General features: G+C 42.3%; 14 protein-coding genes across 21 annotated transcripts; 9 read left to right on the top strand and 5 right to left on the bottom strand.

Annotated features, from left to right (window-relative positions):
* Positions 1–7,855: 7,855 nt before the first annotated feature.
* On the top strand, positions 7,856–20,939 carry col6a2 (collagen, type VI, alpha 2). Its single transcript, XM_030751848.1, has 32 exons — positions 7,856–8,051; positions 9,711–9,798; positions 9,924–10,024; positions 10,153–10,296; positions 10,817–11,176; positions 11,262–11,282; positions 11,398–11,463; positions 11,617–11,715; positions 11,821–11,847; positions 11,984–12,010; positions 12,121–12,165; positions 12,267–12,320; positions 12,402–12,464; positions 12,545–12,607; positions 12,712–12,765; positions 12,847–12,882; positions 12,974–13,036; positions 13,355–13,417; positions 13,527–13,589; positions 13,681–13,743; positions 13,845–13,895; positions 13,985–14,083; positions 14,186–14,248; positions 14,339–14,374; positions 14,460–14,505; positions 14,584–14,736; positions 14,833–14,927; positions 16,557–16,738; positions 16,818–16,996; positions 17,096–17,134; positions 19,052–19,383; positions 19,738–20,939. Exons 2-32 carry the CDS (start codon positions 9,723–9,725, stop codon positions 20,005–20,007), a joined length of 3,033 nt encoding a protein of 1,010 aa, XP_030607708.1. The 5' UTR covers positions 7,856–8,051; positions 9,711–9,722; the 3' UTR covers positions 20,008–20,939.
* A 17,122-nt stretch (positions 20,940–38,061) lies between these two features.
* LOC115795994 (D-threo-3-hydroxyaspartate dehydratase) lies at positions 38,062–50,738 on the top strand. 2 transcript variants are annotated; one of them, XM_030752167.1, is made up of 10 exons: positions 38,062–38,157; positions 46,299–46,449; positions 46,532–46,661; positions 47,308–47,458; positions 47,573–47,753; positions 48,190–48,308; positions 49,608–49,734; positions 49,891–49,953; positions 50,036–50,141; positions 50,235–50,738. In XM_030752167.1, exons 1-10 carry the CDS (start codon positions 38,097–38,099, stop codon positions 50,322–50,324), a joined length of 1,179 nt encoding a protein of 392 aa, XP_030608027.1. In that variant the 5' UTR covers positions 38,062–38,096; the 3' UTR covers positions 50,325–50,738. The 2 variants fall into 2 exon arrangements, with proteins under 2 accessions (XP_030608027.1, XP_030608028.1); XM_030752168.1 differs by lacking the exon at positions 38,062–38,157 and adding an exon at positions 45,675–45,791 and having other exon boundaries at positions 50,235–50,737.
* A 305-nt stretch (positions 50,739–51,043) lies between these two features.
* orc2 (origin recognition complex, subunit 2) lies at positions 51,044–57,905 on the top strand. The gene is made up of 16 exons (XM_030752287.1): positions 51,044–51,177; positions 51,411–51,482; positions 51,581–51,739; positions 52,566–52,652; positions 52,789–52,860; positions 52,956–52,987; positions 53,104–53,161; positions 53,243–53,553; positions 53,646–53,755; positions 53,832–53,964; positions 54,085–54,181; positions 55,449–55,595; positions 55,674–55,845; positions 57,269–57,330; positions 57,410–57,528; positions 57,616–57,905. The coding sequence occupies exons 2-16, from the start codon at positions 51,413–51,415 to the stop codon at positions 57,697–57,699; spliced, it is 1,713 nt and encodes a 570-aa protein (XP_030608147.1). The 5' UTR covers positions 51,044–51,177; positions 51,411–51,412; the 3' UTR covers positions 57,700–57,905.
* Positions 57,906–60,701, bottom strand: cfap410 (cilia and flagella associated protein 410). 2 transcript variants are annotated; one of them, XM_030752288.1, is made up of 7 exons: positions 60,492–60,701; positions 60,332–60,350; positions 60,188–60,234; positions 59,855–60,084; positions 59,522–59,672; positions 59,314–59,413; positions 57,906–58,331 (listed from the first exon to the last, which is right to left on the bottom strand). In XM_030752288.1, exons 1-7 carry the CDS (start codon positions 60,566–60,568, stop codon positions 58,167–58,169), a joined length of 789 nt encoding a protein of 262 aa, XP_030608148.1. In that variant the 5' UTR covers positions 60,569–60,701; the 3' UTR covers positions 57,906–58,166. The 2 variants fall into 2 exon arrangements, with proteins under 2 accessions (XP_030608148.1, XP_030608149.1); XM_030752289.1 differs by lacking the exon at positions 60,332–60,350 and having other exon boundaries at positions 60,492–60,590.
* A 137-nt stretch (positions 60,702–60,838) lies between these two features.
* Positions 60,839–63,582, top strand: rpl37a (ribosomal protein L37a). Its single transcript, XM_030752286.1, has 4 exons — positions 60,839–60,986; positions 61,605–61,733; positions 61,910–61,992; positions 63,414–63,582. Exons 1-4 carry the CDS (start codon positions 60,984–60,986, stop codon positions 63,475–63,477), a joined length of 279 nt encoding a protein of 92 aa, XP_030608146.1. The 5' UTR covers positions 60,839–60,983; the 3' UTR covers positions 63,478–63,582.
* Positions 63,583–66,318: 2,736 nt separating this feature from the next.
* pecr (peroxisomal trans-2-enoyl-CoA reductase) lies at positions 66,319–68,550 on the top strand. Its single transcript, XM_030752353.1, has 8 exons — positions 66,319–66,459; positions 66,740–66,873; positions 66,952–67,117; positions 67,192–67,273; positions 67,365–67,461; positions 67,542–67,652; positions 67,941–68,052; positions 68,147–68,550. Exons 1-8 carry the CDS (start codon positions 66,348–66,350, stop codon positions 68,227–68,229), a joined length of 897 nt encoding a protein of 298 aa, XP_030608213.1. The 5' UTR covers positions 66,319–66,347; the 3' UTR covers positions 68,230–68,550.
* Positions 68,551–70,971: 2,421 nt separating this feature from the next.
* On the top strand, positions 70,972–72,898 carry ndufb3 (NADH:ubiquinone oxidoreductase subunit B3). Of its 3 annotated transcripts, none has more exons than XM_030752493.1 (3): positions 70,972–71,092; positions 72,440–72,568; positions 72,656–72,898. In XM_030752493.1, exons 2-3 carry the CDS (start codon positions 72,441–72,443, stop codon positions 72,804–72,806), a joined length of 279 nt encoding a protein of 92 aa, XP_030608353.1. In that variant the 5' UTR covers positions 70,972–71,092; position 72,440; the 3' UTR covers positions 72,807–72,898. The 3 variants fall into 3 exon arrangements, with proteins under 3 accessions (XP_030608353.1, XP_030608354.1, XP_030608352.1); XM_030752494.1 differs by lacking the exon at positions 70,972–71,092 and adding an exon at positions 71,099–71,239; XM_030752492.1 differs by lacking the exon at positions 70,972–71,092 and adding an exon at positions 71,114–71,259.
* Positions 72,880–80,600, bottom strand: LOC115796200 (UDP-glucuronosyltransferase 1-1-like). Its single transcript, XM_030752491.1, has 9 exons — positions 79,884–80,600; positions 75,520–75,583; positions 75,292–75,440; positions 74,807–74,934; positions 74,633–74,726; positions 74,355–74,480; positions 74,183–74,270; positions 73,881–74,100; positions 72,880–73,291 (listed from the first exon to the last, which is right to left on the bottom strand). The coding sequence occupies exons 1-9, from the start codon at positions 80,406–80,408 to the stop codon at positions 73,021–73,023; spliced, it is 1,665 nt and encodes a 554-aa protein (XP_030608351.1). The 5' UTR covers positions 80,409–80,600; the 3' UTR covers positions 72,880–73,020.
* Positions 80,601–82,742: 2,142 nt separating this feature from the next.
* Positions 82,743–87,956, top strand: LOC115795992 (uncharacterized). Of its 3 annotated transcripts, none has more exons than XM_030752164.1 (6): positions 82,745–83,149; positions 84,628–84,690; positions 84,775–85,250; positions 87,025–87,100; positions 87,187–87,294; positions 87,384–87,956. In XM_030752164.1, exons 3-6 carry the CDS (start codon positions 84,809–84,811, stop codon positions 87,730–87,732), a joined length of 975 nt encoding a protein of 324 aa, XP_030608024.1. In that variant the 5' UTR covers positions 82,745–83,149; positions 84,628–84,690; positions 84,775–84,808; the 3' UTR covers positions 87,733–87,956. The 3 variants fall into 3 exon arrangements, with proteins under 3 accessions (XP_030608025.1, XP_030608024.1, XP_030608023.1); XM_030752163.1 differs by lacking the exon at positions 82,745–83,149 and adding an exon at positions 84,163–84,387; XM_030752165.1 differs by lacking the exon at positions 84,628–84,690 and having other exon boundaries at positions 82,743–83,149.
* A 4,040-nt stretch (positions 87,957–91,996) lies between these two features.
* Positions 91,997–93,551, top strand: LOC115796030 (C-X-C chemokine receptor type 4-like). The gene is made up of 4 exons (XM_030752231.1): positions 91,997–92,044; positions 92,139–92,353; positions 92,452–92,735; positions 92,819–93,551. The coding sequence occupies exons 1-4, from the start codon at positions 92,030–92,032 to the stop codon at positions 93,412–93,414; spliced, it is 1,110 nt and encodes a 369-aa protein (XP_030608091.1). The 5' UTR covers positions 91,997–92,029; the 3' UTR covers positions 93,415–93,551.
* Positions 93,552–99,702: 6,151 nt separating this feature from the next.
* mcm6 (minichromosome maintenance complex component 6) lies at positions 99,703–104,774 on the top strand. The gene is made up of 18 exons (XM_030752186.1): positions 99,703–99,914; positions 100,099–100,245; positions 100,404–100,514; positions 100,682–100,769; positions 100,859–101,020; positions 101,103–101,268; positions 101,360–101,508; positions 101,594–101,744; positions 101,831–101,972; positions 102,151–102,292; positions 102,404–102,511; positions 102,667–102,822; positions 102,922–103,050; positions 103,143–103,307; positions 103,548–103,677; positions 103,766–103,963; positions 104,051–104,190; positions 104,288–104,774. The coding sequence occupies exons 1-18, from the start codon at positions 99,817–99,819 to the stop codon at positions 104,396–104,398; spliced, it is 2,493 nt and encodes an 830-aa protein (XP_030608046.1). The 5' UTR covers positions 99,703–99,816; the 3' UTR covers positions 104,399–104,774.
* A 2,057-nt stretch (positions 104,775–106,831) lies between these two features.
* On the bottom strand, positions 106,832–120,412 carry tmbim1a (transmembrane BAX inhibitor motif containing 1a). Its single transcript, XM_030751666.1, has 12 exons — positions 120,193–120,412; positions 113,473–113,784; positions 113,008–113,075; positions 110,854–110,918; positions 110,718–110,771; positions 110,570–110,620; positions 110,431–110,470; positions 109,825–109,862; positions 109,662–109,749; positions 109,478–109,573; positions 109,336–109,389; positions 106,832–109,222 (listed from the first exon to the last, which is right to left on the bottom strand). Exons 2-12 carry the CDS (start codon positions 113,777–113,779, stop codon positions 109,073–109,075), a joined length of 1,011 nt encoding a protein of 336 aa, XP_030607526.1. The 5' UTR covers positions 113,780–113,784; positions 120,193–120,412; the 3' UTR covers positions 106,832–109,072.
* Positions 120,413–123,164: 2,752 nt separating this feature from the next.
* casp8 (caspase 8, apoptosis-related cysteine peptidase) lies at positions 123,165–130,691 on the bottom strand. Its single transcript, XM_030752900.1, has 12 exons — positions 130,534–130,691; positions 129,618–129,768; positions 127,595–127,767; positions 127,400–127,505; positions 125,440–125,569; positions 125,309–125,352; positions 125,173–125,215; positions 125,011–125,069; positions 124,804–124,915; positions 124,579–124,706; positions 123,760–124,142; positions 123,165–123,521 (listed from the first exon to the last, which is right to left on the bottom strand). Exons 2-12 carry the CDS (start codon positions 129,726–129,728, stop codon positions 123,383–123,385), a joined length of 1,428 nt encoding a protein of 475 aa, XP_030608760.1. The 5' UTR covers positions 129,729–129,768; positions 130,534–130,691; the 3' UTR covers positions 123,165–123,382.
* Positions 130,692–131,013: 322 nt separating this feature from the next.
* On the bottom strand, positions 131,014–136,564 carry catip (ciliogenesis associated TTC17 interacting protein). Of its 2 annotated transcripts, none has more exons than XM_030752427.1 (9): positions 136,266–136,564; positions 135,902–136,084; positions 135,749–135,804; positions 135,565–135,651; positions 135,218–135,385; positions 135,005–135,129; positions 131,600–131,676; positions 131,438–131,508; positions 131,014–131,352 (listed from the first exon to the last, which is right to left on the bottom strand). In XM_030752427.1, the coding sequence occupies exons 1-9, from the start codon at positions 136,393–136,395 to the stop codon at positions 131,164–131,166; spliced, it is 1,086 nt and encodes a 361-aa protein (XP_030608287.1). In that variant the 5' UTR covers positions 136,396–136,564; the 3' UTR covers positions 131,014–131,163. The 2 variants fall into 2 exon arrangements, with proteins under 2 accessions (XP_030608287.1, XP_030608288.1); XM_030752428.1 differs by having other exon boundaries at positions 131,438–131,505.
* Between the last annotated feature and the right edge of the window lie 776 nt (positions 136,565–137,340).

The following is a 137,340-nucleotide window of genomic DNA, read 5'->3' as shown; positions in this document are numbered from 1 at the left end:
TGTCCTTTTCCTCCTCACCCACCACTCCACCAACCAGTTGTGGCACATGGCTCCCCCTCCCTGACCCTATTTCCATTTGAGGTTTATTCCTGTTAAAAGGGAAATCTTCTGCCCCACCATCACCAAGCGCTCATAGGGGATCGTCTGACTGTTGGGGTTTTCTGTGTAGTATTGTAGGGTCTTTACCTTACCTTTAGTTAAAAAGAAGTGAGTTGAAATTAGCCCGAGACTTTCACAGTTTCAGATGAGGCCTGTTCCCTTGTTACTCCTTGACAACTAAAGCAAATAAAAGATGTGGAGTTGATTCCAAGTGTTGATTTTAAGGCTTTTCACTAATTCTTCATAGGAGGACCAAAGACATGTCAGTAAGCCATCATCACTGACAAGGTTAGCAACACCAAAAGACCTGGAAGACCACAGAAAACGACTAAACTGGATGATGACAGAATTATTTCCATGGTTAAGATAAACAACTTCAGAGCATCTAACCAAGTCAAGAACACTCTTGAGGAGGCAGGTAAATGTAAATACAGAGCATTTACAACATTTATCTGTTCAGGTTCAGCCAAATGCTGCAAAACTGATCCGACAGTGCTTCACAGCGTAAATGGATAATGAGCCAAAGTAAACTCTAAAGGCAACCCAGGAGTTTCTCAAAGCAAAGAAACTGAATATTCTTCAAAGTCAGTCACCTGAAAAAAGCAAAAAGAGCATAATTTCAGTTAACAACAAAAAAAAAAAAACAAAACAAAAAAAAAAAAAAACAGCAACTGAAGGTGGCTGCAGCAAAGTCTAACAGAGCATCTCAAGACTGGAAATACAGCATTTGATGATGTCTTTGGGTAGCAGGTCTTGAGGCACTGTCCCTTCTTCCCAACACTGTAGCAGAGGTTCATGGAGATGATTAAGGAGAGACGTCTTGTTGCCAGTCTTGTTGACCTCCGCAGGAATCCCATCATTTCCAGGAGCTTTGCCATGGACAAAGGAGTCAATGTCTTTCCGGAGCTCTTCAACAAAAACCAGGACATCGCGCTCCTCCATGACAGGCAAGGGATGGTGCTCTACTGCTGTGTCAGTGACAGACGTTTCTCGTCTCACGTGTCCATTCAGATCCTGGTAGTGTGTGGCCCGTCTCTCCAACTGCTTGCTGCGGTCAGTTATAATATCACCCAAGCAGTTTTAGGGGAGTGGTGACCCCGGGGCTGAACACTATCTTCATGCCTTTGTACATGGAGTAGATATTGCCACAGTCAGCAGATAGCTGGATGCCCCGACAGCTTTTTAGCCAGTAGTCGCTGGTGTATTTCCAGGCAATCCGCTGGGCATCACTTCTAGCTTTCCTGTAAGCAGCAAGGGTCTTCTTGTTCTTGTAGCTGAGCAGTGCAGTTTGCTTGGATGGAGATGACTAGTTCCATTTCAGTGATTCCTGCTTCAAATCAATCTGTGTTCCAGCTCTCTCTCTCCTGGTGAACAATTTGTGAACACGGCTTGTGGTTTCACAGATATAGTTCCATCAGGCTTTGACAGTGTTTGTTGAGAAGTTCTTTGGGACTTTATTGATGGTGTTGGCAAAGTGTTCACATAAATCAGAACCGTGGTCATGACTTTGTTGATGGGAAAGCATCTTTTCTGTTCTGAATGGTAGATTTGTTTGGTCAGCACTATGGTAGCTGCCAGTAACAAGCACGTAGCTCAGAGATCTTTAGGTGATGACAAGATCCAGCTGATGCCAGTGGTGTGACCTGGGGTGCCACCATGATAGGGGATGGTGGAGTTTTGTAGGAAAGAAGGAGTTTGTGATGCAGAGGTCATAGTAAGAGCAGAGCTCTAGCAGCTATTGACCCTTCTCGCTCAATCTGCTGACACCGAAGTTATTGGTGCAACAAGACTAGGAGTCATGATCAGCCCCAGTGTGGTTGTTGAAGTCTCCATGGAGGAGCAGGTGTTCAGTGCCTGGCAAGGCTTTAACTGTGGACTGTTATAGAACACGTCTTTTGTTTCAGGAGAGGAACAGAGTGTTGAAGCAGAAACACTCAGAATATTTACTGTGCCTGAAGATGTTGAGAGGCAAAGGGAGAGGATATGGCTCTTGCCGTTTGCTGGTGGATCTATTCACGGCAGGAGAAAGTTTCTTACTGCAAATTCAACGGTGTGCAGTCAGGGCTCCTCTGGTTCCTTCCTCTGCCAGTCTCTTGTAAGATAGCTATGTATGTCGGTCAGAACTATGTAGTTTGAGCACTGCCGCCTGACTGCCAATGCCCAAGGTATCCACTCTAGTTCACTTATACACCACTGTACTACTTCTTCTTCTTCTTGTGGGTTTAATGGTGGTTGGCAAACCAGCTTAGAGGTGCATTACTGCCCCTTACTGAACTGGAGCGTGGATCAGGAGTTAGACCAAAAAAAAAAAAAACCTTTTTCTATCAAACTCATTCTCCTCACAAAATTCATCAGCTGGCCATAAACTTGCAATGGCACCTTTTCAAGAAGATCTGCTACTGTGAAATTAATCTTCAGCTCACCACTGCACCATTGAGTGGTCAGCAGCCTCCAGTCTGGTCGATCAGTTCAAAGGTCTCGTTGAATTCTCTAAAATTGGCCATTGTCGATTCATAAAATGACTCTGGAGAAAAATTCAACAAGGAAGTTGATGTATTGCTCCAAAAAGCCAAATCAAAAATGGAAATGCAGTAAACCACAGAAAGCAATGAAGGATTTTATTCAGAAGATATGTGCATTCATTCTACATGTTCCTGGTGTGTTTTCATCTATGCTGGCCTGTAAATTTGTGCGGTGATTGGAGGTCAGCACTTTTGCCAACTTTTGTGTACAAAAACTTGCTGTCGAATGGCTCAAAAGCCACTTGAAGTCGCTAAAGGACGAATTGAGGTTGGACCTGCTGGGTGGGGCGTGTCTCTTTTGATGCAAAAGAGAGGTCCCAGTGGTGCCATAGTGTATGTAGGGACGCACTACAACCGCTGAATGTACGCAAACCACGGCGACAGTGGAGGATTTCAGGTTTCTGGCCTAATTTGCTAAGTTGGCAACACTGGTGGCAGGTGTTGCCAAAAACTGATTGCAGCTTCTACCACGTGACAGGAATGTTCTTTATAACTCAAAATGAAATTATATTTATGAGAGATGTTTGAGATATGCTTGACAGATTATAGGTCAACAGATCATTTACAGCAGTATAAATATCAGCAATTATTTTTTTTGGCAAATATCAGAAATCACTTTTTGGCCCAAGACCGGCTATACAGATGAGAAACTTCTCCACTCCCACTGTGTACAATGTGGCGGTATGTATGCAGTCCAGTACACATTCAAATTAAAATTCAAATCAGTTTATTGCAACCTATAAATTCTAACATATAGGCATATCTGTTTATTTGTGTTACTAGCATTTTTGCAAAACCAGGATGTGTGTTTAATACTTCCTATTACATTAAAATACCAAAGAACCAGGTGAAATTAATTGCCATTAAAATAAATCAACATTTTTTGTACACTTTTGGGGAGGGGGGGTCTGAAAAAGAGTATTCTTTGTACACTTTTAAAAATGTTGATAATTGTGAATGACCCCTGATGTCTGTTTTTCCATTGTTGTCTACTTGCTGCAGGTTGTCAGAGAAACCTGGCCACATAGTTCTGACATTCCAGTTTGCCATCCACAGGTCACCAGTCTTTCACAGGCCCAACACAGGGAGACAGACAACAACACTCACTCACATTCACACATATGGGTAATTTAGAATCACCAACTAACTTAACCCCACTAACTGCATGCCTTTGGACTGTGGGAGGAAACAAGAGCACCTGGAGAAAACTCACACAAACACGGGCAGAACATGCAAACTGTGCTGTATATGTGTCTTTTTTACCTGTTCTTGGCAAACAACTTAATTTTTTCCCCAATAAAACAATGGTTTATTATAGGCAATAAGGAAAGAGTGGGCATGATTTTACAGCCTGTTGTACTCTGCTGATTGTCTGACTGCTAATGTTACCATGTCGCCTGGTGTAATTATAGTCAGTAAAATGTTACAATAATCAGCTAGGTTTATTTTTTAAAACCAGATTTTGTTCTTTATACAAAACTTAATGCTCCATCTCTCTGTGCAACAGGCCAACAGTCTTGTATGCCTTTTATAGTCCAAACCATCATGTCAGCAAGTATCAGCCTGTTAAGATGCCCCAAGCAAAACACAAGCTTGAAATTTGCTGTGCTGCAGCTGACCTCTGTAGAAAACGGACAACAGAAGAATCCTTCCAGCAGAGAATAGTAATGATACATTGCAAATGTTCTACTCTTCATCGCTCTATATCCAGAAATACACAAATGTGAAGTTTTCCTCTCTATTGCTCAATGAGAGACACATGTTTTAAATTAAACCTTCTCAGTCAGACTTCAGGAGAATTTCTGTGAAACTGCCTCATTTCAGTAACTCTGGCTTTTTTCCCTCCAGTGATCCTGATTTTTGTGCCACCGTTTAGCTTTTGACTCTGTGTGTGTGTGTGTGTGTGTGTGTGTGTGTGTGTGTGTGTGTGTGTGTGTGTGTCTCTGCACAGCCCTTCCTGTGCCCAAGTATTTTTTTTACATGACTGGAGCCCAAACTGCACTTATCAGATCATTGTCCCGCATGCATGTTCTTTTAAGTTTGTGGGCATGTCCAGTTGTTTGTTTCTGTGCACAATTTATATTTGCATGCACTTATATCTGGGTGATTTGTGTGCATATGGCTGGGTGCTTGTGTGGTGGGGGCTGTTCTTGAGGCATTAGTTTTGGCTGTTCCACAGCTTTTCTGCAATTTCCCCTTAATTCCTGTTTTCTGAAGAGATTGGATCTATCCCTGCAGTCTTCGCCTCTGACCTCAGAACAGATTTTTACCAAGGAAATTCACTGCTAGAGACCAAAGATTTACACATGTGGGTGACGATTAATGTGCATAACATGTCCAAAACAAAGTGCAGCACTGTTTGAATGTTATAGTTCTCTAGAATACTGGACATGGTTATGCAAAAATCCCCCCTCAGACTGAAACACTGCTTCAGTCCCTGTGTTAGAAATTAAAGAAAGAGAAAGAAAAAGAAGTGTGTGTGTGCATGTGTGTGTGTGTGTGTGTGTGTGTGACAGAGAGAGAGAGAGAGAGAGATGCACAGAGGTAACAACTTCCAGCTGTTTCAAAGCACATCTGGATGAGGAGAAAGACTGCCAATAGAAGCAAAAAGGGGGTTAATGTTAGCTTATGTAATGTTTAAATGTAATAACGTGGTATTTGTTTGAATATATATCTAAATCAGGAACTTCTCAGCAAAACATCTTGAAAGAGTGCATCACACTCTGACACACGCTGAACTTAGTGTGTTCTGTGGTGGCTACAGACAGCATGAATGTTTGTCTGCTCTTTAACTGTACTGCTCTTAATATTGTCTTAATATTTTTAGTTTTATTTTTTCCTGTTGCCCTTCATGTGCATTTGCACATGTGCAAATGCACATGAAGGCACATAGCACAAATGAATTGTCCTTTGTGGACTTTTCTGTGGAACTGTGAGAAAAGAAAAGCTGCAGCAGTGTTTGAATATTATAGTTCCCTAGAATTCTGGACATGGTTATCCAGAAATCCCCCTCAGACTCACTCTTTCAGTGCATGTGACAAAGAAAAAAAAGGGGGGAAAAAATGAGTGTGTGCATGCGTGCGTGCGTGTGTGTGTGTGTGTGTGTGCGCGTGTGTGTGTGTGAGAAAGAGAGAGAGGCAGAGACTGGTTTACTCTTATTCGGGAGGAAGGTCATTCCTATTCTATGAGTCACAGTTTTAAGAGAGACCAGAACAACCCCATCCCTCCTCCACAGCAACTTCTCTCCATTACACACACACACACACACACACACACACACACACACACACACACACACACACACACTGCTTAACTCTTCTCTTTTTAAGGAAAAACCCTTCCCTAGCCAAGACAGAGAGAAGAGCTTCGCAGTAATAACTCTGGTCAGCAGCTGGCCTTCTCCTCCTCCTCCTCCTCCTCCTCAGCCTCTTTTCTATCTCAGCACTTCTTTTCATCTTCACAGATGGCAAAATGCTGATTTCCGTCTCACCTCCAGCCACCTCTACAACAGAGGTAAAGTTAAGAGTAAAAACCAGGAGGAACTACTTTAAAAACTTCCTCTTACTGATTCTTTATGTTTCTGTACGTTTAGCTGTCTAAAGCCTGACGAGGTGTATTGTATTGCTCCTCGGGGTACGGTTTCTAAATAGAACTCCAGATTTATTTATTTTTGCATCTTCCACACTGAGTTAATCCACATGACCTCTCCATTTCCAGATTGTTGGCATGGCATGTAAAAGATGTACAACCCTGTTCCTGATTTGCCTCCTGTGTTCTGCACTGGATAACACATTAGTGGCACTGTTAGTCTTTACTCCAAAGGCAGCTCCAACAATATAATCTGCAGTGATGCTATGAACTAAAGCATGCTCTCCATTCACACTGTAAATCTAAGTGTTTGTGCAGATGTGTACAGACAGGGTAAATCCCCTGAAAAAAAGGAGAACTCCTAGTACGTTAACACATACAAATTCATACAAATAGGTAAATAGTGCACTTAAGTGCATAGAAATTTATAAACAGCAGAGTCATGCACAGGCTGCCTGTGTTTACACCGGGTATAAACTCCAGAACTTTGCCTACTAATTGCAAACAGATCACCAGGCACACAAGCGAGGATGGTGGGGGTGAGAGTGTGTGTGTGTGTGTGTGTGTGCGTGTGTGTGTGTGTGGGGGGGGGGGGTCTGCTCTTTATCCTGTTTTATTTCATTCTGACCGACCACATGTCTGAGATCATCTGTGAATACCTCCTAAATGCTATATCTCGAGGACATGAAAGCTCAGAGTTCCCCCAGGGCTGCACCATGCGTCCTGCTGAATGATGTTGATAAAAAAAAAAACTTTAAAAAACCATCTGTGCAGTTTAAGACAAAAACGAGGTTTGGCATTCTAGGTTAGTGGTGCTTGGGCAGTAACATAACCAGGGTCCTACCAAAAAGTGATTTCCGGTATTTTCCAAAAAAAAAAAAAAAAAAAAAAGATTTCTGATATTAGCCTGTTGTACATGACTTGTTGACCCATAATCTGTTAAACATACCTCAAACATATCTCTCATGAATGATATCAAGTCGTTTTGAGCCAGAAATAAGATTCCTGTCACAACCCAGAAGCTCCAATAAGTTTTTAGCAAAATGACTTTTATATATTCTTTATTTAAGATTTAAGATTTAAGATTTTAAGATTAAGATTTAAGATAGTGTTTATTTGTCACATGCACAGTTATACACAGTACAATGCACAGTGAAATGTATTTTGTACCTGCAACCATATATACACACATATATAAATAAGAAGAATAAAAATAAAAATAGGTAATTCACACTTTATTTATCCAGGTGAAAAGTTTCACTGACATTCAAAATGTCGTTTTTTAAGAGAGATCTGGTCACGGGGGGCAGCAGACATCGCAACAAATGTAACATAACAGTTTTATAAAGATATTTTAAGTGTCCGAAAAGGAGTAGATTGATTATAATGTGGAACACAGAGTATGGATAATGCAGAATCACGAGGGTATGCTGACTGCAGCCTGTTTACCAAATCAAAGATATTAGGCATAAAAAACACACAGAAACATCGGCAATTGGTTTTTGGCAAACGATCACCTGTTGGCACGACTGGCCGTTGTTACATGCACACGCGCACACGCGGGTTCCTGCAAAGCCACGGCGCCTCCAAGCGGACAGTTGCACGCACTGAGGTGCGCTTACAGGAGGAGGAGGAGGAGGGCTCAAGAGCTTGTAGCTGGGGCTGGACCGGGACTGGAGGGCGAACGGACGGTTCTTCTGCGGGAAGTAAACGCGCATCCAGGGTTTTATTTCCCACCGTCTCCTCCTGTATCACTCTTTCTCTCGGTTTTCCCCCCTGTGGAGATGAGGAGATAATCGACAGAAAAGCTGCTACGAAGTTCTAAAGTTGTAAAGAGTTCGGGTAAGCTGCGCTTTTACGCACAGAGTCTTTTCGCCCGTCTTCCCCCTCTCTCTCTCTCTCTCTCTCGTGAACCTGCCTGTCTCGCTCTCCCGTTCCTCTTCTTTTCTTTGTCTCTTATAATTTACACCGATTAAGTGAAAAGGTGCTGTTTTCTCGTCCAATCCAAACTGCTGTGCAAACTAAGCTTGAACATGCTGCTTCCTCTGAGAATTCACAAACTGCTTGCTTACAGAAAAAAAAACATCAAAGAGGGGATTGTGGATTTATGCTCTCTCTGAATGCTTTGCACGATATTCACCCGCGCAGAGATTAAACTCTATGGGAAACTCCACTCTCTCCTGGTCTCGGCAGTGGGAGAGGAGTGGGAACATCTGCAGAGGCTGCGAACTCCTCCGCAGTTCACAGCTCTTTGTCCGCTAGAGGGACCCACAGCAGAGCGCGTCGCTGACAAAGTGTTGGAGTTGGATGGTGTTCCAACTTAAAAATTAATGTAGGCCTAAACGAAAACTCACTTAGTGGTGCTGGTGGTTTCATTAGTTTTGTTTCACCGTTATGAAGTCCACCGGTAGAACAGCAGCAGCAATTTTGTAGAATAAAATTTGGAAATTGTTATTTTTTTTCTCAGGTGGAAGCTGTTTTCTCTTGTTTTGCTCTGGTGGTGAGTGCATTTTTTGTTTCCTGTGCTGTGGCAGGCATTATTTAGCGCTGGATTGTACTTCCTAGTTTAAATGGACGTTGGACGATGGACACCATTACTGCTGCTTCTGCCCAGACCACATGAGCACCCTCAAGGCCTCATATGCAGTGTGTCAGCTCGTTTACTGCGAATTTGTTATGGAGTAAGGACAACTTGACTGGCAGAGACCTGTCCTATCAAAGCTGTCAGAGACCATAATGTCACCCCTCCCTCAGTGGTGTAACCTGCTGTAGGTGTGACAGCTTTGGTTTTATATGACAGAGAAATCCTCTTTATGGCAGTAGAATCAGACCTTGTGAATTTAAATTGAAACAAAAAAATGTGTGACTTTCTTTATTCAATCAGCGGTCTGGCCTCTGGTCCCCAGATGCATCCACAGACTGATCATGTTCACGAGTCATGTAAGCATGAGGTTTCATGCTGTGATAATGAGGTCTCGGTGAACTTTCATGGAGTTTGGCAGCGAGTTATGTTTTCTACAGTGACACAGTTACTACCACACAGTCATTACATATCCTAGCTTTAGTTGTTTTCTCTTCTGTCTTTAAGAAAAAAAAGAGCCATGTTGGACTCATGTGATGCTTTCAAACCTCATACATAACTGCATGACAGCCATTTTGTTCACCAGTCCCGCATCTGTTTGTTTGATACTTAAACTGATACCAGGTGCAGAAAATGAAGAAAGCGGTTCAGTTTTAGGGGGAAAAGCATGCTAGATGAGAAAAATCATATTTTGATAATCGGTGAAATGCCACAAGAGTTTTTATAATGATGGTTAGTCTAAAACTCATTCTCTCCTTATTTCTTTTTTTGGCTTAAAAATCATACCATGCATGTCCGTGTACTTTCAGAATTCTGCCAGTCTTTGCTGTATTTTGCTGCAGTCACTCTCCAAATTAGCTTTCAGACTGCAATAAATGAACACACCGTTGGCTAAAGTGTGCCTCAATGTGTCATGACAGGAGAAGAGGAAGATGCTGGGGTTAGAGGTCATCGTGCTCGGTCTTCTCTTTGGAGCCCTGACTCACGCCCAGAAAACAGACTGCAGCAGTGAGCACTGTGAAACTGAGCAGCCACAGTTTCACTGACACAACATGGAACATTTGTCTGATTGAAATTCTCTGTAATTTAAGATTAAAATTTAAAGATGTTTTGTTTGTTTCTTCCCCTTCCAGAGAAAATTGAATGTCCCATAGACGTGTACTTCACCATAGACACATCAGAAACTATCGCCCTGCAGGAGTCGCCCCCTGGAGCGTTGGTGACGAGTATTAAGGTTGCTCATTTATTCACAACTCTGTCACTTAAAATGCATAAAACAGTCCCTCTTATTGGAGTCCACATTTCCAAACGTCAGTCAGCTTACAGCCACATTGTGTAATGTGCGATTTCCTCTTGTTGTAGAGATTCACCGAGGAGTTTGTGCAGCGTTTGGACGATGAAGAGCTCAGGGGTGTCGTGCAGATCACCTGGAAAATCGGTGGACTGCATTTCTCCCAGACACAAGAAGTTTTCAGTCAGATTGCACCCAAGGACAAATTCATCAGTGTGAGTGACACACACCACAAAAACACCTGTTCACTTTGTGCCAGAAAGCTGGGCACTACTCTTGTGTCTGTCCAGTAGCCAGTCAGGCTAACTTGGTACAAAGACAAACACAGAAACTTTAAGAAACTATTAAACTTGCCTGTATCCAAACTTGTGAATTTCCTCACTGTAAGTTGTCATGAAGGAGTAAATACTCAATAGAAAATGAGAACAGTTGTCATATAAGGCTGTTAATATGCGTTTTAATACTAATAAACTGGGCACTAAAACATGGAAGTCCATGGGGACAGACTTCCTTATGGAGCTGCCTCAAGTGGCCACCCCAGGAACTGCAGTTTTTTGGTGCTTTATGGCACTTTTTTTGGGTCAGTTTTTCAGCTGTGAAGAAAAACCACAAAAATTGAGAGACGTCAGTCTTCTCCTTTAACTTTTCTGCTCAAAGCAATGCAAATAACATAACAATACACCAATTTGATAGCTCATTCTTCACGATAACACCTGAGAATTTCTTTGTGTTCAGGAACTGAGAAACATCGAGTATCTGGGTAAAGGGACCTACATCGATTGCGCCCTCAAAGCCACGGCTAGGGAGATGCTGAGCTCACGCTTTGACCCTAAGGCACGATTTGCTGTGGTCATCACTGATGGCCACGTGACTGGAAAACCATGTGGGGATATTAAGGAGGCAGCAGAGGAGGTTCGTGATAAGGGCATCCATATCTTTGCTGTGGCAGCATCAAATAACATCGAAGAAACTGGGCTGAGGGAGATCGCCAGCTCTCCAGTGTCGCTCTACAGGAACGAATATAGAGCTGTGAACTTCAGTCAGGACAAAGTCTTCATACACACCCCGACTATTGACCGCATCATCAAGACAATGGTAACCTGTGAACACACACACATAAACACACGCAGTCACAGCCGTTGAGTCTTCTGCTAACATTTTGTTTCTTTTGTCTTCACAGAAACATCTGGCGTATACAGAGGTAAGACACAACTAAGAATTAGACATATCATTAAAAAAATTATGAGATGAGGATCAGTATGAGCTGCCTTCCTTGGTCTTCACTGACTGTTCCTCTCATGTCTTGTGCACCGCAGTGTTACAAAGTGTCCTGTGTGGAGACTCCTGGGCCTCCTGGTCCAAAGGGCCACAGAGGACAGAAAGTGAGTTTAACACACACACACACACACACACACACACACACACACACACACACACACACACACACACACACACACACACACACACGTGTGCAGTTCCACATGAGTGATTTTGATCCTCACAGATGTTTTCTCTTTTGAACTCATTGACTCAAGGGAGCTAAAGGAGACCACGGAGATCCAGGACAAAAGGGAGAAAGAGGTCGCCCAGGAGATCCCGGTATTGAGGGTCCCATCGGTCAGCCCGGTGTCAAAGTAAGAAGCCACGCTTTCGCCTGCCCGTCATCCTCAGCAGTACAACTCTTAATATTGTTTTAGGCTTTATAATGACACATGCTCTTCTTTTCCTCTTCTCCGTAGGGAGAACCAGGTCTAAAAGGCGAGAAGGTGAGGCTTCTGGATTTTTTTTTTTTCATTTCACCCACTGAGATGTTTTAAAATGAACAAAAGCAGCATCTGTGTTTGTAATCTGTTCATGGATTATTGTACATAAAATGACTGCTGACTTTCTATTTGACCACAGGGAGAGATTGGAACTCAGGGGAAAAGGGTAAGTGTTTTATTTTCAAATTTCTTATCTAACTGAATCTCTAAATTATCATTAATACTGGAAGGTGATTTGCTTTTCTCATGTAATCGTCTCCTCTTTGTTGTCATTAGGGGGTTGCTGGCATCCCAGGACGTAACGGGACAGATGGCCAGAAGGTAGAACTCTAGCAGTCATTACTGAAATGCTCTCATTTTGAAGTGAAGCTCCAGCTTTGGATGTTGGGATGCTTTTGTGATGTAGATATTGTTGTTTTTAGGGTAAAATTGGGAGAATTGGTGCCCCAGGCTGCAAGGGGGACCCAGGCGACAGGGTATGTCACTGACTACACTTTAACACTTTTAATACAGGCAATGTTATGGTCTATTTATGATCTATTTTTGCTGGTTTGCAGGGTCCCGATGGTCACCCTGGAGATGTTGGGGAGCGTGGTCTCCCTGGATCAGATGGCGAGAAGGTATACAGTCTCTCTTGCTGTATAAAAAACAATCTATCATTTATTCAACAGGTAGTTAAATTCTTCTTAATTGTCTCTAGGGAGATCCTGGGCGCCCTGGAAGATCTGGCCCACCTGGCCCGCCTGGAGAGCGTGGACCAAAGGTAAACTCTGTACCAGTGAACAGATAGAATAGCAACCTCGAAGTCATGTTAAAATGATCAAAGTGTTGGAGGTAAGAGACTAAACTCGGGTGTTTCATCTGCAGGGAGAGACAGGAAGTCCTGGATCGCCTGGTGTTCCTGGAGTGAAAGGAAACGCCGTAAGATGCATTGCCACATAAATAACAAAGACACACTCATTCACTTCCCTCAAGTGGCTCATCTCTGCATTGTGTTTTTAGGGAAGCCCTGGACTTCCAGGACCCAAAGGCGAGCCAGTAAGAACACCTGTTTCATTTACCACCAGTTGTTCTCCTGTATGCTTTGTCTTTATGCGACCTCACAGCTTCAATGCCTTTGTTTTTGTAGGGTAGAAGAGGAGACTATGGTCAAAAGGGTGCGCCAGGGACTGATGGCCCTGCGGGAGAGAAGGTAGGTCTTCATGTACACACTGGCACAAATTGGAAACATCAGGTTCAGGTTCATTTACTTGTACCTGAAGGGTGATTTGGTCTACAATAGGTGAGCAATCCATTGACATACACATGTACAGACTACAAAATGACAACCAGAATACAACATAATGAAGACAGGACTCACTGCACCATTTAACAAAATCATCCAGGACTGGACTGTGTCTGGTCTCACTGTCCTAGATGAAGATGTTACACATCCTCAAATGATTTCTCTCCAGGTGGGCTTCATTATTGCACCACCAGGAGGCTGAAGGGTGCTTTTACTGTGTTTCAGGGTGAAATGGGGCCAGAGGGCCAGAGAGGACTTCCTGGTGAAATAGGAAACAAAGGGACAAAGGTAATTTGAACTGTCTTATCACATTAATTGCTGTCATAAGAACACTGTACACTCTTGAACTCCTTAATCTCCATTCTGCTGCATGTCTACCTTTCTTTGTTCTGAACAGGGTGACAATGGCTTGCCAGGACCCAGGGGACCACCAGGCCCAGCAGGGGAGCCAGGAAGAATTGTGGGTTAAAACTTACATTTGAGAACTGTTGTTAAAAAGTGCCTTAAAGATGCATATTTTAATCCAGTCTTGCTTTGACTCTGTATTTTAGGGTACTAGGGGTGACCCTGGTGATGCTGGACCAAGAGGAGAGCCTGGAGACCCTGGACCAAAAGTTAGACTCCCTGTGTTTTATCCCTGTGGTAGCCATCTTCCTAGATCTGTTTTCTGTTGCTGCAGTTCCGTTTTTTGACTCTTGGCTTTATCTCTACTCAGGGAGACCTTGGAAGACCTGGCTTTAGCTATCCAGGATCGAGAGGAGAGCCGGTAACTTTGAATCAGTGCATTAACGCTGCTTACAGGTTCTGCCTGGAGTGGCCAGTTAGCTGACACAAACTGTCCTCAATAATACGCAGGGTGAAAGAGGAGACAAGGGTAAACGTGGACCTCGTGGCACCAGAGGAGACTGTGGTCAAAAGGGCGACCCTGGAAACAAAGGAACTCCGGGAGACCCAGTAAGTAACACATTGGGTGTAGTTGCAGTTTTCTCTCTCAGTCAAAAAAACGGTTGTGCATATACAGTAGCTGCACCTTTGTGATTCATTTTTTTCCAACAGGGTGAGCCAGGGTCCCAGGGTGAACCTGGACTAAGAGGTCCAAAGGGAGAACCTGGCCGTGATGTAAGTACAGAAAAAGTGTCAGATCCACATTGTAGCTGCATTCAGAGTGGCCAAACACTGTTATAATGTGACCTTTTTCTCTTTTTACAGGGAGATCCTGGCCCTGAGGGAGATCCTGGCCTCACTGTGAGAATATTTCATCCAACTGCACTTTTATTACGTCAGCACATACACATAATGACGTAACAATGTTTCCTGTCTCTCCCTGCAGGACTGCGACGTCATGAACTACATCAGAGAGACGTGCGGCTGCTGTGGTGAGTTTGTTTGCCATGAAATAAAACTGTTCTGTTAGACTGTCGGATCCTTACAGTCTGCTGCGTTTTGAACTCCAGACTGCGAGAAACGTTGCGGACCGCTGGACATCGTGTTCGTTATCGACAGCTCAGAGTCAGTCGGTCTCACCAACTTCACGCTGGAGAAGAACTTTGTCATCAACACCATCAACAGACTGGGATCATTTGCCAAAGACCCTCAGTCAGACACAGGTAGATATGCCCATCTGATACATGATGTGCAATTAAAATCTTTACAAGATGGCTCCCAATTAAACCGTTTCATAACACGGCCACTCTTGTTTCCAGGCACTAGGGTGGGAGTGGTTCAGTACAGTCACAATGGAACCTTCCAAGCTATCCGGCTCAACGACCCCAAGATTGATTCACTGCCTGCTTTTAAGGTCTCACTAACGCACAGACAGACACAAAGATATGTGTTAATAACTTGAGTTTATTTTTAGAGTAGAGCAAAGATTGTTCTTCAGTCCAGATGTTTGTTTTTTTAATTAACAAGGTTGACCAGATGTGGTGACTGACGAACATGTCTGCACATCAGTGTGCTGATGAGTCTGAGGTGCAGAAGATGGAATCTATCACCCTAAAGCATTTATCTGGCCCTATATTATGTTTCCCTTATTATAAAGAAATCTGGGGGAAAAAAAAAAAACAGAACTCACCAATCAAATTATGATAGACTGTATATAAAAGATCGATGGAGCCACTGTGATGTCACTCATCGGTTTGGGGACTATCATTTTAAAGCCTTCAGTTTTACATTTTACCCGTTGTCATCTCAGTTTTTTGAAACATGTCCAAAATGAGGGATGGATCAGGCTGAGAACTCAAGGTCACTGCGAGTTAATATTGGAACAAGCTGCCAATTAAACCGCACCCTCAAACATGCCTGCCTTCTTATTTATTTTATCTTAAATAGAACTTTAATTGACAAAATCAACAGCGTGTTTGCTGAGATTATAAATCAAATAAAAAGTAGGGGGATTTTCTAAGACACAGTCAAGACTTAGAAGAGTTGCCCCTTGCTGGGAATTAGAAAGAATGCAAAAAGTGCAGGACATCTTCTCACCGGCTTCACTTTCAGACCCAGAGGTTTCATCCATACTGTGTAAGGAATGGATCAAAATTAGTTGAATTTAGCTGTTTATTTCATATTTGATTATTTTCTGCTTCCACTGTAACCTTAGCAGATTTTCCTGTTTAATTTAACACACTAGTAACAGCTAGATATGTTACTAAAACTCCTGTAATGATGACTGTGATAGAATTAATGGGTCCTATATAATCCAAGCAGGCATTTATTGTTCATTGCGATTGCTGCTTAAATTTGGTAAACGTCACAACTCCCTTAGGTTTAAATGTTAGCTTAAATATGGTTAGTTTTTACCTATAATCTGTACTCAAAAAAATAGAAACATCCCCTTGATCTGAAAAGTGATGTCGACAGTGGTTCATTAAAACTGCATTCTTTCTAATGGCCAGAAGGGGGCGACTCATCAGGTTGGAAAAAAAAATCTGACTGTATAGAAGTTCACTTGAGTAGTAGCTTTGATAAACACTTCAGTATTGACTTCATGATTCACGTGCTTGTTTCAGGTTTTATTTAATAGTCTTCATTTTGTAATTTATGGTTACACTACTTGAAAATAAAGTAGGGTATAATTAAGGCATGGTGCCTTTCTGATCTGCAAGTTACTCTAACTTTTGTAACCATAATCAAGGTACGATGCTTGGGTTCTCAGTGAGCTCCATCCCATTGTTTGTTGCGTTTCAAAAAAAAACCAAGGCGGCAACCAACTAAAAGGGTTTCCACAAACCAGTGGGTGACATTAGAGTCTATAATTTAACCTCAGCGCTTTATATTACCATCATTTTTTCCCCAGAACAAGGCCTGTAGACAGATATCCTGAAAAAGTTTTGTAAAAATAATAGAAACCATTTCTTCTGGGTCTGCGCTCAGTGGGGACCTCACATTATGCACTGCAGCGAATCACACTGTCACTTCCACTGTTCAGGATGCAGTAAAGCGCTTAGAGTGGATCGCAGGAGGCACGTTCACTCCATCTGCTCTGAAGTACGCCTACGACAACCTGATCAGAGACAGCCGCAGAGCCAAAGCCAACGTCACCGTTGTCGTCATCACCGACGGACGATTCGACCCCAGAGATGACGAGGATTTGCTCACCTACCTCTGCAGGTGCTGCTGAGGCTGTATTTTGAGATTGAGATTTGTGAAGTGGATTGTGTTCATCACGGTTCTTGTGTTTGTGTTTTAGTGATCCCAGTGTTGATGTGAGTGCTATTGGTATCGGAGACATGTTTGAGCAGACCGAGGAGAATGAGAGTCTGAAGAGCATCGCCTGCCAGAGGGATGGTAAAGTAATGGGCATGAGGCGCTTTGCAGACCTAGTGGCGGAGGAGTTCATTGACAAGATTGAGACTGTGCTCTGCCCAGGTAAACTCACATAACTATGCATTATGTGCAGTATCTAGTGGACTAATCTGTCTTGTTCTTCATGGTTTTTCTCTGACATTTTCTCTCCCTTTGTTTTAGATCCTTTCATTGTCTGCCCTGATCTGCCTTGTAAATCAGGTAAGAATTTAGTGTCCTTGTTTTAGCATTCGGGCCGGGTTGACAGCTTTATTAAAGGTCACTATGCTTCAAATAAAGTCCTTGTCACGATTTTTGTTTTGACTTATTCAAACTTTTTCCATTCTGGGTATACATTGAAGGGCAACGCCATAACTACTTTTACCCACTTATATGAATCACCCTGCATCTCACTTTGAATTGAAAGCACCCACATTCAAAGGTGGCCGCTTAGAACAGGTATAAATACTCTGACCTACAGATCTGTCTTCTGACAATACTTGTTAGTTTTTTTTATGCATACTGCCCCGTTAAACTACATTTAAGTCACATTGGGCTAAACCATGAGATCAGTAGTTGCAATGTTACACCTCCTTTGTTTTGGTGCGATTACATTTTTTTGGGCTCAATCTAACAATTTCATGCAACTCGGTGTACCGCCGGCATGTTGGTGCCTCGTGTGTGTGGGACCCCGTCCACAATGTTATTCCGCCCACTTGTTGCAGGAAGGGGCATCTCTGTGGGGCAAGCCCCAAACCCCTGGAAGCTACTGCCTGAGGATGGCACCCCCTCATTGGTCCCCACCTCTTTGGAGGATGTGACCAGACTGCTGAACGGCCTGAGTGTTGAGCAACAGTATGGGACTGGTGTGGCAACAATGGCGTACACAGCCCAGAGAGCCAAACTCGCCCAAGGAGTGGACAGGCAGGAGTGGACCCAGCTGTTCATCAAGTCCTTCAAATATGTCTATGGAAACATTATGGAAGACCCAGAGAAAGCTATAGGACTTTGCTAATGCTAATATGCTAACCATGCTACCTCGCCATTATGGATGCCATTGACTAATAAGCTTATTGCTGGACAAAGAATAGAATTTATTGAAACTGGGGGCATTTTTTAAAAACTCTGCAGGTGAAATATACACCTGGGCTGAATTGCATGATATGAAGCTGATCTTTTAGTGAGCTTTCAGAGCACCCTTTTTGTGAAGTGACTTTTAACGATTAGCCAAAAGTCAAAATGTGGATTTGTGATGCTCTTTGGCCTCAGAATATAGAACATTTCTGCATTTAAACTATATGTGACACAGTCATTCAGAGAAGTATGTCTGTTGGTAACATGAACATATCTGTTCTTCCAGTACATTTTCCATTGAATTGGAAAGTGGATGTCATGCGTTTGTTGGAGGCCAATTTGTCTGTAGAGCCGTTCCTGTTACTCCTTTACAGTGGCTCTTTGATTGAACCTCATTTCCACTGTGAATCACGAGCTCGCTGAATCACTCTGATGACATTTTTTTGCTGTTTTGCACATATCCATGGTTACGGCCTTGACTTTTTTTTTTTTCCCTGTGAATGAATCATAATGGTGAAAGGCTGTTACATGTGGAAAATATCTGGTTTTATACATATCACAGCATACTGTATATGAGTCAGGGGATGGTGTATGCTCATGCTTGGTTAAATGAATCGGCACAGACTATGAAGGAACTATTGTATGCTGTGCCCTTGATTGGTGCATGTTTTTTTGCATGTGGCTTGACTGGAGGAAAATGACCACAGAGTGGCTTCAACCAAATGTCATGTTATTGTGTCAGCTCTGTGACTGCAACTTGCTGATGTGAACTTTACTCACATTGTTATTTTTTTTTTAACTCTAAAATGGGATGTATTCATGTTTTTAAATTGTCTAAACAGAATAAACTAAGCAAGCAAACTAAAACAGTGGTTTATTGAAGAGGCCAGTCGTGATCTTAGAAGGTTCAGAAGAAATCAAAGAGCCGGACTGTGGCTGGCATGCATGGAAATACAGCATGTTATTGTATTTTTTTTTTTTCTGCTGGCTTTGATTCTTGAGCATCTGTTTTCCAGCTGTAGCTCACCGAACACCCTGTTATGTATGTACGTGTGTCTGTTCCAGATCCTGCTGTGGCTGCCTGCGTTCAGCGGCCGGTGGATGTGGTGTTCCTGTTGGATGGTTCTGAGAGGATGGGACTGGAGAACCACCGCAGGGCCAAAGAGTTCATTGAGAATGTGGCTCGCCGCCTCATCCTGGCCAGTGGCGAGAATGACGAGAAGAATGCCCGCTTGGCTTTGCTGCAGTACGGCAGCCCTTCGGAGCAGAGAGTGGAGTTCCTACTGACGCATAACCTCACAGTGATCTCCGATTCACTAGCAGGTGTCACCTACATGGATTCCTCCTCTGCTCTGGGCAGCGCTATCATCTATGCTGTCAACAATCTGGTGTTTAAGGTATAACAAATACACACAATTTACTGATTTCCATATTCAGGGCATATTTTTTTTTTTTTTTGTTAAAAATGCTCCGAAAGGCACCAAGACCACAAACACATTTTGAGAAGTCCAGATCACCAACTTCAGCTGGTTCAGGTGACACCTAGCAGACAGCTTGTGGCCTAGTCAGTGTAAATATGCTCGTCCCTCATAATGCATAATTTTCATTTCCACCTATACTCTTTATTGAACTTCTCAAGATGACCAGTTACCACCCAAGTCACTGTCAAGCTAATGCCTTGTGTAGTGTGTAACATCACAAACAAATGTTCAAATATTTCACTCCATTTCTGTTTCATGTTGCATTTGTAGGGTAACAGCCGCCTGTCACGCCGCAACGCTGAGGTGGCCTTCGTGTTCATCACTGACGGTGTCACAGCCAGAGAGCAGCTGGATGAAGGTGTGAGTGCCATGAAGAGAGCGGAAGGCGTTCCCACGGTGATCGCCATGGGGAGCGACACCGATGAAGAGGTGCTAAAGAAGGTGGCGCTCGGGGACACGTCTGCCATCTTTCGAGGGAGCGATTACACCGTGCTGAACAAAGCCGCATTCTTTGAGCGCTTCATCCGCTGGATATGCTAGTGAGGAACTGTAAAGCTAGAGCAAGAGTTCATTGGGAGGAAAGAAGGAGCAGCTCCTTCAGCGTACATGTAAACACACCCTCACAGGCCCCAATCACACCTCTGTGGTCATTATCATTACTGGATGTAAGGCACTGAGAGGGTTAATTATCCTGTCATTATGGGTGAAAATTCATTTACAAAAAGCAAAACAGTCTACGCAGGACGAACACACACATACAAGCGCGCACACACACACACACACAAAGACATGCAGTATCATTTGTATCGCAGTTCTTTTTATTTCAGATCTACAGTCTGCACTTCCAACCAAAGACCCTCCCAGAGGAGACGTATATGATTACTGAATGTTTACCACTCTAACTTTAGGCTTTATTTTGCATTGATTTTTTTTTTTTTTTAGTTTGCTGAAACAAGTGTTTTTCTCTGTGTCTCGCACACACACACACACACACACACACACACACACACACACACACACACACACACACACACACACAGAATCCTTTCTCATCAAGTCAGTTTTCACTTTAAAGGTGCTAAAGTAGGAAAACAAGGACAAAGCCATCTGTTTGGTTCTGAAAATGTTTTTTACTTCATGTTATGCTGTAATTGTAGTTAGATCAGGGCATAAAAAACATGTAGACATGTTTCACACACGAATCCCACACAAAAGAATCCCACACACACACACACACACACACGCACACATTTATGCTGTAGTTAATTACACATAAATGAACCAAATCTGTAAACGTAACATCCAAATAAAGCCTAACGTTGTGACCCCAACACTGTCTGTTGTGTTTGCCAGCCTGTTTGTAATTTCTTTGATACCAAAAGTGAATTTCCTCAGCCTCACACAGTACCTGGTAGTCATCTTGCCTCCATCCGCTGGATAGTGATTCAAACCAATAAACTACGTGGAATTCAGTTTGCTTTGTATGTGTCATGGTCATAACTCTCTGTATCCATACAGCAGATTTTTTTTTTTTCATTCATCCAATGCAGATGCAACATTACAAGACAGGCTCCATAAGGTCACTAAAATAATCAGAGAGAAAGTGGAGAGAAGAAGGGTCTGCAATGGTATGAATATTTTCATCAGTCAGATTTTGCAGTCTTTAAGGTTAAAGTTTAGTACAGGAAGTCAGATCTTTATGGAAGGTAATGGGTGGTTTAGCTTTCCTCCACCTTGACTTGATGCAAATAGGACTGACCAAGTATGATAAGAGTTTTCAGGAGCAGTTTCTTGGTTTCTTTCATTTCATTTGTTTTTCACAGTTTTGCAGTTGGTAAGTGATAGAAAGGGGCAGAACAGGTGTCATAATAACAGTAATGACTTTTTTACTTACAGTAGATGGTACTTTGGGCTCCTCCCTTATTGCCACAGTTTTTACATGAGATTCCCTTCCTGATCTGGATGTGGGGACTCCCACTAGGATTACTCCCTGAGCCTGGGTTTGTGTCTCCTCCTAGAATCGAACCCGAGATCTTTAGCCAGTAAAGTGAATGGGTCACTGCCACTACACCAGACAGTCAATATACTGACGTCTTCTCCCTTAATTTCCAAGGAGATCACCACAGTGGTACTGAGTATTAATATAATATTTAAAAGTGAAGTATCAGTGTCATGTCAATAATGCAGTTAATATTGTAAAATAAATGCATAACTGTCATTATTGTTTTTGTACACTTAGATTTGTTGTACAGAACAGATCTGTAGATTAATTTGACTACAGCAGTATTGCTGTTATTCATTTATTATATATAGGCAGAGGTGGCAAAAGTACTGACATTCTGTACTTAAGTAGAAGTACAAGTACTTGTGTTAAAAATACTTTGGTAAAAGTCAAAGTACTGGTTCAACTTCTTTACTTAAGTAAAAGTAAAAGAGTACAGGCTCTGAAGAAGAAGAAGAAAGAGCTTTATTTGTCACATACATATACATGCATTGAAATTAATTCTCTGCATTTAACCCATCACACACATGGAGTATGTAGTACACACAGCACAGCATGGAGCAGGGGGCAGCCAAAGGGCACCCGGGGAGCAACCTGGGGGGGTGGGCTTGCTCAGGGAACCACAGTGATGCCAGCCCGAGGATTTGAACCAGGGTCCTCTCAGTGATGAACCCTCTTCTTCTCCCCTAGGCCACCACTCCAGCCCAATTTACTCAACGTAAGAAAGTAAAAGTAGCTCTTTGGAGGATGTTTCTACCTGCTATTTTTGTGTAAAGCTAACTGAACCTTATTATATATTATTGTAATAATATAAAATAATACATGAGAACACAAACGTTATTCCAATCTAAATTTTAATTCTAATGAATGTACTCAGCTTGAATCTGTTATGTAGGCCACAAACTTTTAAAGGGAATTTAAACACAGCTCTGTTCTCTGTGTCCTCCATAGCAGAGGGTGACTGTGCCTCCACCTAAACTCCAACATGAGGATACTCAGGGGTTACAGTGGGATTCAGAAGGTGGAAGAACCCTAAGATCAGCTGTAGTGGCTCTGCATGGGGAGAAGAATCACAGCTTTCTATTGTGAGCTGCAGTAAATGATGTTGGTGTGCAGGCTGTAATCAGCTGACCTGCTGCTGCTCTGAGGTTTACTGCTCTGTGTGGATGAACTGAACTCACAAAGATGTAACCCAGTATTTCACAGCTATCTGAGCTGATCTCCATCCCCTACACTGACAGCATACAGGCTGTAGAAATGTTGGATTCAGTGAATGAATCTCAGCATCAGCTTTGATTTAAACTAATCTCTGCTGCACTGATGTAACCTGTAACTCTGACCATGAACACAGCCTCTGTGCACCAACACAGAGCTTTACTGTAAATACAGTACAACAAACTAACCTGTTTATCACACACTAAACTGCGGCATTTTCATACAATCTTTGAATAACACAAAGTCAGCATACTTCAGTTTATTTTCCAGTCCTTACCTTTAATTCTAACCTCTCTTCTTCCTCTCCTGTCCTGAATTTCTGTGAATTTCTCTCTCTTTGCTCTCCCTGGAAATACAGCACCTCTGCTTTTAGCTAGCAGACACACTGTGTGACAAACTGCACACACTTTGTGTGTTTGCTGATATTTGTTGAGCATTTAGAAACGTTGCATTTATCTGCCACACGTTACTCCCTTCATGCTCGCTCCTCTTCAGTAGCGCTAGCTAAGCAGTTTATGTGCCGCAGCGCAACTTACGGACTCGGTCCGGCCCGCTGTGACCCCTGATTATAGCGCTATAAATGATACATTAATTATATGGGTTTGTGTATTTAATTCCTTTGTACCCGATAAGCCCCGGTGATGGAGGATACGCAGTACGATTGTCTCTTATATGTTATTATTCCTCCGTTTAGGCTCAGATCGTTTGATGTTAGTAGTAATAAGGTGGTGGCCCTTTCACACCTAGGTGTGATTTTTCACACCTAGGTGATAAAAAAGCCTTGCGCGTGCATGTGAGGTGCGTGTGCGCGTGCGTGTGTCCGTGCGTGTTTGCGCTGACGTGTGATAATGACGTATACGGTATCCGTTCAAATCAGCTGATCTCATTGTCTCTCCTTACAAGGGGGCTTTTTCCCAGACGGACATCAAAGAGGTTCAAACTCACAAGACAGTGGCTAAATAAAAATACAAAGGTAAATAATCTAATATCCGAGCCCACCTGTGGTGCATAAAGCACACAACACAGTGCCTAAATTAAAATACTATGGCTAAATAATAGCCGTATATCCTCCTCAACAGTAGGGCTGTTCATTTACATACAGAACGGAGGATGACCCAGTCCTGATTACACATTAATCAGATTAGTAGATTCATCCCTGAAACCCAAGGCATTTATTTAGACACACACACAAATAATTAAAACAGTGGTCTTACTAAAAAACCGATGCACTGTTAAAATAAATTTAAAAAAAATATACTGACATCCACAACATATCCCAACATCCGCTTAGCAATGTGTAACTTTTTAGAAAGCCATAACCCGGCGACAACTTGGAGTACGACCCTGACCTGTGTCAGTACAGGGCGTCTGTGTTAATAAAACTGCACTTCCTGTATGGGATCACAAACATGTGAGTAGGTAATGCAAAGTTATCTCAAAAATCTCTGAGTTTTGCTTCTTCTAGCAATCTGTCCCACAGACTTTTGTGATGTTCTTGAGTGAAATGAGTAACTACTTTTACTGTGAAAACCAAAGAAATTCCGACAGTATTAAAAAATATCAGACTATGCTCAAACTAGGCAATCCTATATCAACATTCTCCTCACAGAGTTAAGACAGAAAAACAGAATCTCACGCTTATCATAAGCTTTATGCGGTGAGCAGTACATTATTTTTCCATGTTAAAGCGTGGAGTGATGAGAGTGTGATCAGCTGAAACGGAGTTCTTTTGTTGTTCTTTCAAATGAAGGCGCAAAGGATCATGGGAGTTCTCATTTCGGCGTTTATGTGTTTAGTTACAATGTTATCGGTCATGTTTTGCGGATCTCTCATCGATATTATTAATTTGAGATATGAATTACGCATGCGGTCAGGTACGGAGACTAACTAGTAATGGAACACCGTGACTGAGATGTCTGTATCCGCTAAGGGCCTACCGTCACCGCGGGTGTTTCAGAGCAGCACGCTTGTGTTTCTTGTCAATAAAGCTGTAGTTCCTGGCTATGACCAGTGAGCGCACGTCAGAAACTCTAAAATCAACTCGAGTTCTCTAGTGTTTCTTGTATTTGAGCGTCACAAGACCGTCTCAAACGTTGGTTGTGAAGAGAATCGTGTAGCTTCTTTTTCCCCCAAAGTTTTTCTTTCTAAACTGACTCTGGCGTAACGCTACACTCGGACTTTTAAATGGATTCAGGTAAGCATATACTTTTACACAAAATTATGTGAATCTAAACTGTATTCTGTATAGCAACTCATTCCTTTTTTTTAAAAAGAAAAAGAAATAAATAATTGTACGTTTGTGTATTTTGTGTATATTACATTAATGATAACTAACGATGCATGTTTTCCAGACGTTAAAACTTCACCGCCACAACCATCACGGGTGATGACCGTTCCTCCTCCTGATTCTTCATCTTCTTCATCTCCACCATCTCGCCAATTACCTGAAGAGCCGCTGTCGCGGCGCGGGGTCACGGCTGTTAAGATCGCTACACTACACATACTGTGTAAGGCCGTGCAGAACTATCATGAAGGGATATGCCACGGATGTCGAGTCAAACACCCTAGCTATGATCAGCACAGCTGTAAGCAGGTTATTCCTGATTTCTTTTACGCGCCCCATTACGACGAAGTGATGAAAATATTCTGGACAGATCGTCTCATTCCTGCCGTTCGACTCTTCTTGTGGTCTAACAGTCGGGACGACGCGCGTAAGGATTTCACATGGATTGTGGACGCTCAGGTGTCTGAATTGTTGCATGCATTAAACATCTTAGATGCAATAGACAGTTTGTATCATGATCTGAGGGAGGAATATTTCTTTGAGGACTTACCAGCAGAGCTTATCATGGTGGAAAACTACTGGTTAGGCAAACACAGACTGTGTATGTAATGCATACTCTGTATTTTTGGTTTATGGGTTGAAATAAAAAAAAATCAATATTAAAAACTGTACAGACTCCTCATTTTTAAACTCTGCATTCCTCACGGAAAACAGTGCAATATATGTTTAAAACATCTTTTCATTCATTCATAAATACACCACATACTATGTCCCCACAAAACAAACAAACAAACAAAAAAAACAAAAAAAAACAAAAAAAAAAACTATGGTTAAAGCAATAGTTGTGTATTTTTCCTATCTAAGGTGCGTTTCTTACACCATTCTTGTAATTCTATTTGTTATCACATCTGCATTTTTCTTAAAAAAAAAACAAAAAAAACACTAACCGACTCTAATTCTCAGGTACAAAGAGGTCGGCACTCACACGACGTTCATTAGCTGAACTTTCACTCATGTACACTTTAACTATTCATCCCTATTACCAGGGTGAGTTACTTTAGTTTCTGTTTTAGCACCGAAGATGTTTTCACTGAGCTTGATAAAACCTGACAGTTTGGTGAAATCATTATAGATGCAGAATCTCATCCTTTTTTCCACACAGCATACCCCAAAGCACGTTTCAAACTCACAACAGAATATCACACAGGAGGAAATAATGTCTCAGTGACGTGTATAATCGTATTTTTGTGTAAGTCAAAACGATGCACCGATTTACCCATTATCCGTGTTTCTATTCTTTTTTTCATCATTAACAGAGGATCTTAGCTTGTTAATGAAACATCTCTGCACAGTTTGTCTTCATCAGAATCAATTCATTAGAATACAGCAGAATAAAAGTTTATTACAGGGTGTTGTTAAAACACATCAATTCGGCTATCATGTTTAAACAAACTCCCACTCCTAAATAACCTTTTATAAAATAACAATGCTAACAGACCGTATGTCTGCATCATGCAGAAGGATTAGGATGTTGATAAATCAGATCATACAGACTAGCACGTTTTTTTTTTCATGTGTAAACTTTGTTTTTCTGTATCTTAGACTGCATAGTGCCCACAGGGCTAGAGCCAATCAAGGGTGGGCCCCGTCAGAGCAAAGGATCATGGGAGTTCTCATTTCGGCGTTTATATGCTTAGTTACAATGTTGTCAGTTATGTTTTGCGCTTCTCTCAGCGATATTATTAATTTGAGATGCGAATTACGTACGTTTGTCAGGCATGGCGACTAGCTAGTAATGGATCACCGTGACTGAGAAGGGTGTAGCCCTTAATGACTCACGGTCACCGTGACTGGTTCAGAACACGCATATGCTGCAGTACTTACATATGACCAGTAGGATAAGGGCAGGAGCTCAGGAATTGGTGATAAACGCTTGTCTCTGTAGTGTGTTTTTATTCACAATGGCCCAGGAGTATGATCTGGTGGGGGTGCATAACTTCCCTGTGGAGACGTGTCAGCTACACGCGGTCGTGCTCGACATTGTTAAACTTACCGTCAAATCCGTTCTAAACATGCTTATTCAAAAACACAAAAGAGAGATTTGCGCAGGATGTGAAGCCTCACACCCCTCACAAAGAAGACACACCTGTGGGGCTCCTGTAGATAGACACTTCTTTTTCAAGTATTATGACCATCTATCAAAAAGATTTTGGAATGGACATTTTATACCTATATTGATGCAAATTCTCCGTTTGGAAGGTTTCACCCCTGACAAACACAGGCTTATGTGTGCAACGGAGGCTTATCTCCATGAGTTAAGAGAGGTCAATGATATTGAACGGGCGCTTTTTGAATTGGAGGACAGTGTTATTGGTGTCAAACGGTCATCTGTTGACCATGTTTTAAATCAAAAGTATCATCTGTGGAATTAACTTCATTGTATGCATTTAAATCGAAATTGCATACTTTTTTTTTTTGGCTGGGTCCATCGTTTGTACTTGATTTACTTAACTTATGTTATAATTTTTTGTTATTTTATGGCTATTTTATGTATATCTTTTAACTATGTGATGTTTGTATTTCTGTTTTACATGATTATATTCTACTGATGCTTATCTTAGTCTGAACACCCATGAAAATAAGAGATTTTTAATCTCAATGGTTCCTTTCCTTGCTAAAATATCAGCTTAGTTTGATATCACTATAGTGGACTTAAGTAATTTTTCATAGTATCATATCATTGTTTGTTGATGTGCAAAGTCTGCAACAATATGTTTTTTAAAATAAAAGTTTGTAGTGCAGTACTGGTGAGGCACAGCAGCGTTTTTATACACAAATCTGCACACTGAGGTCTAGTGAACGTGTAGGCATACAAAGTATTTTGTTTATCTCCACAGTTTGTATATCACTCCTATTGTGGTTTTAGTTTAAAGCAGCTGTATAAGAGAGAGAAAAAGCATTAACTATATTCTAACAGTACACGTGAAAGAAAACTCAAAGTTTACTCAAACAGGGCGGCAGTGCGCACATCTACTATGAAATGGGTGAATATCAGTTAGGATTATCTACCAGGCTTTTGTTTTGTGAGTAAAAAATCACTGTACTGAATTATATTACTTAAAACTATGAGGTGAAATTAATACCATCACACAAGGTTGTGATGTTTATGTATCCAAAAATCAAAACATTCAGCGCATTGAATGCATTATTGGCTCAGTGTCCTTTATACACACTTTACAAGCTTTGTCCCAATAAAAGTTTACAGATTAGGCAAAATGGCCTCTAAGCAAATGCAAAACCCCACAGACTGGGGGAGATAACTCAGAAAACCTCATCCACACAGTTCAACACCTCCCCCCCACATTCACAATTCCTACCAATACAGACATACCCCCCTCCCCATCACTTCTCCCCCATCAGCTCAGGACTATCCCTTCACAGTCCCCCATGCCTGCAGTCTTGTGTGTGATTTAAACTATGTTTTTAAATCACACGGTATAACCGCAAGGATTTTATTTTGCTTATGAATGGATCTATACCAACTTTTCATCAGTAGACTATACCAAAGAAATATGTTTCTCTCCACTAAATCCCCCAAAGTTTTTTTTTTATTGGAATAAAAGACCTATGAATTCACCGCTGTTTTAACTACTTTCACGCCAAACCATCATGAGTTATGTTTGAGTAAATTAACCATGTATTTTCAGAGCCTACATCAGTGGTAAGGGGAATCTGAAACTAAGTTAGATAAAAATAATGCAGGTGCACGAGGGTTGTAGGGGTCATACTTACATCATACCTGATAGAGGAATACCAGACTCATGTAGTTGAAGAAACAATTTTAATACATTTTATTTAACAAGATACGGTCACACGTATTTTGTTGTAACCACAAGTTTATTCTGTAGTGAAGATCATGAAATTTTTTTAACATGTGTATCAATTTTAATGATCAGATACACATGAACAGATGTGTTTAATGTGACAAGAAAAAGGTGAAAAGAATCATTAGTTTGCACATATAGTAGGTGGGGGAAAAAAAAGAGCAGTAAGCACAGAAAAAAGTCCTTTTTTTCATTTTTGGAACACAAAAAACTATAACTTTTAACCCGTACACAAAACGCTGTATCACTCCTGCTTTTATGAATGTTTATCCCATCACATATCACAAAAAACAACATAAGACAGCAAATGATTTATACACATAGGCATATCAAACAATCAATTTTCTCGTAAAATGCTTGTTACTGTAATGTTACAGGTTGTCTCAAACTGATGTGGTGTTTGAGGGGGTCCACCATTCAGGTACATAGGGTATGGCCTCATCCTGAATCCAGTGCGGCTCAGGTTCAGATGCTTTCTCCTCAGCCCTGATACGGTTACGTGGGATGTCTAACATTGCAGCTACACCGAAATCCCATCCATTGTTCTTGTTGGTGTGGATACGACGGCGACGTATGTGGAAGTTTGGGTCGCACCACGAACAGGGGCATATTGCTGTCTGTGGGCCGCTCCACCAGGTCAGATCACATGATGAATCCTTAAGCGGTTCGGGGACAGACGTTTTCTCATTACCCGTGGACCCGATGATACCCGCTGAATTCTTTACCTCACTGCGGGGCTGGTTAGGATTGTCTGTCATGACATCTTCAGACTTAAGTGGCTGAGGGTCAGATGTTTTCTGTGGTCCGACGAAAAGATGCCAGGACCACTCTGTTGTATCGATGACTAGTGAAGGATTAAAATGCCACAAATCTTCCTCATCATCCTCGCTGGGTTCAATAGTCCAGGGTTGCGGAGGCGAGTCATTCCAGACAGACGCATCGTCAACATCATACCGTTTTTCAGATGTAGGGATGCAGTATTCAGAGACTTCAGAGTTTCCACTGACTGTACTGTTTGTACTTTGTTTGTCCAGGTTTGTCTGGTCAGAAGAGTCGTAAGACGCCATATTCTCGCCCCAGAGTCTGTGTTGTGAAAATATATGACCTTACAACAATTGACCACGGCTTTTAAAGACCGCGTGTGAAAGGGGAGGGTATCAAGGTAAAACAGGCGTTGTATTACTAGCATCTAAACTGCCTGTAAATCATTTTGTTTTATGCTTGATATGAATCAAACATTCGTACCATAGACAATGCATGAATTTACAGGCAGTTTAGATGCTAGTAATACAACGCCTGTTTTACCTTGATACCCTCCCCTTTCACACGCGGTCTTTAAAAGCCGTGGTCAATTGTTGTAAGGTCATATATTTTCACAACACAGACTCTGGGGCGAGAATATGGCGTCTTACGACTCTTCTGACCAGACAAACCTGGACAAACAAAGTACAAACAGTACAGTCAGTGGAAACTCTGAAGTCTCTGAATACTGCATCCCTACATCTGAAAAACGGTATGATGTTGACGATGCGTCTGTCTGGAATGACTCGCCTCCGCAACCCTGGACTATTGAACCCAGCGAGGATGATGAGGAAGATTTGTGGCATTTTAATCCTTCACTAGTCATCGATACAACAGAGTGGTCCTGGCATCTTTTCGTCGGACCACAGAAAACATCTGACCCTCAGCCACTTAAGTCTGAAGATGTCATGACAGACAATCCTAACCAGCCACGCAGTGAGGTAAAGAATTCAGCGGGTATCATCGGGTCCACGGGTAATGAGAAAACGTCTGTCCCCGAACCGCTTAAGGAATCATCATGTGATCTGACCTGGTGGAGCGGCCCACAGACAGCAATATGCCACTGTTCGTGGTGCGACCCAAACTTCCACATACGTCGCCGTCGTATCCACACCAACAAGAACAATGGATGGGATTTCGGTGTAGCTGCAATGTTAGACATCCCACGTAACCGTATCAGGGCTGAGGAGAAAGCATCTGAACCTGAGCCGCACTGGATTCAGGATGAGGCCATACCCTATGTACCTGAATGGTGGACCCCCTCAAACACCACATCAGTTTGAGACAACCTGTAACATTACAGTAACAAGCATTTTACGAGAAAATTGATTGTTTGATATGCCTATGTGTATAAATCATTTGCTGTCTTATGTTGTTTTTTGTGATATGTGATGGGATAAACATTCATAAAAGCAGGAGTGATACAGCGTTTTGTGTACGGGTTAAAAGTTATAGTTTTTTGTGTTCCAAAAATGAAAAAAAGGACTTTTTTCTGTGCTTACTGCTCTTTTTTTTCCCCCACCTACAATATGTGCAAACTAATGATTCTTTTCACCTTTTTCTTGTCACATTAAACACATCTGTTCATGTGTATCTGATCATTAAAATTGATACACATGTTAAAAAAATTTCATGATCTTCACTACAGAATAAACTTGTGGTTACAACAAAATACGTGTGACCGTATCTTGTTAAATAAAATGTATTAAAATTGTTTCTTCAACTACATGAGTCTGGTATTCCTCTATCAGGTATGATGTAAGTATGACCCCTACAACCCTCGTGCACCTGCATTATTTTTATCTAACTTAGTTTCAGATTCCCCTTACCACTGATGTAGGCTCTGAAAATACATGGTTAATTTACTCAAACATAACTCATGATGGTTTGGCGTGAAAGTAGTTAAAACAGCGGTGAATTCATAGGTCTTTTATTCCAATAAAAAAAAAAACTTTGGGGGATTTAGTGGAGAGAAACATATTTCTTTGGTATAGTCTACTGATGAAAAGTTGGTATAGATCCATTCATAAGCAAAATAAAATCCTTGCGGTTATACCGTGTGAGTTAAAAACATAGTTTAAATCACACACAAGACTGCAGGCATGGGGGACTGTGAAGGGATAGTCCTGAGCTGATGGGGGAGAAGTGATGGGGAGGGGGGTATGTCTGTATTGGTAGGAATTGTGAATGTGGGGGGTAGGTGTTGAACTGTGTGGATGAGGTTTTCTGAGTTATCTCCCCCAGTCTGTGGGGTTTTGCATTTGCTTAGAGGCCATTTTGCCTAATCTGTAAACTTTTATTGGGACAAAGCTTGTAAAGTGTGTATAAAGGACACTGAGCCAATAATGCATTCAATGCGCTGAATGTTTTGATTTTTGGATACATAAACATCACAACCTTGTGTGATGGTATTAATTTCACCTCATAGTTTTAAGTAATATAATTCAGTACAGTGATTTTTTACTCACAAAACAAAAGCCTGGTAGATAATCCTAACTGATATTCACCCATTTCATAGTAGATGTGCGCACTGCCGCCCTGTTTGAGTAAACTTTGAGTTTTCTTTCACGTGTACTGTTAGAATATAGTTAATGCTTTTTCTCTCTCTTATACAGCTGCTTTAAACTAAAACCACAATAGGAGTGATATACAAACTGTGGAGATAAACAAAATACTTTGTATGCCTACACGTTCACTAGACCTCAGTGTGCAGATTTGTGTATAAAAACGCTGCTGTGCCTCACCAGTACTGCACTACAAACTTTTATTTTAAAAAACATATTGTTGCAGACTTTGCACATCAACAAACAATGATATGATACTATGAAAAATTACTTAAGTCCACTATAGTGATATCAAACTAAGCTGATATTTTAGCAAGGAAAGGAACCATTGAGATTAAAAATCTCTTATTTTCATGGGTGTTCAGACTAAGATAAGCATCAGTAGAATATAATCATGTAAAACAGAAATACAAACATCACATAGTTAAAAGATATACATAAAATAGCCATAAAATAACAAAAAATTATAACATAAGTTAAGTAAATCAAGTACAAACGATGGACCCAGCCAAAAAAAAAAAGTATGCAATTTCGATTTAAATGCATACAATGAAGTTAATTCCACAGATGATACTTTTGATTTAAAACATGGTCAACAGATGACCGTTTGACACCAATAACACTGTCCTCCAATTCAAAAAGCGCCCGTTCAATATCATTGACCTCTCTTAACTCATGGAGATAAGCCTCCGTTGCACACATAAGCCTGTGTTTGTCAGGGTTGAAACCTTCCAAACGGAGAATTTGCATCAATATAGGTATAAAATGTCCATTCCAAAATCTTTTTGATAGATGGTCATAATACTTGAAAAAGAAGTGTCTATCTACAGGAGCCCCACAGGTGTGTCTTCTTTGTGAGGGGTGTGAGGCTTCACATCCTGCGCAAATCTCTCTTTTGTGTTTTTGAATAAGCATGTTTAGAACGGATTTGACGGTAAGTTTAACAATGTCGAGCACGACCGCGTGTAGCTGACACGTCTCCACAGGGAAGTTATGCACCCCCACCAGATCATACTCCTGGGCCATTGTGAATAAAAACACACTACAGAGACAAGCGTTTATCACCAATTCCTGAGCTCCTGCCCTTATCCTACTGGTCATATGTAAGTACTGCAGCATATGCGTGTTCTGAACCAGTCACGGTGACCGTGAGTCATTAAGGGCTACACCCTTCTCAGTCACGGTGATCCATTACTAGCTAGTCGCCATGCCTGACAAACGTACGTAATTCGCATCTCAAATTAATAATATCGCTGAGAGAAGCGCAAAACATAACTGACAACATTGTAACTAAGCATATAAACGCCGAAATGAGAACTCCCATGATCCTTTGCTCTGACGGGGCCCACCCTTGATTGGCTCTAGCCCTGTGGGCACTATGCAGTCTAAGATACAGAAAAACAAAGTTTACACATGAAAAAAAAAACGTGCTAGTCTGTATGATCTGATTTATCAACATCCTAATCCTTCTGCATGATGCAGACATACGGTCTGTTAGCATTGTTATTTTATAAAAGGTTATTTAGGAGTGGGAGTTTGTTTAAACATGATAGCCGAATTGATGTGTTTTAACAACACCCTGTAATAAACTTTTATTCTGCTGTATTCTAATGAATTGATTCTGATGAAGACAAACTGTGCAGAGATGTTTCATTAACAAGCTAAGATCCTCTGTTAATGATGAAAAAAAGAATAGAAACACGGATAATGGGTAAATCGGTGCATCGTTTTGACTTACACAAAAATACGATTATACACGTCACTGAGACATTATTTCCTCCTGTGTGATATTCTGTTGTGAGTTTGAAACGTGCTTTGGGGTATGCTGTGTGGAAAAAAGGATGAGATTCTGCACCTATAATGATTTCACCAAACTGTCAGGTTTTATCAAGCTCAGTGAAAACATCTTCGGTGCTAAAAACAGAAACTAAAGTAACTCACCCTGGTAATAGGGATGAATAGTTAAAGTGTACATGAGTGAAAGTTCAGCTAATGAACGTCGTGTGAGTGCCGACCTCTTTGTACCTGAGAATTAGAGTCGGTTAGTGTTTTTTTTGTTTTTTTTTTTAAGAAAAATGCAGATGTGATAACAAATAGAATTACAAGAATGGTGTAAGAAACGCACCTTAGATAGGAAAAATACACAACTATTGCTTTAACCATAGTTTTTTTTTTGTTTTTTTTTGTTTTTTTGTTTGTTTGTTTGTTTTGTTGGGACATAGTATGTGGTGTATTTATGAATGAATGAAAAGATGTTTTAAACATATATTGCACTGTTTTCCGTGAGGAATGCAGAGTTTAAAAATGAGGAGTCTGTACAGTTTTTAATATTGATTTTTTTTTTATTTCAACCCATAAACCAAAAATACAGAGTATGCATTACATACACAGTCTGTGTTTGCCTAACCAGTAGTTTTCCACCATGATAAGCTCTGCTGGTAAGTCCTCAAAGAAATATTCCTCCCTCAGATCATGATACAAACTGTCTATTGCATCTAAGATGTTTAATGCATGCAACAATTCAGACACCTGAGCGTCCACAATCCATGTGAAATCCTTACGTGCGTCGTCCCGACTGTTAGACCACAAGAAGAGTCGAACGGCAGGAATGAGACGATCTGTCCAGAATATTTTCATCACTTCGTCGTAATGGGGCGCGTAAAAGAAATCAGGAATAACCTGCTTACAGCTGTGCTGATCATAGCTAGGGTGTTTGACTCGACATCCGTGGCATATCCCTTCATGATAGTTCTGCACGGCCTTACACAGTATGTGTAGTGTAGCGATCTTAACAGCCGTGACCCCGCGCCGCGACAGCGGCTCTTCAGGTAATTGGCGAGATGGTGGAGATGAAGAAGATGAAGAATCAGGAGGAGGAACGGTCATCACCCGTGATGGTTGTGGCGGTGAAGTTTTAACGTCTGGAAAACATGCATCGTTAGTTATCATTAATGTAATATACACAAAATACACAAACGTACAATTATTTATTTCTTTTTCTTTTTAAAAAAAAGGAATGAGTTGCTATACAGAATACAGTTTAGATTCACATAATTTTGTGTAAAAGTATATGCTTACCTGAATCCATTTAAAAGTCCGAGTGTAGCGTTACGCCAGAGTCAGTTTAGAAAGAAAAACTTTGGGGGAAAAAGAAGCTACACGATTCTCTTCACAACCAACGTTTGAGACGGTCTTGTGACGCTCAAATACAAGAAACACTAGAGAACTCGAGTTGATTTTAGAGTTTCTGACGTGCGCTCACTGGTCATAGCCAGGAACTGCAGCTTTATTGACAAGAAACACAAGCGTGCTGCTCTGAAACACCCGCGGTGACGGTAGGCCCTTAGCGGATACAGACATCTCAGTCACGGTGTTCCATTACTAGTTAGTCTCCGTACCTGACCGCATGCGTAATTCATATCTCAAATTAATAATATCGATGAGAGATCCGCAAAACATGACCGATAACATTGTAACTAAACACATAAACGCCGAAATGAGAACTCCCATGATCCTTTGCGCCTTCATTTGAAAGAACAACAAAAGAACTCCGTTTCAGCTGATCACACTCTCATCACTCCACGCTTTAACATGGAAAAATAATGTACTGCTCACCGCATAAAGCTTATGATAAGCGTGAGATTCTGTTTTTCTGTCTTAACTCTGTGAGGAGAATGTTGATATAGGATTGCCTAGTTTGAGCATAGTCTGATATTTTTTAATACTGTCGGAATTTCTTTGGTTTTCACAGTAAAAGTAGTTACTCATTTCACTCAAGAACATCACAAAAGTCTGTGGGACAGATTGCTAGAAGAAGCAAAACTCAGAGATTTTTGAGATAACTTTGCATTACCTACTCACATGTTTGTGATCCCATACAGGAAGTGCAGTTTTATTAACACAGACGCCCTGTACTGACACAGGTCAGGGTCGTACTCCAAGTTGTCGCCGGGTTATGGCTTTCTAAAAAGTTACACATTGCTAAGCGGATGTTGGGATATGTTGTGGATGTCAGTATATTTTTTTTAAATTTATTTTAACAGTGCATCGGTTTTTTAGTAAGACCACTGTTTTAATTATTTGTGTGTGTGTCTAAATAAATGCCTTGGGTTTCAGGGATGAATCTACTAATCTGATTAATGTGTAATCAGGACTGGGTCATCCTCCGTTCTGTATGTAAATGAACAGCCCTACTGTTGAGGAGGATATACGGCTATTATTTAGCCATAGTATTTTAATTTAGGCACTGTGTTGTGTGCTTTATGCACCACAGGTGGGCTCGGATATTAGATTATTTACCTTTGTATTTTTATTTAGCCACTGTCTTGTGAGTTTGAACCTCTTTGATGTCCGTCTGGGAAAAAGCCCCCTTGTAAGGAGAGACAATGAGATCAGCTGATTTGAACGGATACCGTATACGTCATTATCACACGTCAGCGCAAACACGCACGGACACACGCACGCGCACACGCACCTCACATGCACGCGCAAGGCTTTTTTATCACCTAGGTGTGAAAAATCACACCTAGGTGTGAAAGGGCCACCACCTTATTACTACTGATGTTTGACTGCGCACTGACCGGAAACGCAAACTTTTCCCTGACGTGTTAAAAAGTAACGAGTCTGTTTTGAAAATGTAAGAAGTAGAAAGTACAGATACTTGTGTAAAAATGTAGGGAGTAAAAGTAAAAAGTACTCAGAAAAATAAATACTCAAGTAAAGTACAGATACCTAAAAAATCTACTTAAGTACAGTAACGAAGTATTTGTACTTCGTTACTTCCCACCGCTGTATATAGGTCACCATTTTGACACACACACACACACACACACACACACACACACACACACACACACACACTCACACTCACATATATATATATGAAAAATCTACCATTGCGGCGGCCCTAACTGATAATGCTTTTGAACTAAGCTGGATACAGAAAGCTGGATAAAGAGTTAAGTCTCAAAGGTCCACAAGCAAACTGGGCATGCGTGCTTGATTCATATGTTTGCGTTTATGTCGGGCCAGTTAATTTAACTAAATGGAAAAAATAAAGAATACTGCGCAACCAAATGACTAGATATCTTTAAAGAAGCAGTTCCAAAGTCTGCTCCTGGTGGTGATTTGGCTTTGCAGACATTTCTGTGTGAGTGATGGCAGCTGTATGTGACACAAGAGCTTCTGAAACCTCTCATGAACATCAATAAATAAAACAGTATTTCAACAAGCGACATTTCTGAAAAAAGGAAAAACTCTGCCCTCTGGTGAATTGTCCCTGCACTGCAGGCAACAACTAACCTAGAAATGCCATTTTAAAAACCGGTGTAAACTGTTCCAAATATGTCGGCATAAATATTACTTTAGTTAAAGCAACTTAGCATCCCTTCATATTTTATTTCTAATTTTGTAGTGAAATGGAAATCAATGTGTTTGCCAGGTGTGTAAGATATGCTTTTCTTTTTCTTTATTTTGTAAACGCTTCTCCCGTGACTGTGTTTCATTACAACATGCAGTCTGCACTACGTTTGATTAGTTAATCAAGGTAATGACAGACGGAAACGTCGTCAAAACATTTAAGGTGGAAACTGAGATATGTCTGCATTTTTAAAATAAGTTTTAACACAAGGCGAAATTTAAAAAGTTCACAAATGCAATGAAAAATATTTGTTTCTAAATTAATATTGTTGTGGCCAAATTTGATTCATGTTAAAGTGAAAAGAAAAGAAAAGTCCATTATTTGGTGTATCAGGCTGTGCAGGGTTACAGCGGGTTTATGCGGAGGAAAATAAAGCGCGCATGACTGAATAAACGCCACAATCACGATATGAAACACATTTCCGGTGAAGGTTTTGACTCCTCAAGGACGCCGTAGTAATATGATCAGAATCCTGCAGGTTTCCCATGTCGGTGAGGAAGTAGTCACTCAGTTTTCAAAAGGTGAAATATGGTTTTTGTTGTATTTGTCTGGGTTTTTTGTTTATTTGTTTTTTGCTCTTTTTAAATGTATGTTAACGTGCTGGTATTCACCGTTACTGTTTTCAAAGCTGTGCAGACTAGGATACACATTGTCGGGAGTCCTATCATGACTAAATAGATAAATAAATAAATATATTGTAAGTAACCACAAACATGTTTTATTGCAGCAAAGTCCATCCATCCATCCATTTTCTTCCGCTTATCCGGGGCCGGGTCGCGGGGGCAGAAGCCTAAGCAGAGAAGCCCAAGCTTCCCTCTCCCCAGCCACCTCCTCCAGCTCATCCGGAGGGACCCCAAGGCGTTCCCAGGCCAGCCGAGATACATAATCTCTCCAGCGTGTCCTGGGTCTACCACAGGGCCTCTTCCCGGTGGGACATGCCCGGAACACCTCACCCAGGAGGCGGCCAGGAGGCATCCTAATCAGATGCCCGAGCCACCTCAACTGGCTCCTTTCGATGTGGAGGAGCAGCGGCTCTACTCTGAGCCCCTCCCGGATGGCCGCACTCCTCACCTTATCTCTAAGGGAGAGGCCAGCCACCCTTCGAAGGAAACTCATTTCTGCCGCTTGTATTCGCGATCTTATTCTTTCGGTCACTACCCAAAGCTCGTGACCATAGGTGAGGGTAGGAACGTAGATCGACCGGTAAATCGAGAGCTCCGCTTTTACGCTAAGCTCCCTCTTCACCACGACGGACCGGTGCAGCGTCCGCATCACTGCAGAAGCAGCCCCGATCCGCCTGTCGATCTCCCGTTCCCTTCGCCCATCACTCGTGAACAAGACCCCGAGATACTTAAACTCCTCCACTTGAGGCAAGAACTCGTTCCTGAGCCGGAGATGGCACTCCACCCTTTTCCGGCTGAGGACCATGGCCTCAGACTTAGAGGTGCTGATTCTCATGCCAGCCGCTTCACACTCGGCTGCGAACCGTTCCACTGCGAGCTGGAGGCCCCCCCCTGATGAAGCCAACAGAACCGCATCATCTGCAAAAAGCAGAGATGAGACTCTGAGGCCACCAAGGAAGAAGCCTTCCGCCACCTGGCTACACCTAGAAATTCTGTCCATAAAAATTATGAACAGAATCGGTGACAAAGGGCAGCCCTGACGGAGTCCAACACCCACAGGAAACAAATCCGACTTATTACCGGCTATACGGACCAAGCTCTCACTGTGGTTGTAAAAGGACTGAATGGCCCGCAACAATGGGCCAGACACCCCATACTCCCGCAGAACCTCCCAAAGAACACCCCGAGGAACACGGTCGAATGCCTTCTCCAAGTCCACAAAGCACATGTAGACTGGTTGGGCAAACTCCCACGCACACTCGAATATCCTTGAGAGGATAAAGAGCTGGTCCAGCGTTCCACGACCAGGACGAAAACCGCATTGTTCCTCCTGAATCCGAGGTTCGACTAACGGACGCACCCTCCTTTCCAGCACCCTGGCATAGACCTTACCGGGGAGGCTGAGGAGTGTGATCCCCCGAAAGTTGGAGCACACCCTCCGGTCTCCCTTCTTAAAGATGGGGACCACCACCCCGGTCTGCCAATCCAATGGCACTGCCCCAGATCTCCACGCGATGTTGCAGAGGCGTGTCAACCAAGACAGCCCTACAACATCCAGAGCCTTCAGGAACTCAGGGCGAATCTCGTCCACCCCAGGGGCTCTGCCACCAAGGAGTTGTTTAACTACCTCAGTGACCTCACCCCCAGTGATGGTCAAGTCATCCCCCTCATCCCCAGACTCTGCTTCCACTACAGAAGGCGTGTCAGTGGGATTCAGAAGGTCCTCGAAGTATTCCTTCCACCGTCCGACTATAGCCTCAGTTGAAGTCAGCAGCGCCCCCCCGCACTATAAACAGTGTGAGTGAAGCACTGCTTTCCCCTCCTGAGTCGCCTGACGGTTTGCCAGAATCGCTTCGATGCCGTCCGAAAGTCTTTTTCCATAGCCTCACCGAACTCCTCCCACACCCGAGTTTTTGCTTTGGCCACTACCCGAGCTGCATTCCGCTTGGCCTGTCGATACCTGTCAGCTGCCTCCGGAGTCCCACAGGCTAACCAAGCCCGATAGGACTCTTTCTTCAGCTTGATGGCTCCCTTCACCTCCGGTGACCACCATCTGGTTCGGGGGTTACCACCACGACAGGCACCAACCACCTTGCAGCCACAGCTCTGAGCAGCAGCCTCAACAATGGAGGTGCGGAACATGGTCCATTCGGACTCAATGTCCTCAGCCTCCCTCGGAATGCTGTCGAAGTTCTGCCGGAGGTGGGAGTTGAAGATCTCCCGGACTGGGGCTTCTGCCAGGCGTTCCCAGCGCACCCTCACAATACGTTTAGGTGTGCCAGGTCTGTCCAGCATCTTCCCCCGCCACCTGATCCAACTCACCACCAGGTGGTGATCAGTTGACAGCTCAGCTCCTCTCTTCACCCGAGTGTCCAGAACATACGGCCGCAGATCTGATGATACGATTACAAAATTGATCATCGACCTGCGACCTAGAGTGTCCTGGTGCCATGTGCACTTATGGACATCCTTGTGTTCGAACACGGTGTTTGTTATGGACAAACTGTGGTTTGCACAGAAGTCCAATAACAAAACACCATTCGGGTTCAGATCGGGCAGGCCGTTCCTCCCAATCACGCCCCTCCAGGTCTCACTGTCATTGCCCACGTGAGCGTTGAAGTCTCCCAGCAAGACTATGGAGTAACCAGATGGAGCACTCTCCAGCACCCCACCCAGCAACTCCAAAAAGGGTGGGTACCCTGAACTGTCATTCGGCGCATAAGCGCAAACAACAGTCAGGACCCGTTCCCCAGCCCGAAGGCGCAGGGAAACTACCCTCTCGTCCACCGGTGAAAACTCCGACGTACAGGCAGCAAGCCGGGGGGATACAAGAATACCCACCCCAGCTCGCCGCCTCTCACCGAGGGCAACTCCAGACTGGAACAGAGTCCAGCCCTTCTCCAGGAGACTGGTTCCAGAGCCCAGGCCATGCGTTGAGGTGAGCCCAACTATGTCTAGCTGGTATCTCTCAACCTCACGCACTAGCTCAGGCTCCTTCCCCACCAGAGAGGTGACATTCCATGTCCCAACAGCCAGTTTCGATAGCCGGGGATCGGTCCGCCAGGGCCTCCGCCCTCGGCCACCGCCCGACACACATTGCACCCGACCCCTACGACACCTCCTGCGGGTGGTGGGCCTGCAGGAGGGCGGGCCCATGTAACCTCTTCGGGCTGCGCCCGGCCAAGCACCACGGGCTAATGCCTGGCCACCAGACGCTCTCCCTCGAGCTCCCTCCCCAGGCCTGGCTCCAGGTTGGGGCCCCGGTAACCCTATCCCGGGCAGGGTAAACTGTTCCCTTGTTTTTTCACTCATAAGGGTCTTCTGAACCGCTCTTTGTCTGGACCCTCACCCAGGACCAGTTTGCCATGGGAGACCCTGCCAGGGGGACAAGCCCCCAGACAACATAGCTCCTGGGATCACTGGGACACACAAACCCCTCCACCACGATAAGGTGGCGATTCACGGAGGAGATTGCAGCAAAGTGATTGTAGTTTTTCCTCTTGAAAATGTTGTAAATTTGCAGGCTTCCGTGTATAAGCTTTTATTTTGAAGTGCACTTCCTGTTTACTGCGTGTTGTATTCGATTGTTCAGCCAAACACAATGGTACAAGTCTAAATGATCATCTTCTTCAAGGGCCAGACCTAATCAATAATCTAACAGGCATCCTCCTACGGTTTAGACAACATCCTATTGCTCTCATGTGCGATATAGAAAAGATGTTCCATCAGTTTCATGTCTAGCAGTGTGACAGAGATTACCTGCGTTTTCTGTGGTGGAAAAATGGCAACACAGAGACACAGCCACAGGTTTACAGAATGAAGGTACATCTTTTTGGTGCAGCATCATCCCCAGGCTGTGCAAATTATGGACTAAAGTACTTAGCAAAAGATTGTCACACACACCCTGTGGGATCTGAGTTTATGGAGAAAGACTTTTATGTAGACGATGGAGTGCCAAGTGTTACACACGTCACAAGGGGGCGCTGAATGGCGTGCTCAAGGCTGTTTTATTCTGTTTAATACAACACAGCACAGTACAGCGTTAGCGCTCTTCATCTACTAACTATACAACTGAACTTGTGTCTATTACAGTCATCAACTTTAGTACCATTAAAATATAAGGAAACAGGTCTAAACAGTAACAAATAATAGCAGACGGGGGTTGAAAGTGTGCTTACTACTACGCAGTAACAGCGTAAGTAACTGACGTCGGTTAGCATTTTAGCAAGCATGACTTAACATGTTCCATTCAATTCAAACTACGTACAAAACAACTTGCACTCATAAAAACACAGTCCTGCAAGTAGATAGAAGTATACTGATCCAACTTATGTGTTTTGTGCACTTCACCCACCTGTTTAATACAACACAGCACAGTACAGCGTTAGCGCTCTTCATCTACTAACTATACAACTGAGCTCACTTGACCTCTTAGCGCTATGGTTGCCATCTGGTGGCGTGGCATGTGTACTGCACCCCAATTTGGCAGGTGGAATAATTACTATTTTTTCGGTGTCACAACCCATAAGAACATTAAAACAGAAAAGTGAACATAACTTCAGCCTCAATAAAATGAAAAATTACAGGAGGGTGTACTTTCACAACATTCTATATGTCCTGGGTGCCACACAAGCACAAACACAGTTGAAAGGGCAATACAGCTTGCACAAGAGGCTACAGAAATATGTGCACAAGGAGGGCTCCGTCTACACAAATTTATTTCAAACAACCCTGCTCTCCTACAAAGCATCCCATCATCAGAATGTGCAATAGAGACCAAAACAAAAGACTTAACATTCAAAGACATGCCACAAGAAAGGGCCTTAGGCATTCAATGGAGTATCGTGAAGGACTGTTTCAAGTTTGACAACATTTTAAAGGATCAGCCACCAACACGCCGAGGCATCCTATCAACTGTCGCATCCATCTACGATCCCCTTGGCTTCCTGGCGCCATACGTGCTAATCGGAAAACAGATCCTGCAGGAAATGTGCCACCAAGGTATCAACTGGGACGACCCCCTGCCAGAAGCACTGAGGCCAAGGTGGGAGAGCTGGCAACATGACTTTGCCAATCTAGACAAAGTAAACATAACTCGCTGTTACCTTCCAGCTAGTTTTAGAGACATTAAAGGAATAGAGTTGCACCACTTTTCAGATGCGAGTACAAGTGGTTATGGACAATGCACCTATTTAAGAGCCATAAATGAGAAAGAGGAGATCCACTGCTCACTAGTGATAGCTAAAGCCCGTGTTTCTCCTACCAAGCTGACCACAACACCCAGACTTGAGCTCACAGCAGCTGTAGTATCAACGGCAGTCAGTAACATGCTAGGAGAGGAACTCTGTTATGCTCAAGTCAAAGAGTATTTTTGGACTGATTCAAAGGTAGTTTTGGGCTATATAAACAATGATGCACGTCGTTTCCACACCTTTGTAGCAAATAGAGTCCAAAAGATTCGGCAATGCACAAGCCCTCAGCAATGGTTTTATGTGCCATCAGCAGACAACCCAGCCGATAGTGCATCTAGGGGCAAAACTGTCACTGAACTTCTCTCATCTGACTGGTTCACTGGTCCTTCCTTTCTCTGGGAGAGGGACCTGCCCACAATACCAAGTATAGAGCTAGATCTGTCCATTGGAGATCCAGAGGTCCGAAAGACACAGACAATGTTAACTAAAGTTACAGAGACATTCAGCCTTGCAGAACGTCTGTCAAAGTTCTCGTCATGGTCTAAAGCAGTCAAAGCTGTAGCACGTCTCTCAAGAAGGGTCAGAAAGGTCAAATCAAATGCACCTACAACAGTGAATGAACAAGAAAGAGCGGCACATGTCATTCTCCAGGATGTACAAAAACAAACATATGGAAAAGAGATAAAGATGTTAAGCAAAGGCAGTCAGCTCCCACATCACAACAAACTGTTCCACCTAGATGTTTTTGTGGACAAGGATGGTCTACTCAAGGTGGGAGGGAGACTTTCATCCGCCAAAGACTCTTTCAAACATCCTATTGTTATCCCAAAAGAGCATCATGTGACCAAACTCATAATATCTCACTGTCATGAGAAAGTAAAGCACCAAGGAAAAGGCTTCACCATAAACAAAATCAGATCTACTGGTTACTGGATCCCAGGTATGAGCAGAACAGTTGCATCTTTCATCCGTCAGTGTATCATCTGTCGCAGACTCCGCAGGGCTCCAGAGGGCCAAAGAATGAGTGACTTACCTGCTGAACGCTTAGAGCCATCTCCTCCCTTCACATACTGCGGTATGGACTGTTTTGGCCCGTTTGTTACCATAGAAGGAAGAAAACAACATAAACGGTATGGACTAATATTTACCTGCTTTTGCTCCCGTGCCATTCACATTGAGTTATTAGACGACCTATCCACTGACACATTCATAAATGCATTAAGGTGTTTCATTGCTATTAGGGGATCAGTCCGTCAAATCCAGTGTGATCAGGGAACAAACTTTGTTGGCGCACAAAATGAGCTTAAAGCAGCCCTAAATGGACTAGACACCCAAAGACTGAGCACTTATTTGTCCCAAAAACAGTGCGACTTTGTGATGAATGCACCTCACTCCAGTCATGCAGGCGGAGTGTGGGAACGCCAGATAAAGACTGTCAGAAGTGTACTGAATACAACTCTGTCACTCGCCCATGGTAGACTTAATGATGCTTCATTAAGGACTTTATTCTATGAAGCTATGGCCATAGTCAATAGCCGCCCACTGACAGTTGATAACCTTAACGATCCTGACAGCTTAGAACCCCCTTACCCCTAACCATCTGCTCCACATGAAATCCAGCGCAGCACTGCCCCCACCTGGTGCTTTCCCAAAGGAGGACCTCTACGGAGCAAAGAGATGGCGTCGTGTGCAGTTTCTGGCAGAGCAGTTCTGGTGCAGGTGGAGGCGCGAGTATCTACACAACATTATCGCCAGGCAGCGCTGGCACTCACCAAAAAGAAACCTGAAAGTAGGTGATGTTGTGTTGGACATTGATGAACTGTCACCCAGAGGTGAATGGAGACTTGCCAGAGTCTTAGAGACCTTTAGTGGCAAGGATGGACTCGTGAGAAGAGTAAAAATCTTCTTTGGAGACAAGAGACTGAATAACAAAGGGCAACGTTCTAATAAGCTTTCTATTGTAGAGCGTCCAGTACAAAAGCTAATCTTGATATTAGAGTGTTCATAAGTTAATAAGTAGAAATGGTTATCTCTTGTTGAAAATTATTTGTTGTTGTTCGGATGTAAACCAACAAACATTCATAATTTTGGTGGGAGTGTAAGTAACCACAAGCATGTTTTATTGCAGCAAAGTGATTGTAGTTTTTCCTCTTGAAAATGTTGTAAATTTGCAGGCTTCCGTGTATAAGCTTTTATTTTGAAGTGCACTTCCTGTTTAGCGCAGTGAGCTGAATGTGAATGTAGCTTGTTTACTCTGCAATGCAACGGACGGAGACACGGTTTATCCTGCTTGTATCTTCAGTTATCTTCTCACTTGCAGCCCCTCCGAAGAGGCAAAAGGTGAACTAATTTATAAGTTAAAATATGGGAACATTTTTTGCTTGTTCTCTATTTGTATGCATAAATGTAAGACTGCACTTTGTGTTTTCAGCTCTTACGTTGGTTGGTTGGTTGGTTGTTGTTTGACACGGCTATGGTGAAAGGTCGTAGCTCAATAAAAACGCCACAAACCATCAGTAAAGTCTCATCCTTGTTCGGGGGGCATGCTACATATATAAAATAAAGTTTAAGCATAGAATTGGATTCTTTATGCGGTTTGATGAATTGCTGCACATTTGCAAACTTGCTGTTTAGTCGTCAGAGTTCAAAGGGCGCTACATTACATAACCTGAGACGTTGCTAAAATACACCCAAGTGTAAAAAGAAGGTTTACGTGCTGATTTGTGCATGCATAGCATATGGTTATGAATATAACTGTCAGTGATGCCAGTTGAGCCAATCATGCAAAATAATTTAACTGCAGGAGAAATGTCTGAGGTGTGTGTGTGTGTGTGTACTCTAATGCAGCCAGCATGGAGGGAGAGCCCCTCTCATCCCTGTGTACCCCTGCTTTTGTGGTGGACGTGGACAAAGTGAAGAGGAATGCCCAGAGGATGATCGAGCGCTGCCAGAAACTGGGAGTCCAGCTTCGACCGCACATGAAGACCCATAAAACCCTGTATGGATTCATACACACACACTTAATACATGCTTACAGTGTTCATGTGCTTACGGGATACTGATGAGCTCTCTGTGTCTAGTGAGTGTGCTGACATCATGACAGGTGGATCACGGAGGTGCATAGTGGTTTCCACCCTGGCAGAGGCCTGTTTCTACGCTGACCGTGGATATGATGACATCCTCTACGCATACTCTCTTCCCTTTGATAAGGTTCTCTCAGCTCACACTTTAAATGTTTCCGTGTTCTCTTTTACACGTCAGTCCTATTGTGTGACAGTTGGAATTCCATTCGATACTGTGTACTGAACTGGGGAAAAACTGGGAAACATGGCATCTCTCACAGAGCCAGAGAACCACATGTACTGTTTAATAATACTGATTAAACGTCTGCTGTTACTGTCATGTATGAAAGTGTGTGAGGGTCATTCTGTAAATTTAAAATAATTTTTAAAAAAATAGTGAGGTGACGGAGGACTGTGGAAGATTTGAGATGTAGTAAATTTATGAGAAAAAAATGTGAAAAAACCTGAACACATTATTAATAACTGAGCCTGCTGTGACATTTCCTCTTTACTCTCAGATGAGGTTGATGCAGCATCACAAAGTAAAAGGATTTAAAACATAACACAAAGCATCATTTAGTGAGATTTCTTTCATACTGTGAGTTTATTTTTAATTTCAAAATATATATATATTTTACTTCCTAAATGCATCACCATAGCACTTGAATCTAAAATGGATCCAGTGAAAAATGGCATCCTATTACCTTAACAGAATTTCTCATCACTTTTATATTTCTTAGTTATTATGTCCCAGCCATGCTCTGTTCCTGATGTTTGCCTGTGCGTCTCTTTAGGTAGAGCAGTGTGCAGCGCTGTCAGAGAAACTGGAACTCTTCCAGATTTTATTGGACCATCCTGATGCCCTGGAGCAGCTCCGAAAGAGACCGCTGAGAGACGGTCGGCAGTGGCACGTGTGGCTGAAACTCGACTGTGGCAACGGGAGAGGTAAACATGCTGGGATACATCTAATCATAAGCTCTTGAGCTACTCTTAAACCCTTTGTGTGCAATGCCTCTCTGACGACATGAGTTTTGATCGTGCGTTCGCTCTTTGCCACAGCTGGCGTCCTGCACTCAGAGCCAGGGGCGCTCGTGCTGGCTGAAGCCATCGCTGAGACGGAGGGCGTGGAACTTAGAGGAGTGTACGCCCACTGTGGGAACACCTATTACTGCACAGGAGTTGAGCAAATACAGGCTGTTGCTCAGGAAACCACCAAACTGATTCTGCAGTTTGTGGAAAAGTAAGACTAGAGCTATAAAAAACACAAGTGTAAGAAAAAGAGTGCATGTACAGGCTGTCATATCTAACCTGCCACAGAGACTAGCAAAGATAAATGTAGCATTAGCACCCTGTAACCTGTTATGTAGAAAGTACACTTGTTTTTCCAGAAGCGACAGGATGCTCTTTTTGATGAGGAAGCTATGATGAAAATATCATATATAAAAAGGGGCGTATACACCACAATGTCACCCACTGCTTTATGAATTTAACTGCTGAAGCCTTGAGTTTTGGATTTATTTTTTTTTTTGAGGGGGGTGCCATCTTTGATTTATGATTTATTCAATTTGAGCATTTTCTCATGGGTGGCATTGACTGTCTTTTGGAGCCACAGCAAATGGCCACTGGGGAACAATTCTGTATTAACTTTCGTTTTTTTGGGGGTTTCTTTGTGACAGACTGAAGGCTGTTGGCATCACCTGTAAGTCCAGCATTGGCTCCACCCCTTCCTGTAGTCATCCAGTCAAAGACATGGCACAGCTGAGTGAGGTGCATCCTGGAAACTACGTCTTCTATGGTGTGTACATGTAGACTTAGCTGTGCATTGTGAACTGTCCACTTTTTCATTGTTTGTTGAGTACACTATATTGCCAAAAGTAGTCACTTGTCTGCATTCACACACATATGAACTTGAGTAACATCCCATTCTTAATCCATTAATCCAATTTATGGGAATTTTTGACCATTATTCCAGAAGAACATTTGTGAGGTCAGACACTGATGTTGGACGAGAAGGCCTGGCTCACAGTCTCTGCTCTAAATCATCCCAAAGGTGTTCTGTTGGGTTGAGGTCAGGACTCTGTGCAGACCAGTCAAGTTCTTCCACGCCAAACTCGCTCATCCATGTCTTTGCCCTGCTTTGTGCACTGGTGTGCAGTCATTTTGGAACAGGAAGGGGCCATCTCCAAACTATGGTGGCGTGCTTTACACCACTGCATCCAATGCTTTGCATTCCGCTTGGTGATGTAAGGCTTGGATGCAGTTGCATAGAAACCCATTCCATGAAGCTGTGTACACACTGCTCTTAAGCTAATCTGAAGGCCACATGAAGTTTGGAGGTCTGTAGTGATTGACTCTGTAGAAAGCTGCCAACCACTGTGTGCCACAGCATCTGCTGGCCCCACTCTGTGATTTTATGCTGTTTTTGCTCCCAACCGCTTCAACTTTGTTATAATCCCACTAACAGTCAACTATTTAGTAGTGAGGAAATTTCACTATTAGACTTGTTGCACAGGTGGCATCCTATCATGGTACCACGCTGGAATTCCTAGTTCCATGTCTAGGTGCTTGGTTTATACACCTGTGGACATGGAAGTGATTGGAACACAATTCAGTGATTTGGATAGGTGAGTGAATACTTTTGGCAATATAGTGTAACCCTAACCCCTAACCCTAACCCCCCCCCCCCCCCCGTGTGTCTACAGAGCCAGTAAATATGACAATGACCATCTCCTTTGACTTTACATCAAATGGGAAGGGTGCGGCTGAATGAGCCCTTTGCCTAAAAAGTTAGTCAAGGCAGTGTCCCTGGCATTAACAGAACTGTGCTCTCAAATTCACAACACATAGCTGCTATTTATTTTTATTGGGATCAGGACCTGAAAACAGCATCTCGTTCGCATTTAAAGCTACAGGCACTGAAGCAGCCTGTTTGGAGCAGAGCTTTAAAAACTGCATAAAGGCATCGCAGAATAAATGATCCTTTTGGTATTTTGAGCTGGAACACATTCTGGAGACATGTGACACTTAAAATGGCTTTTTAAAAAGGACCTTTAAAGATACCAAATTTCCTCAAATTTATTTTTGTCTAATGTAGATGCCCAGCAGTCTATGATTGGCTCGTGCTGTCTGGAGGACGTGGCTGTGAGGGTTCTTACGAGGGTCATCGGTCACTGTCCACACAGGAACCAGCTCCTTATTGATTGTGGATGGGCTGGAATCAGGTGGGTTCATCAGTAGATAATGTGGATCAGCAGCATTCAACTGGAGTAAATGCTTTCCCTCTATTTTTTTTTCTCACCCCTGCTAAGCTCATTGTGAGCTCTGTTTTGGTAGAGCCATGTGACTTAACCTTTCACCTGCTCTGGCTTGTCTCTCAGTTTGGATGGAGCTGGAAAACTTCCCACTGGATACGCTGTGATCGAGGGGCATCCAAACCTCAAGTACTGATGGTTACATTCTTCAGTAATCTCATTAATGAACTTATGTGTGACTGAAGTTCTGATAAGGGGTGTTTCCCTTCAGGTTGTTGTCTATGACTCAGGAGCATGGAAGAGTGGAGCCCATCTCAGGAGAACTGGACTACAGCAAGTACCCCCTGGGCTCTCTGCTCACACTGATCCCCTACCATGTTAGTACTGCTTAATTTATACCAAAGCTTTTTGACATGTTAGTTTTATTGTATCATGTTCCTCTTGTATGACTGTCCCTTTTTTTTCTGCAGTCATGTGCAACAGCAGTGATGCACCCTGTGTACCATGTACACTCTGAGGGTCGTCTGGTGGGGAAGTGGATACCCACTCGCGGATGGTGAAGAGTTGGAGGACATTTACTGTACCTTTCCTCTTTCCTGTACCTCTAGGGCAGAAGAAACATATATAATCTCATTCCAAATTATTTACACTTGTTATTACTGGCAGATCTGTTCCCTCATGTTTCTTTTTACAGTGACAATGGAAATGTCTATATGGATAACGGTTTAGGAAAATTCTGTCTCCTCATCATTTCATCAATTTAATCTTTGAGTTTTTGAAATCTGGCAGATTCTGAATTGAAACTTTAGATAAGCTCAGTGGGCTGTGGCAGTAATGAATTGTTAGAGGCTGCTGTGAATATGCAGATGCCTTCTGGATGCTAAAAGTAGCCCATATATGAAGCACTGAGAAGCAGGTGATTAATCACATTGTTAATAAATGATCTTTGATTTACCACCATAAACGTTCGTGATTTACTTTTTTCTAACTGAATAAAATTATTCTTGGCCTGTTTCAATATTCTCTTTAACAGTGATCCATTTATAGATACATATCTTACATTAGTTTGAACAGACACACATTAAACATATATGTATTAGTGATTTTTTTAATAATATATAAAATATATAATTCACATTTCATTGCTACTAACCTATATTACTTACCGTTCTCGTTTAGGGTTCAGGCCACGGTTTGTAGGAAAGCAACTTCTATTGTATGAAGTGGATCTTGGGAAATGTGGTCCTAGATGAAAGCAGGGTTCCAATTGGCCACTGAATGACCTTTCACTTGTCACGTGGTTTAAAAACTTCAGCAGGATGGCGCGGAAACTTGTCGCAGTAGCACACTGCTGAGCTGTCAGTCTGTGAGAGTCCTGTTTACATTTTAGTGTGGCAGTCCTGACGCTGTAAAGTAAGTTATCCCGCTTTATCGCGCTTATTCTCTTTCTGCTCCGCTTTTACATTGAGCGAGTAGCGGCTCATTGTCCGCAGGGCGGCTGCTCTCTGTGAGAATGGCCGCTCCACACAGTCAGCTAACACCACTAACAGACCCACACTGAAAGAAAACCATCGATAGCAGCTACACCTTTGAAAAGCTGAGCATGCGCTAACTTCCGTCACACTGTATGCTGTTTTTATCTTCAGCCATGAGCGTGTTGGAGGTGAAGTTCATCGGGGATGGAGATGTTCTGGAGCACATCGTGGACAAACAGGAGGGTATGGACGCTTTGCTCCTGCAGGAATATGTTAGTTTGTATGAGTACTTGTGGGTCTCACTGACTTTCTGCTGCCCGTGTTGTAATTACCTCCGTAAGGTGTGCAGAGCATCGCCGGGTCTATTCAGAAGATGGTGAAGTTTAAGAGCCCGGCTGGACGACGGGGATGCAGAGAGGATGCGGATCCTGACGAGGATGAAAATGGAGTCCACGATGAGCAGAATTATGTCCAAGCTTTAGGAGCTGATAACGCAGAAGGTGAGTGTCGAGTCGGGGTGCAGCAGGGGCAATGACCTGCCTCCAAATAACTTCCAAGTTGAGCCCCAGTAGGTTTGTTTTCTTTGCAGACAGACTTTGATCAGCTGACCTGTGCTGCTGACTGAGCTTCACTGCTCTTTATGGATTGAACCAGCTACATTCTACAACACACAGGCACATGTTGACTGAGCTATGATGATTGTTCTCCAGTCCCTATACAGTATAAAGCCAGTGCAGATGTGGAGTTTGGCAGGTGCTGGTAAAGAGCATCACCAGCATAAATTCAAATTGATGAGAGATTGGCTCAAATCCTCACGCAGGTGCAAATGTCACAGAGATGCGTGAGTCCAGCCTTTTGATTATGACAGAGGCTGTGAGTTTTTGTACAGCTGAATTTCACTCCGTTGTACTGAGTGTGTGTGTGAGATTTTGTCCAGCCTATGCCTATCACACTTATATCAATGTTGACATATATGTTGTCGGATTGCATGGTTTTAAAAATCTGTTTCTAACATGATACAGTGCAAACAGCAGTCGCATAGTTTTCATTTGTTTACAGTTGTTTTCAGCACTCTCTCTGCAGCACATGTAGCAGAGTAAACATTGCAGCTGTTCATATAACTATTTCCTAAAATCGTTACTGGCATCCACCCCAAAAATCTGGTATTTTGCAGGCTACAGATTAACATCATATAATATAGTGTGTTTATGTACCGCCTGGTATTTCTTGAATGAACACATCGCCATTGTGTTTGGTGTTATTAATTTAAAAGTGATCACTGTGAATATTTGCACTTCTTTTATTTTTTATTTCTTGGCTTTACAGAAGATGAAGACTGCTTGTCAAGAGTGGCTGGATCCTCCATCTTTACCTTTCAGAAAGTTAAACGCAGCCACAGCATGGCTCAGACTGGTGAGAGCCTCCGGTCTCTTCTCACATAGATACTCAAACATTTGCACATTATATATCTTTTGCCAGTTCTTTTTTTTAAGTTACTGCATATGTTAATTTAATGTCACACGCTTCGCTTTTGTGCTTCCATACACAGCGAGTGAGTTGGCTCGGACTCCTGGAAAAAGCGTGAGCTTCGAACCGTCTACCCCCACTCGAACGAGGCGGAGTGAGTACGATAAATGTTCTCCGCCTTTTTTGTACCCGTTTTTAACCCGTGTAACATTTTCTCACAGTTAAGTGTGTTCTCAACTTCTCTTTCAGACCACAGAGGTGAAAGCAGGACACCACAGAGGGTGAGACAACAAAATCTGACTTCTTTAAATTCAGATCCAGCAACTTCTGATGGCAACTTCAGAATTTTTTTTCATGCTGCAGGAATTTCACTTAATTTTATTTCATTCAATGACAGAGTAAAAAGGTCCAGTTTGTCTCCACAACACCACACAGGCTCAGGAAGAGAATAATAAGTGAGTCTGACTAATAATTAAATTAGCTCTGGGTAAAAATTCACCTTTGCTCTAATCCAAATGTTTTGGGCATTTTTTCAGCGCCGAGCCTGCGGTCAGACAGTGACAGTGAGCTGTCGCCCTCTGATTCGGGTGAAGAGGACAATGAAGATGAGCTGGAGGAAGAGCAGAAAGGAAAGAAAGAGGACAAAGAGAACGTGAAGATCCCAAGAACTCCCAGTAAAGGTTTATCAGCTGCTCTCTACAAAACTCCTGCCAAGAAGAGCAAGAGCACACCTGAACCTCTGAACCAGCCCAGTATGGTTGAGGAGTACTTTGAAGCTCATGGCAGCTCAAAAGTGTTGACATCAGACCGAACTCTTGAGCGTTTGCACACCCCTAAACTCGACAGGGTTTGTTTTTAACGGCATTTATTTGAAGCGTTGCAAACGAGCTGCTTTCCTAATAGATTTAGGTTGAATGTATCTTCATTTTGTTTTTGCAGGAGACGTTGGTCCGGCTTTTGGAGGGAAAGCCATCCTGCTACTCAAAAGAGATCCAGCAGCTGCACAGCAAACACCAAAAGCACTTTAGTAAATGGATGTTACAGTTACAGTAAGTGAAGTTGCACTTAGTTGGATGAATTTTTGTAGTGTTTTAAGAGTAGTACAGAGCGGCTGTTTGTGTGTAGGCTGGGATTCAGTGTGCTGGTCTACGGTTTGGGAAGCAAAAAAGCTCTGCTGGAAGACTTCCGAGTGTCCCATCTGTCTCAAGAAATTCACCTCGTGGTTAATGGATTTTTCCCTTCCATCACTCTTAAGTCGGTCAGTATACACACGAAAAACTTTGACTAAAGATGCTTTATTAATTGGTACAGCTTATTCATTAAAGCACCAAACACCAAAAGTTGTATCAGTGACCATGAAAATATGCTGCTCTCACAGATATTAAATGCCCTGACGTGTGAAGTTCTGGATCACCAGGGAAGTTTCCGAACCCCGTCAGACCAGATCCAGTTTATCTCCCAGACTTTAAAAGGCAGTAAGTCCATCGAACTCATGTACTTCCCGAGTACGTGTGGATTAGGGTTTAATATTTTTCCCGAAAATGACATGAATCAAATCCCGGGAAAAAGTTTATTTATTTTTTTATTTTAATTAGGCCTTCTGTAGCCTGTGTCGGCCTTAACCTATTGTGATATTGTAGAGGTAGCTTTCCAGCTATGTCCTGTTATGCCCAGTAGGGGACAACGTCGGCTTGATTAACGCAATAAAACCTACATCTGGACATTTGAGTGCTCGAGCTATGCGGTGTTGTATCGTTCCTCAACACTCCCTTAACAAATATAATTCGAATATTCCTCCATTGTACATGGAATTATAACAAGCTATTTTACAACTGCTGGTGCAAAACAATACGGTTCATCTCCACAGCATTGATAAAGGCTCAGCCACGCTGTCGTGGCGACATCTGTTGCGCTATATCTCCACCAGTGGAACGCTGTAACAGTCATTGAAAAGTGAACTACCGTACTTCACTATAATATGACATAACACAGGGCCTTGAGTAATGCACTACGACTTGGTCATTGCCATTCTGGCAACAGCAAATTTATAACACCGTGTCTGAGGGTTAAAGTAGGTTTGCTGTGAATCGTCTATTGAAAAACTGGCCAATCCTTATAGCCTAAAAAATATAAATTTTACTCAACTCCATTTTAAAAGCGAAATATGTTAAAGCAATCTATTTCATGATAATTTCTTCACCCATTAGGCCCGTATCCTAATTCATGATTGTTAGTAAGCGGCTGCAAACGAGGAAAAGAAACACTCGAAGTTAAACAGATATTTCTTTATTGTTCAGGGCAGCCATATTTTATAGGCTATATAATGCAATATAACAATATATAATAATATAGAATTATATAATACAAAATACCTTAGGGTAAACACATTGCCTACGATTTCAACAAATTAAAGAGGAAAAAAGTACAACTGTTTAATACCTCTATTAAAACGCTTGAGATGAAGGCTGAAGCCTTAAACGGAGGCTGAACGTGCCTGAAATGAAGAGTAATGCTTTTCGCATTAAACGAACCCTTCTCTCAATATTTCCTTAAATTTAACTTTCTGAAGCTTTCTTTTCTTTCTGAAAGTCAAATTGACGCGCGCGACTTTTTTCCCGGTTTCCCGTCTAACGTTTCCCGGGAAACGGGAAATGGTTCTGATCGCATTTCCCGGGAATCCCGGATCCCGGGATTAAACCCTAGTGTGGATATACTGCATGTTTTACTCTTACGTTCTCACAGGTCCAGATCTACACGTGTACCTGCTCATCCATAATATTGACGGACCCATGCTGCGAGGAGAAAAGACCCAGAGTGCACTGGGGCAGCTGGCATCCCTGCCTAACCTGCACTTGGTGGCTTCGTTAGACCACATCAGCGCTCCTCTCGGTGGGTCTTCGTGAAGCATTTGCACTGAGGCGATGATTCTTTTGAAGTCTGTCCTGAATCTTTCTTGCTTGTTCTCAGTGTGGGACCAGTTTAAGCAGAGCCAGTTTAACTGGCTGTGGTGGGAGTGTGTGACGTTCCAGCACTACACAGAGGAGACGTCATACGAAAATTCCCTCCTGGTGCAGCAGACTGGCGCCCTCGCTCTGTCCTCCCTCACACACGTGCTCCGCAGCTTAACACCCAATGCAAGGTACCACCAAAGCACTAGAAGGAAGTCTTGCTGCTGGGCAGCTATCTTGGTAACATCTTCAGCAGTTATTTGTGCAGTTATTTTTAATCTTCTATCTAAATGAACAAAGAGAGAGCCATGATTTATTTAAATAGCCACTTGGACATAAATCAGATGAGAAATATGTTATTTATCCCATATTTGAGAACTAATGAAAAATTATCTGGCAGGTGCCTCTCTGCCTGACAGAGTTATGGTATTATAGAAGGTGATAGTATGTGGTATCAAAGGTTTCCTGTTTTTGTCTGTGACAGTGGAACTGATTCAGTCTGTTAGATAAGCTGCTCTGCTTCCTGCCCAGTAAGTGGTGCGAGGGTGGTCAGCATGATCCATGATGGGTAACAGTTTGTCCTCCTCTCCACCACAGCTTTAAGAGGACCCAGTTTGCAGCCAATCCTGATCAGTTCATTCAGGATCAAGTTTTCCTGATTAGTTCAGTCTGTTGGTGTCACAGCTCTGATGCTGCTCCCCCAGCAGACCACAGAACAGTACACTGCGCTCACTACAACTAAACGGAGCTTCTCGCCCCTTTTTTGTTTAGAGCCATCTCTCTGCTCTTATTCACATTCAGAAGCAGCAGATTTCTCCCAAAGATTATCCAGTAGTGAAATCTACAAGGTAGCGGAGACAGCACAGTCCCCTCTGGAGGTCTGGTACTGCACATCACCAAGTTGGACAGAGCACTGGCCAGTCTCATGGGATCACTGAGATTTTCTGTAGCTTCTCTGTTAGCAGTGGCTGAATTGTGTTCAATGTACTTGAGAATTCAAAGAAGGTGATCCTCCCCATGCAGCTGTTACTATCTAAATGGGAGTACGCTCTATGCAGCATATGAATGACTGCGCCTTTCACAGAGATTTGTTCTGTATGCAAACTGCTTAAGAGATGCTTCACCTGTAGTCTTAGACTAGTGTCTAGTCTATGCATGCAAAAGCTACACATAGAGAATCACCAGCCAAATCTGATTGAAAGGGCTTCAAAACTTTTGTAACTTTGCATCAAAATAAGGTTTAAAAAGCTTTTATTTCACTGCAACTTTGTGGTATTTCTGAATAAGGTTAGAAAGCACTGTGGCCTCAACATCTCACTCAAGAATGCTGACACAAGGAGTCTCAGCCTCTACCAGAGCTCTGAACAAAAAAAGATCATCCATGTTAAGGATACAGTAAACCAGGAAAAACAATGAGCACACTAATTACATTGTACTCATGTGGAGTATGGTAGTTAATTGTTTTGGAGCTGAGACAAGAAAACCACTGACTCCGCTGTCACTGTTCTCCCATTTCTGATTTCCGTTGAGGATTTTTTGAGTCCAATGTCCCTGTTATTATGTACAAAGCTGTTGAAGTAGCGTCCTAACAACTGCTTGTCTTTCTTTTTGCAGAGGAATCTTTAAACTGCTGGTAAAGTTCCAGCTGGAAAACAAAGACAATCCTTCATACACAGGTCTGCATACACTCAGGTTTTTTTTTTTAGGTCACTGTTTTGGGGTACAGTTTGTAATCACACTGCATGCTCTGTGCAGGATTGCCATTCCAAGATTTCTACCAGCGGTGTCGAGAGGCATTCCTGGTGAACTCTGACCTCACACTGAGGACTCAGCTGACTGAGTTCAGAGACCACAAACTGATACGGACACGCAAGGTGGAGTTTCATTTTAGAATTTCCAACTCTCGTTCAGCAGGTCTCTGCAAACTCAGGTGCTCATCACATTTATTTGATTCACTTCAGGGTGGAGATGGAGTGGAGTACCTGATTGTTGCTGTGGATGCAAGCACACTGATGGACTTCCTGGAGAACGAGGCGGGTGACTGAGAGGACAAGACTTCAGACTTATGAAAGATCTTCTCCAGCAGATTTCCAACAGCCCGGTTACATCTGAATGAGATGTGAGCCCAGGGCTCTGTACAGTTTAAATTAATAGTTTAAATAAAATTACTGATGAAATGCCTTTTTGTAGCTCTGTGAAATTCACGTTTACATCAAATGTTTGTGTAATTAAAAGGAACATTTAGAGTTAATCCATTGTTTATTTTCTTTACAGAAATAGATTTACATTTAGCAAAACATAGATTTTGTTCTTACAAAGCAATAAGGCATGCAGCTATAAAAAAAATAAAGAAAGCAAAGGCGCTGATGAACCCAAATGTGAAAACTGGAAGTGAAATAATCACATGCCATGCATATTGCAGGCGGAAGATAACAGGACAAAGTGGGCACCTTCTATGATCCTGAGCTTAGAGTTAGGGGGGGGTGTAGCCCTGAGTGCATGCTGTGAAACATTAGTGTTGGATTTCAGCAGTTTTCTGTGTGTGCTGTGACTCTGTAAGCATGTCTGAGTCCAGTGTGTACATCTGAAGTCTGTTCTGTGTGGCTGTGTGTACAACACGAAGCTCCTCTTCATCCAAATCTTTCAGCAGCAGCAGAACCGCGTCGAGAGTGTGTGTCTGAAAACAGTTTTATCGTTAACTGACAGATTAGGAATCAAACAGTCCAGGTTTTCTGTCATATCCATACACCTATAGTGGTGGATGCTCACATTAGACATGGACATTTAAATAATTATCTGCCTGTAACCCCTGTGATCTAAAAGCTCAGGCTTCAGGCTACTCTAAATGATACTGTATATAAAAGATGGATATATCCACCATGGTGTCAGTCATTGGTTTTTGGTCTCCCATGTATTGAAGCCTTTACTTTAGCTTTGGCTAGCAAGCTGTATCCATAAACAGTATGGGTACAGTAACTCACCCATTGGATTTGGCCGTAAGGTGTGGGCACGATCTGCTAGACTTCAAAGCTGCTAGTTCAAGTCACTAAACTGTACCTTTCTATCATGTTTGTGCAGCTGTTGCTATTTGAAGCATTTTTAAATTATGTGAAAAAATGATATGGTCTGCTATGAGGTATGACTAGTATGACCCAATTTTCTTACTCTGTCACTCAATGTTAATTTGCTGTTCTGTGTTTCTGTGCGCTGCACCCGTACAGTTTATAAGCTGCTCGCTAGCATTAGCTGATAGCTCCATCCTCATGGTGGAAAAGTCTAGAGCACCATAAAGCCAAAGTGGAGACTTCAAAATGCCTAGTCCAGAAACCAGTTATGGTGGGTACATCTATCTTTTATATACAGTCTATGTCTGGATGTTGCAATTGTGACTGGCGGCCAATCAGAAGAAAGCTGGCTCAAATGGAGCATGGCCTTCAAGGGACAGAAGCTAAAACGGCTTGTTTTAGGCAGTCTGTGAACTAAGGGACCACAACAAGGCCCAGTTTAAGAGAAATCAGGATTATTTTGAATCATAAAAAGCTACTTTAGTGAAGTAGCTTTGTATGATTCCAGAGTCCAGAAAAAAAATATATTGAGCTGGAAATGAGCATAAAAGGTCCATCAAAGGTTTCAAAGGATAAACTAAGGAGAGGAGATACCTTTTTCATTGACGGTTTGCTTTCTCTTGTTGATGGAGAAGAAAGAGAGGAGAACTTGTCTCTGGGAAGAGGCTTCATTCCTAACTCTTCTCGGATTTTGCTAAAACAAAAATTAACACAAATGTTTTGTTCTGAACATGTCTGCATTAGTTTACAGTTACTGCATGACCAGCAATCTGTAGGAGTTGTTTCAGGCTACAAGACCTACTTTGTCTCTTCCATGTTGTAGTTAAGAGGGTCATTCTCTGTCTCTACATCCTGAAGTCCGTTGGTGGAAAGCTGGTTCTGGAGACTACCTGGGGGTGTTGTGACTTCTTCACCTTCCATGAGAGCCAGTGCAATCTCATCCTCTGTCACTACTGCACACAGCAATACAGCAAAAAATTGAACAATAGCTACTGTAAGATTTACTTCAACTGCAACTTCCTAGAAGATCAGTAGCCAAAGTGTCTCCTAATGAACAGTGTGTGCCATGGCTGAAAGAGCTTTAACAACTGAGGTAAGCACAGTGTACTGTAGTCCAAAGACATCAAAAACTCACCTTGGTTGTCAAGTTTCTGGAGGCGAGGGAGGCAGCGCAGCACTGTGAGGCGATACCGGGTGGGATTGGTTCCACAACAGGGATTCTCAGCCAGCCACAGCACTCTGAGACGAGTTAATGGTCTCAGGTGAGAGAGCTCGGAGAGAGAGGGGATCATGTTCTTCCTCAGGTAGAGTTCACTCAGACACAGACAGCCAGCCAGAGGAGAGAGAGACAAGATGCCGTTGACGCTGCAGACAGGTGAATGAAAGAGAATCGCAGCCAGATGTTATGCGTCATCCCAAATGACTGTGCAGAGTATTATAGTTTTATGTGTGCGGTAAACAGACCGACCTCAGGGTTAGCACCTCAATGTTGGGCATCTGAGTGAAGATAGAAATCTAAAAAGACACAGAAGTCCATGCAACCTTCATTAAGTACAAACAGTAAATTGACTGTCAGAGAAAACCTGACGTCCAGCTGCTGTTTGCTACTCACGTCAGTCAGGTTGCATCCCCTGCAAAAACAAAGATGCAATCTAACGTTATCACAGACGGGAGACGCAACGCAAACTGCAGCTGTTCGCTTCATCGATCAATATGCAATCCAAAGGAGCAGCAAAATTAATGGTGTGTTTAATTAAAATGGGTCGACTTACCAGCAGTTCAGTTTTTTCACGCTTTCCAAGTCGGAGGCCTTCGCCTTAGCAAGAACCAGTTTCCGTGTTAGCTTCATAGCAAATCAACTAACTTCCTTTTAAATAAATAATATTTTCAGTGGACTAAATATTCACAAACAACAAAAACCGCATTACGACAAGCTAATTGACCAAACATTTCAACTCAGCTGCAGGGATGTTGTTTTCCACCACATTAATACGCATGCGCATGTCAGCTTAAGCGTCCGTAGTAACGGGTTCATTTCTTTCGTTTCTAGTTTTCTGTAAAATACGCTGTTTTGTTAAATTGTATATTTCAGCTATAATGCCAAACCTACAGAAATAAATATTATTTTAAGTGAAGTGCTACGTTTATGTGTAATGCCTACATTCCACGAAAACTCAAAGTCCCACAATGCAGCGTGAACGACTGAGTAAATCGCGCCTGCGCGTTAAGCAATCCCTCTTTGGACCTACGTCTCCACTGAAACGATGGTGAGCAGAGCTTGTTCCGATCCCAATCCTTGTCAATCTTACAGTTTCTGTGTTATAAATGATATAATCACCTATTCAGAGGCTTTGTGTTGATCTTTTTCGTTATACCTGGCCTTTATTTATGTCCGTTTGGTGATTGTATCATTAGTATAAACGATGTTTTCATCCCCCATTGAGACAGAAATGGCGGCCACCATTACTAAGCTGTGTGAGCTCCAAGTACCGGGCAGGCTAGTGGCGTTAGCTCCTTAAATCCCGCGCTTCTGTAGAGCGCCCACAGTTAGATAAGTTCGAAGTGGCATGGATAATCTCCCGACAGAAGCGGGTGTCCGTCACAGTTAACTGAAAACTGATTAGTTAGCATTGCGACTAGCTTCCTGAGAGGTAGCTGGCTGGCTGGCTAATGGTGACAGCAGCTTCTTCACTGTTTTTACTCAGATTTTGCAGCACTGTAGTCTGAAGTTGATGGTTACTAGTGCACTACCTTTGTATGGGGCCATCCTGTAGCAACAGTGATGCCATAATGTCAGTATGCCATAATGTCAGTATGATTCAGTATTATACCACTGAATCACATGGTTACTGCCCTTTCTCACTATGTGTTCATATTGTCCACAGGCCAAGCGCACCAAGAAGGTGGGGATCGTTGGTAAATACGGCACGCGTTACGGCGCGTCGCTGAGGAAGATGGTGAAGAAAATTGAAATCTCCCAGCATGCTAAGTACACCTGCTCTTTCTGTGGCAAGGTAAGAATACCTGCGCGCACCACCCGGACAGTGTGATGTAGTGTGCGAGTGTTAGGAATGCCTTGAGCAGACAGCACTGGTTTTAACTTCTTACATAACGCAGTTGTAATGCTCTAAAGATGTGTCTGTATTAGTTGACAGCATGCATTTTTGTAACCGTAAACTTGTATTTACAGACTAAGATGAAGAGGAGGGCTGTTGGTATCTGGCACTGTGGGTCCTGTAGGAAGACTGTGGCTGGAGGTGCCTGGACTTACAAGTAAGTTGCCCCCCCTCCTCTAATTCAGTCATTCACCTGCTGCTAACATTGAACTCACCCATTTTAAAATCAATCAGTCAGAAAACCAGTCCAAGGCTTTCCTTGGCTGTATTTATTCTAAAGACACTATTATCAGTAGTATTTGCGTCATTAAATTGCTGTGACTTGGGTGGCAGTGTGCCACAGAGCGCGCAGCCATGCAGCTTGTTTTCAACGTGGATGTTTTGTTTCCTGCTCACCCACTCCCCTATAGTAGCTCTGTCCCTTAATAGTGCCCTTCTATTGATACAGAACCAATGTTTAATGATTTAGTGTTAAAACCTTCAGGCCCAGTTTCCCATACAGGGATTATGTCTAATCCTGGACTAAATACTTTTTCCCACTGTGGTCTTCATTGACTTTTTCCTTTTAGTCTAGGACCATGCTTAATCCATGACTGGGAAACCGGCTGTCAGTGTTCATCATGTGTATCTAAACCACGTAATCATTGATTAACCTGAGTTGCTTCGGTGAAGAACCATATCAGTCAGTGCGGTATGGTTTTTCTCATCCCAGTGAAAACTAGTGAAATTCAGTCTACTCAGGTTGTGATTATTTAAATAAAGGGTGTGCATGCACCTTTGTGCTGCATGCATGCTTTCTTAAATGCAGTTTGTATTTATAAGGTGCATGAGAAATAATGTTGCAACATAACCGCCTCCCTCTCTGGTGAGCCTCTGATGCTTCAGCTGCACTGTCTTGGACTGCCCCTGGCAATGGTAGTCCTTTTGCTCCTATGTGAGCTGAACTGTGGCCATGAACCAGTTTTCCACCTGTCAGCACCTGCAGTCTTGGTGCTTGAGTACATCAGACTGTGGGACAAGGTCCTCTCTGAAGAAGCAGCTTAATATCAAAAGGCTACAATAGTAACCTGGCCAGCAAGTCAGGTAGTAGGAAAGGCAGTGGCTAGATAGCTAAAGTTTAAAAAAAAAAAAAAAAAAAAAAAGTCATTGAGGTGACTGAATTGAAATGAACTGCTGAAGGTGGGTTCCTTTGGGCAAGAAAGAGGTTCTTAAAAAGCCCAAAACAATAGAATTTGTCACTACACCTGGGCATCTATTAGTATACTTGAGGGGCCCGCTCAAGTGCGAACACATTGATTTTTGTATTCAGGGCCATCAAATCTTTTAACAATTACAGCTACTTCTCTTCAGTTTAATCTATAACAAAACTCAAACTTGAGTTGAAATTTTATTTATTTATTTTGAAATCAAAGTTTTGTGTTCTCTGTTGAAGCTAAATGGCATTAAAGAAAAGTGAATATTTATGTTCCCTCTCAGTTCACAAAAACCAAAGTGGTTCTCACCACTGAGCAATGGGGCCATCTTTATAATCAGAATGTCCTGTTTGTAGAAGCTAACAATTTTTTTTTTTTCCCTCAGCACAACTTCCGCTGTCACAGTCAAGTCTGCGATCAGGAGACTGAAGGAGTTGAAGGACCAGTAAACCAGTACGCCATGATCACTGGTGGATTTGGGACTTTGTTTTCTATAATTTAACCGAGCTGGACATGGCCTCAACATCCAAAAATAAAAGTCTGGAGCGGAGTTACTTGTTTGTGTCTTTGTACATTTGTGTTACTGTGCAGCTGTAAAATAAAGTGGAGGGGCTGTAACCTGCAAGAAGATTCTTCACCAGCCCCTCATTGAGGATGCTTCAGCAGAGTTCAGGTTGCCCACATGCATTTATAGGGTACACCTGTGCATTGTCTGATTACCAGGCAGGATGTCCATCTAATCTATTTTTTTACCACTTACCCAGCTCTCAGGGCTGGAGCTTTTCACAGCTGTCAGGGTGAGAGGGTGGGTGCACCCTGTGGATGACTTCTAGTCAGTCATGGAAGAACTGTTTTCTCTTAACATTCACAATCAATTTAGAGTCAATAATCAACCTTTTATGTGTCAGAGCTGTGGGAGAAAGGACTAGCAAACTCCACACAAAAAAACCCGCCAACATGCTCGTTTGAACTTGGTGTATGGCAACACGGGTAACTGCTCCATCACTGTGCTGCAGGTATAATGTAAGTGGTGTGAGACTGGTATAAAGACCAGATGCTTCAAATTATGCAAAATTACACTGCTTGAAAATTAAGGGAATAATCACACCAGATTCTGATGAATGAAATCGTAAGATTCAGAATCTTCAGTGACACATTTAATTTGTTGACAGGATGCTGTAACAACAGTCAGTGAAAACCACAATCAAACTTTCAAGTCCTAAAACAAAAATTGCACCAAAAAATTTAAATCACAGCCTGATCCAACTTGTGTCACGTGGCTCAGTAATGTTTCTAGTCCCTGTGTGCATGTATGTACTCCCAACAGTGTCTGGGCATGCATCTGATGAGACTGATGGTCCTGAGAGATCTCCCAGGCCTGTCAGTGAGCTCCAGGACAGTTGCTATATGGATACACTCGTGTCCTAAGCTGAACACTGTCCTACATCAGGAGGTCAGTGTAAGGATGAGCACCCTGTTGTGGGGCTCTGGCAGTGCTCCTGTTACTCCTTACAATTAAGGTGTAGATATCAGTCTTGCTGAGTTGACTCCTTTCTGTGGCCACATCCAGCTCCTGACACGCTCCTGAGACTGCTGGGAGACGGCAAACCTTGTGATGGCATGCATGGAGCTGGTCTACTGTCTCATAATTCCATCAGTAACAAGGACAAAAAAGCAAAGATAGACAAAAATCAGTAGGGAAGGACAAAGAGTCAACAGTCACCTGCAAACTTTTAGGAAGTTGTGCTGTTGTCACTTCCAGTTGCACCAAAGCAGATGAAATTGATTCTCAGTGATTTCTGCTTTCTAACCGGACAGATCTGTATCCCTGAAGTTTAACTGACTTTGTGTTAGACTGTGGAGATTCAGTGTTATCAGCCTGTATTGCAAATAAGTTGTTTTTTTTTAATCATAGTGGTCAAATGCACAACACAAAGAAAACACAAAAAGGCTTATATTACATGTGTCAAACTCAAGGCCCATGGGCCAGATCCGGCCCGCGATATAATTATATTGGGCCCGCGAGATAATTTCATATGTATATTATTAATGGCCCGCCGGTAAATAGCACTCCCACCACTTATACTACAAATCCCACTATGCACTCCAACAGACCAGCGCACTAACCTGTAATCGCATTGCCAATGACACATCGATCAGTGATCAGCGGATAAAAACACTGGTCAGCACTTTTTACTGCGACATTTAAGCTAGCCTGACCCCCCAAAACGGCCAAATGAAAAGTGGAAAACAGGGATCCAAACAGGTGGGAGGCAGAGGACCTGATCGCCGTGTGTCACCCGTGTGACAGTGCATCACTGCGTCACACACCAGGAAACGCTGCGCAGCAAAGTCCTGAAAACAGAACGTGTCATACTGTAAGACAGACAGGGAACTTTATAAGAGGCAAAGGTTTAAATCACCAGCAGTTTGCTTCTGTTCTGGAGGAAATACCTTCAGAATTTGGTGACGTGCCTCATCACACAGGTGTGATGAGCTGCCTGAGGAAATCTGTCAGTTCATGGAAAGAAAGAAACGGATTAGAAGAAAGATAAATAGTTTGTTGTTTGTTGCGTCTGCACTTTTTGCTGCTATCACATCAAAAAAAGAAAATTGCAAGTTTTCATCAGCTTGAAACATTCTCATTTTCCCTGATTTTATTTTTTAAGAAAAATATATGTGTTGAGGAAAAAATTGCTGTATTAGAACTTTTCAACTTCATATTGCTCATTAAAATATTTTCAGTTTTAGACTGTTCAATAAAGGTTAATCCTGTTTGGCCCACAACTTAGACTGTGATTGCAATTTTGGCCCATCCTGTGATTGAGTTTGACACCCCTCGCTTATATAGTAATCCTTTTTTTTTCTTTCTTTGTAATAAAATGAAAAAAAAATCGCATTAAAGAAATCATCAGTATTTGAAAGAAACAACTGTTCACCCTCTGTTAAAGCCCTTGAAAACAAAAGGTCAGTTGTAAGTCTTTGCTCTTCCCACAGTTTGTTTTACATTTGGTGAGCGCTGAAACTTCAGTGTGAAAATTGCTTCCTCCACTGAATAAAATGCTTTTAATTACAAATTCGGATGATTATCCCAGAATACCCCGAATTTTATAGATAATAGCTCGAAATTCAGATGCAATTCTGCCTGGCAAAAATCTGTTTATTTATTGAAACAAGCTTCCGTACTGAAACTGAAGGCATTTCGTCTGGAGCATTTCCGAAGGTTATAGGCGCAGCATGAAGCCACACACCGGCGAAAGACATCCAGAAGAGGGCGCTGTGCTTCCTCGACTTTGATCAGCAGGGTGTAGAAAGAAGCATGGCGGCGTCCAGTGTGTTCCGACCGGGCTTGTTCAACCATAAAGTTGCAATAGTCACGGGTGGAGGCACCGGGATCGGTAAAGCTATCTCTGCGGAGCTGCTGGAGCTGGGTGAGTGGAGTGGTGTTTAGAGAGCCAAGTAAGTTTTTCTGGTTCTTGCAGCACAAACAGTTTGAAGTGAAGAGCAGCTGAGTGACAACAAGTGAACTTCGACACAGATACAAACCTGTTGTAACCTGACTGTGGCACCGGTGCAGGTGGTGACGCTCTTAAAGTTTGGTTGCAGTGCTCGGTAACGGCCGTAACCACCAAGTATATGGCTGCCAATGCTGTTTCGCAATAAAATGACTTGGAAGCTTTATTTTGGAGAGTTCATCTCTGTTGTGTCCAGGCTGCAGTGTGGTGATCTCCAGCAGAAACGCAGACAGGCTGCAGGCAGCAGCTCAGGAGATGAGGCAGAAGATCCCTCCTTCCAGTCCTGCGAGTGTCACTCCTCTGCCCTGTAACATCCGCAGTGAGGATGAGGTGAGCAGCTCTGCATCTGCTGCATGTTTATGTTGTCAGTGCGTGGTTGCCTCAATTTTTTTTTTCTTTCATTTGAAGGTGAAGGCTCTCGTGTCATCGGTGCTGAAGCAGTACGGACGGATAGACTTTCTGGTGAACAATGGAGGGGGTCAGTTTAGCAGCCCTGCAGAGGACATGTCCTCCAAGGGCTGGAAGGCTGTGGTGGACACCAACCTGACTGGAACCTTCCACTGCTGCAAGGAGGGTGAGCTGTGCACTGATAACAGAGCGTTTGTGCTTTGGGGCTGTCAGCATGACTGTTGCTGTTCTTCTCTCCAGTCTACACCGCATGGATGAAGCAGCATGGAGGCGCCATCGTCAACATCATCGCCAACATGTGGAATGGCTTCCCAGGCATGGCGTAAGAACAGTCTCCCTCGTGATTCACCCACAAACCTACAAAGTCGCACAGTTTTTTTTTCCTGCAGCACAGTGTCTCCTCTTCCTGACAGCCACACGGGAGCAGCGAGGGCAGCGGTGGATAACCTAACCAAGACTCTAGCCATCGAGTGGGCAGCCTCGGGAGTCCGAATCAACGCTGTTGCACCTGTGCGTACAGCTCACGAGTTCTAATCGCTTTTGTTAGATTTTGAGAAGGTGTTGATTTTTATCTCTCTGTGTGGCTGTAGGGTTCCATCTTTTCCAAAACAGCGATGGAGAACTATAAAGAACTTGGACCACATCTTTTCAAGATGTCTGTTCCATTCATTCCTGCAAAGAGGCTGGGAGTGCCAGAAGAGGTTTGCAACCAAATACTGCAGCTACTGAAAATTCACTTCAGTTATTAAAAATGGGACATAAACAGAATCATTTAAAAATATGAAGTCAGTAGACTAATTCTAATTCTAAAGACCAGAAATCCAGATGACCAAGGTTTCACAGCACTGATTAAAAACCCCACACTACAATAAACAGTGTCAGAGGATATAACAAGGTGACTGTTAAGTCATATGCAGAGAAAAGTTAGTATCACAGACAGCAGTGGGGTTTTTTAAATCTATTTTTTTAACTGTGTGTCTTTTGTCCAGATCTCATCTGCAGTGTGTTTCCTGCTCTCTCCTGCTGCTTCCTACATTTCTGGAGCCACTCTGAGGGTCGATGCGGGACAAAGTTTGTATACAACCATGTGGGAGATACCGAGTATGTACAGCTTTCTACCACAGCTGCGCTGCAGTCTTTACTGTATGTGTTAGATTTTATACAGTGAGCTAAATTCTTGTGTGTTTGTCTCCAGACCACAGTGCATGGCCTGAGGCTCCAGAGGGGCAGAACCTGGATGCTCTAAAGGAACTGCTCAACCCACAAAGCAAACTCTAATTCACTGCTGTGACACTTGGTCAAAAGGCATCGTGGACTTTGAGCCACAAACACTGTCAAAAACACCGCGATGACCTGGTTAGAACATCTGTATATGTAGTGTGTGACAGATTATTGAGAATCTGCACATAATTGTATCCAATTGTATCTAATTAATAGCCCCAAAAGTGTCCACAGGTAATGATCTGTAGCATACAATCTGTTAAAATGTATATATTTAATTCAATTCAATTTTATTTATATAGCACCAAATCACAACAAACTGTCGCCTCAAGGCGCTTTGTATTGTGGGTAAAGACCCTACAATAATACAGAGAAAACCCAACAGTCAAAACGACCCCCTATGAGCAGCACTTGGCGACAGTGGAAAGGAAAAACTCCCTTTTAACAGGAAGAAACCTCCAGCAGAACCAGGCTCAGGGAGGGGCAGTCATCTGCCGCGACCAGTTGGGCTGAGGGGAGAGAAAGACATGCTGTGGAAGAGAGCCAGAGATTAATATCAATTAATGATTAAATGCAGAGTGGAGTATAAACAAAGTAAATAAGGTGAATGAGAAGAAACAGTGCATTATGTGAACCCCCCAGCAGACTAGGCCTATAGCAGCATAACTAAGGGATGGTTCAGGGTCAACTGATCCAGCCCTAACTATAAGCTTTATCATAAAGGAAAGTTTTAAGCCTAATCTTAAAAATAGAGAGGGTGTCTGTCTCCCGAATCCAAGACGGGAGCTGGTTCCACAGAAGAGGCGACTGAAAACTGAAGGCTCTGCCTCCCATTCTACTCTTAAGTATCCTAGAAACCACAAGTAAGCCAGCAGTCTGAGAGCGAAGTGCTCTGTTGGGGTGATATGGTACTATGAGGTCTTTGAGATAAGATGGGGCCTGATTATTCAAGACCTTGTATGTGAGGAGAATGATTTTAAATTCTATTCTAGATTTAACAGGGAGCCAATGAAGAGAAGCCAATATGGGAGAAATCTGCTCTCTCTTTCTAGTCCCTGTCAGTACTCTAGCTGCAGCATTTTGGATCAGCTGAAGGCTTTTCAGGGAGCTTTTAGGACAGCCTGATAATAATGAATTACAATAGTCCACCCTAGAAGTAATAAATGCATGAATTAGCATATATGTATTCTTTCTTTCCAATGCCAGTGTTACCAAGTTTATAAGTAAATTTTCAAGTTTAAAACTGTAAAACAAAAAAAATGTTTTAATGTCTCTGTGGCTGTTTTAAACTCAAGAGCTCATAAAAATGTCTAACAGCTGCCTGATCATGTAATAAAATGCTGAAATGAGAAATACTTTATTCTATATTTGGGAAATGTTTTCGTCACAGCAGTTGGAAGGATGACATTATATTACTAATACCACTAATAATAATAATAGTGTCTCTGCCTGACAGAGTTATGGTATTATAGAAGGTGATAGCATGCAGTATCAAAGGTTTCCTGGATATGTCTGTGGCAGCAGAGCTGATTTAGTCTGTCAGAGAAGCTGCTCTGTTGTCTATCCAGTAAGTGGTGCTGAGGGTGGTCAGGATTATCCATGATGGGTAACAGTTTGCTGGTGACCTCCTCTCCACCACAGCTTCAAGAGGGTCCAGTTTGCAGCCAATCACAGAGCCGGCTTTCCTGATCAGTTCATTCAGTCTGTTGGTGTCACAGCTCTGATGCTGCTCCCCCAGCAGACCACAGCACAGTACACTGCGCTCACTACAACTGAGTGACAGAAGATCTCCAACAATTTGCTGCACACATTGAAGGATCTGAGCTTCCGTGTGAAACAGAGCCTGCTTGTCCCCTTTATGTGTACGGCCTGTGTGTCTTCCAGTTCAGCCTGTTAAATATGGACACCCAGGTACTTGCACTCCTCCACCACATCAACATCCTGTCCCAGGATAAACGTGGATCCTAAAGCTGTCCTCCTGAAATCTATCACCATCTCTCTGTAGTGCTCTGTATCCCTCCTCCTGTCCATCACTAATATGTTCAAACCACTTCAGAATCATCAGTATTTCTGTGGGCTGCATGACCTGGAGTTGTGCTGAAAGTCTGAGGTATGCAAGGTGAACCGGAGTGGAGATAGCACAGTCCCTGTGGAGCTGCTGTACTGCACATTACTAAATCAGACGGAGCACTGGCCAGTCTCACATAGTACAGCCTGTCAGCAATCTACAAGATGGTGGATATGTTTACTGATGTTTTCTCTTATCTTTTCTCTCAGTAGCAGAGGCTGAAGCGTGTTAAATGCACTTGAGTAAGTTCTCAGCAGTATGTGTGGATGACTGCATCCACCACTCACTGATTTGATCTGTATGCAAACTGCAGAGGGTTCAGATGTGTTCCCTCCTGTGGTCTCAGATGGGCTGATCATTTGCAAATTAAATGTTTGTGGCGCAGATGTTTGTCAGGAAAACAAAAAAGACTGAAGAAACTGATAGTAATAGTTTTAGCCTGTTAAGACAGCATGTTATGAATTTATATTTACCTAACTTTTAACCGAAATTGTTAGATTTTAATTTTTTTTTTTTTTTTTGTGAGTCAGTGTAAATTTGTGGATACTAAGCTCGCTGTAAAAGAAGGCAGCAGAGCTGTTTAAAAAGCGTCATTATTTATTTAGAATGAGAGTTTAGAGTTAATGCGTGCAGTAATAACAATAACTGTACTTGTGTTTATGGTGTTTTATGAAACAGTCTAAAATTAAACATGTATGTATGCGATTGGTGTTATTTTGGCGATCAAACGTCGTCCTCTTAAAAAAAACAAACAAACCCACGCCGTGGTGTTTTGTCCCTAACGTGATGCCGTAATTTGCCGTGTACCAGCACTAACTGTCGCAGCAGCAGAGGTCACAGCAAACCTGTCAGGTATCGGATTCTTTTTCCTCTTTAAAATCTTCTATACTACGTCGTTTTCACACCAGGCGACACTGAAGCAAGATTTCCACAGGGAAGAGGCGTTTAAATATAACTCTTAGAACAAACGCAGACAGGAGAGGAGCGCCGCTGGCTAAAGTAATGCTAGCCACCTTCTTGTATGTTTCTAGCTGACTTTTAATCGACATATCTTATGTTATGTGACAACAGGTCGGTGATTTTAACCTGTTAAGTAAAAGTGATAATACAGATCGCTTTTAAGGTAGTTAGTCGCCGATAAAATGGCGAGTGTTAACATGTTTGTGTATTTATACATCAGTGCCGTTTAGCCTAGCAGCAAATACATAAACATTCATACACCGAGTCGTCATTACAATCACCAGATTTAATCCCGGTGCTCCTCCATTTCTGCTTTGTTAAACAAGTCCAAAGAACCTTTTACTTTTATTATTATTATTATTATTATTATTATTAAGGAACAATCCAGCTTATATCTCCCAGTGAACAGTGGTGCTAATTTTGAGATGCTACGTAAATAAACGTTAGCTTAAGTTTAATGCTAATTTTTTTTTAACTAAGAAGCCTAAAAGGTTTAAAATGTAGTGGTCTCTGAAAATATTCCCTTCTGTAAGACGTCAAAATGTTTTACCTAAAAGCCAGGCTTCAGTCTGTAGCATTGACCCCGCAATGCTTCAGACACATCTTTCAACTCTGCTGCACAAACGCATGGAGAGCTGAATGCGCTGAAGTTGTAGACTTGTTTCTGCTGCTTTGTAGGAGCTCCTTTCTTGTGAAGTCGTTGTGTTAAAACAGTTTAGCTGCTGTATCACAACAGACAACTACCATGGATCCTGAGCAGCAGATGATTTCCAGATGATCAGCGCCTCATCCACTTCTGGACATTTTCAGTTTCCTCACTTTTTTATTTTTAAATTAAGAGAAGATTTATTTATTTATTTGTTTGGTTTTTTTTGGGGGGGGGGGCAAGTAGATTATAGCTTTATGTTTTAATCCGATTCAGGCTGGCCTCTAATTTGTGGCTCTGATGGAATCTTTTTAATACATGAGCCATTTGTGAGCTTGCATGCAGATACCACAAATAAGCTGCAGATTTATTCAAAATAACATTCAAGTAGTATAGGAGCCTCACCTGTTGTTTAGAAGTAATAGTTCCTCTAAAGATTAATTATTTATTTTTGCCTGAATTTAAAAACCTTTCTGGGTAATGAATGTGTACATAATGAGCAAGCTGTTGCTGTTTTTTGATCCTACTGAAAACAAGTGCGTCTCAATAAGTAAATAATTTAATAAAAATGGCCTGTTTGCTTATGTGCTCAGTATGGGAGGTGACCATGGCCACAGCAAGCCGTCCATGCCAGACTGGCAACAGTGGAAGGTGAAGGGAACGCCGCTGGAGTTCACACAGCAGAGGCTGGCAGCCCGAGGCCTCAAGGACCCATGGGCACGGTCAGTATTTGTACCTACAGAAGAAATATCAGACATCTCTTTATAATCACTCTGACACTGCTGCCTGTCATCTTCCTTTCTCTGCAGCAATGAGGCGTGGAGGTATTCAGGCGGCTTCGCTCGTGCTGTTACTCTCTCAGATGTTCTGCTGAGAGGATTCAAGTGGGGCTTTGCTGCCTTTACTGTAGCTTTGGCTATAGAGTACACCCTGTTCCCTCCAAAGAAGGGTGGCCACTAATGCTCATCATTGTTCCTCAGCCCCAGACCATATGTAATAAAATCTAATTATATTCTGTATTTTCTGTTTATTAAACATGTTTGTGATCACCACATGGTTTTTACTTATTCTTTTTAGGTCTGTTTAATTAGAATATATTCAACTTTATTATTATTAGAATGTCCTTCAACCACAGATGAGGATACAATTACAATATGCATTACAGTAAAAAAGGTCATTCCTGCTTTCTCTTCCTTCTCAGTTTACAGAAGCATAGCTTCATACATTTTGCTGTCAGCGTTACAACAATAACCCCCACAGTAACTAGCAGTGCTATTACATCCAGGCTGAAGTACTGGAACCAGTAGAGGTCATGGACAGCCACTTTGAGATGCTTTGCTCCTTTATGTCGCATCACATATTCTGTCCAGTACACTGAAAGCTCCAGTGAGTCAAATGGCCGATCATTATGATGGTCTGACAGCTTCTTCGCATTTTCTTTATACCTGAAAACACACACATGAACGGGCAGGGTTGTTCAAATGAAAACTGAATTAGATAAAAAAAAAAAAAGCTGATTCAGGAACAAATGGTGCAGTGGTGATTTAAAGTTTGGTAGAGTTTTTATATTTTTTGCATAATTTTCTGCCAATTGAACAAATGAGGTCCTTTGAAATATTGAGAAAAATCACTCATTACATACCTGTGAGTGGAGAAAGTATGAAAGCATGAACCCTGATTTTCTTTAAAGCACACAAATCTATCCAAGTCTCATCTTCAATACACACAAATATATTATGGCTCAAGTAAAGGACATTTCTAACGACTAAAAGCTGTCTTGTACAGAAGAGTGTGTCAGAATGCTAAACTGATCAACAATAACACAAATGTTTTATTGGGTGCTGAAAGCAAGGACTTACTTTTGTGTAATTATGGATCATTTTCCTCAAACACAACAAAGTCTAATATTTTCATTTCATTTAATTTAAATGATGATATTTTAGGTCCTATTTATGCAGACTCCCAAACTCTAAAACATGACCGTCATTTAGACCCGCAAACACCACATTGTGAGCGACCTGCCGACTCCCTCACCTGCTGTCGTTGATGACCTCGTTCAGTCCCTGCAGAAGGCTTTCTGTAGTTATGGTAAAAATGTTCAACACGATTCCCACTCCCCGGCTCACCATCCTCGCCGCGTTGTCCCACTGGTCCCCGTTCAGTGGCAGCATCACCATGGGAACGGCATGACACAGTCCCTCAAACACACCGTGCGAGCCGGCGTGAGTGATGAAGGCACGGACTCTGGGGTGGACTAACAGAAGTATTGGATGTTGTGATATGTGACACATCAACGCGTTTCACATTTCAGGATATGTTGCAGTGGACTCTCAGACCTAGCAGGTCGTTCTGAGGCACCCATTTCATCATCTTCACATTTTCTGGGACATTGTCAGGAACCTTTCCAGTATACCTCCATATGACCTGTCACAGTTTTATTGCAGATTTAGATTAGCTGGATTTATTTATGACACGAGTTGTATGTGCTGACGCGCTGCAGTCTCGTACCTTCTGTGGAATCTGTCTGAAGGCCTCCAGGAAGACAGAGGTGGTTTCTTCTGGCATATCTGAGACCATGGTGCCCAGAGTGAACACTACAAACCCATGCTCTCCTGACACCCAGGACTCCAAATCCTGCCAAAACATGAACTCATATGAGAACTTGCATGCATGACTCTTCCTCTTTATCTTTCAATCTTACAATAAGTGCTGTAAAGTGAGGCTGGGGTAAGAGGAAATCAGATTGTTCATAAATGTATTTGGAATCTAAATTCCACAGGTCTTACTTGGGGCAGTGGATTTTTCACATTACAGTTGATTCCACCAACCATAATCACATTAGGCACTAGTGGACGTGGGAAATCCAGCACGAAGTCACTCCTGTTTAAATACAGTGTCAATTTTTGGTTTCCACACTTACGCGGCAACAAATATAAATACTCGGCCATTGCGCATGTTACCTGATCAGCCAGATATCAGAGTCCGAAAGCACTTCAGCCACACCCACGTTCTCTCCAAGGAACTCCTGGGTTATTCCATTAAAGCGCCAATACAGAAGTCTGCAAAACAACGGCTCCACCAAAGCCACCTGTAGGTCAGAGGCATCGCAGGACTATAAACCAGTGCACACAGCAGTTAAACTAAAATTATAAATCCAAGACATGCATACACTAATGATGCTTTTTTATAATTGGATTTAAGTTAATGGTTGTATAACTGAATGACCTTTTGCTGACTTTGGAAATATACTGACCTGGTTTGTGCTAATATCCCAGAAAGACCATAAATGGGTGTAAATATGAAACAGAGCAATTTGAGAAGGAAAATTTCAAAGTACAGCATACAAGCAAAAACCACCAGAGCTTGTTTGAAAGAATATTAATAATAAAAATGCTGGAAAAGCCGTTGTTTAAGGCTCGAAAGTACGAACTCATGTCTGGCTCACCAAAGTGTTGATGACTCTCTCCTTGAAGTTCATTTTATCCGTGTATCCAGTGAAAAAGCGAGGCACGTATGAGGGTGGGGATGGGCAGCCAGCAGACTTCATATCCAAAGAACATGGGATACCTCTCAGCAGATTGACAGAAGGGAGACCTGAAAGTGATTGATGACACTGAGCAATAACAGGTAAGGTGCACAAGCACACAGGTAACCTGAGTGCAGGGGAGCTCACCTAATTTCCGAGCTATCAGCGAGCCTGTGGGAACCATGGGGTCTGTCAATACGGCATCAAAGCCCTGGAAAGTGAAATAGGGAGAAGATGAAAAACAGAGAGGAGAGAATCTTCACCTGTGTCTCAGAGCTTTCACCTGTCCCTCCCTTGGATATGTGTAACAGACATGGAAATCAGTGGGAAAAAAAGCTGACTCCTTTTCTCTCACACTCATTTTATCCATCTTACCATAATAGTGAAAAGTGACTCAAGAGCATTTACCAAACAACTTAAATCCTTACAGATTTTAGGTATACAGGTATAAACTAGTTAAAGTGGACCTGTTATTCTCAATTCAAATTCATTTTTGTTATTAGATTCTACAAGAGCATCACTGCATGATTCACAGTTCAGTTTTTATCCTGTACTGGATCTTAGTGCAGCCTCTCAGTTCATCATCTGTCTGTAAGATGCTGTTTTAGGTCCTCTCCCTTTATTGGCTGTCCCTCATAACCAGAGAGTTTGAACACCAAGTGAATTCGCATAGTCAGAGTTGACCATATTTGGCATATCCTCTCTCACTGACTTCCATCAGAGTCAAGAGAAGAAGCTTACATACAGTCATGGTTAAAAGAAAGTACACCCGCTTTCCTTTCTTAGGTTTTACATATGAGGACATAATAAAAATTTCTCTGGTCCTTAGGAGGTCTTAAAATTAGGTAAATACAATCTCAGGTGACCACCAATACATGACACATTACACAGTTATTTATTTCACAAGAACTAAGCAAAAACACAGAAGCTATGTGTGACACCCTAACCCTAAGGTGCTGCTGATCAAATGTACTTAATTAACTGATCATCAGCAGGTGTGAGCACCTCTATAAAAGCAGACGTTTTGACAGTTTGCTGGTCTGGAGCATTCAGGTGTGTGTTAATACAATGCCAAGGTGGACAGACATTAGCAATAAGCTAGGAGAAACAATTGTTGCTGCCCACCAATCTGGGAGGGGTTAGAAGACCATTTCCAAACTATTGGAAGTCCATCAATCTACAGTGGCCAAATGTGAGGCATCAGCTGAAGCTTGGCTATAACTGGATCATGCAACAGGACAATGATCCCAAGCACAGCAGCAAATCTACAACAGAATGGCTGAAAAAGCAAAGAATCAAGGTGTTCCAATGACCCAGTCAAAGTCCAGATCCCAGCTCAAGAGAAATGCTGTAGTGGGACCTTCAGAGAGCTGTGCATAAATGAATGCAGAGAAACCTCAATGAAGCAAAGTTGTAAAAAAGAGAGGGCCAAAATTCCTCTGCAACAAAGTGAGAGATGATAAAATCATAGCAAAAACAATTAGTTTAAGTTATTTCTGCTTAAAGCTTTTCTACAAGTTATTGAACAAGTTATTGAATAAATAACTGTATTATATCAGCACAATAATTTATCAAGGTCGCAGCATTTTTCTTCCAAATTAGTAGTTTATCTAATTCAGTTCAATTCAATTTTATTTATATAGCGCTAAATCACAACAAAAAGTCGCCTCAAGGTGCTTTGTATTGTGGGTAAAGACCCTACAATAATACAGAGAAAATCCAACAGTCAAAACAACCCCCTATGAGCAAGCACATGGCGACAGATTAATAACAATTAATGATTAAATGCAGAGTGGAGTATAAACAAAGTAAATAAGGTGAATGAAAAGAAACAGTGCATTATGGGGACCCCCCAGCAGCCTAGGCCTAGAGCAGCATGACTACAGGGTCACCTGATCCAGACCTAACTATAAGCTTGATCATAAAGGAAAGTTTTAAGCCTAATCTTAAAAATAGAGAGGGTGTCTATCTCCCGAATCCAAGACGGGAGCTGGTTCCACAGAAGAGGCGCCTGAAAGCTGAAGGCTCTGCCTCCCATTCTACTTTTAAGTATCCTAGGAACCACAAGTAAGCCAGCAGTCTGAGAACGAAGTGCTCTATTTGGGTGATATGGTAACTATAACAGGGAATCTCAAGTCCAGGCCTCGAGGTCTGGTGTCCTGCAGGTTTTAGATCAGAATCAGAACCAGAATCAGGTTTATTTTGGCCAAGTATGTTTACACACACAAGGAATTTGGTTCCGGTTGATGGTGTCTCTCTAGTATTATATAGTGTCCTATAATTTAACTGTCCCTGATCCAACACACCTGATTCAAATGGCTGAATTACCTCCTCAGTATGCAGTCAAGTTCTCCAGAATCCTGCTAATGACTTCTATATTTGACTTAGGTGTGTTGGATTAGGGACAGATCTAAAATCTGCAGAACACCAGAACTCAAGGCCTGGATTTGAGGATCCCTGTACTATAAGGTCTTTGATATAAGATGGGGCCTGATTATTCAAGACCTTGTATGTGAGGAGAAGGATTTTAAATTCTATTCTAGATTTAACAGGGAGCCAATGAAGAGAAGCCAATATGGGAGAAATCTGCTCTCTCTTTCTAGTCCCTGTCAGTACTCTAGCTGCGGCATTTTGGATCAACTGAAGGCTTTTCAGGGAACTTTTAGGACAGCCTAATAATGAATTACAATAGTCCGGCCTAGAAGTAATAAATGCATAAATTAGTTTTTCAGCATCACTCTGAGAAAGGATGTTTCTAATTTTAGAAGCACATTATTTTTAGAAATAAATGCAAAAAAGCGGTCCTACAAATTTGTTTAATATGTGCACTGAAGGACATATCCTGGTCAAAAATGACTCCAAGATTTCTCACAGTGTTACTGGAGACCAAAGTAATGCCATCCAGAGTAAGTATCTGGTTAGACACCATGTTTCTAAGATTTGTGGGGCCAAGTACAAGAATTTCAGTTTTATCTGAATGTAGAAGCAGGAAATTAGAGGTCATCCAGGCCTTAATATCTTTAAGACATTCCTGCAGTTTAACTAATTGATGTGTGTCCTCTGGCTTCATTGATAGTTAAAGCTGAGTATCATCTGCATAACAATGAAAATTTATGCAATGCTTTCTAATAATACTGCCTAAGGGAAGCATGTATAATGTAAATAGAACTGGTCCTAGCACAGAACCCTGTGGAACTCCATAATTAACCTTAGTGTGTGAAGAAGACTCCCCATTTACATAAACAAATTAGAGTCTATAAGATAAATATGATTCAAACCACTGCAGTGCAGTACCTTTAATACCTTTAGTATGCTCTAATCTCTGTAATAAAATGTTATGGTCAAAAGCTGCACTGAGGTCCAACAGGACAAGAACAGAGATGAGTCCACTGTCAAAGACGGTAAGAAGATCATTTGTAACCTTCACTAATGCTGTTTCTGTACTGTGATGAATTCTGAAACCTGACTGAAACTCTTCAAATAAACCGTTCCTCTGCAGATGATCAGTTAGCTGTTTTACAACTACTCTTTCAAGAATCTTTGAGAGAAAAGGAAGGTTGGAGATTGGCCTATAATTAGCTAAGACAGCTGGGTCAGTGAAGACTGATCATTTTTAAGATTGAAGCATCAATAATTGGAAAGACTTCTTTGAACAGTCTAGTAGGAATGGGATCTAACAAACATGTTGCTGGTTTGGAGGAAGTAACTATTGAAGTTAACTCTGAAAGATCAACTGGAGCAAAAGAGTCTAAACAAATACCAGCAGTGCTGAAAGCAGCTGAACATGAAGATAAATCTTTGAGATGGTTATGAATAATTTTTTTCTCTAATGTCTAAAATTTTATTTGTAAAGAAATCCATGAAGTCACTACTAGTTAAAGTGAAAGAAATACTCGGCTCTACAGAGCTCTGACTCTTTGTCAGCCTGGCTACAGTGCTGAAAACAAACCTGGGGTTGTTCTCATTTTCTTCAATGAATGATGAGTGGTAAGATGTAGTAGCTTTCTGGAGGGCTTTTTTATAGAGCAACAAACTCTTTTTCCAGGCTAAATGAACATCTTCTAATTTAGTGAGACGCCATTCCCTCTCCAGCTTACAGGTTATCTGCTTTAAGCTGTGCTTTTGTGAATTATACCACAGAGTCAGGCACTTCTGATTTGAAGCTTTCCTTTTCAGAGGAGCCACAGTATCCAAAGTTATACGCAGTGAGGATGTAAAACTATTGACGAGATAATCGACCTCACTGGGTAGATTTTGACACTTTTAATTTAACTGCTATTTTAACTGATGGATGAGTCCTATATTGACTGTTACACCATCAATAGGTGCCCAATAACATGCACATTTGGACTGCCATCCTGCAGAGGAGCATCTCCATACCAACAGGTAGTCTCAGTGTAGTCTCAGCAAAAAGCCGTCCATGTACCATCTGCAAAGCTTCGCCTGCAGTGTTAATTGCTCATTTTACAGCTGATCCTGATGTAGTGTCTATCCTCTGCATTTGAACTTACCTGCTGGTCCAGATGTGAGATGAGACTGGCATTGAACAGCAGCTTCTCTGCAGTGACGTGCAGGAAATCGGAAATGCTCTGAAACTGTCTGAATCGTTTCTTTATCTTCTCCGTAAAATGCTGTGAAGCCATTTCCATAATTTCTTTGTGCATGGACATCACAGAGTCAATGTAAGCCTTGTCATAAGGTACCGGATAGGTCAGAGTGTCGTAGTGTTTCCCTGGGCCCATGCGTATGTTGACTTCTGGCATCACCACAGTAACTCTGTGCCCACGACGACCCATTTCTTGGGCAATGGCTTTAAGACCTATCCAGTGACTCCCGTCCATGGGCACCACCAGCAGTTTGCCTAAAAAAGGTGAAGAACTTTCAGGTATGGTGCGAGTGACTTCAGCCTCTTTGGTTTTCACCTTGTTCTCCGGACCAGACTTTTCTGACGCAGATCCCTTCGTATTATCTGCAGCGACACTCATTTCCACTGCCAAATTGAGCAGCAAAAACACAAACACTCCTGCTTTTCTCATTATTCTCTCTTCAGTGTCCCAGCAGCTAAATAAATCCAGCACAGAAACTGCAAGGAGGGGAAAGTAACTAAGGAAACAGCCCTTTCTCTGCAGTTGTAAACCAGTCACTCCATGCAGGCCTGTTTGAACAGTTTGTTTAAATTCCTCAGTGAATTAACAGAGTTATGGGTGTTCAAAGTCCTCACTACAAACAGAGCAACATTATCAGCCCTCAAAAGCTAGCTGCCAGAGGTCAGTCACGATTGCAGGTAAGTACAGCATTGTCATGATGATTGAAAGCAAACATTGCCAAAGAACCGGGGAAAGGTTCAGTGGAGGAAACAGCAATGCTCATGCAAACATTGTCTGTAGTAACACATTTAGAGGAGAAACCAGAGATTACTGATACAACAGAAACTTAGCACAAAGAGTAAGGAAAATTATGTTTGGTTGATTATTTCTTTGTTGTAACAATGCTTCTAGGTTCTAAATCTTCTGCTGGAAAGCTTGTTTATTTCCCCTTAAATGGAGCAACATTTGTAGGGAAAAGGCATTTATTCTGCTACTGACTCATTTGACTCCTGTTTGGTGTCATTTATTGGATTGGATGATTGAAGACATGTTGGCAATTTAATAATTTATTCATTTAACAAACAGGGGCCTCAGCAGCATGTGGAAGAACCACACACAGCCTGGCACCTTCTCCTCATGCTGGTCACCAGGTTGGTCACACACTGCTGTGGGATGGCATCCCATTCTTCAACCAGCATTTGAGTTCAGTCCCAGACTGGAGATATGGAATCGCCACTGGTGGCAGAATCTCATCCCGATATCTCTGGAGCCACACCGAGGGTCAAGTACATCTTTCTAACACAGCTGCACTTTAGTCTTTCAATTGGATATTAGACACATAACACACAAATTTACACACTGAACATTGTATTCAAGACACAGGATTAATAAATCAGGAAAAAGCAATGAAAAAATTACAGATTTTTTAAAAAAATTGCCCATTAATGATGAATGCTTCTATGGACATGCATTTGACTTTATAATGTAACCAGAATAGACTTTGTTATTCAGCATTATCAAAATCATGTTTTAAAGACCACCACAAACAACAAATTTGTGTGGAAACACAGCAATGGTTGCAAAGAAAAAAGGAGGGGAGCCTGTTGCTAACACACAGAGATCAGTTTGTATACCATCCTCTGCACATAGAGTTATACAAAATGTGGGTGACAAAATAAGCAACAAAGCACATCAGCAATGCAATTCTGAAAAGTGGCACTGCACAGGAGGTTAAGCACTGTTTTACACTGAATATCTGTTTTGCAAAATGGTGAAAAGTACTTGGATCCTATATTTAATTAAGAGTTATAATGGTTCTTAAAAAGCTTTGACATTTAAAGATACTTAGATTAATTTCTGTGTTACTGTAATGTTGCTTCACCTCTTTCTCTCTCTACATGGTGAGTTCTACTGTCACTCTCTTTCCTGTCAGCATTTGACCTATGCACAGCATCAACTCAGGCTACACACTGTTTATCTTGTTTGCCTTTCGAGAGCTGCATGCAAGCACGTCTGTGTAGGTTGCATAATCATTCATACCGAATAGCCAAATACACAGGGGTGGGTTGACTATGGCTCAGGAGGTAGAGCAGGTTACCTAATAATCGGAAGGTTGGCAGGTCAATTCCAGGCTGCGTGCCAAAGCATCCTTGGGCAAGATTCCCTTTGTATCATTAATTAACTAAAAACCAGGATAGAATTGGGTAAAGTTTATAGGTAAATAGAAAATACTTTATCAAAATAAAAGTTTTGGTTCTGAAACATTAGAACAGTAACAAAAAAATTTTCCCCATACATTGCAATGTCTGGATTTTTTTTCTTAAATAAAATGTACAAAATGATCACTCAAGAACAAATTTAAACTTTTTTTTTCCAGGTAGAGTGTTCAGAAAGTATAATACAAAAATGTAATAAAAAATATCCCTTCATTCACTAATTTTCTAGATTTTTTTCTTAAATAAACAAGCTGTACAAAATGATCACTCCACAAAATACAGAGAATGCATCACACGCATAATTTATGTTTTCTTTGATGAAACCGCAGCACTGCATACAAGAGAGAAACTGAAGCTAAAGTATCGATTTCATTACACTGGTATTGATCAATATCAATACCAACGCTGGTATCGATATTATCGATATTTGAATCGATCGGGCCACCACTTCCAAATAAAGGAGGAGGATTGAATGTAGGTAGCAGTCGCACCCTACATACGTTTTTTTTCTTTAAATTTGATATTCTAACATTAAACAATACAGCACAAAATTGATTTATGTAATGTGGGTCTAGGCAAAGTTATTTCATAAAGTTCATTTGTAGTTCTAAACATATTTAGGGTGTTTTTTTCTTCACTTCTCTCCAAAGATGTTATTCCTTTCTCCTACAGCCTCAATTGCAACTATACGCAAATGACAGTGCAGTGCAGTTTCTTTAATAATCCACACAAACCAGTCTGATTCTATTTCTTAAGCTCGTCCAGTTGGTGGCAGCAACGGGACATTTTTTTTTCATCCTTTAAACAATAACAGAAAGAGAAGCAAACCAGGCAGAAACGCTCGGAGCCCTGAGGATCACGCGACAGCGAATCCTGTTTCATCCTCGCGCAGCTTGAAGTTTGCTGTCCTCGAGCCCAACTACACACAGCCTCACATTCGCGAGCTCACCGAGGCGCGAGCCAGAATGTGAACAAGTAAGTGCGCGCTGCATTTCAGCTTCAGTTATACAAAAACAAAACAAAACAAAAAAGCAGCGGTGAGGGAGGCTAACGTGTTAGAGCCGGTTAAGTGTGCAGGAGCAAAGACGAAGTCGTGTCCTTGCTTCAGAGCCCAGTGTGGTTCTGAGCAGAGGTGTCCATCAGCCACCTGTGTGGTCTTTGTGTTAGAGCCGGTGTTACGTCGAGCCGCGTTTCCCCATCAGATACGGTTTCCCCAGCGTCTCTGCGCCGCCCACCAGCGTCTCTGCGCCGCCCACGCGGCAAAAAACGCGCGTGCTTGTTCAGCGCTCGTAACCAGCGCACCGTGCTTGCGCCGCAAGAAAACTACGGACACCGTGAAAGCTCAAACAACGTGTTTCGGCGAAGTTGTCCCACTTTTTGCAAATGCGCTCCCATCAGATACGTGCGCTCTCTCTCTCTCTCTATGTTTAGATGTTTATCGATAGATGGATAGATAGATAGATACTCCATATAGCCCATGCGGATAGCTCTATATAACCCAAAACTGGGTAAACACATCTTGATAGCCTAATAACAGCCATCAGATACCGTTCCCCCTGTTTTAAACTGGGGAACGTTTCCTGATGGCTGTCCCTGGGCCATCAGGACGCGTTCCCCCAGATTAACACAGGGGGAACGGTATCTGATGGCTGTCCCTGGGCCATCAGGACGCGTTCCCCCAGATTAACACAGGGGGAACGGTTTCTGATGGCTGTCCCTGGGCCATCAGAATGTGTTCCCCCAGTTTAACACAGGGGGAACGGTTTCTGACGGCTGTTATTAGGCTATCAAGATGTGTTCACCCAGTTTTGGGTTATATAGAGCTATCCGCATGGGCTATATGGAGTATCTATCTATCTTTCGATAAACATCTAAACATAGAGAGAGAGAGAGCGCACGTATCTGATGGGAGCGCATTTGCAAAAAGTGGGACAACTTCGCCGAAACACGTTGTTTGAGCTTTCACGGTGTCCGTAGTTCTCTTGCGGCTCAAGCACGGCGGTGTGGTTACGAGCGCTGAACAAGCACGCGCGATTTTTGCCGCGTGAGCGGCGCAGAGACGCTGGGGAAACCGTATCTGATGGGGAAACGCGGCTCGACGTAACACCTGTTAGCTTAGCCGGAATGCTAAACATCAGCTAAGCATCAGACTTCTGACTGGAAATGTTGAAGTTGGGTATAGTTATACCAGCGTTTCCAGCCGCAGAGAGCCAGTACGGTGAACCTGTGTCAAAACTTGTGATTGAAAAAAATAATAATATGAAAACAGTTTATATGCGCATATATATATATATATATATATTGAATATATTGTATTACCTGACAGTAAACCTGTATGAAAGATGAGAGCATTTCAACATAACTTTACAGATAAAGTGCAGTTGAAAGGAGGGTCAGTTCTGAAAGGTTCTGTTGGACATTTATTTGTTACCTCACATGCTTAAATTACGCAGGCTCGATGCAGATTGCTGGAGTTCCTACACTCAGTCATTGTCTTTCAAAGTACAATATTACAGGTAAGACAATAAGAAACGTTTTCATCTAGACTCAGTGTATTTGTAAAATAATGCATGAGGAGTCACTGTTGCTCTTGGTCACAGGTCATTTGAGTGCTGTGTGAAGTGGAAAGGATCCATGAGTCCCCAGCGTTCCAACAGTCGGCCAAAGGCCTCCAAGAAGAACACCCAGAAAAGTCCCACGCCAAAAGAAGAATTTGTCCAGCGTTGGCTGAGAGGTCAGAGCCAGAGGCTGAGAAAGGCCAAAACTGGTGACGGCATCGGTTGCACAGGTCGAGGGAAGAAGTGTGACATCTTCGACTTAATCAACAACGCTCAGGATGAGGAGTGTGTTGGTGGAGAGGATGGGGGAAAGGCTGTAGAGATAACTGATCAAGGACTGGATGATTCGGAGGAGTACTGTGTCTCTGTTTGCAACAGCACAGAATCTGGCCCCTCTCTTTATCTCGCCAATACCAGAAAACCGAGGCCTTCGCAGAACCTGTGCTCAGCCTGTCGGAAGCTCTATCAGAAGGCAAAGAAGATAAAAACACCAGTCATAAACAAAGTGCTGGACAATGGTGAGTGCACTCATGGAAATATGAAAATGTCTGTGGAAAGAAATTCATGCTGTAGCTACCAGTCCAAAGAAAAGATGTATAACTGGTAATAATTTTGGAGAAATATTTTTTATAGCAGGGCAGCACGGTGGCGCAGTGTTTAGCTCTGCTGCCTCACAGTTGGAATACCATCTGGAAGGCCTGGGTTCGATTCCACCTCGCGCTTACTTGTTCACATTCCACACTCGCTGTGTGGAGTTTGCATGTTCTCCCTGTGCTTGCATGGGTTTCCTCCGGGTACTCCGGTTTCCTCCCACAGTCCAAAGACATGCACTTACTGGGGTTAGGTTAATTGGCTACTCTAAATTGCCCATAGGTGTGAATGTGAGTGTGAAAGGTTGTTTGTCTCTGTTGGCCCTGTGACAGGCTGGTGACCTGTTCAGGGTGTACCCCGCCTCTCGTCCTATGACAGCTGGGATAGGCTCTAGTCCCCCCGCGACCCTGAACAGGATAAGCAGAAGTGGATGGATGGATTTTTTATAGCAGTCTTGCACTGCTTATATTAGCTGTAGGAAACATTTAATTGAATTTTTAAGCAGCTGCATAAAAACAAATAGAAAAATGTAACTACATATTTCAGAAAATATGGGATCAATATGGATCTGGCAAACTGGGCCCTGAACACCATTGATCGCATTTTCTCCACTATGAGATCGGGGAAAGGGTCCTAGTCCTAGTATCCCCGCTGGCTACGTAGTCGACTCGTGGAGTGTGTGGAGACCTGTGTGTCTTTCAGCTCTGTCGGTTGAGGACATGGAAGACGTATACATATTCGGCCTTTTGGTGGCAGGATCTCTCCTGTCTGGGCTTGGAGGATATCTGCTTTACCGGGAAATTAAGAGAATCTGGGGAGCAGTTCGGCATTTGGCGAGACTGCAAAACCAGACGGATGGGCTATGCAGAGCCGCACAGACTCAGACTAAATACCTGATGGACCTGAGCTGCAGGCTGGATGCTTGCAGTCCAGCTGCAAATGTGCTCGCAGATGGAAAGGATTAGATCTGGAGATAAGGGTACGGTTCTGTACAGCGAGGTTGAGCACCGAGCAAATTTGGACCATTGGATATACTGAGAGTGTCCCAGTGAAACTAAAGGCTGCCGAGAAAAATAACAAGGCAGTCTGTCCCAAAACATTTGTATTATCAGGAATTCGGCTCCCTATGCTGGCCTTGAGGCTGGTAATCATATCTCTCCGGGTCGACGTGACAGCAGATGCACTCCCCCGCCTCTACCTTCCTTTTGTAATTTGTGGGAACTGGGATCTGGACTACCACGACTGCTAACGCACGTCCATCACTATCAGCAAACTGGTTAGGCGGGAGCTAGGTCCTGGCTCCACAATGCCCTGACCCTCTCGTCTCTGTCGGCATCCCCACCCCTACCCCTCCTGCCCCACCATGTTGCTATCCCAGGCTTTGAATGTGCGATATGCTTTTGCTGAGGTGTTTTTTTGGAATCTTGTAAGGTGCTCATTATGAGCACAGTACAAGATGAATTTTTTTTTTTAACCTAACTCTTCCATTGTTTTTTGTTTACCTTTTCCTGGGATTGATTGTGCTGGCATCGCCCTTAGAGATGGGTGGCTGCGGCTGCATTTACTGGTATCAGATTGATAGCTTGATAGCACAGATTGATAGCACTCCTCCTTTGTCATCACTATTAACAACAACAGCAGCAAATAATAAAGCTGTGTTAAACACAGACCTGTAACAGTCTTCTTCTGATTCTTGCTCAGATCCCAAGTCTCTGACATGTGACCAGTGGGTGCTGACCAAAAAGTGGACACCTCAAAGGCTGCCTAATGCAAGAGGGTAAGAATGAGTGTAGTGTGTGTGTGTGTTATACAAATTACTATGATATTTAAACTGATAATACCTCCACCCGTGTGCTTTGTCAGGAAGCTTTTGAGCCATGTAACAAAGCTGAAGAATGCCTGTGCGAAACAAAGTGAGCTATGTGTGGGAGGATCCTCCACCTGTTCAAGGCCACACACTTTCCTCCATAGGTAACCCGTCTGCTCACATAACACATGCTTCCTCTGACCGCCGCTGTTTTCACATAAGATGACTCGTATGTGGTGTGTTGTTGTGTCAGGAACCTCAGACGGTGCATTAAAGTGAAAAAGGAGAGGAAGAGGAAGAGGAACAGGAGGAAGAGACCAAGAGACGATTCCCAGGGTTCCCGTGTCGCTAAGCAGCAGCGTCTCCATGGCAACACTCCCATCAGGATCAACTGCGTGGATGTTGAGCCAAACAGCCACCAAGAAGGCAGCAGCCAAGGGAACACGGATGTGACTGTTGAGGCGATGACCTCCTCTGTGACATGGAAAACTACTAAACCAAACAGTGCGTCCAGTCAGAGGGCATCAAAGAAGATGGGTGGATTCAGAAAGTTGCTGGCTGAGCTGCGGAGCAAGAGCAGCATCATCAGAGAAACGCGTTAGTGAGGTGACAGCATTCAGGGGTAGATGTAGCTTTTACGTGTGATCTGCTTTTCTTTAGTGTTGTTCAGCTCAGGTGTTACCTGTTCGATGCCATATGCCTGTAGTTTATTGACAGTACTGTTGCAGTTCCATGCACTTTTTGTTTTTCCTTTTAAATTTCAAAATAAGATTTATTTAATTTTTCTTACAACTGGACATCTGTGAATAAATGTTTATAACGTTGATCATGCAGCATGCCTTTTTCATGGCAACAGCAGCACTACAATAAGATCACTCAGTAGTTGTGTTGCGTTTCAAAACCAAACCTGCGATTCCAAATTTTTACATTTCACAAAATCAGCTTACAGTTCAAAATCAAATGTAATTTAAAACACTTGCTTATTTACATGTTCACCATCCCACAGTGTGCAAAGAAAATGTAGATTACACTGAGACATAAAACAGTAATCTGCTCAGTATGCATGGTGTCCACAGCATGCACGCTACTTCCTGCTCCAGCTGTTCAGTGCGCTGCAATTCAGGAAGGTTTACAGTTGCACAGTGTCACAGCATTGAGTTGTGACACAGATCACTGCTCCACTCCCAAGTGGTGTATCCACAATGATGGGATTATTGAATGACACAGTGAATCCAAAAACAAACTGAATAGGATACGAAGAGGCTTTGGAAAATATTTGAAACTTTGGTTGGAACTGACCGACACATGTGCCATCCTTTCTTAAAATTTGTCTTGGCTATTAATTACAAAAAAAGAAAAAAGCAAAGCCAGTAAGCTATATAAACATTATTATATCACACTTGGTGTTTACTAGTTGTTCTAGATGTCATCCTGATGACAAAACCACTTGACACAAAACTGTAGTCAAAGGGAACCCGTCTGCACATTAACGGTTTGATTAATATTGATAAAGTTTATAAGAGGGAAAACAGAACTAATGACTAATGCAGGCAACCCACTATCTGAAGAGAGCATCACAAGGGCTACGTCCTGTCTTCTACCTCTGGGGATGTAAACAGCTGTTTGAAGTCAACTTAGGGTAAAATTTTGGAAACATCCCTTCAGAGAGAAACTCTTCCTACTTTGAAGGAGTGCTGCATCTGAAACGGAGGCTGTGATGCTATTTTTTGGATTGTGTGAAAGTGTGTAATAAGGCAGTGGAGGTGAGGTAAATGGTTGTGGTGTATGCAGGTGTAATGGTAGGTCAGGATATCCCAAAATAGTTTTTATCACATAATCAACTTGGAAGATGAATCAATGACAAAGTGGCTATTTTCTGAAGGTATAACTACAGTTGTGCTTTTTATTTATTTGTTTGTTCTTTTTTTTAAATATCTCAAAGAATCTGGATGGAAATCCACCTCTATAGGTACACAGAAGTCCCAGTTACTTTAGGGAAGAAAGGTAAATCCATCCATCCTTTTTCTCAACACAGTTGCCCATCCCAGCTGGGACAGGGAAAGACGTGGGGTACACGCTGGACAGGTCACCAGTCCCTGTCCATCATAGGAGCCATGTATCTGTTTACAGTTGCAGTGTCAAATGGTACTACTCAAACTGGATTCTGTAGCCTCAACAACAGTCACCCATATCTTTCTGTAAATTCTGGAAAATTAGCAACTCATACGAGTTTGTGGCTTTTAACTAGGACTCAGTATATTTCTGCCAAAACACTCTTTGTCATTGCCTAATATAAAATCTGCTGGTTGTGACTGTGTTCCTCTAATTTGAAGCGCTTTTTGAAGACTGCTGTCAAACCCTTTTTTCTAACAACCCACATGGTGGCGCCACTTCTCTTCATAACCAGCATGCACAGACTGACTCTATAGCTCTGTGTGCACTAACACAAACATAAACATAAATGTAACCTGCAAAAAGCACATACATCCAAGGTTAATGCTCATAAGAAGTATGGATAATGTGGTGAATAAAGTAGGTAATGACACAGTAAAGGGCTCCTCACTGGAGTTGTTTAGGCCTGCTTCTGTCAGCACAGCAGGAAAGGTACAGGTGTAATCAATAACATTAATGATCACTAAGTGTCCCAGAGAGCCAGTATGCACAATAACCCGGGCCCTGCAGCTGGTACAGCTCAGAGTAAAGCAGTTTTTAACTGATGTCACCACTGTCACCTGTATGAATCCTACTATGAGCCGTCCCAGTGTCAGCTGTTACAAAGTTTACTCTTCAGCAGCACAACAGGTCAGTGCAGGCGCTTACTGCTACAAGCAGGAGCACCAAGAAATCTTATTATACAGTATATTTGTATTTTTAGTTAGTTTTTCTTTCCAATTACGTTTTTGGTCAGTTCCAAAGGTGAATTTGTTTCATTTAAGTTTTTTTTTTAGTTACAGTGGTTGTCTTACTTTTTAAAATTATTACAGTATGAGGAACCAAATATGGTAACTTGATTTGCATCATAACAATAAAAACAAAAAACTCTTGTAATATCCTCCAATAACACTCTCTGAGAGTTTTAATGAGTTTCCTATAAAGGGTTACAAAGGATTAAGCTGAACTAAAACATTTTTACATCGGTCAGCACTCCAAAAGGAAAGCGTTTTAAACCGGTGTTATTTTTTCAGATGTTTGTGCTGATACTGTGAATGGTAGGAGGAGGAAGGGTGGGGAAAGTGAGAGGCAGATAAGGAACCAGAGGATTGAGTCTTCACAGTGTTAACAGATTTTAAAAGTTTGTTTGTTTTGGAGTAGCCTTACTGTTTGCTTAGAGGATGAATGTGTTGGGAGAGGATGGAGAGCTGCAGCCAGAGCTGCCGGGGCCTCGTCAGGAAATGTGCCTGCTTCATAGAGAAGAGCTGATGAGGTGATTCATTAATAAACTACCTTAAAAAGCTACCACAAATGTACCACAAAGGTACAATATTGTTCATTTAGATCCCTATTTATTCTTCCTGGGGTCCAACTGTCAGACTACAGATCATCCACAAACTGAATAAAACACATTAAAAATTAATTTTCATCCATAGCCCCAGGCCAGATTTTAAAAGCATCTCACATTATCAACATTATAAAGCTAAAAAGAGAGAAGGCAGGGGAAAAAAAAAACAGCCATACTAAAGGGAAGCCAGGTGGTATCAGGGTTAGACGAAACTGATCGTCAGTAAACCATCTCTTTAACTGACGTTTAAAAGTGCTGCATGTGCTGTGCTCTCTGATACTGATGGGTGTCGAGCAAAGGAATAATGCAGTCACGTCTAATCGAACATCCTGTGATTTGTTTTCTGCTTGCTCTAATGGTAATAAAGTGGTGGAGGAGCCGTATTATGTAAATTTTTAAAAATAAGATGGATGTATTAATATATATCAAAACACAGTGAGCTATGCTTCTGTAGAAATAAACAGTGGTGATAGTAGCGAGGTCTTTTGTCAAAGATTTTCTGAGTTCTTCTCAATACGTAAATGTTTCTTATATTAATGGCACGATTGGATGCCAGCCTGTCCTCCCCCCTCATCCACGACAGCCTGGCATGCACACCATCCACATCGTCCTTCAGTGAGCAGTGAAGAGTAACATGGGCAGCTCTGTTTTGAGTGAGCTGGATCTTACTGAGGTCACTACACCAAATAACTAAATTCTGCAGTGGTTCATAAACAAGCAAACCACCTTAAAAGAGTAATAATGACTGTTTAGTAAAGGCTCCAGAGGGATGTGTTCCTGCAAATATCAGTGTTGAAATAGCAAAACAAAACCGCCTTGATTTTGTTCTCAGGAAGGTGACACACTGGTATCACAACTCTCGCTTCACTGACAGTCAAAGCTCAGAGGCAGACTGTCTGGTGAACTCAGCAGAAAAACCCTGATAATCATCATCTTGCATTCATTTGCTGGATATTTTGTTCCATGGCTCCTCAGCATGCACGCTCCTGTATGCATTATATGAGACAGTGATGCAAACAGGACAAGTATATTCACAGTCTGCTGAGGCACCCCTGCTGCCTGTCCTGATTTAACCAAGCATGGACTTTTGAAGGGTTACTGTTGTGCGCACACAAACACACATTATTTATTGTCTGATTTGCATCAACATCCTTTCCTATTGCCAATAGAACCTGATTATCACAAACCAGAGGTCTTGGGGCTAAAACAATTCACAGTGCGGGCACACACTGCAGTATCCTGTGATAGATATCAGCACCTGACACCTCGAAAACAGGAAAAACGTTTCAGCAGGAACACAGATGTGTTGGTGTTTGAGGGAGGAGCATGAAAACAGCTATTTAACCCCAGCAAACAGAAAGCTCAGCTTCACTCTACAAAGGAGAGCAGCCATCTCCATCATGTCCTACTATGAGGTAGAGCTCATATAACCAAGCATGGAAACTTTTAACTCTGTTCACAAATCTGTGATTGCCTTCTCTCTAATCATTATTTATCATCTGTCTCTAGCACATCGTCGTGGAATATGACTACAATGACACAGGCTCTGGATCTGGGTCTGGGTCTGGGGACTTTGGGGAGGATCTGGAGGAGCCCTGTGGTGTGGAGCATGTGATGACTGCTGAGTTTCAGCAAGTGTTCTTGCCTGTTGTTTATGCCCTTATCTTCATTCTGGGCATCACTGGAAACGGCTTGGTTGTCCTAGTACTGGGCTGCCAACGCAGGTGAGAGGATGAGTGACTGATGGTTGAAGCTTTGTCTTCAATGAATTGTTGAGAGGTGGGAAAGGAGCATAAATGTGATTCCGTTTTTCTGTCTACAGGTCGAAATGCAGCCTCACAGACTGGTACCGCCTGCATCTCTCTGCTGCTGATCTCCTCTTTGTTCTGGCTCTGCCATTCTGGGCGGTGGATGCAGCTTTGGCTGACTGGCGTTTCGGAGCAGCCACCTGCATTGGAGTGCATGTGATCTACACGGTCAACCTGTATGGCAGCGTGCTCATCCTGGCATTCATCAGCTTGGACCGGTACCTCGCAGTGGTCCGAGCCACAGACACCAACACCAGTGGGCTGAGGCAGCTGCTGGCTCACAAGCTGGTGTATGTAGGTGAGTATCAAAAGGCTGCTCTGCCTTCTGTTAGTCTTCTTTTCTGATCAGTCCCTCACTTATCTTCTTCTTCCTCCCTGAAGGTGCCTGGTTGCCTGCTGGCCTGCTGGCAGTGCCAGACTTTATATTTGCCCGCACTCAGGAAGGAGGAGAGGGGTCCACTCTGTGCCAGAGATTCTACCCAGAAGACAATGCTCCTCTCTGGGTTGCAGTCTTCCACCTCCAGCTCGTACTGGTGGGTCTGGTGATCCCCGGACTGGTGCTCCTGGTGTGTTACTGTGTCATTGTCACCAGGCTGACCCGAGGCCCACTAGGGGGCCAAAGGCAGAAGCGACGGGCGGTCAGGACTACCATCGCACTGGTGCTCTGCTTCTTTGTGTGCTGGCTCCCTTATGGAGCGGGCATTTCTGTGGACGCTCTGCTGCGCTTGGATGTCCTGCCACGCAGCTGCAGGCTGGAAGCTGCTTTAGGCGTGTGGCTGGCAGTGGCTGAGCCTATGGCATTCGCTCACTGCTGCCTGAACCCACTGCTGTATGCCTTCCTGGGGGCCGGGTTCAAGAATTCAGCCCGCAGAGCCCTCACTCTGAGCCGGGCCTCAAGTTTGAAGGTTTTACCACGAAGACGCCCTGGGACCTCAACAACCACAGAGTCCGAGTCTTCCAGTTTACATTCCAGCTAGTATTTGCATCTGTTGTTGATGTGAATGTATTGTGTGTATATGTATATATGAGAGAGTAAGGAGCAGTCTGCTGGTTCATGACTTGTCTTCTCCCTCATTTTTGGGGTATCTTTTGTAAATAGTGTTATGTGTGTGTGTGTGTGTGCTTTCATACTGTTGTAGATGTTTGTAATAAAAAAAATTACTAAATAAGCTGTGAATGGGTCTTTTTTTATGTACCTTCCTGTATGAAACTGTGAATTTCTGGTTTACACAATCACTCAACCACAACTAGTTCCACCATCAGCTCGTTCTCTCAACGGGTGAGATACAAATCATTAAAACCCCCAACTACACAATTAAATTGGTGCCCAGCTAGCTAATGAGAAGAGGGGATGATGGCAATACAGTGTTATCGCAAAACCGCACACTGGAAAGAGACAGGAAAAGTGGAATAGGAAGAACAAGCCTGAATCAAATGTCTTTGGTCTTAATTGCCAGATGATAACTGCTTTTGTCCCGACGTTTCAAGTCAGGGGTGTTTTCTGGCACAGACTTTAAACAAACAAAAAAAAAACCCATTAGTTGGTGTGTTGCGTGCTTTATTATCAGCTTGTATCCCTACATTTTGATTCATTATCATTCAGCTGTGTACCATCTGAATCCACTGATCCAGAGCATGAACACAACAAAGGTCTTTTGAAAAATGAAACCAGGCTTTTTAAGATGCAACATGTGATAACAAGGTGTGGTGTGATAATGCACAAGCGTGTGTGTGTGTGTGTGCATGCGTGAGTGAGGGGGGTGTGTGTTGATGTTTTTGCGTCAGTCTTTTGGGGGTGCAGGTAAGATTTATGCTGATGATATAAACAGTTTGCTGCTTTTACATGAGAAAGAAGGGAGCATGAGGGGGTCAGGAGGTCCATTTTTCCAGTACCTTAATGCACAAGTGCTTCCCACATACCAACTTCCACTTGGAAGTGAGAGAAACAGAAGCTGGAAGTTTGCTGTGTCCTGTTTCCTGGAGTGAAGACGAGGAGAGGATGAGGAGGAGAGCTGTGAGAGACACAGAAAGGAAAAATACAGTAAGTCGGCTCCATGATTACATTTAACTCTGTGGCAGCATGCTGAGGTGCACATCACTACTGCTGCATCCTTTTATTTGCTCCCAGTGTATATCTGTAGAAATGTGTGCAGAAATGAAAGAAGACCTTTTATATACTGCATCCTCCCTGCATCTCTCCCAGACACACTGAAGCATTCACACATTAACACGCACACCCCAACATGCGCCTGCACACACACACACACACACACACACACACACACACACACACACACACACACACACACACACACACACACACACACACACACACACAGTTCACTTCTATTCATAGTGTATTCAAAACAGGAAAGACTTCCTGTGGCTCATTTTAGGAAAAACAAGCAGCTAAAACAATCAGACAGTGGAGCAGCTCTGCACTCACAAACTAAATCATTCACAATGAAGGATTTCAAAGACCTGAACAAGCTTCACAAATAACCAGGTGTAAAGGTGGAAGATATAAATACCATACTGACTTTTTTTGTTGAGTTTTAGTGCTCCAGATCCTTAGGCTTGTACCTTCTTATAAAAGTAAATCTATTACTTGCAGTTAACATTTGCAAAGACATTCATGGTCAGCAGAAGATAAATGACGATGAAGAGCCCCTGAATCTTCATCTAGGCCCTTTTAGTTCCATTACTTTGTTTCCACTCACAGACAGCAGGCCTGTAAAGGATTTTTTGTATCTTTTACAGTATTTGTCTAGTATAATTACTAAATGCTATAATTCCAAAATGCTAATTATGTATTTAACCTAGTGGTTATATATTTATTGTGTTTGGGTTCATTTTTTAACTGCTGTAATAAATGATGTTTGGGATAAATAAGTTGTATTTGATCTCAGTCTATTTGAATTAAAGATGTTCAAAATGTAAAAACATATTTGCTAAACATTAGCATGCTAGCATTATTATTGTGAGCATGCTAATGTTTAGCATTTAAATGATGCCTAGCATTGAAATGGTTAGCATAAGGAAGATAACTTTAACTTTATGTTAGCTCACTAGCATGCCTACTGCAACACCAAAGACAGTGCATTAAAAAGCTCAGTCTTTCTCGGAGTAAGTCTTGGCATCTGTGTTGAAACGCCTTTGGACACTTATTTGGGCAGTTATCTTGAAGTGATAAATGAATTTGAATAGTCAGCAGGACATAACTGCATTAAAAACAGAGAGGAAACTGTATTGTACCAGGATAGACTCTTTTTGCCATCAGATCTGATTTTATTCTTCACAGATTCAACACGGTGCTGGAAACATTCCTCAGAAAGTTTGATCCGTGGTGACATGAGAGCATCCCACAGTTGCTGCTGATTAGTCAGCTGCATATCCAGGCTTCTGGGTCACTTAGTGGATTTCAACTCAGGATTCTTTGAGTGCCATGTCTCACGCTCATTATGACTCTCCTACAACTTTAATTTCTATCAACAGACACTCATTATCCTAGCTGGTGAGGCTACTGATTCCTGACTGAGGTCTACTGACTCAGGAACAATCCACCGCTTGGCTCCTACATCTTATCTTTGTGTTTCACACAAATGATGTTCTAAGACTGGGCGTGAAGTAAGTCTACAGTCGTAAGAACAGCTGTGACTGTATGCATGTGAACATTTAAGCTGAGTCACTGCAATTTTACATCCAGTTTACAGAAAGACACAAGAAACAATGAGAATGTGTCAGCAGCTGAATACAAATAAACCAGGAAACAACTCTTTTATAAACCATCTTTTTCCTCTCCTCTTTCATATCCTGCTTATATTTTCCTCCACTGTACTATTTCTCACCAGTTACCAGAAATCTACACAATATCAACACTAAGTTTTACTATACCACAATAATGTGTTACTACAGGCAGTGCAGCGTGCATTCGGGTCTGCTTATATAAAATCGTTAGTAGTAATAATGCCATAGAGCATTAATATTATTGATAGTTCTGCCATATCTTATTTAAATACAAATTCAAACCTTATGTGAAAAGTCCTTCTCATCAACCATCAGAGCACTTGTGTTGTGGTGGATATGTGTGAGTACGTGTGTGTGTGTGTGTGTGTGTGTGTGTGTGTGTGTGTGTGCTCGCCTACAGATGGTCAGGTTCCCTCATATTCAGACACGACTGGGTTTCCTGCTGCCGAACAATCGTGGGAAAAGCAGAGGTCAAGACAAAAGCAGAAATAAAGAGAGAGGGAGACTGGGTTGCATCCAAATGGCTCACAATGACTTCCTGCTTTTTTCCTGGTGGATTAATACAATGTGACAGGTGAAACCAATAGCCTGCTGGCTGATGTTTGTATTGACTTCAGCAGGTGGAGACGTGAGAATGATGTGGGAACAAAAATAGAAATTAATAGAATAATAGAGCAGAAATGAACGTTTGCCCTGACAGGTGGTCTTGGGACTGAGCTCTGCTCACTGTGGACTTTGTGTGCAGTTTGCATGGTAGTGTTTTGCATGGGTTTCCTTTGGGTGCTTCAACCCTAAACTGAAAGGCATCTTAAGACAAACATGTTAGAGATTCTCATGTCAGTGTTTTTGACCAACAGACTGACCTTAAAACTAAAGCTGTGATTTAGAGCAGTTGAAGAACACATACTACACCACAGCATTATGGCACTGCAAAGCAGCTCTAAAGGCATTTTATGAATTCATTAAAGTGTATTAAACAATTACACAAACACAATAAACTGTATATACATATAAAAACGCTTAAATCCTTTTATATCTGTGTTATTACCATATAAAACATGCTTGTACTTTACATGAGATATTTTGTAGTCTTAGTGACTGCTCAAAGTGTTTTAGACTTCTCTTTATGACTTATTTTCAGCTATTACAGCACATAGTCACGTCCACTTGGCCCTGGGGGTTGCAGGCAGTTTGGCTCTACTTTTCTCCCCATGAGTAGTTTGCTTATTTGTCTCCCCCCCCCCCCCCCCCCCCCCCCCCCCCCCCCCCCCAAATGAACAAATAACTTCCTCCACTGCTCTCTCAAAGTCATTCTAATACAGACCTCTTTTAATTAAATTTTCTCAATAAGCAGAATTTCAAGAAGCTTCTGTCATAAAAGCCACAGTTCACTCCCACTGTCCAAAGAGATTAAAGTGGGAAAGCCAGTTGCGATTACTGTCTCTGGGGGCTCTTCAGGCGCCGTTCCCAACAAAGGCTCTGTTTGACTATCAAAAAGTGCTCATAAGGCGGTGGGTTCATTTGGCTACAACAGCTTCTCCGGTCAGCTGGATCATGAATTGCAGTTGTGATTTTTTTTTTTTCCCATAGAGTATACTTTCCCATAGCTGAAATGAATACATGTTCACAATAGCATTTTTTTTCCCATCTGGATGAAGAACCACATGACAACACAAAGAAGGAGGCAGTGTGATGGCTTTCTGCAACATGGATGTAATCCCTCAGCTGTGTCTGAGGAGTTTCTGTCCCACCTGGACATCTCATTTCCCCGGTTTAACAGTCTTTAGGAACTTCACCTGTAGTTACAAACCCATGCTCCAAACTTTCACTAAAGACGTCACACCCTTAAATCAAACAGTACATGTCTGCAGTCCAATAGCTCAGATTTAACACCACTTCAGCAACATAGCAGAACAAACGTACACAACAAGGACACGCAGAGCAATGTTTGCCATTCAGTTGGGAGTTGTGTCTTTCTGCTCACAGCACAAAACTACAAAAAAGAAATATGATCTTTGGAAAATTGCATTATTTGCTATCTGTAGAAACTGTAGTAATATTGTACTTTTAGAAATAAAATATAATCCTGCTCCATGTCATGGATAGCATCATCTCTGCGGCAGATAATACTTTGAAAATAAATGCACAGCATGAGCTGACAAGTAAACTAAAAACATGCAGAAACATGAGTGTTCACTGCCCTCCAGTGGTCACACTGCACACACTGACTGTACATTTAAGGTTGTATCAAAATGGCAACACTGATGCTAGTGTGTTTTCTCCTCTGCACAGTTTTGACTACATACTTGTAACTCTACTCCCTTCACCTCACAAATCTGAGTCATACTTTATAAAATAATATTCAACAAAAACACAAGATGTATGCTTATAAAGTGCACTGAGTGGTCTGACTGGTACTGAGTTTCATGAACAAGGCTGATGTGCAGAGCTGTGGCAACTATAATAAAGCTGATGAGTCGTACCATGAATCTGTGGGAAAGAGTTGTTGAAAGCTAGGCTAAGTCAGGAGTGGCAGAGACATATGTGAGGGTGGTGCAGGACATGTATGAGGACAGTGAGACAGTGGTAAGGTGTGCGGTGGGAGTGACAGGGTTAAAGGTGGAGGTGGGATTACATCAGGGATCAGCTCTGAGTATCTTCTTGTTTGCAGTGGTGATGGACAGTTTAACAGAAGACGTCAGGCACAAACAGGACTGTGGGTTTGCAGACGACACTGTAAAGGTTTACAAGATGATAGTGAGACCAGCTGTGATGTATGGTTTGGAGATGATGGCACTGACAAAAAGACAGGAAATGAGTGCATCTGAGGGACAGCTCAGGCTGAGCACTTTGGAGAGGAGACAAAGTTAGAGAGGCAAGGCTGAGATGGATTGGCCATGTGCAGAGGAGGGGAAAGTGGATATACTGGATAAAGGAGGTTGAATATGGAACTGCTAGAAAAGAGGAGAAGAGGAAAACCGCAGGGAAGATTTGTGGATGTAGACTGGTGTGACAGAGGAGGATGATAGGGACAGGGTGAGATGGAGGTGGAAGATCGACTGTGGCGACACCTAACGGGAGCAGCTGAAAGAAGAAGATGAAGCGCCTAAACATTTTAGCCAGCAAAGGCTCAAGTGCTATCCTCACTGCCACTGTCAGTTCAACTGCATTTATAGCCAGCCCACCGCAGTTTCAGGTTTAACATCTGGTAGGTAGGACCTCGTCTTTAATGCTTCTATAACTATAACACAATGCACGTGCTCGAGAAAGGATTGGTCAGCTCTGTGCACGCGTGTCTAACAGTTTTGAACCCTTTTCCTCGCTGTTTGTTCCTCCTCTGAACTTTACTGGTTAGCACAGGGAGCGTAACGCGGGAAAGGACGAAATGACCCTGCCCCAATTTACGTTGTCGCCTCTAATTGGCTACAAACTCAGGAATCTTTCCAGAGCGTCGCAGATTGGTCAAAAGCGGCGCGCCAAACATCACGTGGTCTCGCTTTTCGCGCGAAACCGGGCTCTGTTGTCCGGATCTGAGCGTGCCGTGCTTGACAGTGTGGAGAGGAGCAGCTCGTCTGTGTGATTTGCAAACAGTTTTCGACTCTTTTCCTATCGCAGTGTGATAGCGTTGCAGCATGGATGTCGCCACAGCCACCGCGGAGAATGCCGGGGCGATGGTGAAGGACGAGCTGGCTGAGAAGTGCCAGAAGTTATTCCAGGCTTTCTTAGAGGAGTAAGTTTTGCATCATCAGGTTTTATTGTCTTGTTGTCGGTCGAAACGTGCTCGGCAAGACTTGCTGGCATGGCACCACTCTTTTAATCAGTAATTGTATGGATCGCTGGCTGTTTTGATCGGCTGCTGTTAGCGTATTTTTACTGCTTTTCTTAGTTTTCTCGTTTCCTGTGTCACTGTGCAGATTTCAGACCGGGGATGGGGAGGTGAAGTATGTCCGGGAGGCCGAGGAGCTGATCAGGCCTGAGAGAAACACTCTGCTGGTAAGCTTCACTGACTTGGAGGGCTTCAACCAGGAACTGGCCACAACCATCCAGGAGGAGTACTACAGGTGAGCAGACCACTTGACCACCGAGTCATGGGTACCATATTTTCCTGATCTCTAATTTGAATACTGAATTGGGAAAATGCTCTGCTGCAATTTGATGTGACGTGTAAAGCTGCGGAGTAACCAGCAGTGGGCTAACCTGAGGGATTCTCTGTTTCCAGAGTGTATCCCTACCTCTGCAGAGCAGTACGCAACTTTGCTCGGGATCATGGGAATGTTCCTCTCAACAAAGAGTTCTACATGGCTATAGAAGATCTGCCCACCAGACACAAGTAAGACCACCATGTACATCTCTTAAAGGGACAGTCCAAATATGATTATTTTTCTCTTGCCTGGACCGCTGTTAATCCATCTAGATTCCTTCAGTGTTTAGTTTCCTAGTCGTGGCTGTAGAAATGAGAAAGTAAATGTAAAGTCTCTTTTCCTGTGTTAAACATAGGATCCGTGAGTTGTCTTCCATGCGTATTGGTAGCCTGGTGAGAATCAGCGGTCAGGTGGTGAGGACGCACCCAGTCCACCCTGAACTGGTGAGCTATTTAGATCAGTGAAGAGGACACAAAAGTCCAATTAAACTTGTCTTTTTATCATTAAACTCCATCTGCCTTGCTTGGTGCAGGTGAGCGGTACCTTCCTGTGCTTGGACTGCCAGGCGGTGATCAAAGATGTCCCTCAGCAGTTCAAATACTCCCCTCCGACCATCTGCAGAAACCCCGTCTGCAACAACCGCTCCCGCTTCCACCTCGACACACACAAATCCAAGTTCATCGACTTTCAGAAGGTAACTGAGGCGTGCTTGCTTGGAATAACGTGAACTCGAGCCCTGAGTTTTCTGACTGAGGCTGATGCCTGTCTGTGTTCAGGTGCGTATCCAGGAGACGCAGGCGGAGCTGCCTCGCGGTTCCATCCCACGCTCCCTTGAGATCATCCTGAGGGCAGAGGCTGTGGAGACGGCTCAGGCTGGAGACCGCTGTGACTTCACTGGGACCCTCATTGTCGTGCCAGATGTGTCTCAGCTCAGCACTCCAGGTATATATATTTTTTCATAATAATCAGTAATGAACAAAATTGTCTTGTGGTGGTTTTTGGTTTTTCATGACTGCCTCTTTGTCACCTCCAGGTGTGCGAGCAGAGACCAGTACCCGTGTAGCAGGAGGTCCTCAGGGCTTTGACTCTGAGGGTTTGAGGGGACTGAAAGCTCTAGGAGTCAGAGAGCTGTCATACAGACTGGCCTTCCTGGCCTGCAACGTGGCCCCCACCAACCCACGAGTAAGAAACTCGCTCCAGGACTAAAAATGCAGCCGAGTTCCAAATCTTCCCATCCAATTACAAACGTGTGTCTTCTTTATTGCAGTTTGGTGGTAAGGAGCTACGGGAGGAGGAGCAGACCGCTGAAAGCATCAAGAGCCAGATGACGGAGAAGGAGTGGGAGAAAGTGTTTGAGATGAGCCAGGACAAGAACCTGTATCACAACCTGTGCACCAGCCTCTTCCCCACCATCCACGGTCAGTGATCGGACCTCCGTTGAGTCTGTCCTGTAACGGTGGACGCTCTCGTAGTTCTTTGTTAAAGCTGTGACTTGATGGTGCAGGTAATGATGAGGTGAAGCGCGGCATCCTGCTGATGCTCTTCGGAGGCGTTCCCAAGACGACCATGGAGGGGACCTCGCTGAGAGGAGACATTAACGTGTGCATCGTGGGAGACCCGAGTACTGCAAAGAGCCAGTTCCTCAAGTGTGTAACACAATTAATGCCTTCACTGATTTGCTTTTTTATGAAGTGTTTGTAAATATTTGAGATTTTATTCTGCCTCCTGTCACAAAGACTTTAGTGTTCTCTTTGCTGTAGCGAATGTGTTGTTCACACACCCGAGAGTGAAAACTGTGATTTTTAAACGTGTGTATGTTTGCAGGCATGTGGAGGAGTTCAGTCCCAGAGCGGTGTACACCAGCGGTAAGGCCAGCAGTGCTGCAGGTCTGACAGCAGCCGTGGTCCGAGACGAGGAGTCCCATGAGTTTGTCATCGAGGCTGGAGCTCTGATGCTTGCTGACAATGTGAGTATCACGAGTTCTGAAGGGCAGCAAAGGACGTATTTTTACTTTTTTTTTTTTTTTTTTTTTTATATATTTAGTGCAATTAACAGTGGTTAATTGGTTTGGTTTCAGGGTGTTTGCTGCATTGACGAGTTTGATAAGATGGACATCAAGGATCAGGTGGCCATCCACGAAGCCATGGAGCAGCAGACCATCAGCATCACCAAAGCTGGAGTCAAGGTGACCCGTCCGCCTCAGCGACTGTGACACTTAGGCTTTCAAAACGCTCCACTGTTAAACTTTAAACACTCACATTACGCAGTCCAAGCAGAAGGTGCACTGCTATCAAATTAGGTTACAGTAGAATAACCAGATCGTTCCTCCTCTTCTCTCAGGCTACCCTGAACGCTCGCACATCCATCCTGGCTGCTGCCAACCCCGTCAGTGGACGCTACGACCGCAGCAAGAGTCTGAAGCAGAACGTCAACCTGACCGCCCCCATCATGAGCCGCTTTGACCTCTTCTTCATCCTGGTGGATGAGTGCAATGAGGTACTGTCTCAGCATGCTGTGCTCAGTGGCTGAGCTTTATGTTCCCTTTATTTATGGTGACTTAGTTAAATACTGCAGCTAAAAATCTGTGTATCCTAGGTGACAGACTACGCCATCGCCAGGCGCATCGTGGATCTGCACTCCCGTGTGGAGGAGTCAGTGGACAGACTGTACTCTCTGGATGAGATCCGCAGATACCTGCTCTTCGCCAGGCAGTTCAAACCCAAGGTGGGTTTGTGAGTGTCTGCACGCAGCGACACCAGCAATTCAGATTTTGCTGTTTACACGTGTGCTTTAAATGAACCGTTGGGCTTCCGTAGATCTCCAGCGAATCAGAAGAGTTCATCGTCGAACAGTACAAGCGTCTCCGCCAGCGTGACGGCTCAGGGGGTGTGTCCAAGTCTGCCTGGAGGATCACTGTGCGACAGCTGGAGAGCATGATCCGCCTCTCAGAGGCCATGGCACGTATGCACTGCTGCGACGAAGTACGTACAAAAACACACACAAGGTTTACTTACTGCATGCAACATGAAACTTGGCACATAGCAAACAAGATACTGAGCAATTGGGGTCAAATTTAATACTACAAGAGTCAGTTTAACTTGCCTTTAAAAGAAAAAAAGCATCCTTTCAAAATAAAAGGCCAGACTGTGAATCACTGTGACTCCTCACATGCATCTTATATTATACCAAATCTGGCTTTTCCTTTTACTCCATGCTTCTAGGTTCAGCCCAAACACGTGAAGGAAGCGTTCCGTCTTTTGAACAAATCTATCATCAGAGTCGAGACGCCGGACGTCAACCTGGAGCCAGAGGAAGAACTGGAGGAGGAGGAGGAGCAGCAGCAAGAAGAAGGTAATAATGCACAAATGGAAATGTAGAGAATACATTAAATCAAACTGTCCATCACCAGTGTTGATTTAATGTAAACTTGTCTCTGCAGGTAACAACATCCCAAATGGAGTCAACGGTCATGTGGATGGTGTTGACGGCCTTGCTAATGGAATTAATGGTCATGTCGATGGTGTGAATGGCCACGCTGAGCCCAGCGGCCAGCCCAAACCCTCTCTTCGCCTGTCTTTCGCTGAGTACAAACGCATCTCCAACCTGCTGGTCCTACATCTGCGCAGAGCAGAGGACGGTAAGAGGCGTTTTCCACCTTAATTTGTTATCCGCGCTATCGCTTTTAACATTGTTTCTTACATTTTTCTTGCTGTTCGTGTTGCAGCTGAGGAGGAGGAGGACCTGAAGAAAAGTTCCGTGGTGAACTGGTATCTGAAGGAGATCGAGTCAGAGATCGACTCTGAGGAGGAGCTCATCAATAAGAAGGGTCTGATAGAAAAGGTCATCCACAGGCTGGTGCACTATGTAAGTCTCTGTTTTATTTTATTTTTAAATTTGCAGTGATTCGCCAACTGTAGATGTATTCATTTACAATAACTCCTGCATGAATCTCTTCCTCAAGGATCACATCCTCATCCAGCTGTCTCAGGCTGGGCTGAAGGGTTCAGAGTCTGCAAGCACAGAAGAAGAAGCTGTTCTGGTTGTAAACCCCAACTACATCCTGGAAGACTGAACTCCTCCTGCAAACCCTCACTGATGTTGATCTCCGCTTTCTCGAGTCTTAGGACAAGAGTTGTTGTTCAGAATGTGTTTAATGCTCATATGTACCACAGACATAATGGAGGCATTGGAGATGCTGTTATTTTGAGTTTCTCTACTGTACAAAGATAAAGTTTTGTGGCTCTTAAAGATGTAAATATGCTGCCCTCTTCTCCAGCTGTTTGTTCACCTCTCTTTGACTTAGTTTATTGTGGTTTTCAATAACTATAAATATTATAAGTATTTATACTTATATATGGCTTCCTTCCATGGCTTAAAGTGTTTTTTGTATTATAATTATGACTTTGAGTAAATGAATTGTTGGTTCAATAAATGTTGACAAACCCAAATTTGCTTCATGCTGTGCTCATAACGACCACTAGATGGCAGCAGTTTCAGTCTATTAGTGCCACTGCGCATGCTCAATTAGCAGTTACGCAACCAACATGGCGGCGTCCTCACTGAGAGTAGCCAGGACAGCATTGAAAGGTAAAAGATTAGTTTTATTCATGTTGCAACACAAAAGGATTTATTAAACTAGCATATTTGTTATCGGGTGGCGATAACTGTGGAAGTTATTTCTGTAAATAACGTTTTACATGTTGTGGTTTTGCACTGGAGCCCTCGTATTGACCTGGTCGCAGAGGAAACGTAAGTCAGATTTCCAGTGATAGTTTAATTTGTCCCACAGGTACGCACCTGATCCCCGGCCGGTGGCTGCTCACACAGAGCAGTGAAACCCAGGCGGTGCGTCCTAGCCTGCGGCTGTACGTCTGCTCCAGGATGGTGTCACAGAGGAGCAGCGACGGAGGGAGAGCCCAGGAGGAGGCGGAGGAACGGGAGGGTCCCGAGTACATCCCCAAGAGAAAAGCCAAGAACCCAATGACGAAAATCGGCTATGCCTGGTAAAGCATCTTTTAACCAAAACCTGCGAGAAATGTCTCGAAGCTACACCACTGAACATACATACAACCAGGAACAGTGTAAAAGTCAAGGAATTACAGCTATTTTATGCAGTCCAGGGGCTCTAAGTAAGTATTTTAGCACTGTGATTGCAGGCAGTGACTTGAGATCGATTCAGACGCTTGGAAAATGCAGAACTTTTCTAGTTCTAGTGTAAACTCTGCTAGCAAAGAGTTTGAGTTTCTATACAGGGATATTATTACTATTATTCTAGTGTAACTGTGTTCACAGATGTATAGCTGACTTTCTTGGATGCAGTACTTATCATTATCATAGCACATGCTTTCCATTCTTGAGTCCAATAGTTTGTTTCAGTGTGCTGCAATCACACTAGGGAAAACACTGGTTGGACCAAAATAATTGCATCTGTGTGCAATGAACTTGTGGTTGCCTTTGAAATGGTTGCTACAATGATGGACCAGGCCTGCAGCGACTCAAGTCAGTTGCTGTCCTCAAAGTAACTTTGGTGCAGGGGGATAGTGATAAAGATGGAGTCAGTCTGCAATCCGTTTGTGATCGAATGGGGTCAAGTTGGTGATCACATGCAGTTTGTGATAATACAGCGATTAACTGATTAATCAGTCAAAGTCACAAATCTCTTGTCATCGACATTGACAGAAATGCCATCAGATTAACTACTTCCATTCAGAGTCCAGACAGAACCTCATGGATCTGAAACAGAAATTTCTCCAAGAATAGTGACGTAGCTGCTGCCGGACAGCAATTTAACTGTAAAATGACACAGGTGCTCAGCACGAGTCCCCTATTGCAAAGAGACACATTTGAGGCAAGCTGTACTCATCGGGACAGACAGATCGATTGCAGCGTGTTAGCAATTTGTCTGCTTTTATAAAGACGGCAATTACTTAAACCTTCACCAATCTGTCCACAGCAGAGTGTAACCAGGGCTGGGTGATTGCAGCTGGTCTGAGTCAGGCTTCAGTTGTTTGGAGTGGTCACCCAGAGGCTGACAGTGTTGAACGCTCAACCTCTGGGCGACCAACTGGGCACCACAACTAATTCCGTTCAATCACTGGGAAACCACAAATATTTCTTAGTCGCTGTCCTATTTTTACTCTAGTGTGACTGAGTCATTAATGCTATACAAATATATGTTGCTGATTGAGTCCGTCTCTCCTCTCTGTGCAGGATTATAGGCCTCCCCACAGGTATAATCAGCTTCTTCCTGGCTAAGAGACAAGTGGACAAAAACAGACTGAACCAATTAAAGATCAGACAGAGGATGAGAAGATCAAACGAAGGAGAATACGAAGGGAGCCGCTACCGCCGTCACGCAGAGGACGTTAATCTGCACCGATAATTTACATGTGCTGCAGCTGTAATTTGCATTATATGCACAGAAACCCAAACAGACGCTCAGACTGAAGTCTGATCACAACACTGAAGTTCATGATTAATTAAAATCATCACTGCTACAAGTGAATCAAGACCAAAAGAAAAAATGTTTATTTATAATAAGAAGCAAATAGATTTTCTTCAGCATTGATATGTATATTTACAACCACCAACTCCACAATGACCATCTGTGGTGTACATTAAACATGCCTGCCTCTGTTGCTTTGAGTAAAGGATTGTATAAAACTTTGACTTTCCTCTAAATTTGTCATTATTGAACTGATTAGCTGGACTGAACTGATTATCTCAGGAACTTCAAACACCAAGCAAACATTGGCTGGAACTCCCTGATTTTCAGAAATGTTCCAGTATTTAAACAACGTGGCACCAATAATGAGTGTGTGGAAACTCCCGCCCTGCTGGCCCTCACTGACCCAAATCTGACTAACTCACAACTATATTTACAGGCACATATGTAACAACTCTATAAAAGCTTATGTATGATAACCCTGTACTTTATAAAGTTAAAAATGTCTCCCTAGAAACATTGACATAGTGAAGGCACTTTAGTGATATAAAGGAGTACACTTCAAATAAAGTAATATAGGTCACTGGCAGAGTTAAACTAGCAGATCTGAGGCTGCCATTAGCCGTACTGAGCTGTGATCCAGGGGTGGACGCATCAGTTCCCAAAACACCGACTCTGCTCATACTTGAGTAACTGAGATCAAATATCGTGGTCGTGCCCACCCCTACTGTACTTCACAATCAACCACGAAAAGTTGCAGTTTGGCATTTGCCTATTTTCTGTAACATTTACACACACGGGAGAAATAATTTGTAGCTGTACATGTAAATACACAGGAGAGACTCCTGTTTTAAGTCCAGTAACATGGAGTAAATGCTGCAGCTGCATTCCAGTGTCTTTAGATAGTTATGCTATAGGATTCATCTCAGTCACTGGTAAGTTGCTTAGAGTATATAAAGACAAGTATGGATTTAAAAAAAAAAAAAAAGTGCTTTTTGGACATAAACTGTTGCTCAGAGTTTTTGGGGATCACTTGCAAATGTCCTCGTCTTCAACAGAAAAATCACTCTTTAAAAATCTAATTTAACAGCGTGATCAGAGATGTAAACACAAAGATAAATCATCATTTTTAATAAATGTCTTAGTACAATAATGCAAAAACAATGCTTCAGTTTATGCCTTGGTTTAGAGGGGTTAACAACAAAAAATAATAAATTGATAAAATTGTTTTTAACCACAACTCTGATCACAGAAAAAGAAAAACTTTTATTGTGGAATCATCCAGCTACCTGCTTTCTGCAGACTAGCGTGCTCTAACAGCTCCATGTGGGCATCACAGTAGATGCAACTGCGATACAATATTGTTGAAGTTTGTATCATATTTTTAGTCTCAGTTTTAGATTCATTCCACCTCTAACAGAAGCCCACCATCTGTAAGCATCACTCCTGTGCTCCAGCGGCACACTGTGACACCTAATGCTAGTTTATCATGTAAAAAGCCTCATTGATGACATTAAACAGCTTAAAACTGAAGAAACAGTTTGGCTAGTTGAGTGTCAGAAGCATCAGCTGCCATCTCAAATACTCCTCAAAAAAAAAAATAAAGAGACTATCTTCTGAGGTTTGCTGTTCTTGATCTCAGAAATGAAAGCTCTTAATTGTCTCCAAAGAACAGCAAAAAAAACCCCCCCTGATATTTTACTTTTGCTCAGTGGTGCACCTCTCACTTCTATACCGGTTAGAGCCAGTCTGTGCTGTTCTGTGGAGGCAGTGCTACACACCTTTGTATGAAATCTTCAGTATTTTTCACAATTTCCCGCATAGAACAGCTTTCAAAGACTGATGCTTCATACACCAGACAGCCAAAGTTTTTTGCTACTGCTCAGTTCACCTTTTAACATGATAACTCTACATCAGGTAATATGATGTGCCTTTGGGATACAGGAGGGATGGATGATGAAAACAGACCTCTGCTGACTTATGATGATTAAAAACCATAAATGATTTATGATAAATGATTTCATCTGATCAGTTGAACCCTTTATTATATGAAAACAAAGTATTTCCTTTCAAAAACAGATATTTCAGTGTGACCCCCCCCCCCCCCCAAACACCTGAGCAGTAGTTTAGGTTTAACCTACATTGTAAAATCTCCTATTCAGCCCTTACACATTTTCCCTGAAGAGCGCCATTTTTTTTAATGAAAATGTAAAGGTTTTTCTAAAAGCATGGAATGGTTTTGCCGCTTGATGCTTCCCTGTGCCCGACCAACTAAAACCAAACACCCTTGCCTTTGGATTTTCATTTAGTGGAAGCACCGATTATTTGCAGCAGGAAGAGGAAGATCTGGATGATATCGACGTAGATGGAGAGCGCGGCGAACACATACTCCTCTGGACTAATGGAGTGCTTTCTGTTTCCAATCAATAGCTGAGTGTGATATGCCAGGAACTGCAAGACACAAACATAGTATTAGAATTACTATATCAAGAAATACACCAAGGGCTGCTGTTTAAATTTAAAGTGACTTTTGTACTAGCTCAGTTTTAAAGAAAAATACTTACGAGAGTGAAAGCTATGGCTCCTATAGCTGCATAAAGCATGTGAAGCCACAACATCTGCAACAAACAAACAGTCATTAGGAAATCAGAAAACCTGAGAAGTTTCCAGGAAACTTTCACGCTCGTCACATCAGCAGTAACTCACATATTTGAAGGACAACACGATGGCTGTAATGATGCCAGTCACGAACATGACGATGCCGAGGACACAGAAGAGGCCCTGGCACTTGGTGAAGTCGACCTAAAATAAAAAAAAACAAAAAGAGTGGACATGAACAAATACACTGTGGTGATTTAAAGCAGATAAGCAGTAACACACGTGCCCGTACCTTTGTCTGGAAGCAGAAGACCGTGACGGCGATGCAGACGACAGCTGTGATTCCCAATGCAAGAAACACTGCCTTTGTGTCATAGTAGCTGAAACCAAAGAGCAACGCACAATTAGCAGTCAGGAAATGATCATACAAGGTCGAGCGTGTGTTTATTTATTACCTGGATATGGTTCCAGTCATATAGGACAAAGCCAGAGTCTGTTAAAAGATGAGATATAATTACTATAACACTCCAACCGAAGCAGTATATTCAAGGAAAAAAAAACAGTAACAGACTAAAACAGCTCTGATCATAAGAGACTGTGGTGGGCAGACAGAATAAAAATGAAGCCCCCACTACAGTGTACACATTTTAGCATGCTGTGTAATTCAGTGCTAACACCACACTGTGAGTTTTACCAGCCCCAGTGTCATGTGCACTGGAGTGTTAAACAAGAGAAACATTTAGGCAATAAGACCACAGAAAGAAAAGCCACAACTTAACCTTTTAATCATGTGACAAAATGTGGCTCTCAAAAAAGCCCCGTCATTTTGCTGTTAGAGCTGATAAACCAAACACTGAAATATATCAGAAGGTATTATGCAAACAGACTTGCTGCTGCTTAGCTCTGATATCAAAATTACATTTCTAACATTACTGTATGACAAGGCAGTCAGCGGCCGATGGAACGACTCAGTGTCAAAGGGTTTTCTGCCTTAGTTTCCTGCAGCCAGAAAACTGCTGGTGTATCCTCTGTTTCACAAGCCAACCACAAGTCATACTTACAAAGAGGATGAGCAGAATCATGTTCCATGGGAACTTCCTCCTGCAAACCAAGTTGAATTTTAACACAAGGTTGTTTTAAAAGTGTTCAAGCACAAGTATTTTCTCCTAAAACATTGTAAAAGCAAGCGGCCACACTCACCGGGGGCCCTTGCAGCATACCAGCACAATGTGGGTGATGAAATACACAGCACTGAAATGGCAAAATATAAAAATCAATCACAAAGTTTTGATTCATATGTCAGCACATTGCTTCAAATCCACCAATGTTACCGCAGAGTGAGACTTACTATGACGCCCAGTACACAGCTGGGTTTTGCTTTACAAACGATCTGACAGGTTGGCTGGAACAAACAGAGGCAGGGTTAAAGCCAGGATAAGCACAGACACAAAGGGCCTCAGAAAGAACACACTCTGTACACTCACACAAATGTGAATATGGCCACAATGGCTGTGGTGACCAGGAGCTGACAGGCCAGGATCAAATACACCTAAAAAAAAAAAAAAACATATTCACATGTTATACACATGCAACACAGAAGCTATTGTACTGGCCTAGTTTGTGTCTCACATATCTGTGTGCATTTGTGTATGATACAAAACCTCCCCAAAACCTCAAAAGACAGTGGCAAGAAAAAGTAAATGGCCACTAAGTATAAATGTGTCTCAAAATAAGGTCAAATCTTCTAAGCTACAATTACGAATAAATTAATCTATTTTAACTAATGACTCAAACCAACGTGCTGCCGTTTATTTAAACTACATCACTGAGACACTGGGCAGGTTGGAGCTTGTCAAAAGTAAGAAACCTCATTTGGAGTGAGGAGGTAGCAAACCAGGAGTCCAACCAGTGAAACCAGATTGGAGGTGTAGCTCTGACCAGCTCAGACTTACACAAAACACTCCACCTTTTGAAGTGACAAACGGCAGAGCCGAGAGTGAACTCGACACAGCCATTCACGCCCGACATCCTGAGACACAGTTTTCAAATGCATGAAAAATGTTCATAGGTGATGCGATCTGGTGACTATGGAGCAAAGTCTATGACATTTACTACTCTTAAGACACTCCCTGATCCTCTTTTTCTTCATGCATGGCCTTTAAAGATTTAAAAGGTGTGTTTTGGGCTGATTATCCCACAGTCACTAAAGTCTGGAATGTAACAGCAGGCAAAACACTCCCACGCTCACAGACCAAAACAAACGGGCGACGCGTCCACTCACACTGCATTTAACCTAAAGCCAGAAAGGTTGTGTGCAGGAAAGCCAACAGAAAAAAAAAAAAACATCCAGTGACAACCCTTAAGTTCAGTCCCAAGCAAACCTGAGCCTCTGCTGCTGTTTGGCTGCTCTCCTATGCTCTCTGTTTCACAGCGTCTTTGAGTAACTGCCCTACTGTGCAGCAGAGATACAGATAAAGAAGGTACATAAACACCAAAATAAAATCCAGACTGCACTCTGCCTTCTAACTTTACTATTCACTCTGATCTCTTTCTAAACAGTCTGAGGTCTATCACTTTTCAATGCAGGGACTCATGGAGACTCAGGCCAGAAACCAAAGCACTGAGTAGCTCAGTCTAAAAGCACACACAGAGGAATTGGTCAGTTCTCTCATAAAGCGGTTATTGCTCCTCTGTTTCCATTACATAACAAAAGGTTGTTTCCTGTTATATTACAGTTCAAACTCTCATATTTAGAACCTTTGAATATCACCATGTTTCAGCATGGATTTGACCTGCTCACATATCATCCTCTCGCCTGTTTATGTCCTTACAGTCACTCTTCTGTTAGTGCCACAATCTCAAACAGTTTTCTTCATCATTCTCTGAAATGCTGGCATGTCTTAGCCAACCCCTCACGCTTGGCCTCTATTCCCCCTCCTGAGAAAGTTTAGAAACTGCTGCTTGTTCTCTGAGACCACAACTAGGACAGCTCTTTATTTGGGAACTACTGCATCTGTGACGAGGCTGCTCTTCTGTCTCAGTAAACAAAGCTTGGTATTTTAATCTTTCTACGATCTGCTGTGGATATAACTGATCCAGTTTCCAAAGTGTAGCATAGTGCATGGGACTATACAACACCATGAGTCAGCTTCAACTCCAACCACGAGTCAAAGCTGACCCATTATCAGCCATTTAATAGCACATGAACAACAGCTGCTACATCACTCTGATAAGGCTTACTGAACATTTAGAAAGCTACATTTCAGTGAACGTCTTTGAAATACACCATAAACATCATTCTTCCTAACTGTAACTGCTGACCAAGAAATAGAGTGGAGATGTTTCTGTTTTTTTAAACATATAAGTTATTTTCCTGGCAACTTTTAGTTGATGTTACAGCACCTCGAGAAGTAGATATTCCCATCTTCTAGATAAGGGAAAAAGTCCAAACTTGGCCGAGCCTATTGAAGATCTTTGTAATGTGTGGCCTTTGTTTAGCCTGCAGTGACATCTCAAAATGGCTGCTGTGGTCTAAGGAGCCTTAAATGATTCTGAAAGTAACTTATTAAGCAGCACTCTCGATTAGTCATCATCCATAAGAGACAAAGGGGTAATTTAATAATGTTTGTATACTGTACCTTTCTGATGAAGGTATGCCGAATGCTCAAACTGTCCCAACCGCTGCCACTTGCCGCAAACTCATCACCTGTAACAGAAAAGTGATCACTGGCTACAAAGAGCGACAAGAAGCATTATTCATTAGTTGAACCTCTGTTAGAATTAAAACACTAATGTTTTGTATTCAGGGGAATTTGCTCGCTATCCCTCTCTTAAAGATAAAAATTAAAACAAACTCAAATGTGTTCATCAGTGAGATTAAGAGCTCCTACAGGCTGATTTTGTTGTAGTATTTCTAGCCTATGTCATGTACTAGCAGGCTGTAGCTCAATATTGGAGTGATATCAATTTCCTCATGTTGCCTTCAGCAGTTGACTGTGGCTTGTTTTAAAATGTCATCAAAGAGGCCACAGTAATATCTATTTCACATGTGTTTTAAAAACGTAATCCCGATAGAGGACAAAAATTACAAGCCTGAGTCTTACCTGAGCTCAGGACATCTGATGGTATTGTAGGTGGAATGACAGGGGGCATGGGAGGAGGGTTGGGGTAGCCAGATCCAGGAGGTCCAGCGGGGTGGGGCTGCCCTGGATAAGGGCCTGGAGGGTAGCCTGCTGGCTGGCCTGGGTACAGAGGGGCATTTGGGCCAGAGGGGTACGGAGCAGAGGGATGGCCTGGCTGGGGACCACCATAAGAGGGGAATCCATACGCAGGGGGTGGTGGGTAGTTCCCACCCTGAGGTCCGTACAGCGGGCCACGGGAGTCATCGTACCCTGGAGGGTAGTGTGACATGATGCCTGTGAGGAAGGGAGGGAAGGAAATACAGACATGAGGACTATGAAGCATCCATACGAGAGTGCCAACCACCACTTTATGTTATGTGACTTCAACACTGACACGTACTGTCCTCAAGCCTTTAATGCTCCAAAAATAATTATATTTTTCCAAAAGAGGGGGGGCCAAAAACCCTGCTTGGCCCTGCCACAGAATGGCCACCTGCCCAGGGTGCACCCTGCCTCTCACTCCATCAGGAGTGATTAGACCCCGGCGCCACCGTCGCTCAGAACTGGATAAGCATTGATGGATGGATTCTAATGATCACATTTCACCCCCTGCAACTTTAAGGTTTTGGTACAATCTCAATCCTATAATGATATGCAGCCACAACAGGCAGTGAAAAAGCTTTACAGTACTGTGCAGAAGTCTTGAGTCACCTCTCATTGGTTTATGTTTTGCCAATTATTTTAATAGAGTATTCCATTGATTAAACAAATAATCAGATAAAAAAAATACTTTTGTCTTATTAATGAGCAATAATAAATATTCAAAAGAGGAAAAAAAAAAACCCCACAGGTTTTAAAATGAATGGTTTCCACTTTAGAAACTACAGTTTTTACATTTTTCTTAAATGCAAAAATAAAATCAAAATGAAAAGTGCAGTAATGTCAAACACAATAAGGTTCACATACAAAATAAACTAAAACACAAAACAACCCTATATATATATATATATATATATATATATATATATATATATATATATATATATATATATATATATATATATATATATATATATATAAAAATATAAAAAAACCTTAATATTAAATTCTTTGTGTGGAACAATTACCACTCCACAGACCTTTCAGCTTTCACCTGACACTTTCAGCTGTGTCCCTCCTTCTGCTGTACACCTGGAGACAGGTGTTTACATTTGAGTCTGCCTTTGGTGGATTTTTTGGCATCTGCCTTGCCCATGACTATACACCACACTAAACCAGTGTTTCTCAAACTGTGGGGCACGCCCCACTGGTGGGGCAGAGGATCATGACAGATGGGGCACAAATGACCTGGGAGAAAAGTCATGCAGAACAAATGTTGAACATCGGATTAATTCTCAAAGTGGAACAAGGAAATCATGTTAGCATACGTGAGAAGGAATGTTGGTATGGAGACTAGCGAAATTCTCCACGGTCACTGTCTTTTTGTGTACATAGAGCTGTCGTGCTGCTTCATGCAGTATATGAGGCAAATACAGAGTTTGTACAATTCTAACAAGCTTGAAAGTCAATATTTGTTGTGAGCACTTTTATTCTTCAGCACAGCCTGAACTCTCTCAGGCAGCTTTCTTGCCATTTCTTTAAGCAGTCTTCAGGAACAGTTCTCCAGGGTTCTTTGCTGCTTTTTTTCTGTTCTCTGTCAAGATGATCCCACACTGCTTAAGTATTGTTGAGGTCTGGGCTCTGGGGACGCCGATCCATGAATGATACTTTTCCCACTGTGTGTTTTGCTATCCAGGTTTGCTTTTACTGCACTGGCAGTGTGTTTGGGATCGTTGTCTTGCTGAAAAATGAAGCTGTTGGCAATCCGATGCTTTCGAGATGTAACTTTTCTGTGTTCATAATTCCATCAATCCTGAAATGCAGCCCTAAACCATGAACGAGCCTCCACCATGTTTTACAAATGGCTGTAAACACTCAATGTTGTACCTCTCTCCTGACCTCCTCCAACATAGCACAATATATACTGACGATAATTTGAACCAAATATTTTAAATTTGGATTCATCACTCCATCAGATCTGTTGCCACTGACTTTCAGTCCAGTTCTTGTGTACTGTGGCGTACCTCAGCCTTTTCTCTCAGTTTCTTTTCCTTACGAATGGCTGCTTGACGGCCACCCTTCCACTGAGACCATTTCAGATGAGGCTTCAGTAAACAGCAGATGAATCAGCTGAAGGGTCTCTCAGGTCCTGTATTATGAAGCGAGTTCAGCATACCCGTTATCTGGGTTCACTTACCCTAACACAGGCGATCAGATAAACAGTCACACGAAGCTGGTTATCAACTCACTAAGTTAACCTGGAGTTTACCTGCACACTCACTTGATGGGGTGGTGTTGGCAGCATCTAACCAATCTAAAAGGGGCGTTTTCACAGATCATATGACTTTTCTTCCACAGAAAATGGTCCCTATGAAAAACACCTAAACCAGAGATATCAAATAAAAATCTATGAAGAACATAAAACAATAAAACATGCGATTAACGCCCGAGTACTAATTTGGTGATTAGACACACAGAGAGCGATAAAACAAACATTTTAATTCCAGTTAAAGGTTACTGTCCCAGAGCCTGCTAAAGGAGACGTGGGAATCACTTTAGTTTCTCAGCAGATCAAACTGAAATTAGTTTGAGTGAGTGAACAGGTATTCTTGATGTGTGTCCTGTGTCCAAATAGCTGCAGTTCCAGCAGAGTGAAACAAACTAAGCAGATTGGAATCACCGAATGAATACATCCACATTCCTGTGACGATGCGACACACAGTTTGCGCTTCATTCAGTGGTTTTAGTAAGGTACGGGTTAAAACATATTCCTCCAGCGGGCAATCTCTTTTGCACTTAAAACATGCTGTAAATAAAAGACTCTGAAATCGTGGCGCTTCCGGCTGACTCTAAACTGAAACTCTGAACCTGCTCAGCTGCAGACTTGGTGCTGTTTAAGGGTTTGGGAGTAAAGATTAAATATAAAAACAGAATTCAAACACAGGCTCGGTTTATAGATAAATTTGATATGAGGTCAGCACGTACAGTGTAGGTTGTCCTGTTTTAGGATCATGTATTAATGCTTACTGAGCAACAGAATCACTGTAAAATTGTTTGCTGACAACAGAAAGAATGAAGTTGAGTCGTTAGGTGGTGATTTCGTATCTGTTGATCTCTATTGTGGAGCCCAACCTGTTCCAGGGCAGGTAGGGCTACAGCGTTACAGAGTTAACCCTGAAGTTACCTGAGCTTCTGTGCCAGGTCATTGCTGGATTTTTTTTTTTCTAGTTCTTAAGGACTTTCACTTTCACATACTGTTCATCTGCAGTAGTTTCTTTGACCTGCCACTCCTTTTGTACTCTACTTGTCCAGTTTCCTCAGCTTTTTGTTTTTGTTTTACAGACACACTGCTCACCATGCAGAGATGTGAGTTTTCTGCCATCAGCTCTTTGGGAATCCCCTTGTTGGTGCAAAAATGCTGTCAAACTTATCTTTATCATTTTTTACAGCTTCAACCAAAGAAATGTGAACAAATGATGTGTTTTTGAGACAGGCTGCTAGTAACAAAGTGCCTAAAGCTACTATTTAAAATGGGTTCTTTGCCAGGTTGTGTGTTATGTTCAGACACAACACTGGTTCATCCCTTGAGTTAGGTGTCTTTTTTTCCTGCTTGAATGATTCATAGGTCAGCGTTGAGTGGCTTCCTCTGAAAATGGTCAGGTACAAGAACTGGACTTAAAATGAGTGAAAAAAACAGCCACAGGAAAAAAAACAACTTTGAAAGACCTTCAGAAATCCTGGAGAACTCAAAACCACTTAAAGACATTACAAAGTCTGGTTCCTTGGAAGTAAAATATAAAGAACTGAGGAGTGGCTCAAGTGCCTGCTTGTATCCACTATCTACTGGTAAATGACAATTACCTATTCTGAGTTTGTTTTTTTTTAAGTTTCCTTAGCTTTGGTATTGATCAAAGCTGAGGGAATTAATCTTATGTATAAACTTGTGTGCACATTGTTATTCTGTGTAACCACTACTGCCAATCTCGCAGAACTTTTTTTTTTAATAATTTCAAGAGTCTTATTTTCCTGGTTTCATTAAAAAACAAACAAACAAAAGAATCATAAAATACAAGGTTAGAAGTCAAAGAGATAAGTTATCCTCACCAAATCACTCTTGTACTTTGTGACAGGCAGGCAGAAAAATGACTACAAATAAATTAAAACATTTACAAATCTCAAAAAACCCCACACTACTGTACAACAAACCATGGACAAATGCATGCAGGCAAATGCACGCCTCTGCCTTCTGTGACTATAACAGAGCACCATTTAGCTTTGGGCCTCAGCGTGGAGCTGCTGTTGGCGTGTGCGCACACATTTAATTAACAGTTACCCTGGATATTACTGGCCTCCTGCCAGGGTAATTACCATGCCCCCTTACTGTACACACTGTGGTGTATACAGTAAGGGGAGTGTAAGGATTTGCTCAGCACTGTGGTTTACAAACCCCACCACAGGCTCAGGAACCACCACACAGACCCCTAAAGGAAATTTCTAATAATAACCAGATGAATGTTCACATAATGTAGCAAAATGAGGCCCAAGTATTCCATGTTGCTGCAACAACTGAGACGGTCAGTGTACTGGATGCTTTAAAGCTAAATGCACTCGTTTCTTCAGTGTGAATCATTTAGAACTGAACGGTCAATTTACTCCTAATATTATAATAGATGGTGTTATATTAAAAGACTGACATGTGTTTCTGAGCACGTTACAGTCATTTTGAACGCGCTCAAGCCTCAGTGGGACTTTTAGGGGAATGCGTGCAGTAAAGGAATTCGAGAGCTGGCTCCACCTCTTGTTGCCATTACCTCACACACTAAGTGCCAAGCAACAGGACAGAAAACAATAACTGGAAAAAGTGCTTCAGCGTATCTTCACCGAATGAGGCCAGAGCTGATTGCTTCTTAGTCGCTGACACATGAAAAGGCATAAGGTTTAAATGTGTTTGAACAGCAGGGTGTGACAGAGAAAAATATACCTATATTAAACAGATTTCATCACCACTAACCTCACCGCTAACCTCAGGCCATCGTGTGGTAGTAGATTAGTGCTGTAACCTATCTGAACACAACTTATCTGTTTACACCTGTGACACAAACTAGATTTCCTGCGACACCGCCTCACATCCCTGAAAGGCCCTGTGACTGACAAATACTTTAGTTATGTGAAGCCTGGCATGCAGATGGACACAGTAACACAAGCACCACAAGGAGCACCGAGAACCAGTTTGACAAACTTTTAACGATCCATTTTTTTTTTTTTTTTTTAAATTGAGGAGCAGCAGCTGATGAGGCTGCTGGGTGACCAAGTCATGACTTGATTTTTCTTGGATGCTGGTGACTGTTTCCAACCCGATACACCTGCAACAGACTTTGTCTTCCTGTGTTTTCACGCCTCCTTTTTCCTAATCATTCCTGTCATTTTTTGCAGTGTACACAGCAGTGAACTTGAAGCAGGCTGCTAACTTAAAACCATCAGTTTAACACACTTTTCATATTTGTTGCTTTGTTATTCTCTGTGTACAGTAAAATTCAGCAGATGATTAAGATGATTACTTGCAAATGTGTTCAGAAAACAGTTGCATTGTTCTGTATTTCTGGGTATTATTTCCTTTTTTTGTGGTAGAAAGGGCACCCAGTCCTTTAACTCATCTATGAATTTATACCGTATTTCAGGCTGTCTTTGTAATATGAATCACTATTTGAATAATCTGGTTTTGAAATAAACTTTGGGAGCGAACATCAAAAATCCCACAGTCGGGCCTCTAAAATGTGACCTCTGGCTGCTTCCTCTTCACCTCGAACAGCAGCCAAACCGTGTGTTTTAAATACTGGTCACATAAAATCAGACATATGAAGATGTCCCCGAAACTGCGTTGGACATTTTTGTACTTTTGGGTGTGAATCTTTAGATGTTTACAGTCAACTTCCACAAAGTGAAGGTTGAGCTCGGCCAACTACCAAAACAATATTTACTGAAGGTCAGCCATTTCATCATTTCATTATAAGAGACTGTGCCTTCATATACTATACAGGGGTGTGTGTGTGTGTGTGTGCGTGCCACAGGCTGACTGACAGCTGACTAAAAGCTGACAGGAAGCCTCCAACCACTCGACACCACATCGACAAATTAGAGCTCATCCTCCACAGCAGTGACTTCTTCCCCTTTAAGGACGCACTCATTAATGTTGTTGCTCACAGCTGTGACAAGAAGGCCGCCTTTGAATACGCGTGTAATCCGGGCGGGACGCCCTGTGACTGAGTACCGACAGCCAACAGCTGAATAGGAAACGATTTAAGAAGAAGGAATTAAACACACAACATATAAGTGGTGTGTTGTGTTCAACATTAAAGTTCTGCTGACTGAGCTGGGGTAGGAAAAAAAAAAGAAAAAAAAGATGGCTGACCAAATTCAAACACGAGCCCAAAAACGTCCACACGGACCCGCACCCACTCCACCCAGCTACCAAACCCCCGCAAACAAAAAGCCTTTTCAGGCGTCTGAGCAGCGTCACCACGCATCGCGTCCGCTATCACCTTCACCCTAAACTGTGTGTCTAACAAGTATGGGAAGAAATATGGCAGCGTGACAACATCTTACCAAATTAAGAGACGTCAACCTCGTCGGTGGGTCTTACTCCCAGACAGAAAAAAAGCGATGTCCTCCCGCAGTCAGTGAGCCTTAAACGCTCTGTGCGGCTTTGGTTAAAGCTCTGATGCGGACTCGATGTTGTTATTCACAGCAACTCTCTGGCAGCAGTGAAGCAGCTGTGAAAAGTTTTTTTTCCTGGAACCGTGGAAGCAGCAGGGTGGAGTCCGGAGGAATCTCTCTCACACCCACCCACATCGAGCGCAACAAGGCCCGAAAGGCGCTGACTCATTTTGAGCAGGAGCGCTCTCACGTTACTGAATGAAGATGGATCCCTGCACGCTCTGCCGCCAGCGTGCGTGTCTCCACACCGAGGAGAGTTTAAATGCGGCTTTTCACTCCTTTCGCCTCATAAGCTTTTATTATTTTTGCACTCCGCTTTTACAAAGTGAGGTAAATAAGCCCGTGAAGTATGCTGACTTACTCTTATGCAGCACAGCATGATGATGAAGTCGATATATGCAGGGCTCAGATTCAGCACGAAAATACCTTTTATGTGCTCACTCTGCGTATTATTTAATTCATGATTTAACATAAGGAAGATTTAAGGAAACTATAGCAACAGCTCTCCAGGCTTTCTGAAGGTCTTTCCAAACTTTTTTCACTCATTTTCAGTCGCTGTTCCTGACCATTCACAGAGGGATGCTTTTCATGTATGTCAAGCCACTTAACACTGACCTACGAATCATTCAAACATTAAAAAAGAAAACTCAAGGGATGAACCAGTGTTGTTACATAACAGGCAATTTAGCAAGGAACCAGTTTTAAATTGTAACTAGTTCAAATTTCTTTGGTTGAATCTGTAAAGATAGTCTGACAGGCACAAAGCAGCATTTTTGCAACAACAAAGTGATTCTCAAAGAGCGAAGGGCAGAAATCTCAGTTTATCTCTGCATGGTGTGTCCTTAAGAGTAAGCAACCTGTTGGCCTATGGAGCTCCCCTGTCAGATGTTTTACTTGTACAATATGAGATGAATTTGCTGTAGGTCAACCATCACTGAGCTGATCAAACAAGAGACACTACTTCCCTAACCACACATCATTCATGTGCAGTTCCTTTTTCATCCATTCAGTGGTCGTTAATGTGTCAGAAACGGCGTGGCCATGTGCGAGGGGTTGTTTGTAAAGTTGGGGGCTGTGTCATCTTTGAAGAGGACTCTTCATTGAACTGCAGCATACTTAAACTTAATAACCAGTCAGCCTAGATCAGGGATCCTCAACTCCAGGCCTCGAGGTCCGGTGTCCTGCAGGTTTTAGATGTGTCTCTGCTTCAACGCACCTGAGTCAAATATAGAAGTCATTAGCAGGACTCTGGAGAACTTGACTGCATACTGAGGAGGTAATTCAGCCATTTGATTCAGGTGTGTTGGATCAGGGACACATCTAAAACCTAACCTGCAGGACACCGGCCCTCGAGGCCTGGATTTGAGGATCCCTGGCCTAGATGGAAGGACATCCCAAAGATAAAGATTAATAAATAGTATTTCTTGAAATTCATGAAAGATAAAAGTTCAAAATTAAAGATTTGTCTGCAACACCTTGTAGAACTTTGTCCAATGAATGCTCATACCAAGTCACAAAAGAACTGGCTGATCCAAAGAAGCCTTTGTAAAAGTCACGTGGTGAAAAAGAGAAAATGTTTGCAGTCTTTGCTTCTCATATATAATCAAGTACTAGAAATTACAAGGTTTTTTCTTTTTTGCTATTATTCTCATAATCACAAAGCGAAAAGTAGAAATCTAATATCACGTAGCAGCTGAAGGTGCATGATTGCTTTGTCAGATATAAAATCCAATATGGCAACGTCAGCATCTAAGCTGTAGAACAAGTATTTTTCAAATCAGAGTAAAGCCATTTTTGTCATCAATTATTATAGACATAACTAGATATTTTTGTCAACATGGACAAAAAAAAAAATCAAAAATTAAAGATCTGTCTGGAACTTTCTGTAGACCTTTGCCTAATGCAGTAAGGGAGGAGCAGCCATTGATGTTAAACGTAACCTACTGTTCTTTCTCGAGAATTTGCAAAGAATAAAAGACAAAAATCAGAAACTCATCAGCAGCATTTTGTATGGATTTGCCTAATAAATACTTGCAGCAAGATTCAAAAGATTTAGTCAATAAATAAGGGAGAAGTAGTCACTGAAGTTAAACATGAATGAATGTACTGTTTATCTAAAAAAATTACAAAAATTTGTTTAAAAAAAAAATTTGGTCTGAAGCAGTTTGTCAAGCTTTGCACATCGAATACTCAGACTGAGTTTCAAAAGAGTCAGCCTAGGAATAAGGAAGGAGTAGGGATTGAAGGTAAACATCCATGTACAGTATTTATGGAACATTTCAAAAATTCATTGAACATAAAAATCAAAAAAGTCAAATCTGTCTTCCCTGTTTTGTAAAGCCTTAGCCGAATAGTGTTCGTGCCAAGTGTCAGAAGATTTCAAATATAAGAGGAGTAGCAAATTCAGCAAAATCTTGATGGACGGGCGGCTCTGTATCGGATCAGCTCCACTGTCATCAAAGGAGAGTTAAAATTGAGGAAAATGGAGGACAAAAAGTAGTGAAAGGTCTAAAAATCATGACTACAGCAGATGAGCAGCATCTAAAATAGAAAGAAATCCAGCAAATTCCTGACACAGGATCTAAGAGATGGATCGGGCCCTTCAGTCGATCCATCCACTGCATTTCTTATTATCCTAAATCAGAATGAGAAACTAACCCTGCAGTTTTCTCCACTAGCATCCCAGTTAAAAGTGAACTGATGTGGGATCCAAACTTCACCTTATTATTATTTCACTTCAGCACCTTCCTTCCCTGGAAGTTTAATTTTTTAAGCAAAGAGGTGGTGAAAAAGAGCCACTCCATGATCACAAAATATTACAACATACTGAAAGTTTTTTTTTTTTTAATTTCATGACAAAAAAATGATTTTTTTAAAAACAAGACTTGGATACATTTGAGGTAAACAGCACTACAGGCCAGGAGAAGACTGACTAACTTTTTATCATTATTTAAGAAATGACACAATTTGTACCTTCTCATTTGCCATGGTAATTTTTTTTCAATTCATAATTACAAAAAAAATCACCCACACATTTACACACACACACACACACTTGCAGTGTTGTAATTTGTCACAATCATGTCACATATTTGAGGACAAGCTTCTTGGTGAGAGTGTATTTGGGCTGTGGCATTTGTTTGGAGTGTAAATAGTCTCCTTTGCTGACTTCCCTGTTCACACGTGTCAGGACAGCGAGGATATCATCCATCTCCCGGCTGCAAGGAAAACATCAGCATTACTAGTGATACATCTTGGGAAAATCTGAAAACACCCAGCTCACATCAACCACACTCCTGAAAACACCAAAAGCAAACAGAGAGAAATGTACAGAGATTTTATGTATTTGATTTGATCTTTAACGACTTTGGAGCCTCTGAAAATGGGGGCCTATGTATAAATAATGTAAGGTGGTTTGAAAGCTCTGTCAAAAAGAAACTAATTGTTTGAACTCACCTTTCTGCTGAACTCATCAGCTGCCTGCACAGCTCTTGGATGTAGATGGATCCTGTGACTGTGTTTCGAAATGACTTGTACTCTTCCACGGTGGCCATTCCTATCAGAAAGTCTGCTTGTGAAGGCACTGCCTCGGGTGGAGGACCTGCGTCCGTCTCCAGCCCTCTTTCATTTTCCTCCTCTCCTGGCCTCAGGGTGCAGGGAACGAATCCTTTCTGGTATTGATCACCCTGACAGGCTTGAATGAAGAAGAGTTTGGGCTTCCCTGCCAAGGTCGGGGCTCTTCCACTTGTAAAGGGGAATGTCAGATCTTCCAGGTGCACTTTGTTTCCATCAGTGCCAAAGACACATCCCCTTTCTCCATGGGAAAGCACGCATACCACCTTAGATCAGAGGCAGACATATATTTTATTATGCATTATACTAACACTGTTGCCAACGCCTTAAATTTACCTGCTGTTACAATCACAGAAACATGCAGAAAAACTACATGGTGACAGTTTGAGAAATGCGCTGATCCTTGCTAAGAGCTTTATGAGAAGACTGCATATCTGTGCAGAAAATGTGAAGCAACAGCTCACTCACTAACTAAGGAAAAAGAACTGAAATGTAACACAAGTTGTGGTTGTATGGTGAAGAATTTGTAGGTCAGGCTTCTGGCTTTAGCTTCAGAGGTTGCTTTTATTCTCCACAAATACATGACAGTGGTGCCAAATCTTCTCAGGTAACGCTTTTATAAATATTCCAAACTCTCAAAGTACGTGTATCTAATATAGTATATACAGTGGTGCAACTCTTAAGGTGTAAGAATCTACTCACCAAGGCATCATCATTCTGAAAATTCCTCGTGCTAATACTTCTTATTTCATTTAGCATTGCTGCTGCAGTCAGGTTGTTGTGTATAACCACTTCAAAGCCTAAGCGGGTGAACAGTGTGTCCAGAGCATCTGTGTCACATAGAAACAAATGAAGGTATATCAGCAGACTGCATGGCGATCTGTCACTTATACATAAATAAGGTATACATGAAGACAAGAACTATACCTGCATCCTTTTGAGTTCCTCCTCGATCTTTCAGTTCTGATCCTGTGAAGATTTCATTGTTGAAGACTACACACAAACCACGAGGGTTATGAGTCAGAGGGTAGTATTCAGACTGCAGGACACAAACACAACAAACAGACCATTCATTAATGTTACTGTGCTGACTAAAGAATGAATGAAAGCAGGACTGGACTGTGACTGGACTACCAGTTCAGGACCGGAGGGGGGCTGTGGTTCTGCATCAGTGTGAATACTCCGGTTTACATCTGAAAAACAAAAGAACAATGGAAACTTGTATCTCGAATATGAGTGTGATTAAAAAAACATTAAAAACCATGAGAGTGAGTACAGGAAGAAGGAGGTGCTTACAGCTGGGCTGGGTTTCAGTTATGGACAGTTGCTCAGGGGTCCTCTGTGGGAACAAAACAGTCACAGGAGTCATCAAACTGACAACCTGCAGCACTAACTGTTGTTCAGAAACACACGCTTACAGTCACACATATACCTGGTTATCCAGAGGAAATGTGACCTCTTGTTGCAGGAAGACCCCTGTAAATATTATAATCAACTGATGAAATACACGGAAATACACAATTTAAGTATGCATGTGTTTACACAATAAAGTGGATCTCATACCTTGTGTGTACCTCTGTATGATGTTTGCCAGTTCATGATCCAACTCTGGCAGTATTTGATGCAACAGGTTTACATTTGTGTCTGATATAAAATCTGACTTTTCCATTTCTGCGAACACATCCAGCGCTGTCTGGAATTAACAGAGAAGACGTTTTTAGTTCACAGAGGCTCTGCAGTGTCAGTATACATCTAACAATGACTTCAGGTGCAAAAGACAAATCAATTTTAATTCGATACAGGAAGGTTGTATTTTAAGGCATGCAGACAGTCATTTTTATTCAGACCCTGAGCACATCCAAAAATGGCCACCAGAGAGTGTCCACCCCATATAAGTGGCTCATGCTTTATGTGGGTCATTTCTGCTGCCACCAAATCCACCACTCGATTTCCATTTGCATCAAATGCAAAGGAAAGAATATACTGAGCTGCAGCCATAGCAAGAATAACGTTTAATAGCAAAATAAAAAAACAGTGATGAATGATGCTGAAGTAGAAAAGGAATATGAAAATAGAAACAGACACCAAATTATGCTAGAAAGCTCATGCAAACAAAATAAAAACAAATATGTATAAACTATTGCAAAATTATATAAAATGAGATTTATCTTACATTAAAAAAATATTGTTCCTTAATAGTTCCATATATTACTTACATGCTAGAACCTGACAGAGGCCGATATTAGATATTTGCTGATATCAGTATCAGCATTTATAATTGGCAATAAATGAAAAAGGCAAAGAATAAAAGGGATCAACATCAATAACCATGTTAGCAGTGGTGATGTTGTATAGTTTGTCCTCCAGGTACTCTGCAATTTCCCTGTGGCCAATACAAGTTTGGAAAGCCACAAACACCAAGACCAGCTGATCCGAGCAGAGTGGATACAAGTTCATGATTTGTTGTGATAATAAAAAAAATATTTTTTAACTGCACTGTCACATTATCTTGGTATGGACTCATAAATGACTACACATAACAATGTGAGGAAAACCTGTTTATGTTTCTGTGTGACTGAAAAAACAAAAAGTATCGACCAATATTTCAGGTTTTAAATCTCCAAATATCAGTGTTGGTCTTAAAAATCCTGGATCTGTCGGGCTCATGACAAACAAATACAAATCTATTTTTTCTGCCATAGAAGCAGACTGAGAATCGGTTATTTTGCACTAACCAGCAGATCATTCAGTAAACTACGTGCTGTCACTGATCTACACTTGGCACTGAAAATGCAAAAAAAAAAAGCACAATCTACAGTGACCCCTCACCTATTGCGGGGGTTACGTTCCAGAGACCCCTGCGATAGGTGAAACTCCACAAAGTAGCGGCGCTATATTTATTTTATTTATAAATGTTTTAAGGCTTCCCACACTCCTATAAACCTTTCCGACTCTCTTACTGCAACTTGACTGATGAAGATGAATTATGTAGCTGTGCAGTACTGATGGCGATGAAGGAGATGCCAGTGAGATGAATGTACAGTACTGCACAGACAAGAAGAGCATTACAGCTCTGCTGACGGCACCACTTCATCAGGCGCGTCATCAGGTGGTGCAGTATCTTTGCCCTCGGCCGTAACTTCTATTTCCGCTAGTTATGGGGAGCTATATAATACCTATTATACCGCAAAATCCCGCGATATAGCAAAAACTCTGCAATACAGAATTAGATCTATTAAAAACAAACAAACAAACAAACAAAAAAAAAAAAAGCGATTCAGTGAAGCTGCTGTAAGTGAATCATGATATAGCGAGGGACGACTGTACTTCTAAACCACAGGCTGGTTGTTTCTGCTTGGTTTTGAATGACCATTTATTTGACAGAAGAATTGATTTAAGCTGGAGGTAAAGTTTCCAGTTAACTACACTTTGAAACTGTCAGGTGTGCTGCTAGTGCTTAATGTAGAGCACAAAGCTTTTAACTCAAAAGCAGAAATGGAAAGGTGGACTTGTGTGTTTTCACCTGGCACGTTTCCAGTTGTCTCTTGCCCACCTTATCGGTGAGCATAAATTTCAGTTTTCCAAGATTCTCTTCAGTCATATCATCATATATGCGATACAGCACCTTCCTGATGGTCAGAGCAGAAGGATAACAAGACTGACAGAGAAAAACTTTTTGGTATTACTACTATTAAAGTACAATTCTGAATGCCTTTACCTGTAGTCTGACAGCACAGGAGTAACAACTGTTTCTTTTGATGGCCTGCTGTCTGTCTCCAGGACCCTGAGGAGGTCTGCTCGATGGATGGTGTTAAGGAGTTCCTTGAGGAACAAATCATTCAGCACACCTTTTTCCTCTAATCTCAAGAACAGTTCTCTGGCATCCTTAATCTGCAGGAGAAAAAAAAAAGTAACTCTTTAGCGAATTTACATATTCAATTCAATTTTATTTATATAGCGCCAAATCACAACAAACAATTGCCTCAAGGCGCTTTAAGTTGTAAGATAAAGACCCTACAACAATTACAGAAAAAATCCAACAGTCAAAACGACCCCCTATGAGCAAGCACTTGGTGACAGTGGGAAGGAAAAACTCCCTTTTAACAGGAAGAAACCTCCATCAGAACCAGGCTCAGGGAGGGGCAGTCATCTGCCATGACTGGTTGGGGCTTAGGGGAGAGAGACAGGACAAAAGACACACTGTGGAAGAGAGCCAGAGATTAATAATAACTGGTGATTAAATTCAGAGTGGGGTATAATCAGTAAAAAGATGTGAATGAAAAGATGGGTGCATCATGGGAAGCCCCCAGCATCCCTTTGTTATGCTGCAATACAGCATAACAAAGGGATGGTTCAGAGTCACCCGATCCAGCCCTAACTATAAGTACATAGCCAACTAATAAAGACTGATTGATCATTTTTAACATTGAAGCATCAATAAATGGAAAGACTTCTTTGAACAGTCTAGTAGGAATGGGATCTAACAAACATGTTGCTGGTTTGGAGGAAGTAACTATTGAAGTTAACTCAGAAAGATCAACTGGAGCGAAAGAGTCTAAACAAATACCAGCAGTGCTGAAAGCAGCCGAACATGAAGAATAATCTTTGAGATGGTTATGAATAATTTTTTCTCTAATGTCTAAAATTTTATTTGTAAAGAAATCCATGAAGTCACTACTAGTTAACGTGAAAGGAATACTCGGCTCTACAGAGCTCTGACTCTTTGTCAGCCTGGCTACAGTGCTGAAAACAAACCTGGGGTTGTTCTTATTTTCTTCAATTAATGATGAGTAGTAAGATGTCCTAGCTTTAAGGAGGGCTTTTTATAGAGCAACAAACTCTTTTTCCAGGCTAAATGAGCATCTTCTAATTTAGTGAGACGCCATTCCCTCTCCAGCTTACAGGTTATCTGCTTTAAGCTGTGCTTTTGTGAATTATACCACAGAGTCAGGCACTTCTGATTTGAAGCTTTCCTTTTCAGAGGAGCCACAGTATGCAAAGTCGTACGCGGTGAGGATGTAAAACTATTGACGAGATAATCGACCTCACAGGGAGCAGAGTTTAGGTAGCTGCTCTGCACTGTGTTGGCACATGGCACTGAAGAGCATAAAAATGAAGGAATTAGATCCTTAAACTTAGTTACAGCACTTTCAGAAAGACTTCTACTGTAATAAAACTTATTCCCCACTGCTGTGTAATCCATTAAAGTAAATGTAAATGTTACTAAGAAATGATCAGACAGGAGGGGGCTTTCAGGGAATACTGTTAGGGCTTCAGTTTCTATTCCATATGTCAGGACAAGATCCAGAGTATGATTAAAGTGGTGGGTGGGCTCCTTTACATTTTGAGAGAAGCCAATTGAATCTAATAATAGATTAAATTCAGTGTTCAGGCTGTCCTTTTCAGTATCTACATGGATCTTAAAATCACCCACTATAATTATTTTATCTGAACTGAGCACTAAATCAGATAAAAAGTCTGAGAAATCAGACAGAAACTCTGAGTAAGGACCAGGTGGACGATAGATAATAACAAATAAAACAGGTTTTTGAATTTTCCAGTTAGGGACTAAGAGTCAGGCTTTCAAAAGAATTTAAACTTTGTCTGGGTCTTTGATTAATTATTAAGCTGAAACACAACATATGAACATGAATCTCTCTAGGGCATCACACTGTCAGTCTATTCAGTGACACATGCTGACAAAACGAGTGCAACTACAGTAGCAAATATGTGGCACTCACCCCCTCCAGACGTTTCCTGGGGACAACATCACGACATAGGAAACAAAGTTCTGCCACTTCAGAAGACCCTAGGTCCTCATCTATGCGGGACAAGGTCAGCCGGTCCATCATGGCCCAGTCCTCAGCTCACAGCAAGTTGCAGCTTTTATTGCTGCCAAAACAGATGTGTGTATGCGTTGAAGGAACCAAAATGAAAGTATGCAAAACGTCATATGTTACAAACAAGCAACTTCAAATGAATGACTTAAGATCACAGCTAGAATGCTAAAAAAGTAATAATAGTATCACGCCAGACAGACTAAGAAGCCATTACTGACCCTAATAGCACATCTGCCCTGGCTGCGGTTACATGGATAACAGTGAGATGACTGCTGGCCTGTTTTTATAGTAGCCATGACTTTCCTCAGAGATACTCTTTCTTTATAAAGCCACCCACCGCCTCTGACAGCCAGCTGGTGTCTCAATTATGATAAACTGGCACTGAGCTTAAGATTTTAGGACACTTATCTGTGAACAGCCAATCAAAAACTCACAACATTTACTACTTCCTTAAAACTGCTTATGAAAGCCCGCTTTTATTAACAGATAGTTAGTCCTTCAGATCTTTACTGCTCACCTTTTTCCTGTTGTTTCTGCCTTTATTGTGGTTACTAAGTAATACTCAAAGGTTTTTTATACATCCTGTTCTACCATTTACGGCGATGGTTTAAGATGACGTCACTTAAACGACAAAGCACGTCAGTTTCGTCTCGACAAAAATTTACTTTACGCATTTTTAAGTTTTAACTAAGCCCCCGGCAGCACTACAAAATACAGTAAAACAGGTTAACGTGACCTCACAGCCTAACTTTCTTGTTTCATAATGTAGCCTAAAGGTAACACCTTTAGTCTACGTCAGGTGAGTTAAACAACTTACCGCTGCTGCCGCTCGCCGTCAGCTCGCAGCCCCGAAGCGAAAAGACGCGTCTTCTAAAAGGAAAAAACTTTTCAGCGGCGAAAACGTCCCAAAGCAGGTTTCAGCCGCTGTTATTCCCCCTCAGTCACAGTCACTGGGCGACCCTTTCGCTTTCAGGGGAACTGCGTAACGTGTTTCGCCGGCTGTGACGGACGGGGTGCTGGGAGGATATTTAAAAAAATAAAAGCCACATTCGCTAAGAGTACAGCGAATGTGATCTGACCGAGTCATTCTCACTTTAGTGAGAAGTCCACCTGACTGTGCTAAGCCGAACTACAGCACACGCTGACACACACTTCATAATAAAATCTTTGTTTTTAGCATTGTAAACTTTTATTTTGAAGACTCACTCTCTCTCTCCGCTCTCTCTTTATGTCGGTAGAGGGCTTTGCCCAAACACGAGTAAGCCAAACTGCAGAAACTGTGTTAAACAAACCAGTTTATTTAGTTCTCTCAGTGGAAAGCTCACAAAGTTTCTGTTCCTCTCCACTAATCACTCACAATAAAAAACAAAAGCACTTTCTAAATGTCAGTGTAAGATACACTCATGAATAAACTAAAACCATAAAACTTATAAGGAGACAGTTGTGACTACAGCGACTGGGCCTCCGGGTTTGGTTCAGGAGGACAGCGAGAGACAAAAGAGGTGAAGTACTGTCTGGTAAACAGGAAGACATCGTCTGGTTTCCTCAACAACAGCAACTGCAGGAAGTCAGATACTAGTGCTCGAATCTCTGGGTGCTTTCTCAGATATGAGGAGTGGTCCGCCTTTAGCTCTTCCTGCCACAACAAGACAAACACACATTCATACTCTGTTCAGATGGTCAGTAAGGTAAGATGAGTCTGGTATTAAGGGAGTGGTTACCTTTCTGTCCAGGAACTTAGAGCGCATCTGCATGTCTTCCTCCCACACAAGAGGGATCTTCTTGAAATCTACTATGTAAACACAAATAAACAACAGCGACTGTTTCATCAGAATGCCTGTTTTGTGTGTGTGTGTGTGTCTGTGTGTGTGTGTGTGTGTTACCCTTTTCTGTCTTTGATGGCAGCTCTAGAAGCCTCATGGTGACAGGTGACCCCACCTGAACTCTGCTGGCCAGATGCCTGATCAGAGAAAATAATGAGTTAAATTAAAGGCTCTGGTTTTAACACAAAGTAATGCAGACACCATAATAACAACAGCCTGAGCTTAAAGTAATTCAGATTATTTAGTCTAACAGAACTATGTGACATATCAACAGAAGGTGAACGACAAACACTTTATTTATTTAAAATATTTACATACAGTTCATAAATATTTGAACAAAACATTTTGCTCTTCAGAGGCTGGTTTTGGTTAAACCTGAAAGTCTGCTTGACCCCCATACAATATTCCCATGATATTGTTAGGGGTTAAAGGTCAATCAGAGGTCAAAATTTAGGGCCTTCAAAAATGTATGGACATAACTGTAGTAATATAACATAACTGAAATAGTTCAGTTTCCTCTTCATAGAAACCAGGATTTCGCAAACTGCTGTCCCATTTAGTGGACATTGCTTGAAGCCCTCATAGGCTCCTGAAATCAAATACTTGAGGCAATATTATAATAATAGTATCATAGAGTATATTGATGAGGCCCTTAAGCGCTAGGCTAGTGTGTGTTATTTCTAATGGGAAAAAAAATCCCCAAATTTATTCTGCAGATTCTGCAAACGTGTGCAGCCAAAAAGCAACAGCTTTGGGTTTTATGAATAAGAATAAAATATAATACACAAGTATAATAACTCTTCTCATCCTTCTCTCTGCAGCTCATTATAACTACAATAACTTAACCAGACAAAGACACATACTACACATCACAACGGATTATAAATTCTACATTTTAAAAACCGAACAGTGTCTCATTTACAGTACTGCTCTCATGATCTTGGGTCTTTGACCCAGCGTTTCCTGTTTTCGGTAGTTAGCACTGCTGCCTCACAGCTAGAAGGTCTGGGTTTGAATCCACCTTGGCCCGGACCTTTCTGTGCAGAGTTTGCATGTTCTCCCTGTGTTTGGGTGGGTTCTGTCTGGGTGCTCCGGTTTCTTGATGTTTCTTGATATTTCGAATTGCACACCAAACCCATGAATTTTTTCCTGAATCACTCACGTGGTACGGCCGGTTTTCGAGGCTTCGCACGTCATGACACAAGACTCGATACGTGCTTCACAAAAGTCTCCCTCAATTACTCGATAACCGCTTCGAAGCCTCGACACAGAACAACACATCACTAGTTTGCAGTTTGTTTGCTCCTGTAGCCTTTGTTAACTTTGAGGATTGCTCTAAATAAAGCTGCATATTAAGTTCGAGCTTTGCCTCTGGAGTCTGTAATTTGGGTCCTCTTCCTTCCTGCCTCTCAGCACACTTTGACTTTGCATTACTTTGCAAGATTTAAATACAGTACCAGCACTGTGTGAGCTTATCAGTAATGTATGACACTGTACCACACTGAGGACCTTTGGGCATTAAGTAATGCAAGTAAACCATAAGGCAAAAACCCCACAATGATTACTGAAGCTATGCTAAGCCTTTATTTTCCAAAACAGACGCTTTCATGTCTTAATTAAAATATAAGCTACATTGTTCCCCTAGAGCAGGGCTATTCAACTCCAGGCCTCGAGGGCCGGCACCCTGCATGTTTTAGATGTGTTCCTGATCCAACACACCTGAATCAAATGGCTGAATTACCTCCTCAGTATGCAGTCAAATTCTCCAGAGTCCTGCTAATGACTCAGGTGTGTTGAAGCAGAGACACATCTAAAACCTGCAGGACACCGGCCCTCGAGGCCTGGAGCTGAATACACCTGCCCTAGAGAAAATAAAGCATCCCTGATACAATTTAGAAATCTCACCTGTACTACGCTCACCAGACATCGATCCTTTTCCACAATACTGCAATAACTCTTTTGGCCAATAATACACATTAAAAAAAAAAAAAAAAAAAAAAAAAAAAAAATATATATATATATATATATATATATATATATATATATATATATATATATATATATATATATATATATATATATATATATATATATATATATTTGCCAGCTTTTTCTAATGCTGTGGTTAGCTGTATATAAACCTGGTTTGGAAAGCTTTGGATCTTGAATGAATTAGTGTGCGCTTTCTCACTGCTTACCACTTTGAAAGTGTAGAAGTGACACTGTTGTGGTTCAAATGTAAAGTTTTGTGTAGGAAGGTAATGATAATTGTTTTGATTTGTTTGTCCTACAGTTTCTGCTTTACCATCAAATACAGTTCATAAGTCTGCATGATTGTGCAATAATATTGAACAGTCACTAATAAACCTACACAGTGCACTGACTTTATATTAAGCTCAAAGAGTCAAGCCATTGTGTATTATTGATAAAACAATGTAACTTCTAAAAACTTAGAATTCATAATCTGTTATTTTACAGAGCAGTTCTCTGTGTGTCTTAAATAATGGTTTAAGTTACAGTTGTTACAATGTGCTGTGTGATCCAGTTTACCTTCAGATAGACCCACTGGGGCAATGAGTCACACTGTAAGTAGAAAAACAGGTTGCTGGAGTTGAAGTACCCAAACATAGAAATGGATCGATATGTGCACAGAGACTCTCCAACATGTAAACTCTGACCTCATTTTACTTTGTCTGCATCTCTAAAAATGTCACAAATTTTGCTTTTGAACTTGACAGAAAATCATGTTCCACTAAATCCATGAGGATATACTTTGATTATATAACTCAGGAAGGCATCGGGACTTTGAAACTCTGAGAAGTAGACTTAAATGTGTCACACTTTTAAAAAAACATCACTGATTTATTTAATGGATAGAGCTTCAGCACAGTGGCCTCCAGAGTGGAAGGGGTAAAAGTTTGTAAGGGTTAAATGCTTAAGGTTTACAACAGTGAGTCTATAGTAGATACTCTGTAGTGCAGTATAGTAAAATGGATTTATGGATCCAGAACAGCAACAGCTCCTGAATTAAATGGACTGGTTTTCATATAGCACCTTTCTACTGTACCTGAGCCTTTGTACCTGAGCATACAAAGCACTTTATAACAACATGCCTCATTCATCCATTCTCACCCATTCATACAAGCACTTCTTTCTACACCCAAGTGCTTTCTATCTAACATCCACACACATTCAAACTCCAATGAGTGCATCGGAGAGGAACTTGGGGTGATATCTTGCCCAAGGATACCGACCGGAGCAGCCAAGAATTGAACCACCAACCTGCTCTACCTCCTGAGCTACAGTACAGCCATCCCATAACTCTTTAGTTAAAAGTCTTTATGATGACAAGGATACAGAAAGAAAAATGAACCTTGAGTTTAAGGAAAGTGTCAGAAACAATTTTCCAAGGAGCTCTTTGGTGTGCAGTCCTCCTCTTTTTGTATTGACGTTTGTTGAGCTTACCCATCATCCAGGTAGTAGCACTGCCAGGTACTGGGGCTGCCTTCTACGGAGTGAATAATCCTCTCCACCCCAAAAACCTCCAGGAGCTCAGCCCCGACCTCCAGCTGCTTCTGATCCAGCTCTCTCTGAGCACAAAAGAGGAAACAATTAGAGCTCAGTATTCAAAGAAGTCACTGATGGATTGAGATGTCTTACACAGGTGTAATGACTTACAAAGGAGGTGTGGATGATGTGTAATCCTTGGTCTAAGGAGACAAAGGTCATGTTTTCTGGCACCTTCTTCCTCAGAGCCATCAGGCGCATCAGCAGCAGGCTGGAGCCCTCAGTTACCAGCCCTCTCAGGACAGACATGGGATAGGAAATGCTCTCCTCTGTCACCTCCTGCACATGCAGTCACACACAAAAAAATGACAGTAAATTCACAACTGCAAGGAATAATTTTGTGAATTCTGATGTAACTTTTGCAAAAAGAGTTCAGGAAGCAGCTCTTTGCGGGCTGTGATATGGTTTTGTTAGTATTTTAGAGAGCTGACTCTGAAAGCAGTCAGTGTTCATCTTACCTCTCCCACAGTCGTAACCTTACGGATCACCATCTGCCCCTCACGCTGCACCATGTGACACCTCTTATCCACACTGTGGCCCTTGAGCTGAAGGAGAGAAGTATGGAAGCAAGTAAAATGTACAATGTTTTCACTGAGTGCAACTGCGGAGCCAAGAGATTTTAAAAAGGAAGCAATGACTCACTTTGACATACTCATGGTGATCTTCCTCTAGCACCTCCAGGTCAGTAGTTAGGTAGACTTAAGACAGAGTAAAAAGTATGAGGAGGAGTACTGATGCATGTCAGTAGGAAATAATAGCGATCAGTTTGTCTTTGCAGCCTCTGCTTACGCTCACCTGTCACTGTTGTCCCACAGGGACAGTCATCAATGGCTCCTTGGCTCTGAGCATGCAGCATCATACATGGCTGCCCTCTGTGGGCGAACTCCACCGCAGCATTGAACTCCCCCAGGTCTCTGCCCCCCTCTGACACAGTCACTAGCGAGTCTGCAAACACACACTTCTGCAGCTCTGCAGGCTCTGAGAAATGAAGGGACACAGAAAGTTAAGTCAAAGTGGACACTTTCACACATCTTCTCTCGTTTTACTGTTTTTAAACGATCGGCTAATATGATATTAAAGTTTACTCTCCCGTTCTTTTAAACTGGAGCAGCTCTGGATGTGGCAGCAGGTAGTATGTGAAGCCTAGATGTGAACTCACCAATGCTGGACAGGAAGCTGACAGCTGCGTCAGAGGCTTCCAGCTCCTGCTCAGCTCCTTCAGTCCCCGCTAAATAACCGACAGCAGTCTGGTCATCCAGCGCGGCTTCCATCCTTAAAGGCTCCTTCATTTACGGCACACACTCCCGGGACTGAAAGAGCAACTTCACAACACACACTGTTGTTGCGACAGGCAGGCTGTTTTGACCATTTTATAGAAAGCAATCTTGTGCCATTCTTCTCCTGCGCAGCTTCTTTTTCGGAAACGGAAGGGAAGCTGACGGCCGAATCTGGGTCGGCATGGCAACGACGCTGCGGTACCGTAAAGACCAGTGTATGTGTGCACGGAGGAGGGGCTCACGTGTGCTGCCAGATCTAGGAGCAAGAATTACACAACAATGGGGCACCATTATAATAAATATGTGCATAAACCTATAAAAACAAGGCACACTGAGGTAAAAAAAAAAGCCATGCAACTGTAATATATATATATATATATATATATATATATATATATATATATATATATATATATATATATATATATATATATATATATATATATATATATATATATATATATATATATATATATTTTTTTTTTTTTTAATTGCTAAAAATCAAAGTGTTTCTTCAATATGAGATTTTAAACTTCAACTTAGTAGGATTTCAGAAATGTACAGCAATGTTAACTTTTTCAAAACAAAACTTTCATTGAGTGTCCTTTGCAGTGGACAGCGGGACTTACTAACTCCCATTTTCAAGCTGTGCCCACACTTCAGGAAGCAGAGGGCTGAGTGAGGGAGAAAGACTTTTACTTAGACTTGTAGAAGGGGAGTCAGATTTTATAGCTGTTAGGGGATGAGGTGGAGGAGGGTCAGACGTTAGCGCAGAAAGGTGAAAGCACAGAGGAGGACAAAGTGACGTCTTCCACTGTCCATTATGGTCAGATTCTTCAAGCTTAGGCAGTCCAGCAAAGCAACAAAAAAGCTGGGATGTCCTCCTCTGAGCTTTTATCTCCTCTTTTTAATCAAAAGGCTTATGAGAAATTATTTGTTAAAACAATGTTTTGGTGT

The sequence above is a fragment of the Archocentrus centrarchus genome, chromosome 17, assembly GCF_007364275.1.
Source record: "Archocentrus centrarchus isolate MPI-CPG fArcCen1 chromosome 17, fArcCen1, whole genome shotgun sequence".
Lineage (NCBI taxonomy): Eukaryota > Metazoa > Chordata > Actinopteri > Cichliformes > Cichlidae > Archocentrus > Archocentrus centrarchus.
Note: the sequence above shows the minus strand (reverse complement) of the source record. Positions and strands in the feature narration are given on the sequence as shown.

What these genes read in the sequence shown, in the direction of transcription:
- col6a2 (XM_030751848.1), top strand. Translation starts at nt 9,723, where the DNA reads ATGCTGGGGTTAGAGGTCATCGTGCTCGGTCTTCTCTTTGGAGCCCTG. An exon ending in CTGGAGAGCGTGGACCAAAG is followed by an intron (nt 12,608 to 12,711) that starts GTAAACTCTGTA and finishes TTTCATCTGCAG; the next exon opens with GGAGAGACAGGAAGTCCTGG. An exon ending in CTGGAGACCCTGGACCAAAA is followed by an intron (nt 13,744 to 13,844) that starts GTTAGACTCCCT and finishes ATCTCTACTCAG; the next exon opens with GGAGACCTTGGAAGACCTGG.
- LOC115795994 (XM_030752167.1), top strand. Translation starts at nt 38,097, where the DNA reads ATGATCAGAATCCTGCAGGTTTCCCATGTCGGTGAGGAAGTAGTCACT. An exon ending in ACTCTCTTCCCTTTGATAAG is followed by an intron (nt 46,662 to 47,307) that starts GTTCTCTCAGCT and finishes GCGTCTCTTTAG; the next exon opens with GTAGAGCAGTGTGCAGCGCT. An exon ending in GAGGGGCATCCAAACCTCAA is followed by an intron (nt 49,954 to 50,035) that starts GTACTGATGGTT and finishes GTTTCCCTTCAG; the next exon opens with GTTGTTGTCTATGACTCAGG.
- orc2 (XM_030752287.1), top strand. Translation starts at nt 51,413, where the DNA reads ATGAGCGTGTTGGAGGTGAAGTTCATCGGGGATGGAGATGTTCTGGAG. An exon ending in AAAGCAGGACACCACAGAGG is followed by an intron (nt 52,988 to 53,103) that starts GTGAGACAACAA and finishes ATTCAATGACAG; the next exon opens with AGTAAAAAGGTCCAGTTTGT. An exon ending in ACACCCCTAAACTCGACAGG is followed by an intron (nt 53,554 to 53,645) that starts GTTTGTTTTTAA and finishes TTGTTTTTGCAG; the next exon opens with GAGACGTTGGTCCGGCTTTT.
- cfap410 (XM_030752288.1), bottom strand. Translation starts at nt 60,568, where the DNA reads ATGAAGCTAACACGGAAACTGGTTCTTGCTAAGGCGAAGGCCTCCGAC. An exon ending in ATTGAGGTGCTAACCCTGAG is followed by an intron (nt 60,085 to 60,187) that starts GTCGGTCTGTTT and finishes ACCTGTCTGCAG; the next exon opens with CGTCAACGGCATCTTGTCTC. An exon ending in GCAAACCGTCAATGAAAAAG is followed by an intron (nt 58,332 to 59,313) that starts GTATCTCCTCTC and finishes AACTGTTTTCAG; the next exon opens with ACACACACTCTCGACGCGGT.
- rpl37a (XM_030752286.1), top strand. An exon ending in CCTGCTCTTTCTGTGGCAAG is followed by an intron (nt 61,734 to 61,909) that starts GTAAGAATACCT and finishes TTGTATTTACAG; the next exon opens with ACTAAGATGAAGAGGAGGGC. An exon ending in GGAGGTGCCTGGACTTACAA is followed by an intron (nt 61,993 to 63,413) that starts GTAAGTTGCCCC and finishes TTTTTCCCTCAG; the next exon opens with CACAACTTCCGCTGTCACAG.
- pecr (XM_030752353.1), top strand. Translation starts at nt 66,348, where the DNA reads ATGGCGGCGTCCAGTGTGTTCCGACCGGGCTTGTTCAACCATAAAGTT. An exon ending in ACATCCGCAGTGAGGATGAG is followed by an intron (nt 66,874 to 66,951) that starts GTGAGCAGCTCT and finishes TTTCATTTGAAG; the next exon opens with GTGAAGGCTCTCGTGTCATC. An exon ending in AATGGCTTCCCAGGCATGGC is followed by an intron (nt 67,274 to 67,364) that starts GTAAGAACAGTC and finishes TCTTCCTGACAG; the next exon opens with CCACACGGGAGCAGCGAGGG.
- ndufb3 (XM_030752492.1), top strand. An exon ending in CTCAAGGACCCATGGGCACG is followed by an intron (nt 72,569 to 72,655) that starts GTCAGTATTTGT and finishes CTTTCTCTGCAG; the next exon opens with CAATGAGGCGTGGAGGTATT.
- LOC115796200 (XM_030752491.1), bottom strand. Translation starts at nt 80,408, where the DNA reads ATGAGAAAAGCAGGAGTGTTTGTGTTTTTGCTGCTCAATTTGGCAGTG. An exon ending in TCTGATATCTGGCTGATCAG is followed by an intron (nt 74,727 to 74,806) that starts GTAACATGCGCA and finishes GTATTTAAACAG; the next exon opens with GAGTGACTTCGTGCTGGATT. An exon ending in GAGGTCATCAACGACAGCAG is followed by an intron (nt 73,292 to 73,880) that starts GTGAGGGAGTCG and finishes GTGTGTTTTCAG; the next exon opens with GTATAAAGAAAATGCGAAGA.
- LOC115795992 (XM_030752163.1), top strand. Translation starts at nt 84,338, where the DNA reads ATGTTGAAGTTGGGTATAGTTATACCAGCGTTTCCAGCCGCAGAGAGC. An exon ending in TTTCCAGCCGCAGAGAGCCA is followed by an intron (nt 84,388 to 84,627) that starts GTACGGTGAACC and finishes TAAATTACGCAG; the next exon opens with GCTCGATGCAGATTGCTGGA. An exon ending in TTCAAAGTACAATATTACAG is followed by an intron (nt 84,691 to 84,774) that starts GTAAGACAATAA and finishes TCTTGGTCACAG; the next exon opens with GTCATTTGAGTGCTGTGTGA.
- LOC115796030 (XM_030752231.1), top strand. An exon ending in GTACTGGGCTGCCAACGCAG is followed by an intron (nt 92,354 to 92,451) that starts GTGAGAGGATGA and finishes TTCTGTCTACAG; the next exon opens with GTCGAAATGCAGCCTCACAG. An exon ending in TCACAAGCTGGTGTATGTAG is followed by an intron (nt 92,736 to 92,818) that starts GTGAGTATCAAA and finishes TCCTCCCTGAAG; the next exon opens with GTGCCTGGTTGCCTGCTGGC.
- mcm6 (XM_030752186.1), top strand. Translation starts at nt 99,817, where the DNA reads ATGGATGTCGCCACAGCCACCGCGGAGAATGCCGGGGCGATGGTGAAG. An exon ending in ACCCAGTCCACCCTGAACTG is followed by an intron (nt 100,770 to 100,858) that starts GTGAGCTATTTA and finishes TGCTTGGTGCAG; the next exon opens with GTGAGCGGTACCTTCCTGTG. An exon ending in GTATGCACTGCTGCGACGAA is followed by an intron (nt 103,308 to 103,547) that starts GTACGTACAAAA and finishes CCATGCTTCTAG; the next exon opens with GTTCAGCCCAAACACGTGAA.
- tmbim1a (XM_030751666.1), bottom strand. Translation starts at nt 113,779, where the DNA reads ATGTCACACTACCCTCCAGGGTACGATGACTCCCGTGGCCCGCTGTAC. An exon ending in GTATGCTGCAAGGGCCCCCG is followed by an intron (nt 110,471 to 110,569) that starts GTGAGTGTGGCC and finishes CTTGGTTTGCAG; the next exon opens with GAGGAAGTTCCCATGGAACA. An exon ending in TCTTCTGCTTCCAGACAAAG is followed by an intron (nt 109,574 to 109,661) that starts GTACGGGCACGT and finishes TTTTTATTTTAG; the next exon opens with GTCGACTTCACCAAGTGCCA.
- casp8 (XM_030752900.1), bottom strand. Translation starts at nt 129,728, where the DNA reads ATGATGGACCGGCTGACCTTGTCCCGCATAGATGAGGACCTAGGGTCT. An exon ending in CATACAGAGGTACACACAAG is followed by an intron (nt 125,353 to 125,439) that starts GTATGAGATCCA and finishes TAATATTTACAG; the next exon opens with GGGTCTTCCTGCAACAAGAG. An exon ending in CATTTCCTCTGGATAACCAG is followed by an intron (nt 125,216 to 125,308) that starts GTATATGTGTGA and finishes TTGTTCCCACAG; the next exon opens with AGGACCCCTGAGCAACTGTC.
- catip (XM_030752427.1), bottom strand. Translation starts at nt 136,395, where the DNA reads ATGAAGGAGCCTTTAAGGATGGAAGCCGCGCTGGATGACCAGACTGCT. An exon ending in ATCACCATGAGTATGTCAAA is followed by an intron (nt 135,652 to 135,748) that starts GTGAGTCATTGC and finishes TCTCTCCTTCAG; the next exon opens with CTCAAGGGCCACAGTGTGGA. An exon ending in CTAAGTTCCTGGACAGAAAG is followed by an intron (nt 131,353 to 131,437) that starts GTAACCACTCCC and finishes TTGTTGTGGCAG; the next exon opens with GAAGAGCTAAAGGCGGACCA.